This window comes from Buteo buteo, chromosome 13 (genome assembly GCF_964188355.1).
Source record: "Buteo buteo chromosome 13, bButBut1.hap1.1, whole genome shotgun sequence".
NCBI classification, from domain to species: domain Eukaryota; kingdom Metazoa; phylum Chordata; class Aves; order Accipitriformes; family Accipitridae; genus Buteo; species Buteo buteo.
The window spans coordinates 5,271,745-5,392,943 of record NC_134183.1 but is presented as its reverse complement, the minus strand read 5'-3'; the positions used below and the strand labels follow the sequence as shown (position 1 = coordinate 5,392,943).

Below are 121,199 nucleotides of genomic sequence, written 5' to 3'. Positions count from 1 at the left end.
AGCAACTTTAAGTAAATACAAATGTTCTTATGATGCAGTAAATTAACATTTGTTAGCAGAGTCAGCAGCTTGGATAGCTTTGTAGAACAGAAGGAAAAGTGTTTTGCATTTGTTGTTAGAGGGGAGTCTCAGGGAAAAACAGTGCCAAAGAACTACTATACTGGCCTACTGATTTTATTGGGGGAACCTAATGCTGCTGGGAGGGCTAAAGATAATGTGTTGATGAGAGTACTCTGAAGCAGTGTGCTTGCTTTGGTCTAAAAAGAACTGCAATGTTGAATAGTGTTTCTCCTTTTCTGAATGGGTGTCTTTAGGATTTTTTCCATCAGGTAATCAATTTTCATAGTGAAAAAGCATTGTAGACTAAGCTGTTCCAAATCAGAGTATCCTAACTCTGCCACAGGCATACTCTATACAGGTTGGCAACTCACTTCAAACCTGTGTGTTCCCTCCTGTTGTCAGACATATCTGACAACAGACATATCTGTTGACAACATAAAATTGTTATGGTACGATGTGGACAATTAATTATGCATTTATTCAGTGCTGAGAAACTCAGAGTTAGCTCATTTGGAGAGTGTCGGCATCTCAGGGATACAGAACGGTATAAGTGTCTCAGCTGAAGCTGATGTTTTCATCCTCTTCTTTTGGCAAGTAATGTACAGACGCTGAATCTGGTTTGTGTGTGAAGAATGAAAAAAAAATCTTAAAATTTCAGATGAGTTTGGCAAATTATTTTTGCCTTTAAAAAGTTAATTAACTTAATTAACTTTACCTTTTGTGTTTTTTTTAAAGTATGATATCTTGATTGTTTCCATGTGAAGCTAGCTTTTTATTGCCAAAATTAAAGTTGAAATATTTGGCAAACAAGAAGTGAAAATGCTCCAAAACATAAGATTTTTCTCAACACAAAGCATTTTTTCTGTTTTCTTCTGAGAAACATGAAAAAGAAAAATATGGTTTTGATTTCCTTTACTTGGTGAGAAAGCTGAAAAATCAATTATTGAGCAAGTTACGTATCAAGCAAGTGCAGAGACTTTGTGGATGTAGGAGGAAGAGAAAATATGCTATTCAATACATCTCTCCTCCGCCTAACTGGAGTTATGTTCAGCTTGCAGTTATCCAGACCTGTGGGGAAAATAAGCAGTAGATAAAGCAAAACCATGGATAATGCCAAGCTGTGTAAGAGACTAGAATAATGTAATCTTTAGGAAAAGAAATCAGTGAGTTTGTGCAGGAAGCAGCAACAGCTTTAAAGTGTGGTACAAGAGAACACAGGATTTTGGCTCATGAGTATTTGTTTCTTTGGCTATTGGTTTTCACAGCTTGTGATCACAGCCTTATGATTCCCTGGTCTTGAGCAAGTTAAGTTTGACTTCATTTACTGCAGCCAGACATTGGTGAAACTTGTGAATTTTAGCCTCCAGTGTGAAGAGTGGATTGTACATTAAATTCCTCTGTTCTCTTTGGCATTGTTTGAAAATAAAGAATTGAGGAGTGTTTTGGGACACATCTTCAAAGGAGCTTTGACAATGTCAGTTTTGCTCTTCCTACTGAGCAATTACAAGGCATGGAAGTTTCCATTGAGGAAAACTGCACCTTGCCTTGTCACCTGGGAATTGTGTGCCCTTTGCCAAAAGCAAGCTCTTCTGTGCTGGAAAGTGCTGTGGTATTTGCTCCCGATCAGACAGTCCAATATATCTTGTTTAGAGAATGAGATTGGTTTGAACAGACTGCTGTTGACAACTATCATTTGGGAAAGTCTAAATTCGGAGGTGAATACATCCATAACTGCCAGTGCTACTTTGGGGGTGACAGATTACTATCTTTATCAATAATTACCACCTCACAACTGTCCTAGTAGTCACCTTGCCAGATGACTCTACTGGTAATCTAGAGGATTTCTGGATAACTGTCAGCCAAATTGGAGGTTTTAGCTCTAACCAAGCTTGTGATGTCTGTCCAATGGATGAAAAGGTATTTTGCTATGTACAGTGAATTTGGCATAGGTCAGGTTACTGTCCTGGTGTGAATGCTGGCAGATGCAGATCTTTGTTTCTTGATTTAGGTAGTCACCCAGGTAACCTCAGGAAAAGGTAAAATATTCACAAACTACTTTCATTTTGCCAGAAGTACAAGGCATAGATTACTTTTTCTCTGTATATAGGCCCATGTGATTTCTCTTACTGTATTTTTCTTGTAAAGCAGGTATGACTATTGTGAACTACATTTCTTTTCCCAGCAATAGTTTTCTTTCCCCCATGGCATTCTAAATACATTTTCAGAAACTTGACAATCCTGGTGTGCGGAAGCATTCTCTTGGTACTTCTGACTTGTGCTCAGTGCGAATGAACCCTGCTGCTCCCTGAGAGGGTGGAGCAGCTGGTAGAGGTTGGTAATCTTCTGTATCAGCTGTTCCTTTGGGGTGGGCACTGAATATTGTGTGCATTGGCACATGCTGGGGCAAACTGCTGCTCTCGTCTGCTGCATGGGACCACAGAATGGTATGAAGAGGACGAGGGCAACATGCAGCAGGGATATTTAATGCGTGAGAATCAATGCTGCCTCAAAGGACACATCATGAATGGACTGTAATCACCACTGTCTTTCCACAGCATCACAGCTCTGGGTGCTGGTTTTTGCTGGAGACTATCTGAAGTAATGCATGATGTTCTGGCCTCACTATGTTATTCTCCCAGTTTATTCCTTTCTTCTTCAGGGACAGCTTCAGTTTTGGACTTATCATTGCTTGTGCTTTTTGGTGGGTGGCTCCTGTTTAAATGGTGGTGGTCAGTTAGCTCTAGCTATGTTATAGCAAATTAACGCCTATTTGGAAGGGAATGGAGCTTTGGAGGAGTTGGTCTAAGTGGTTACAAACACAAATGACTTACACAACATTTCAGGTGAAAAGCTTGCTTGATTGAATTGGTGGAATAATGTCTCTATAAATTACCTTTGGGTTTATTGCATTTGGCTGCTGCAGCAGCTTTTTAGCAATACGTTCTGTTCAATGGCACTTCTCCTAATTCAGTGCTTGCCATTGCTTGCATTTTGTAGATGTTGCACTATTCTGTAGCACTGACTCCCTGGATTTACAGTACAGGGTGAACAGAGTAGGAGTGTAGACTCTCCTCTCATAGCAAGAAATTGCTAGTGTCTCTATTTTGGGGAAGAAGTGTGAAGAGACACATTTCAAATACCCTTTTTACAGGAGGAAGGGTTGCCATGGATAACAGCTGTGAAACATTGGGTCTGATTTTTTCCCCCTTCTCTTTTACTTTGTTCTATGACGAGATATGAAAATCAGGTTCATCTTCCAGACTTCTGTATGGCACAGGATGGCTGAAGGGACACTTGTATTCACTGTTGTTAGCTTCACCAGAGATGGTTCTGAGCCCACAAAGACACTAAGCAAAGCATCCTCTGGAGCACCCGCTGCAGAGGCAAAGATGCAGAACTGGGTTTTTATTTGGGGGATTTTCTATGAAGAAGTGATACTCTAGAAGGGTGTTCTCAGAGTCCTTTGAAGGTGCCTGTGTGATCTGACATCACTGAGCTGGTATACTGGTACCTTTCTTTTGCTTTTCACACTGTATAACTACTTTAAACCTCACAGTGTTTTAGGAGCTTGTGTCATTTACTGAATAGCAGGTGTGCCAGTCACAGAAGGTATTTATCTAATTAACCAAATACCATTTCAACTTTAATTTCTCTTTTTTTCTGTATTTTCTCTCCCACTCTTGCTACTGATAGAAACTTACCCATTTTACCATCAGTTAGTCAGTCATTATGCCTGCTTAATTTTGGTGAACCTGCTGTCAATAATGCTGATTGTGTGGCATCATCAACACCAACCTGTGGTTTCTCTAAATGAATTAGGCAGAAGGATCCCAAAGGGAAGGATGTTCTCTTCAAATGGATAGATTGCAAACAGATGGACAGCAGTGAATGAATACAAAGGAAATACAGGTGAAACACATGAGGCTGTGAAATAGGATATCGGTGTTTACACTGTTTGAGTATGTATGTGTGTGTATCTTAATACCTACATGCAAGAACAGATTTCTAGGAGTAAACTGTCAGCCTGGAATGGAAATTGATTTTAAGACCCAAAGTGTGTGCTGAGTGCACACTGTAATTAGATTGTGATGGCAATTTCAGCACAGGACTGAACTTTGACTAACCTTTCAGAAACTCATTCTTCCTTTAGGAGCTCATGGGGCTCTTTATGATATCAGCGATGAACTCAGGGAATGTCATAGCTATCAGATGGGAGGAAAGGAGAAGCTATCAAAAGATTAAATTTTGATGGGATTTTAAATGTAAACCCCGAAACTGTATTTAATGCTTCTCTAATTCTGCTGAAAGTCAGTGACTCCAAAAAGCTCCAGTCATTTTTGAAAATGGGATTTTATTTCCCAAGTATAGCAGAGGTTTATCAAAATTTTACATTGGCCCTAGGAAAAGACTTAGGAGGTGCTAGACCCAATAACACATTGTTCTCAACAGAGCAATTTTGCCCACTGTCAGAACTGGATGTTGTGCTTTCTGTTATTAATGAGGGAGTTATTGTTCCCTTTAGGTGAGGTTTCCATGATATTTGCTGTTTGGCACTTCAGAGACTCTTATTAAAGAACTGATGCGATCCCCATGATGATTTTGTGAAGTCTTTGTTAAATGGGTCACTACATGCCAGGTAACGTAAGCAGTATCTGCACCACTTCTTGGGACCAGCAAGGAAGGCAGGCTTAGTACAGTACTGAGCTGCGTGTCAGCCACTGCTTGAAAGAAACACCACATACAATTTTAAAATATTCACCTTTATTCAACTAACATTACCAAAATAAAAAAGACTTTTTTTTTTTTTTTGTGTGCTGGATTAATAGATTTAGGTCACAGGCTGTAAATGAGTGTGACTCAGCTGTGCGAATAAATCAGTTCACTTGATTCTGGGATGAATTTACACTTTCAAAGCTTTTAATAGGTAATGAATATTCAGGGTCTGCCACATGGTAGGAGATCTAAAACTAAGGCTTAGATTCCTACAGCCTTGGCTCTTACTTAGCAAGTGTTGTTACAAAAGAGCATCTTGGAGTGGTAGATAGCAGTGCTGCTCTCATCCCTCTTTTTTTTCATCTTTGCTGTTGCTGACAGGAATGCAACAGTGCAATACACTAACTGGTGGCTCTAGGAGACAGGTTTTATCGTGCTGTATTAATGCTCAGTGTTTTGTCCTCTTAGCACTATTTGTAGACATCAAATGGAGTTGCACAGGTGTCAGAGAAGGGAATTTGAAATGTCTCAGTGGCTTGCAGAAGAATCTGGGAGCAATTACTCACCCCAGCCCTGTAGGCAGAGAGACAGCACCAGACTCTGTTTTTCTTTTAGGGTAAAATCCTCAGCAATCCTGAAACGCAGTTGTCTTAAATGTCTTGTTCAGCATACCCAAAATTTCAAATGACTCTTGAGAAACCCCATAAACTCAGGATTTTGTCTCCTCTTGGGTATAGTCTTCCTGTATATGAGTTGGGTTATGGGTTCTTCAGGGTGAGAGGAACTTTGTTCTGCATTTGTACAGCCTGGGGTGGACTGTACTCTAGAACCTCTTGGCACAAACACAGGGCAAATAATGAATGATAAGCCCACATTGTTTCTGGGAAACTGTCTCCTGCAGACTTTTTTTGCTTTCTTGCAAAAGAGATGATCTTTGATTCTGATCAATTGCAAGGTGGTTCCCCAATCCTGAAATCTGTGCAGTAACAAGAAGTATTTAGTGGAACACTTATCAACTAAGCTGATGCCAAAGAAGACAGCTCCCCTGGGTTTTTATGATCAGATACAAGCTTTGAGGTGGTAAAAACCTGTATCAGTGAGAGTCATGACATTGATTTGCGCAGGAGAGCCCATGGTCATGCAGGAAGCAGTCAAGAAATGCATCAGAATCTCCTGGGCTCTGTTGAGTGACTCCTCCTATAATAATTCCTAATTTGTTACTTTTTGAAATACTATTCACAAGAGTAGTGGGGAGGGGAAGTAAAGATGCTGGTGCAAAGTTACCGATGTTAAGAATGGCCTACAACATGTCTGTGAAATGTTTTAAGTTTGATATTTTTGCATGCAATAGAGATTTCTTGCTAAAGCTCTCTGTGGAATTAGTTTGAAAATCTCAGTTCAAGTTAGCTGGATAAGAAAAAATTATTTGGTGGCGCTGTGAAAATCTTTAATCAAAAAGGGTCTATACGGCACCTCAGCAGAGTTCACCTTGGTACAGCTTTTCACTGCCTTGCATGTGCCAAGACTGAATCACAGTTGATGATAAAGTCGAAGAGGTGACAAGGCTGATCTCCAATATGTCTGGTTTAGGTGTAACATGCATTAGCCTCCCATGGCAACTTCGTATATGGCTGGCCCCAGCAGTGCTGCTGATGGTCAACAGTTACTAAAGCAGGGAAAAATGAGAAACATTTGTTATGAAAGCTGAGCTGATGACCCATGTGCAACCAGGAGCTTCTGATGTTTCACTGATACTACAGTGCTGCAGTACCAGAGTTTTGTGATGCTGACAAGCTTGATAAGAAGCTCTGTTACTCGTGCTGAAAATCTGTCAATACAAAGAAAAAGAAAAAAAAAAAAAGTGTTAGGTTTCTAAAAGGCAGGAGAAGATCTCTTTAACAACAGCATTGTTGCAAGGAAGTCCAGTACAGCCTGCACAACTGTTCCTCCTCTGCATAAGTATGGTCAGGCACTGATAGATAGCCTGATATATGTGGCAGAATTTATACCCTTGATAAAGGCAGTGAATGAGAGGAAAAAACATAGGTTTCAATTGTGCCAAGCAGTTAGGTATGTGCTCAGGTCCCAGTGAGGTTACTAGGTCTAGATGTATGAAGATAAAAGCATTGATGGTTTCTGTTGAACAGGAATGGAGTTGAATAAAAGGTTCGAGTTGAATAAAAAGTTCAAGTTGAATGCATATAGCAGTGACTTGTCAAACTTAAGCCTTATTTTTTCCCCTCAAGAAGTCCCATATGATTGGGGGCATCCATTTTAACAGGATTCTCTGGAAATTAATCTGAAAGCACAAGGGATGTAAAAACTGACAGCTTTCTAAAGTTTTAACCATGCTATAGAATTCCACAGCAAAAGTACATTTCATTATTAAATTCTACAAGCGGAGTAGAAATCTATCATTTCCATTCACTGCTACAGGATTTTTCCAGAAGGGAGGTTAATTTATTGTTTGATTCTGATTTATTATCTATAGGAAGAGCTAAGCAGTGGAAGAAGCTGCTGAGAGTAGTTGTAAAATTTTTAAGGTATTTGAGGCTAGGCTAGACACCTGTCAGGAATGATGAGATATTATTAAATCCGTGTTCCCAAGCTATAGCATAATATTCCTGCTTAGCCAAGGGCTGCCTCTTCGAGAGACAACTCTAAGGGAGCAAGGCTAGGAAACAAAAAATGGAGACCGAGAAACTTGTGTTGACAGAGGATTTGAACCTGCAATTTTGAACTGCGTAAGCACATGCTTGGCTGTGTGCATGAGTAGCCCTGACTTGAACAGGACTATTTGTGGCCTGTTTCACAAAACTGTCCTGTTGGGCAGTTGCAAATAAGTAGGAACACCCTGCGAGCATGCTTCTTTCTTTGAGGCACACACTCTGCGGTTGTGCTGAATTGGGGCTAAACTGCTTAGCATTCCTGCAAGGTGAGATTCTGAACAGCAGAGCAGGGCTGGGAAGGAAATTAGCTCGCTGATCAAGATGTTCCAAAGTATATCTTAAAGGCAGGTCTGAGTCAACACTTTGAGATAATGCTGTCAGATTAAATGATAACACAAAATATTCTGACAACCTACTTGGTCTGGAAACAAACACTGTCTGTTCCTTGGCAGGGATTTCTGATTAAACTGGGGGCTCTAGTTGCCAACAGCCCAATGCTAGCCATTGTGACTCAAGCAGTTGACTCCTCTTGTTTGGCATAAAGCATTCAAATATTTAAACTGAAAGATAGGAATCATCTTTTTATTTCAAAAAATAAATGGCTCTATAGCTTTATTAAGGATCTCTGAGATCCACCTGAATCACAGACAGCGGTGAGGAAGCTTACATACACATGCCACAAAATAAAATATGTAAGAGAAGATTTTTGATACAGGTACCCTCCATCTACAGTTTGCAATTATATCTGACCTTTTAAAATAACCCAGGTGCAGAAAAGGTGCTTGAATACATCACACCTAAGATGAGTTTCATAGATACTTCCCGGTTTCCTGAGAGCTCTGCTCTTTGCAATAAAGAGCAATCAGGTTAATCAAAATAAATGAGAAAAAGGAAAATATATGCAGGAAATTCACTGCTGGCTCACCCAAGTATACAGATTGTGTGCACTACTTTTGTAGTAAAGTCTTGAAGACTTTAAGGGCAGAGACCTAAGACACTGAGCAATCTTAGTGGTGTGTCTGCGACTGTTCACACACTTAGTGTAAAGCAAATGCTGAACATGTTGCTGATTTTTTCCTTCATGTTTTGTCTCCTGTCTTCTACTTCTGTGTTGGTCTCTTCTTTTTCTTTTGCTACCTATAGCTCTACTTTGAGGGCCTTGGCAGGATTTATGTTCTGTCTTTTTCTTTCAGGGACAGCAGTCTTTCTAGTGACTGTGTCATACACCTTTCTGCTCTTAAACCTTTCCTAGCTAGTGTAGGTTCAGAACTCTTAGTGAAGTTCCCATATTCTGTGGGATTTCAGAGGGAGCTCGGACCCTGGAGTTCAAAAGTATGAACAGCTTTGTTTATTGAGACCTAAAAAAACCACCTCCACCAGCTAGACAGCATCCTCGAATTGGAACCTTATCTGCATGTTGGATAATCTGTGCATGGGGAACAAAAGGACATATGCAATTCTATCAAGCTGAATTACAGTAGGAGGATTAACAATAAAATAAATAGGTTCCTATTCACTACATGAAGGTCTGTCAACATATTTTGACAGTTTGTTGCAGTGATGCATTAGTCAGCACAACAGCATGTTATGTAAAAATGTCATATCTGTATCTGGCAGGAAATTGGCCAAATTACCTGTAACTCTCATGACTCTTGCTGTCTTTAAATAGCTTATTCCTATATGCATTTTCCCCCATCCCACCTTCTTCCTATATCAAAGATGGGGTGTTGTTGGAAGCTAGAGCCTGAGATATGGCATCTCATTTTCTCCTGTTATAAAAAGACTGAACGTACATTGCTGGAGTGGACATAAAGTTGCTTTTCCATTTCACTATCTGGTCTGAGTGTTTGTGAACAGAGCTTGACCAATTGCCTGAAAACCAGCCTATAATGTTAGAAAAAGATTGTGTGGTCATCCACCACAGTCTTCCCTGTTGCTCTTTATAAGAATGTTGCTCTTTATGAGAATGTTACTTGTGCCAAAGAGAACAAACCCAACCATTATGTGGAGTCAGACCATATGCTACACTGCAGTTCAGGGTTAGGTTCATGTTTGCTTTCCAGGAAAAGATTGAGCATGTATGAATGTGGCTGAGTATGACACAATCTAGTCCATCAGCACATGTAAGTCAGGTAGTGAAGTTTAGATGTACCTTAGTGTTGGTGTGTTCTGCATGGGCTTCTCTCTGAATGCTTGAAAAGTCTGCTAGTCTCTTGAGGTGGCCACTAAGAAATTGCCTCAAACAAACAGAAGTAACAATGAAATTGCAAAACCTTGCATTGTTTTGCACCTTTGTGGAGCTTCATTGACTTTAGGAGGGCCCAGAACAGAGCCTAACTTACTTGCTATAAATACCTTGTAGAGGACAGGAAGAAGATCAGCCATGTATTTAGAAGAGCATCCTTTACTAAGGGCCATGGTGGTTAGAACAGAGCTAAAAATAGGTGCAAAGAAAATTAGTAAGTCTCATAATCCTTGGGATAGAGTGGAAGAGAATAAGGTACCTTTCCTTGTGTCTGTTCAGTATGTTTAAAATTGACTTGGATTTTAAAATTATGGGACAGACTCAGCAAACAATCAGTCCTGACACTTTCAAATCAGCTAAAGGGCACTCAGCAGAAATGCTAATGGATGAGTTGTAGGGAATGCAGAAGGGAGAAGGATAGAAATACTGTCTCAAATGGTTTCAGCAGATTTCTCTGCAGTACTAAATGCAAAAGACTAATGAGCAGTGGCTGAACACACATGCGACCACTGCATTTATTGTAGATGTCTTCCTGCGGTGTTCACTTTTTCTTACCAATGACAACTGTGATTTGTAACCTCTACTGACTGCTTAAGCACAGATCTTCTTGCTCCTGCTTTAATTTCTTGCCCAGGAAGAACAGAAACCTACTCCTAGCTCAAGTCTGCATCTTTACAGGAAGAGTAGATGTGTCTATGGCAGTAAAGGAAGATACTGCCAAACTACATCTGATTGTATGTAAGATTCACAATTTTGCCTGAACTGGGCTCAGCCAAACATAGACCAAAATGCCTGCGAGCTCTGAATTAAAACTTTTAAATGCAAACTGAGCACTTGTTTAAATCTTTTCAGTGTCTTTGTCCTTGTGGTAAGATTTCACTGATCTTTTCAAACAAAAGCAAAGATGTTTCATCTTAGACTATCTTTGGTCTTTACTGCTGAATATCCCAGAAGCTTCATATTCTGTTTTTTATTGGCATAAAAGAGATAACAACAGGGAGAATCTGTGTGTCCTCTGACACTCTTGAAAACACTGGAACATGAACAAAAGAAAACAGAGGCTTTAGTGACCTCATGGAAAACCACCTGGTAAAATTTAGAATTTATCTTTGCATGTTATTAAATGAGCAAATTCTGTTTAGGATTTTTATTCCCTTAGATTGAAGGACACTTCAAGTGTCTAACTGTTCTCCATTACTCTAGCATTGGTGTAACTGAGCTTTAATGAAATTCTGATTGATGCCACTCTGAGATTGGAATAGGGCCTATAATGGCTCTATTAGAGTAAAAGGAGCTGTACCAGTTTATGCTTAAAACTCAGGAGCCCTATTCTGAAAGCAGTTATATAACATTTATATAGAAGAAACAAGGAAATGATTAATAAATGCTGTTTTAAAGAGACCTGTAAATATTTATCTTGCTTCTTAGAGATGCAGGTATGAACAGCCGTTGTGGAAAAACTGCCCAAGCTCTCTTCCTGACCAGGAATGTGCAGGAGACAATCAAAGGGCTGGATGCCAACCCAGCTGAGAGCTGCTGTGCTGTGCATAAGTCCTTAAGCAGCCGGCTCCAGCCCCACAGCCCTGCACAGGAGAAAGCAGTGTGTGTCAGCCATCCTTTGGAAACCTTTAGTAATCAGTATCATTTTGTTCACATCCTGGTCTACCTCCTCCCTGACTGTGGGTCCAGAGCTTCACTTCATTCACACTCTTGCTTTTCTGGCTATGCATGAAAGTAGCAGAGCCAAAGGAGAGCAGCTCCAGGGAACACCTTCCCAGGTATGCCCGGAGTGCTTCCTCCCATTCTTTGTGAACTCCACACACACCCTACTAAACATGGAGTTGGGACTCCAGTGCCAGGGGTGGAAGGATGATGAACTGCCATACTAACATCACTTCTGGAAGAGTTTTTCTGTGCACATTGCAGCTCATTGGCTGTCCACAGACTTCTAGACTTAAAAATTAGAATATGCTTCTCTGTGCTGCAACGGAGAGTGGGAGCACTGGTATGATCAGCCTTTCTGGTGGATGAGCGGGAGCAGTAACATCTGGTTAGGGGACAGTGACAGACAGGTACGGTCTGTCGTTGCTTGCCCAGCGTTCAGACTGCATCAGCAGTCCAGTGCTTTACAAATATACAGCACTTTTAAAGCTCTATGTGTCATTTTGTTTCTGCTTCTGAAAGTAAATAGTTTACATTAGTTTGTGATTTTAGTGTCACTGATCCCTGTTTGTGCTCAACTTCAGTGGTCCGTGCTTAAGGTCTTTTCCCTCATTCCAAATCTTTATTGGTGAGTTATTTGCACAGGATTTGCTGCTGCCTTTTTTCTGCTGTCAGAATTTGAACTTGCAGGCTGTATGCTCTCTGCTAGGTGGTGATTTCTTTGGCATTTTTCCTTTCTTCTCTTGGCAGGTCCTGAGTTTGTTCCATTCTCTTTATGAAGTGAAAAATGCTAAGCAGAAATTGCAGTGACTTTTATTTAATCAGTGCTTTATCTTGACATTGTCTAGTGTGTAAATTTTGTCCTTTTGAAGACCAGAAGTAGTTGATGTATGGTAGCATTGTCACTGGGCTGCACTGGCTATAGATACCTATCTGCTCAGCAATTGGTATGTAACACAAGCTTATTTCTGAGGTGGGGAAGTAAAACCAGTATTACAATTTACTGAGAGTATCTGATAAATTGTTCTGTTCAATTGTAATGCTAAGTGTGGTGTTTTATTGCTGCCACGTGACCCTCTGAATATTCCATTCTCCTCGGGTTCTTAGACTTCACCCTTCATTACTTCCTCTGAACAGGCCATGGGCTTGCAATATCCTGTGCCTCGGCTTCCCTGTCTTATTTCCAAAAACTGTAAAGGGCAAAATCCACATCAGTGCCCATATACAGGGCACATAGCTTGCACTGGACAGTCCAGATGCTGCGTGTGGATGTTGGTCTAGTGTTTTGGATAAGTATGGGGCATTAATCTGCCATGCAGTGTGATACTCTGGAGAGCCACTGTTGAGTACTCCATGAGATCAAAGCCCACAGGGACTTTTCAGGAGCCTGCAAAATGACAGCAGAGATCCAATCAGCTGCAAGAGCAGAGGTGGTGTTTGCTATAACATATAAGCCAAATTATGTTTATTGTATGCCATGGTGAGATGAAATTAAACCAAATTGTGTAATGCCAGCATTTCTGACTGCATGAATTGAAGCTTCTGTGTGTGCTTGAACATGTTTTCTTTTGAATGGAGTACTGCAGAGAGACCTGCGAATTAAGTGGACCATCCATATACTGTATATTAGGAGAAGCACAGTGCAGTTTACCCTGCACAGTCTACTTGTGTCCTTGTTGAATTATGTGTAAATGCCATCCACAGAGCAGGACACTTAGAGCTGCAGCACTAACCGTAATTTAAGGCTATAGGATAACAACTGATTTTCCATACAAATCAATGACAGTAATATTGAAGGACTGAGACTAAGATAAAAACAATTAGAGCCATTCCCAGGTTTGAACTGAGAGCACATCTTTGTCATACGTTTGTTGGGAGAAAGAGCCTCTAAACTATTTCCCTCATGTAGTGCCCTTGCTAGAGAAGAACAAGTTAATTGTACATCTGCCGCAGCAGGAGCCTTTCTGGGTTGTCTTTCAGATGAGATGACAACTGATAATTATATGAGAGCTATAGGCTCTCTATCCTCTATTACTCCAGCATAGCTCTGAATGCTTTCACTGGGGGAAGAATAACACAAGGAGCCTGAGAAAACCTTTGATTATAGGGAAGGAAGTAAAATTTGTTGTTGTTGCTTGCTCTTATCCTAACTAGCCAACTGTTAAATCTTGCATCTGATATAATTGCACACAGTGTTGGGAGTGTTGCTGTTGTGTTTCAGGTCTCACTCTAGTGGGTGGCTGGAGGACATCTGCACATCTAGCCAGACTTCTGTCTGTGTCTTTTTGCTCCATCTGGACACACTCAGTTTGCAAGGGCAGGATTTAGGATGCAATACATCTGTGCCAGCTTTAGTGGTATCTCGTGCCTAATCTCCTGCTCTCACCATATCTGCCCATCTTTCAGCAGTAACTTGAAGTCAATGTCAGTGATAAAATACAAGGTAGTTGAAAGTGTTAGATGAAATCTTGGTGTTACGTCTGCTTGCAAAGTGTTCCCGTGTCGTGTATAAACTTAGCTCTGTGACTTAGTATAAAATGTGCTGTGTGTGCTGGGACCATTAATCTACATAGACCAATTACATTGCTTCCATCACTTTTCCTAGTACTTTACTCAAAGCCTTTTTCACTTATGCAGCACCAATTGTGCAAGAATTGGAATATGCTGTAGTTAAATAAGAATGGGAGTGGGAAGGAGGGAATAACAATATTTCTCCCAGCATGCCCTAAACTTATGACAGGACCCTGTGACTTACATTTGAGCCCTGGGATAACAGTCCAGCAGAGGAGGAAAGCTTGCACACAAGAATATGGTTTTGCATTGGCTTCCTCAGTGTGGTTTGTTCTGGGGAAGCAGAGGGCAACATGTGAGTGTGATTTTTTTATTTTTTTTTTTTAAATCCAATTTTACAGCTCATGTAAGAGACTTCTAGCTAAACAGGCTGGGGACTAGATTCTTGTTACTGAATTAGCAGCTATGTATATTTGACTTGGCATCAGGGTGATGTCCTACATCAGTTCACGGACAGGTAGATTTTGTCTTGTGTCAGAGCTCTCTTTTGGCTGATTCATGACAATTTCTGCCCTGTCCTCAGACTGGAAAAAATCCCTTTTTGCATGTCTTATATATGCATTTAGGCCATGTTAAGTTTCTATAAGTGGTCTGCCACTGAGACATTAGGGAGTGCAGGGTTGCTAACAGAGCAGGCAGGACTGGAACCAAGCGTTCCTTGGACGTTGTGAGCTGCTGCCTAATCTGTCAACCAGGCCAAAGAAACATTTTCTTCCTCATCCCTCTCTCCCTTTCCCTGCACTGGTTATTTTTAGAATCTCTCCAACTCATCATGTCGGTTGTGAGAGCTGTGTTGCAGTAGATGAGAGTACAGGCCAAATAGGCTCAAACCAGCCAGGCTTGGTGTTTCTAATGGGTTTTATGTAACAGTGTATAAGGCATTTGCTTCTTTTCATACATCCATGATATATGCCAGCTACCCACTGTAGTATTGTTCCAATGCCTGAAGTGGAACAATGTTTTATTTTTCAGTAATGAGACTCTTTCACACAGGATCTATTTTAAGAATAGATTGAGGGACCAAGTAGCATTTGCTTGACCTCTTAGAAGTTCTTGGGAGTGCTGTAATTGCCACAAGTACTTACATACAAACCTATGTATGCACACAGATTAGAATTCATTGCTGTAGTGTCTAAGCATCTCAGTTGATATGTACTTATTTTCTCTGTCCTGGGGGTTTGGGGAGTGGACATGCAATGAAACTAATGACCTGTCCATGATGAAAACACTGAATCTGTGGCAGATTGGTAATTTAACATAGGTCTGCTGAAAGCTGAGCTACACTTTCAAGAATTGAGACTTATTTTGTATGGAAGGAGGTGCTGGGATAAGTGTGTATGTGTGCACCATCCAGACCATTTCAGCACAGAATTAGCCTTACTAATTACTTGCCCTCCTTCCTTAATTGAGTATTTACTTAACATTTGACCTCCTTTAATGTACTCAAACAGTCTGAGTTGGCTTTCCCTAAGAGTTCAGTCTGCATCTCTTTATTCAAGCAGAATTCCCTTTATACCAGTTATGCTCACTCTGGAGCAGGGCCAGCAGCTCCTACCCAGGCTAAACCACGGCCTTTTAGTCAAGGAGCAGATTTTTTCCATCCTTGCCAGGTTGAGAGTTTTGCTTCAGTGAGGACAACACCGTTGTCTGTTTCTGTAAATGACAGAGGTTTATTGTTAAGTTCAGCGGGGACTAGAGAAAAACACATCAGGAATTGTATAGAAAACTCTTGTTCTCCGGACATATTTTTCCAGTGTCACAGATTCAAGAAGCTTGGAGCACCCTGCTGTATGAATACTTGCTTGATGCAGACAGAGGCAATGTGAGTGCAGATGAGATCTGACCGCACTTTGTGTTGCTGTCTTTTAGGAAGAGAAATCCCTCTCCCCTTCCCACTTTTATTTCCCATCCTTTTGCTCTTAAAGCTTCAAAAGTCTCACCTTCCCTCCAGGGGCAGCTTCCTGGCATTATGGACTTGAGTGATTCTTTTTGTCTCTTATGAAAGAAGTTGTTGGTGTTGCTGTGCTTTTGAATGGTGAAGAAGGAAGACCCTGGGGCAGTAAATGCCTCAGCTATGTTTGCAGACTTCCACAGATGAGCAGTCAGTGTATGCAGCTTAAACTACCATGAAAGGACAACAGGAAGAGAGAGTGATTTTTTGAGAATAACATCATATTATATTCTTCTCTGAGCAGATAATTTATTCAAGGAGTGACAGATTGTCTAGTCTGTCTGAGGCACTAGCCTGCGACTCGGATCTAGCTGTGGTTGCCAAAGATTCCCTTTCCTGTCAATATGTAGTGTATCCAAGCATAAAATGAACCATCAGACCACATCTTAGAGGTGCTGTGTTCGGTTTGAATGGCCAGGATGAGAAACCTTGCTAGTGCCTGCACCTGATTCACAGATGCTCTTAAGGCTTTGGTCTGCAAGGCTTTAATTCAGCATGCTGTATTAGCGCTAAATTTATATCTATATTGTATGTCCAGTAAGATATTAATAGCCCGCATAGCAAGTGTCTTTTGGAGCAAGTGTAGGCTTCCCTGTTTGGATCAGGTGAGTAACTGATCCTGGAATACAGGCACAGGAAAATGCTTGAAAACCAGATGAGGAAGGCTAGAGCTTACTCTGAAAAGTCAAGTATACAAGAACATAATTTACTTAGAGAGCTAGTGCAGGAAGGAAATGTCCTAGAAATGGAGTATTCCATGTCATAGGGAAAGGTTTTTTCCAATGCCAAGAGAAACAACAGAAAATCATGAAGAGAGAAGCAGTTTTTCAGGAGTCTGACACTGAAAAAGTGAGTCTGCAGTTTGCAGCTTCTTCCTGATACATGACAAAACTTCTGGCAGAGTTCCATAAAGCTGCTGATCTCTGTCAAATCCCTTGGTAAGTCTCACTTCTCCTGCTGAGTGCTGCTGCTTGTGAGAAGCTTGACCAAGGGTGAAAAGGGCTTGCTATTAATTGGCTTATCCTCGCTGCTGATTCTGCACACTGACCAGAAGGTATTCGGGTCAATGGAAAGGTTCCTATTCACTTCTTTGAGCTTTGGCCCTGCGCCACAGCTGGCCTGTGCAGGGTTACACTTGTGTTACTGTGCATCTGTCCTGGCTGTTTGCTACTCACTGTGTCTCAGGACTCATGATTGTCCCTGGAATATGGCCTGTCTGCTATAGTGCCCCCCAGCAGGGCAGTCAAGGCTTGGTGGGGATCTCTTAACCCATAGGAGGTTTGGTCATCTTCCTCTTGTGCTGACACTGAAGACACTGGTGAGGTGGGCAGCACTTGCTTAGTTCCCAATCCATGGCATCCTCCCCAGCGAGCAGACCTACAATGAGCCTTTGGTTTTGTGCAGCTTTAGGCTGAGGTTTGTTGGTGGAAGGCTTTCAGACTAAAACTCTGCAGCTTCCCTTGAGCTCAGCACTTGCCATGCATCTTCCCAAGTCCTTTGTTCACCCACATTCCATAAAATTGATAGTAACAAGGGCACAAACATTACCTTCTAATATTTCTTCCCTTTGTATGAATGTTACCTTCTGTTTCTTTGGCATGAAGATTGAGCTCTGGAGCTGATGCTACCATTCAGTGGTGCACCATTCAATGTGCACTATGCTCTAAGAGTCTTCTTTTGTTTAATTATTATTATTTGCTCATTTTTATCCCAGGCAAAGCATGTGCTAGGGCAGCAGCCTTTAAAGGGCCTTGCCATCATTATCTCTAAGTGTGGCAGTAATTCAGTTATTGCAGCTTTCCATAATTCTCACCATTGCAGCAGTGTAAATAAACAGGGAGCAGCGAGACACATGATGGGAGCCAGAAGCAATTTAGCCACAAGAGTTTATCATCAAGATACAAAACACCCTGGAGCAGGGAAATTGTCTCCTTTGCCAGCTCATGGCTCTCTGACTGCTGGCCAGATAGATGGTGCCCTTGTTTTTTCACTGACAAAAAATTCCTTTTTGCAGAGCCTTGGTGCTTCCCCTGGATGGGGATGCAAACTACATGAAAGAGCTCTGCTGATGCTGTTCCAAAGAGACATGGAGCCTCCCTGTATGCAGGGAGGGTTCAGCAGGAGACCAAAGATACTGCACAGAGAGTTATGTTGGGCAGGCTCTGGTTTGGTGGCTGTGTTTTGAGAGGCATTTGCAAGGCTTTCCTGATGGTCCCTTTTAAGAGGGATTCCTGTTACGGTGAAGAGCAAAACCATTTTGTAAACTCTGGGCAAGAAGTAACGTGTCCCATTCTGTGGCTCCTCATCCCATCTAAGTCTGCAAAGTAATGGAGGTGAACTCCTATTTCCTGAGATGTGTGGAAAGATACCCTTTGTATGCAGGTTTGGAACAACAGTCTGTACCGGTATTTCTGGACTCTAGGAATGTAGACAGTCCAAAACCAAGAGTACACTGGGCAAAAACACAGAGCTGCTAAGACCAGCGTGTATGAAGGAAGGTTCAAAACAGGTGCCTATTTGTGACTCTCAACTCTTCATGTTTGTACTGGTCCTGCCTAATGAGGCTTTGACAAACCTGGCTGTAAAGAGATTCATTCTGGACCAATGAAGGTGGAATATGTCCTGTAGTATGTAGGGAGTATGACTGCTGGACCATATCTGAATAATGGTGGCCACTGGAAAGTGATATCCATCCAGAGAAGGTTAAAGTCCTGGTATGAGACAAGTTTGATTTAAGTCCTACATCATAATGATGCCTTCCAGCATCTCTCAAATAAGAGGTTAAGTATTGTTTGCCAAGGTTTAGGAATTTATTTCAAAAGCACTTTTCAGAGTTAAATACCTCCTGTGGTTTTGGTGATTTATGGATTTTATGGTCATTAAGTTCTTCTAGCACCACTTTCATTGTATAATATAGTACAAGTGGTTCCTGTATCAAGTCCGTTGCTTCTGGCTTTGTTCAAGGTCAAGTTCAGTATGGTCCTAAGGGAGCTGTTTCCCCCTCCTATCTGCTTCCCTTCCCTTGTTAACCCTGTCTGGTATGATGTGAGCTTTTAATGATGTGATGGCTCTATGGCTGCCTCACTAGCTCTATACCCTCCTCACTGCTTCCCTACCTGGGCATCACTTGGTCATTTAGTAAAAATGCATCAATCTTTATTTGTGAGAAATCTGAATTCATGCCTAGAAAGAACAGCAAGGCTGAGCTGTCATCACGTGCAACATGTCATTGTGACTCAACTTAGATATATGTACTTGAATGGCAATTACCCTGTTCTAGATCACCGTCATCCAAACTGCTCCCAGGACACCATGAAGCATCTCCAGGACCACTTCCACATTTCCCACATTTGGCAGGCTGTGCAGCTCCAGCCCGCCGCAGTTATGCAGAGAACTGCAGAGGACTGTCCAGCTGGTGGGAGACACGGTGCCATTTGTTCAGGACATTGTGTTTGTCTCTGGTCCCTCCAAGAGTCAGCGCTGGCAGGATGCCCATCTCTGTGATATCTGTACACCTTGCCCACAAGGTTATTATTCCTGCTCTTACAAAAAGTGCATGGATCCTGTCCAAACCAGTACGATTAAGAGATATGGCAGCTGCTGGCTATTCAGCAGGTCAGTCTGCAGGGTGAGGTACTGCGGTGGGGGTAGGAGTGCCTCCCTGCTGTTACTGAAGGCACCAGCACTGTGTTTTGGCACCAGCTTATTTTTCCTTTGGCGTTTCCCCTTGTATATTGACCAAGCTGCAGCCCTGAAGTTCACCACCTCCTGGAGTCAGAGTCTTCATAGAGAGATTTCAAGAAAATATGTACAAAAAGGCATCTAGTCCCTGAACACGTTAGTCAGAATCAGTCCATCAGCCCTCTCTGTGGGGATCCCTCATACACCAGGCCACAATCAGCAGTGTCAGATAGACACTGCCATTGCTACACAGACGTAAAAGTGTCTGGCTGTTTAACTCAAAACGGTTACAAACCATGAAACTATCTACTCCATGGTGAGGAAACCGACTACCCACTGCCCAGTGAGGATTACCTTTATTGAACTGGTCCAGCGAAAGGTGTTCTCAGAAGGCTCCTGTTGTTCTTTTCAGGCTTTCAGCATTCAACCTCATGTTTCATACATCTACCTTTGCTACAGGGCTTCACTGAGCCTTATCACTGAAGGGTAAATTACATCCTTGTTACTGTAACAAGTATCTTCTGAGCACTTGCAGATAACACACATCAGAAACTATGCCCATAGAAATGCACAAGGACTAACCTGTGGTTTCTTGTGGCTGGTACATGTCTAACTATTAGCGGTGGGCTGGCTTCTCGCATCCAACACTGCAGTGAAATGCAGTTGGGTGAGGGCCTTGCAGTATAAATCTATTGTGATTTCTGCATTCTCTCACCTCTTGTTTGTAACTCCTACAAGACATCTTTATGTTGGAGGAAAATAGATACAAGCACAGTTTTGGCAGGTTGAGAGAAGGCAGCGGCAGCAGCAGCAGAAGCTCTGAGTATTTGAGAGAAGTTGCACTGTGGAAGGTCTGGCAAATGCACAATAATCAGTTTTTACCTATTTAGGGATTTCACAGGGGATCAATAAATTGTCAAGAGTATTTAAACTAGTAACTGTGAAGTGAAGAAGAGCCTGTGAACTGAAAGGCCAAGAAGGGGGTGTAAGTGCTTATTCTGATTTTTGAAGGGACTCAGCTAGTTTAGAAATAATGTTTTACTGTATGTTATACCTGGAATTGGGGTGAGGTATAGTGAAAAGGGTAAACTAGTCCACTCTCCTCTTATATAGATGCTCCAAAGCAGAACTACACGTAGTCTGATTGGCAGTGGTAAGGGATGTTCTACACCAGAGATAATAATTTGAGCTCCAGTGACCAATTCTTACCTTATTTCTGGGCGTCCATCTCAGGAGAAGCTCTCCTGATTCACTGTAAACAGCGCCTATCTGTTTTTACAATGAAAGGTTGGGTTTGCTTTCCAAGCAATTCCTTTTCACTGTCTGGGACTCTGTGGTGATGTGTTGTCATAATACCTACAGGGAATGTGTATTAGCTGGAAAAATCAAAATTACTATATTTTTTGCTCAGGCTGTTTGATTTGATTTGAATGTGGGGAAAAATTAATTCACATACTGATACACAAAGCATCAAGAGATATAAAAAATAAATCAACATACACCACTGAGACATATACACATTGTCAGAAAACATAAGCTACATCCCTACTAAAAGCTGGTTGAAAAAGACAGCAGTAGAAGTGAGCAAGACCAAAACAGTAACTTCTTAAAAGGCTTTAGGAGGAAACAAATTCACACAAAAGGAACAGCCCTGTGAACTTCTGTGCTGCACATACAGGCATGAATGGTCACAGTTCCATATACAGGTGGACAGAAATGCCTTTCTAATGACTGTTATCTTGATTGACAGCTGGACTGGGAACAGTGACCTGCTTACCTGAGCCTGTGAGATGCAATTTTTCAGCTGATGGAAGTCATCACAGAACCACTCTTACCTTTGCTGGTGTAGACCAAAGGCTAGTGCAAGCACAGGGCTAGTGAGTACCAGCTGAATCTCCAGCTTGTGAAGTGCTGTATTGTACCTGTTTGTTATTGGTTCTGTTGTGGCGCTTGGTCCCTTGTGTACAAGAGGAAAGTTAGATGGAGTGGTGTCTCTGTTCAGCTAAAAAGCAAGGTGCTGTAGCCAGCTGGTGTCCTCTGTGGGGTGATCCCAAGGGACAGCACACCTGGTGCACACTGACCAAGGTGCACAGCACATCAACAGGGGCACACATGCACACAAATACCCTGATTCCATACACAGTGATGCTGCAGTCCAGCTCATATTTCTGCTCAGGAGGGTAGGGTCTTTCCATTAGCCAAATCTCTGTTTCAAAATCTGCTGTTCCTACTTAGTACCTGGGCCCAGCGCTCTTTACAGTCCATCTGTTTCTTGATAAGAAGAGAAGGTAAGATCACATGCCAGCAGAGAAAATTACCTTTGCATCAGATACTATCTTTTCAGTAGTGTGTACAGTGAGCTGAAAATACTGGGTCTAGTCCCTCACTGAGATTCTTCCAGTATCAATACTGATTGATAACAGTTGAATTGGGCACACTTCTAAAACAGTAAAGTACAATTCCATTGTAGCTGTGCAGCTTTATTTCCTTTCTTTTTTTATTAGGCTTTGGATCTTTCTTCCATTCACCCTTCTAACAATAAAGAAGTACTAATATCGACCAGACTGTAATGGCTAATAAGGATGCAGAGTATAGGAAGTACTGTAACATGAAGCACCCTCGTACACCTTCTAAGGCTGGAAAGAGCATGCATTTTCTATGCACACAAGCTTTGTATTTCATCTATCCCTTTCTACACAAAAATGCTGGCTAATTATCATTCCTTCTAATGTCTTTCCCAGTGTAGATCAAAGAGCAATGTAGATTTCTACGTGTGATTTTATACAGTGAAAATTTCCTCCTTTGCAGTTTGAATGATGCATTTCTATGTGGGGGACTTGCTCATGACATGGGAACAGGAGGTATGAGGGGGCTTCTGGGCTATTGCATTGATTGCCTGGAGCTGGCAGTTGCAACAAGGCACAGGGGAATTAGAAAAGATTAATGCTGCTGGCTGTATGAGTGCTATAGTCAGGAATCTGTCTGCTTGTGCAAGCTGATGCAGCAAGGACTCCCTCCTTCCGTTGGCCCCAGGTAGCTTTGCTCTTGCTGGGGTTCGTTGCTATCCTCTCCCAGCATTAGCAGCCCTGACTTGTGCTCTGCCACTGCTGTCACAGCCTGCTTATCTGTGCTTCCCTTGTCTTGACGTCAGAGGAGTCAGCTGCTGTTCAAACCTGTCAACCTCATTTCAGACGGTAATTATCCTACCATAGTGAGTGGGACTTACTGCACATTTCCTTCTCTGTTTCTTTGGGGAAGGATGTTCTCTCCCAGCCACACTTTTCTGAAAAGTTAAGCATCTGTCTCTTCAACTAAGTGGAAGATTGTTCCTTTAATCATACCTTTCTGCCTGATGTTTGTCATCTTAACTAATGTGTGTCTGCCTGTGCTGGATTCATCCAATACTCATTCCTCCCAGGATTTGTGTCAAAGCATTAATTTGCCGTGAAATTTCTTTCATTCAATTTAATTTCAGGACTGCTGCTCAGGCGTTTGCATTTGAGATCAGATCTCAAGACCTACATTTCATCCTTTGTATTTGTGAGCATGCCAAAAGGCAACCACATTCTCTTTCAACAGCCCCGTTCAAAACTGATTTCAGGAGACCAGGCTGAGAGAGCTGAGGATGCCCAAATCATGCTGCCCTGGGCAGGTCTCTGGCTGGCTCTCAGACCACAATCTAGATTGGTTTTGCTAGTAGATGTGTGTGAAACACAGCACTGTGTTCTGGTTGCATATTGTTCAGTTAGTTTTATGCATTAAGGAGAGAAAGTAACGACGAGAGCGCACAGTCAAGAGAAGTGACTGTCTAAGTGTAATACTTGCTTTGTATCTTTGAGGCTAGAAATCCAACCTGTAAGGATGTTGCTGACAAAACTGGATGATACCATATCTCAGGAGTCTTCCATTGCACTTGGCCGAGTTTTTGACCTGTCAATCAGAGATGAACAAATGAAGTGCCATGATATGGCTGGCAGAAAAGTATCTTGTTCTGATTTTGCGTAAGCCGTGCAGTCTGGAGTCGATGCCTGGATTTCAGCACAAGCCTGGAGCACACTTGTAGCAGTGGCACTAGCTTTAGGCTCTGGTTTGGTGAATTTTCTGCAGCTTCTGTTTGGCTTTGGGCACTGTGTTTTCACTGGTATGGGGGATGTCTGAGCTGCGTGCTGTGACCTACCTCCCAGTCACGGTTCAGACTTGCTCTGTTCTCCCCACCCTCTCCAGTTTCTTCCTGCTGGTCTTTGGTATTTCGTTTGTTCTTTGCATATGATAACACCTCAATTAAAATGTGACGGCAGATGTGTCAGCAGGGAAGGCGTTGAGAAAGTGTTGGCTGATGAGCTGGCACTGTGTGCCCCACCTCTCTCCCCAGTTTTACTTCAAAAATGATAATTATTGCTGGAGTAGATCCCATTTGGCTGATGTCTCACAACTGGAAGCCATGAAAACCATTATTCTGTGTAAGTTCCCTTTATGTGCTGACAAGAACGATCACACGAACCACAAGCTGCAGAGAGGAAGAATATTTTCTCTGAAAATCAATCCATGCTGCATCACTTGTAGATAAGCCTGATGTTACCCAAACATTTTCATCCTCGTTTAAAGGCAAAGCAGGCTGCACCCACATAACCAATTGCCTAATACATCTCTTGAGATCTGACTATTTTATGCTATATTTGACTTATGCTAATGAATGAGACGATAATGGGCTGTGCTTCATTTCAGCTTGTCACGGCTTTTGTTAACAGCCTTTGTTTTCCAGGAAGCCTTGGTTTCAGTTCTGGTAGAAGTGGAGGAGAAAGCGTTAATGCAGCCCTGTTTATTTTAGCAAGTGAGTGAATCAGTGGTTTTAGGAAAACAGTTCAACGCATTAACCCTTTGTTTCCAGAGCAAAACAAAAAAATCACTGTAGAGTGAACAGATGGCCCTGGCATATTTTTAGCCTTGCTCTCTGTTCCCATGGTATTCCAGACTGTGTGGGATTCCCCATAGACTGCTTAAGATTGGTGGGCCCAGCCAAATGTCTTGTTTTGCAACACAGCATCAGAGGGAAGGAGGGAAACGGAATCCTGTTCAAATCAGCTCTGTTTAAATAACTTTAAATGAGAGGTTCTCGCATATGGGATCATGGATGGTGGGGGAGTCTGTAGAGAGATGTTGGTCTTATGATTCTTGTGCTTGCTCATTGTCAGCTGCTACATTACATTAGGAGGGACAAAATAAATAAGAAATACTGTTCTAGTGGTATTGTCTGTGTGAGCAATTGATGCATCCAAAGGTGTAGAAGGCAGAGGAAAAAAACTCACCAGGATTTTGGTGGTCTCTGGCTTGCAAATAGATAGGGGAAAGTAATTTCTGTAGCTATGAACAGTCTCTTTGGGATGTGTACTCTGAGGAAGTTCTGAAAACTTAATTCCAGGCAATGATACTTTCTCAGGTGTGGTCAGATTCAGAGCTATTCAGAGCTATTCATATGCACTCTGTTTCAAAGTTTATTGGTGATTCTCTGTGGTCATAATATGTTTCATTCTGTAAGTAGAGAGGTTAGCCAGGGAGGTACATGGTGTAAGAGAAGGAATTCCTGAGGTGTAATAACTTCTGGGTCTCAGCTGTGATTAGAAATCCTAACTGTAAGGATGTTAACTACAAAATCTGGGTAAGTAATATTGCAGGAATTATATTTGTTGTTATCCCAAATTAGGTTTGTGTCATCATGTGTGTTAAAAGACTGCAAGTGATTTCTCAATAGAGAACAGAAATCATAGCATCAATTTTCCTGGCACTGCCTGGATTTCTGTTACACACACACATTCATTGAGGTTCATGGGGTATTATGTTCTCTTAATAGCTTATTTGCATATTAGTATGTTTTAAACAAATCCATCCCTAATGTGTTCTCTCTGTGCAGTACCGTATGGCTCAATCTTTTACTGTCAGAAGATAATAAAATGCTACCTGACAGAATAAGGAAACAAGATGATGATAAGGGTCTGCCCAGTGGGGGAAGTTTCATTGCAACACCATAGAGTTTAGTAATACCTGTGTATTGTGCCAGGCCAAATCATTAGCATGTTTAGTGTTCCATGTAGAGTTGAGCAGATGTATTAAGAGGTGGCAGACACCAGTCCATAGTGTTGAGAAATCAGAAGGCAGACTATAGTGGGCAAGTGAGACAGGGTAGAAAAACTCAACAACCTACAGCATGGACCAGCTTGGTGCAGACTTCATTGCTGTCTGCAGGATCATCACCTTTATAGTGCCTTTTTAATGTGGTTTAAGTATTGCCATAGCCATTTTAAAGAACGGGAAGCCAAAGCAGATGAAGTCATTTGCTGGTAACAGCATGCTACTGGTAAACTTGCAGCTCTGGCCCCCATGCCACAGTCCCATGGTCACTGGATACCATCTCTTCCCCCAGGAGCATGGATGTCCCAGTCTAGGCAGTTAACCCATCCTGCGCTGGAGGCCATGATATGAATCCTATAGCTCCTGCCCTCATCACTCCCATGAGCTGAGAAGACACAGTTAACTGCCCTCCTCTCCTGTTTGTCACTTCTGTAAAGTGCTCCAAAGCTTCTCTATCAGGAGCAGGCAGGTGCAGCTCAGCAGATGCGGAGCACTTTCTGTCCTTACATTTCTGAAGGACAGTGTGCTGCAGGTCTGCAGTGCTCCGCCTTTCCTGTTTCAGTAGTTCAACTGCATTTGCCATCTGTTGCCCACCTGAGTTGAGGTAATGCTTATGCAGGGCATTAATAAGACATGAACACTAGAAGCTCCCCTTTTCCTTTGAACGCACTCAACCACCTGCAATGCCTCTGAAACCACCTTTTTCTTTCTGTGGCTTTATAATTCACTGATACATTTCACACACTCAGCAAAACGCCACATCATGGATGTTTTCTCCATCTGGGTAACTGGTGAATATTTTTCGCCCATTGGACCAAGGCCCCATGGACCCTGTTCATATCTGGAAGAAGATGCAATTCCATGTGTTCATGCTAAACCCAGGAAAGCCAGTGAGTGGACTCCCTTGAATTTGATCAGATTTTTTGCATTGGAGCCATTAGTAGGTTATGGATTTAACAGATTTAGGAATTTGCTCAAAGTTGAGGTGAAGACTATTCAACAAATTTGCTTAGGTCATTTAGGATACAGTCCCAAAATTTGCCTTCTAGCTGGTAAATCGGGTGTCCCCAAGATTTGTCCCCCTGAAACAATCATTTCTGTTTACAGAAAACCTACAGATAAGCCAACTTTCAGGCTTGAAGCCTGCTGATAAAGTACCAAGGGGCAATGACTGATGCTTGAAATCAAAATTCAAAGCAAATTCAAAGCCATTTTTTCCAGCAATGATGTATATTCCTGCATGTTTTGGGATCAGACAGCAGCTGATGGAAATTCATGATGCTGTTTGCAGTGGTATGAATTATTTACGATACATAGTCTGCCAGAACTGAATGGCGAGGGCAGGCTGTTGGACTCGTGATTCCTAAATGCTGGTATTCCACGCCTTACACGTGTGACTAGGAACCCTTTGCGTGCTTTAGGGTCAGGTTCAGGGAGAGCATCAGGTCATTTAATGTGGTGTCCTGAAATGGTGACAGCACAGCTTTTAACTCACTTATTCTAGGCTAGGTAAATCCTCCAGGCATATATTGTTGTCTTCTCAAAAAGCCTCAGATGAGGGAGTCGAGTTCCTCTTGATAGTTCCAGACCAGTCCCATTTTATAGTTCTCATGGGTAAACAACCATGCTGGTAAAAAATTGTGCCTTGTTTTTAATTTTAGTTTGTTCAGATTTAATTTGCAGATAATGGTTCTTTATGTCTTTCCTCTGCTAGACTAGAGAGTCCTTTAGAACCTGCAATTTCCTGCTTGCAGAAGTCTTTATACCTAGTAACAAATCACCACTTGGTCTCCCTTTTGCCAAATTAAACAGAGAAAACTCTTTAAGTTTGGTTGTATAAGGCGTTTCCACAGCACTTGAATGTTACGTCAGTTCTCTGCAACCTGTTTGGGTTTTCAGCATCTCTTATGAAAGTGGGTACCGCAACTGTGTTAGTACTGGTTTCTCCAATGCAGTGTAAAATAATTTCCCTCATTTGCTCTGCTTCCCAGAATTCCCAAAATATCACAGAGAAGCCTCATTCCTCTCCCCTGCATCTATAAATCCCAGCTCATGAAAAGGCAGTCCTCATTCCAGTAGATGTGTTACTCCTTTTCCTTCTCTCTTGTATTCTTTTCTGTTTTGTGATCTTGCCTGGCGGTGCTTAAAACATACTCTGTCTGTATGGGCTTAACTTATGAAGCTATCCAGAGGAGTGTGAGACTGTCTGCATTGTTGTTATTTATCAGCCTGTCATCTGTAAATTTCATCATCATGGTTTTATATTTACTTCCAGCCTGTGGATGCAAACACCAAATAGCTTCAGAGAAGGACCAATCCTACCAGTTCCTAACAGAGACACTTAGAGACACTGGTATCCTGCACTAATGGGTCTCTTGAGCACCCATTAGCCTGTGCGTCTCTGATACGGCAGGTTGGTTTTAGTAGTAGCCCTTTAGAGGGAACTAATTAATAGCTAGATTCATCATTTAGGAAGTTTATATAAGCAAGGAAACAGCAAAGCCTATACCTAGTGTTGTCTGTAAGGAGGCAAGGTGAAAAATTGCTGGTGTCAGATGGCTGTGGTCAGCTGCAGAGTGAAGTAGTGGAGGACCAGGACCTGCAGAGCAAAGGGAAAGCAGGCTGGGGGAAAGGAGGGTGGCAATTTTTGAGTGGCGAGGAATTACTGAGCCACAGCAGCAAGAGTCCCTCTTGCTTTGTTACTCAAGGCCCTAGTGGGACTAGGGACGAAACAAACAGCCCTGTGCAACTTACTGAAATGGGTCACTTACTGAAGAGGATCCTGACTGAAGAGCTCTAACAACCTGGACCGCATGGATGCTAAAAAGGCCTGAACCCAGGGGCTGGTTAAAGAGCCGGAGGTGGGTCTCAGCACACGTGGTGGCCGCATTGCCTGGCACTGCTCAGCTGGCACAAGTCCTGTCTCTACATTTCATACTGTGAAGGTGTAAACTTGGGCCGCTTCCCCAGATGTGGAAAAGGCCAGTCTGTTAAAATCAGAGTGAGTGCAGTTCTGCTGCAAACTGTATAAATCATGTAGGAACCTCTCTAATTCCACCCTGCAGCATTTACATATTTAATCTCCTTTTGCTGTTTTTTGAGGTTCCTCACAAATGCTCCTGCTTCAGGAGATCCTGCCCAAATGTCACTGCCGCAGCACAGCCTGACCTTTCCTTCAAGTGCTTGTCTCGCCATTCTCACAGCTCCCAGGTGTTCCCTGCTTGCACTTCAGGGTGAGACGTGCTCACAGACTCCTGCAGTATGAAGGCAAACTGCTGAGACAAATTGTTTATTTCAAACGGCATCTTCTGGCTGTGACTTGGATCCTGCTGTAAGATTTCAGTGGATGGAGCCAGTGTGGGGTCCCTCAGAACTCAATTACATCTAAATCTGACAAATTTTCTTTGTGTTAACAAAACCTCTTCTGTGCTGGTCAGTTTTGGAAGAAAATTGTGAGGTCGGTAGAGGTCTGAGTTTCTTCTTGTCTGGAAATGGAAGCAGGATTCAGTTCCAGTTAGAAAATCTTTGCTGGCAAAAAAAACCTAGCTGTTTTGGCAGCATCAGTACGAGAGCTGGCCAGGAGTCCTGAGAGGGTTCCTTGGCTGGGATGTGCACCTTTATTGTACTCACTTGCAAGAAAAGATCAGTTTCAATAAATCTCTTCTGAGGTTTGTCAATGACCTGTCCTCTTCTCTCCTCTTCCTCCACTTCCTCTCCTACAAAAATGCTTTCCCTTCCTCTCTTAACAGTCATTCAGATGCCTAGTCACGTAGAGCATGCGGTCATACTCCAAGGTACTGCGAGTCCTGGGACAGCAGGCATGCTCAGTGATTCTGGGAAGGGAATTAGCTTGAGTGAAGGCTAACAAACGTTCCCCTTGCCTCTAGTTAGAGCAGCAGATTGCAGTGACTTCACCTCCCTGCACACCTTGGTATGTGCCTGTGGCTGACTCCTTCTTCTTTTTCAAGTGGTGTCTGAGTTAGTCACAGGTTCCTGTTTTGCATCCTTGGCAAGATGGCAGGTGCTTCCATTTAGATGCGAATTTTGTCCCAGGCAGTATGGCTACAGAGGACTCTTTACAAGGCACTCTGGATTTCATTTCTGCAGTGAAGGCTGGGTCTGTCTCCACATCTGTCATGTGGTTGTAGGAGATAGGAGGGGACCTTTCACACCTTCACTGGAGCAGAGCTGGGGAATGGAAAGTTCTCTTCTGCAGTAAATTCAAGCTGCCCCTAACATAGTTAGGGGTCCGTCTAGCTAACACAGCAAGAAACTTTGGGCTGAATAAACTGAGAAAATGCATTTCCTAGTTGCTGAGTTGGGTGACTTTGCCAAAACTCAAATCTTTTCCTCGTACACAAATGGCACTCTGCCTGCTTCACTCCTCTTGTAAGAGTTAAAATAAAATGACTAGATGGAGTTCAAAGAAAAATGCCCTTCTTCCCTTGTAATTTTTAGGACACTTTGAAATCAGTATAAACACCAGGTCTTCTGAAAACTTTAGACTTCAGGGTTGTGTGGCAGGACACCTTCTGAAATCCCTGTTGAAGGAAATGAGCAGAGGACAGCACAACTGACTCCGTATGTGGGCACAAAAACAGCCCAGTGCATACTGGATTTAAAACCCTTGCAGGTAAATTTTTGAGCAGCCCCTGGGCTGACTGGGTTTCAGCCTTGGCTTCGCTGGTACCAGGATTTCACCTCTGCTCTCCTCTTGTGTCTGGACTCAGCCATGTTCCTGATTCTGGCATCCAGTAGGTGGTTCTGCAGCAGCCTAGGTCTCCAAGTGTTAAGCGTTTGAACTCAGTTACTGCTCTCTCTTCTTTCCTGGGCAGGGTTTAGTATGGCAGATTTCCTACTGAGGCACTGTTTGCTGTGTTCAGTCTCTGTATAGAGCTGCGTGGTAAATAATTTATTCATAGCCTTAGAGCTGAGAATCCAGCCCTTCCCGGTTCCTGACCTAAGCCAGCCTGCTTACCTACAAAGTGTGAGCCACAAAGCCTCAGCCATTCACATTTTGTGTTGCATCCAGAACTTATATTTTGAACCAGAGGCTCTCTGATGGAAGAATATTCTGCCTCACTTTACTGTCCACTGCTTTGTACTGCTAATTTCTGCTCATTAATATGCATCTCTGCCTTAGTTTTGATTTCAAAATTGTTTCTTCACGCTGAACCTTGTCCCTTTATTTTCATTGTAGAGACTCTTTAGATTAGTGTTCCTAGCCTACTCTTATGTGTCAGAAAGCAGCAGGGGGCAAACACCTCTGCAGCGCAGTCAGCTGGGAAACCCAACAGAGAGGAGGCAAATGCTTTGGCTGAAGTGACCTGTTATTACAATGGAGAAATATGTTTGCATTGAAAGGATAATCAGCCATTCATCCAAGCAAGTTAAACAATAGGGACAGAGGATTTGGTTTTCTCCAATTGTTTCCCAAAGCAAAAATGATTTATGTCTTCTCTCTGAGACTATTGGATGTCTGCTGAAGGGTTCATTAGAGAGACCCCTGCAGCTGCCGAAAAAACCGCCTAGATTATTGAGCCTGCAGCTAATTTTTCTCTCCTTGTCCTCTTCCTACAATGAAGAACTAGTTTGCAATCCAGACCTTGTTTGTGCTGCCCCACATGGTGGGGGACTGCTCTGTGCATCAATGCAGAGAAGAGTGTCTCTCCACAGCCCAAAACACTGTCTCTAGCTTAACATGATGGTTTATGATGTTAAGCTCTGGAGCACACGGTATGTTCCCTATGCTGCCTTTAGGTATCACAACCATCACATGGTCATTTCAGCACTGCATATTGGCAGCAGTTGGTTTTGCAGTCCTGTGTCCCTTGCAATGGGATCAGCAGAGGAGGCAGAGCCCAGCACTGCCTAGAGATGCAGGGGGCTCGGGAGTCTGTGCCCAGGACTGGTGCAGCCTGCATACTCCACGTGTGCAAAAATGGGCTGCATTGCCCATTCCTTTAACGGGTCTGAATGGCAGTTAGGCTGACAAACCCTTAATGTTTCCTGAGGCGATAAGTAAGTGTTACAACTTCTGATTAATTGCTGGGAGCCTGCCCTTTCTGAGAAGGAAGAAGATAGGACATTATTTCTCTACAAAGTGAAGCAGGAGGATGGTTGAGACAGTATAGACAGCAGAGAAGATTTAGGGGTAGCTGTGATGGTATAGTTTAATTGGCCACAGCTTGAAATTGAGCTTAATTTTAAGTAATGCCTTCAGTCTGGAATTAACTAGGAAGAGCTTCTTGCCTTATCCCAGAAAACTACTGGTAAAAATGCATGATCAAGTGCAGTACAGGCTCGAAACTCTGTGCAAATATGCAGGGTTTTATATACAATACACGTGTGTATATTGATGCACAAACTCTATGCAAGTATCCACCTAAATATAGTCCCAGTTGATCAAAATCCTTGTAGCCCCTGGCCTGTGCTGGGAGCTGCATTGATTAGCACTGGCTGAAGATGTGAACACTAGTGGCATAAATTCCATCAGGCTGTTCTGTAAATTCTTCATCATGTCCTGCACTGATGTCAGTTACTTGCATTATAAAATCCAACTGAAAACCTGCAAAATTAGATTCAGGGGAAACTGGAGACTGAAGTACTTTGCTTAGGTGATAATTTCATTTACTGTTAAGACATTGCTCAGACCTAAATGTGAACGTATTCTCCATTCCTCCATAATACACGCACCCAGGCATATAACATCTTATTTAATTTGATTAAAAAAATGTAATTGTATATGGCTGAGCAACTCATTGGATCAACTTTGCAAAATAAACTTAATGTGCCAGATTCACTGGGAACACCCAGTGACACTACTGTGTTATAACACAATATTAAATAGTGTAGAGGCTTCCCAGCTGGCTGCAGGAATCTGTACATTAAAACCTAAACCACAATGTGTTGCCTCTTAGCAAGAGACCTACAGGAAATGGGATTCTCTAAAGCAACGCTGCAACCATCTGAAATAGTATTTACTTACATTACAATGATGGGAGCTTGCCATTTGTCAGAGAATTACAGGCTGATCTTGTAACCTAGAAGACTGGTGTCTGATTAGATTTTGTTGCTGTATCCATGAGGGGACAGATGCTCAGCTACTGGCCACAGCAAGGTCTTCATCAAAGCCTCTGGAGCCAGGCTGAGTTACACCAGCTGACCCATCTGCCACATATTTAAGCTACTACAGTGGTCAGGAAGATTTTCGGCTGTAAAATCTTGCTGCTCCCAGCCTCAATGGCCTGTTTAGTTATACTGCTTTGAATGCACCCAAAAATAGTTTGAAGAAAGGAATTCCTGCCACCACTTCATCTTTCTATAACATCTATGTTTGTGAAAGTGAGCAGGCATAACACTGACCCAGCTTTCCATATCAAGCGTGTATCTACTTAATTGGTTTCAGTAAGGATTTCCAGCTAGTCTTGCATGCATTAAACGCACACTACAGTTTCTGGTGAAGTGGCTATGTTTTGGAAACAGAAACGTGTCTTCTGCTGCTATAAATTAGTGGGGCTACAGTAATTGCGTGTGATACCAGATGTAGGAATTTGATCATGAGTCACACAATAGCTGACAGCTGGGCTCCACTGCCCGACTGGCAGGATTTGAGTTGTTGAAGCCTTCTGCAATAAGAAAGTTTTAAGAAGATTTCTAACTTGTCATGGGCTCCGAACTCATCATGCAGCTCCTTATTTGGCCTGCCTACATGAGCTGATTTTTTTTTTTTCTAAGAAAAGGAGAGGGGAAAGGATTCAGTCTAAGGATCAAATTGTTCCTTTCTCATTCAACGTAGAATTTTGCATGCAAGTAAAAATTTTGTCATTTTCTCATCCAGATTTGCTTGTTCTAAAGAGGTCTTTGGCTGATCATGGCATTTATTGGCACAGAGGGAATTTATAAGCACTGAGAAAATCTGAAGGAAGAAGTGTCATGCACACACATTAGTGCATTATCTGCAGGGCTTTAAGAAACTGCTGGGGTTTTCCTAGTGTGTTAAAAAAAATAAAAAAACACACCAAAAAAAAACCCCAGAAAATTGAGAAACTGGGTCATCTGGATTCATTTGCTGCATATCTTTCCAGCTGAGCTTTTGTTGCTGCTCAGACTGACATATCTGAGCTCACGTAGTAGTCACCAGGATTGTGCAGCATCCTACGTGCCTGACTGCTGTCTTTGCCTCCTACAGTCATCTTGTTTATACTCCAGGGTGTCTGGAGGGCCCAGATCAAGGTCAGAGTTGTGCTGCAGCTGACTGTGAGCTTGCTTACGAGCAGCAAGAGGCTGCCTCTGCCTCAGTGAGGGTATCTGCTAGGTACAGGCAAAGGCACAAGGACATGAGGGGACTTACACAGTGTCATGCAGCATGTTTATCACAGAGAAGAGAACAGCCAGCTGGGGTGTCCCAGCACTGTGCCCACCTCCCCGAACTGTTCTGCTTTTCTCCTTATTCTTCTTCAGCTACTTGTCTCTCTATTCCTTTATTCTAGACAGCACAACACACAACACCCTCTCCAGTCTAGACTGCTTTTCTCCCTCTTCCCCAAAACCCTCCTGAAAAATCTGCCAGACCTTCTTTGGGGCACATGCCAATTTGGTGGCTGTGTTTAAATTCAGTGTAATCTCATTTTATGGTGAGTAGTGATCAGAAAGGCTAAATTGTGAAGCTGAGATTATAAACAATAAGTACATTGCTTGTTTGCATAGTGTACTGAACAGAACCGTTCTCTGTCTTATCACATGAATCTTTTTGTGCTGTTAATATACTTCTATTTTCCTATACAAAGCTTGTATTCTCTGCTGTGGAAAGGAAGTTTTGTTTGATCCCAAGTGGCCAATGAGTTTTCTCTCCTATAGTCTGGATTCTTCAGGGAATGAGGCTACTATGGGTTGTGCACGTCTTTGTCTGTCCTTTCTCCTTCCCCAATAACTTTTGCTAAGAGGAATGAAGATCACTAAGGTTTTAAGTTCCTATGAGCTGCATACACAGCAAGGGCTCCTAGGGAAGGAGATTCTGTTAGCATCCTGCTCTAAGATGAGATGCTAGGTCACAGATTCACATAGGAGAGTATAAATGTGTCCCAACTGCAGAAATTTTGATGAGAGCGAGCGCCTTACTCAGCACTAGGTAATCCAAATATAAGACATGATTTCTTCTTGCAGAACAATTTGTTGGGCGCTTCAAGTGAACATTAATGGTATTCTTCCATTTGGGGTCTTCTGTAGAAGATATAGACCAACTGAGCAGCAGATGATGCAGCAAGCTCAACATGTATTTGATGATCTTTTCTTTCAGGTGGAAAAACTGGCAAAGTACTTGGACCCAAATGATTTGGGAAGAATCAATTTTAAGGACTTCTGTCATGGAGTTTTTGCTATCAAAGGTACGTGCATATTTCTTAAAAATCATCCACTTCAGTTCCACTAATACTTCTCTGGTTGCAGAAAATGTAATGGTCAAAGACATCCTCTCTTTTGACTGTGGTTATTGATAGTGACAGTAGGGCAGCTGTGGGAACAGAGCCAGTATATTTTTCCTTTTTGTGCATCTCATGTATCGATGGTGAGCAATGCTAGAGTTCCTGCATCCACAGGTACTTGTGTATTGGTTTACTGTTAGTTTTTCAGAACAAATGTGATGTAGTTTAAAGACAAATATAGCAGAAGAAAGAATAGCTTTGTGGTTAGCAGGCAATGGCAAAGTCTGATACTTCCAGGTTCTTACCTGGTTCTGCTCTTGATCTCTAACCTAAGGAAGTTAGAGAGCCCTTGGGCTTTAGTTTCTCTACCAGGAAATTTAAGACTATTATACTCTTCTCGAGGTATCTGCAAGGTATAGTTAATTCATGTTTTCAAAGTACTTGGGGACATGTATCGGAGTGAAAAGGCTAATGACAGGTTGGCCATGTAAGCCCTGAAGATAGACACCAGATGGGTCAAACCATCTCCTTTGCAAGGAAACAGAGTCCTTGACAGAAAACATAGACATTATTATGCTTTATAGCTTAGCCCAAGGGCAACAAAGCAAATAGTGAAGAGGGACTTTAGCAGTTTTGCTGCTGATTAGTATTCTAGCTTCCCATAGCAAAATAATCCAGCCTGTCCTTTTCCAGACATGTAGTATGTCCTTAGCAAAGTGCCACAGTGCTGTCATAGCCCAGAGGCTTCACTTCAGGGACAGGGTGAATGTCACAATGATCGTAGTGTGATTCCAGGAGAAGCCTCTGGAGAGTCTGCTACAATGAGATTATTACGAAGCTATAATGATGCAAGAACATAACACCACAGCAATTTTAATTACAGTTTATGGCAGCTGAGGACAGTGTATAATTATGTAAAATTACAGCAAGAAGCTGCTCTCAGTCCATATTCATAGAGACACCTTCCAAGGTGACACTGATGTGTTTGAAGAGAATGCAATAGAAGGGCCAGAAGGAAAGTTAATACAATAGTGTATAGACACTAAAGTCTATCCTAGAGGTTTTCCTTGTGCAGGAAATGCTGTAGCAAACTGTGTTCTGGGTTAAATGAGACACAAGGTCTGTAAATCATCTGGTAGTCCTCTGTAACTCACAGTCTAAAGATGTGCACAAATGCACAAAATATGATCAGAAAGGGATAGATGTGACCCAGAAGAACATCTGTTCTGTAATAACTACGCCCTTGTCCACAGTGGGCAGTAACCACAGTGAAGGAGTGGGCAGCTATGTTTCCTTTACTGTGAGGGACAGCGTGTGCGTTTTGACAGTTACCGGAGGGTGATGATGCCTTGGGAGTTTTCATCCTTGTTCACCTTATGGGAACTGATTCATGTATTCATATCCTAAGATCTGGTCCTGCAAAGATGTGACTGAATCAAACTTTTGGGAATACCTTGTACTCCAAGTTTATGAATAGCTTAAAGCCCTTATGTGGAGCCTATTATAGGTAGAGTCCAAATCATATGTTTGATGGATATTAGTATGTATATGTGAACAGATACAGAGAAATCATCCAATTCTGTAGCATCACCTAGAGCTCTCTTAACACATCATTAGCATTGTCAACACTTACACTGCATCAGTGCCAAGTGTGTATAATTGCAGGAGCAGTTGTATCTATTTCTGATAAGACATTGTCATGCATGCTTTCACAGCATCTCTTTAGAAAAGCTGGTTCTGTTGCTTACCTCACAGCATGGAAATTTTATTGGTCTTTAGCTACCAGCCATATTTTTCTTAAAAATTAAATTGGTCATATTAAGGTTCAGAAAGGGTATGTCTACCTTTCAGAAAGGGAAGCCTCCATCATGTTGTTACCTCTCACTTATCAGTGCAGCCACATCCCAGAGGTAGCAGCAGGCTTGTTATCGAACAAAAGCAATTTGTCTTGGCCGCAACGGATTACACATATGATTCTTTGACATCTCAGCCTATTGCAGTTGCTTGGGGCAATCAGATTAATAGAGCAAAATGAGATCCTACTATAAATACAGTGTTTTTTTTCAGTAATGGAGTATGAAGCTGTGTTACTTGTAGCACTGGAAGCCAAATGTTTAAATTCAAGCTTTACTATCCTAATGCCTTGCCGTATTTTTTATTTATGAGACTTCAAATTAATTTGTCTCATAGATGCTTGCCTTTATAGTATGCTGAAGAAATTTTTTGCTGCACAGAGGTGATAATAGTGACAAGGCTTTTTTTGGTAGTTCAGTGCCTTGAATTTGTTTAAAGCATGAGGTTTGAAGCATCTAGAACACCAGATTCAAATCTCAGTGGTAAAGAATTGACCTCTGATGATGTTGATTTGAGCATTTCAGATCCAGGTATGGATCTTAGTGAAAAACTAAATGTTGGAACCTGAAAAAAATCCCAAACATCAGAGTGTTCCATGTCTGCTCTGTAACTGGTTAGTAGCAGCTCTCGCTGTAAGGAGAAACTCCAAACCCTGGATCTGACATCTGCAGCTTGGCCTCTCTCCTCCATAAACCAGAGCATTGTTCACGCTTGTATGGTACAAATGAAAAGTGTTGTGTTCCTTTACAAGTGATCATCAAGGCTTGTCTCCTCCTTAGTGCTTCTGAGCTCGATAAACCTCGTGACATACAAGTCATGTACCTCCACAGCAGTTGCTGGGACTATCAGGTGGAAAAGACAATTAATCTTCTTCAGCTGCTGAGTAGCTGGAGCTGGGGGGAAGGATATGCTAAGGAGTCTCACTAGCAGCAGGGACCTTTGGAAGTGATGGAGAGGACTTTTTCAAGTGGAGGTGTCTATGCTAGAGGGGTGAAGTGTGTTGGAGGAACTCATTCCCACTGTGTCTCTGGGATAGAATACTGAACAGGCAGGGCACTTTCTGTTTATGGAAAGCTTTGCTTCTTTTTCTGGTCCTTTGTGCATTAAAGTACATTGCCTCAGCATCTGTGCGGAGCCCTTGCTGTCTAGGCTGCTTTCCCCATGCAATTAGGCTCTGCCAGAGACAGGGACAGGCTTGCCATCAAATTTAAAGCTTTGCAGCAATTTCATTGGAATGCCAAAATATGAAGGTTTTCCTCCTGCTGAAGCTGCCCTTTCTATCTGCTCACTGCATGGCTTTATTTCTAATAACTGCATCTGTCTGGAGAGCAATTGCCGTGAAATAACACCAGTACCCTCTTACCTAGCAGCTGTGTCAAAGCCAGTATAGCCTGAGAAGTGGCACTGCTTGGAGACTTTGAGAGCAGCCAGAACGTCACTCAGAGGCTGATTTCCCATTGATTTCAGCAGGGTCAGTGTGGGATCCATTACTGTTTGCTCAGTGGAGTCAATGACTGGTTTTGCTGTAATGAATTTATTGTACTGATACAGTAAATATTTTCTGCTGCTTGTAATACTTAAAGGCTTGAGTGGAACTGTTATTTCCAACATGTGGTAGGTTCCACAGTCAGACGTGTTTGCCGGACCAGGCTCTTGAAATGTTTAGCAGGCTCTAATTAAGTCTGACCTGTTCCTTCTATTTTAAGATTTCTGTTGTCTTTCCAATAGTCTCTCTGCTTTGATACGCCGCTTAAAGAAACCCAAAGCCTGACAAATAAAGGGTGAGCTCCCCCTACTGACCTTGGTGTTGCAGCTCACAGAGGTGAGCGGGTACAGCACGAATACAAATTAATACAGAATTAAAAGATAAGGGCAAATGTATTCTGACTTTATAGCTTATTTTAACCATGAAAACAACACTGACCACTGTGTACTAATTGGAGGGTAATGGCTTTTGTAATGGGAGAGACTGAGCCACATTAGCACAGGGCATTTCTGCAATAACGAGTCTTTGTGCTTTAGCAGAATCACTTTTTTTCAGATGAAATCGTACAGCCTGTTTTTCTCCTGGAGCAAGAGATTCTTTTCCTCACCTTGTAGAAGTTTTAAGGACGTTTAAATTATGCTCAGTTTACAATATTTGAAAATTGAGAGTTGTAGGAGCTCCTTCATATTCATTAATGGCGTGGAAGAAGCACAGTTGTGAATTTATATGCTTCCCCACCTGCAGCAATAGCAACCTTTGAATCTTCAAAATAGTAACACAGACCATTATGTGCCTTAAAAAATTCATCTCTGTGCTTCCCTGGTTCCTTAGGCATCTAATTACTGCAGTTGTCTGGAAAGCTTCTAAAAGCGGTCTTTATGTGAGCAGATAAAAGTTTAAAAGTATATATGTTTCTCCATGAGTTCCTAGCAATTTTGATGAAAATTCCAAGAATACAGATTTGCCCAAAGCTTTAAAGAAACGTTCAAAAAGGGAAGTTGGTTGTTCTGGCAGCTCAGACTGTGACAGGTTATCCGGACTGTAAAGAATATGAAAATAATATACTATGAAATTTGATGTTTGGTTGGTTTTTGGTTTTTTTTTCAAAACAAAGTTTTCCAAAGCAGAATATTTCTGGCCTTCTGTTTCACTGGAGAGGTTTTTTTTAATTTGCTTTTATTGTTTCATTCAGATGCTCCAAACAAGCATATTTCTCACAAAACCAGTGCTGAGTTTTGACCATCTCTTTTAACTAACTTCAAAATTTAATTTGCAGTCCAATAGCTGAGAATAGTATGGTACCAGCTTTGTCCTGAAGATCCAGTATGGAATAAGAGGTGGATATGTTGCAGTCTTGTAAAATGAATGTATCTTTATTTGCCAGACACCAGTATTGTAATATATACCAATACCTAAGACCAGGGTAGCTGCACTAACACAGGAATTTCAGTAAAGCACTGCAGAAAGCCTCAAAGTCTTGAGGAACCCATTTAGGCTCATAGCTATAGATCTGAAACTTCACAGTATGCCATAACTGGAGATGATTTGATGAATCTATCCATTCTTTTAAGAATAACTTATTGACAGGATTGGTACTTGGGATGGCTCCAAGGAGAAGGACTGTCGCATAAATGTGAAGAGCTGAGCTCTCCTCTTGTAAATTACGCTATAGCTGTTTAATGAACTGAAGTTGGTTACTCTTAAAAGTACTTCAGAGTTTTCTAAGACTCAACTAAATTTTACTAAATACAGTCTGGAACCATAAATGAAGCTAATAACAACATTAAAGATCCAAGGGTAGATAAAGTAAAAAGCTATTGCTCTTAGGAAAAATGCCAGGAACCAACTACATTCAATTAGGTAACCAGATTTTATTTCCTATAGTATTAAAATCGCTTAATTGCCTGTGAAAATTGCCTGATGCAGTATGGGTTAAATCGCCTTCTTGGAGCATTTGCAGGAAATCGCTTTGCTACAGTTGTGTTTATTTGTGGCCTGAATGTCTGTTTGCAAATTGACTCTTTGTTAGGGTGTGAAAATCAAGAGTTTTTAAATGAAACTGAAGGTAAATTTGTAAAATTATTTTATAAGAGAAGTCTTGTCTAGCATCCTGAGTAAACTGAAAAAGTTAAAGGCTCATGTCTTCCCCTTCAGTGACTTGTAAAACACTTTCATCATCTTTGCTTAGGACTAAAGATGATCCTGTCCTGCCTCTGGACAGTCAGCACTGTGTTTTGAGAGTTTACGAGTCTCAGGCGGGTATTTTCAAGAAAGGAAAAATCTTAGCTGGCTATTTCCACAAAAAGAAAGGATAAATGACCTAGTGGTTTTGGTGCTACTTAGCATTCTTATTCTGCAGCAGACTTCTTCTGACCAGGGACAGGTCACTTCCCATTTTACTTCACTTTGCCCTGCAAAGAGCAAATAATACCAAGCTCATATGCTACTCCCTAACCCAGTTCTGGCCAAATGAACTGTGTTTGCTTATGCATTTTTAATATTAGGATAAATAGTTAACTCACATAATTTTGACAGACCAGACTGGAGAGTGACTTAGCGCTTTGCTAAACAAGAACTCATACATGTCTATGTGTCAAACAGTCTTCTGAGTGGCACAGAGAAGCTGCCTCTGTGCTGGCTCATCAGGTGTCTTTAGCCAGTGAAGAAAATTCAGCAGCTTCTGACCACTGTCACTTTGTGATCTGATAGTTAAGTTCTTTCTCCAGATAGAAGATTGTTCCTGATCTGTGTCACCCTGCATGGCGATTTATATAATGCAGAGCCCTTTAGCAGAGTGTTCCTCCATAAAGGCACATCCTTTTACAGGGCTGCAGCAGTAAATACACAAGGACTTGAAACTATCCCTGGGTTAGCTCTTTGCCTCTATCTACTCCCTCACTATGATTGCAGTGCAGCTAAGTCTCCTTGCCAAGTGCTGCCCAAAAATGTAGATGAGGAAATTTTCCCAACCATAGCAAAGGAGAGAGAACATCGAGCACATTAATATCTTATGATACAAGTAGACATCCAAATGAAATATCTCTAATCAGCCATGTAAGTGGCTTTCAGTTTTACTATTTCCTGGAAAATGAAGTTATAGCAATAATGGGACATCTTAAGTGCAGGAGGTCCTTGAAGTAGCCAGGAAGTATTCCTTCACTTATTTGCAGTGGGTTATTTATGGACAGATTCTAGCCTTGGGTGCATACTGCTGCACAGCTTGAAATATCCATTATGGCAGTTCTGTAAGCCTAGGCAAGCATGTTTTTCTCAAGAGTGGTACTGGTAGCAGAGAGCACCATGTGTGGAGACTAGACTGCTCCCTGTACAAATTGTTGTCCAGTACCTTAATATTTCCATATTGAGATTTGCCAGAGTAAACCTTGATTTTTTGTATTTTCTATCTGGACTGTGACACACTAATTTAGCTCACTGGCATTTCCCAGGCTGCAAGCCAAAATATATTCTGGTAATAAGAAGACATATGCACATCATTTGGGACACTTCAGTGTCCCCTCTTTGTATTATGCTCCTTGTATAAACCTCTTGGAGTACTTGGAAAATTCAAATTATCATTTAGATAAGGGGAGTGAAAGGTGAGATACTGTTGTAGAAAAACACCAAGTAAGAAAGCTGATGCATTTCCCTACAGTGTGCCAAAACCCACCTTCCTGGTGATAAGGGGTGGCCCAAAGAGAAGATCAGCACCACAGTCCTCCACAGTTAAGAGATTCTGATTTGCGTCTTCAGAGGGAAAAAGAACAACAGAGAATTTATTCTTTAAACACAGCTCTTAACAGGAATAAAACCAGTGGCACAATCCTAAGATTCTTGAAGCCAGTGGCCATCTTTCCTGATCTGATGGATGTTGGAACAGGTTCAGATGTCTGCAAGGTAGCAATGACGTGTTTCAGTAATCTCAGAGGAAAATGGCCTCTCAGCATTTCCTTTTCTTCTTCCATTTTTTATGGAGTATAACAACATGCAAATCTTCCCTGCAGGATGAAGCGATCCAAGCTGTCATGCCAGCTTGCATGCTAAGCAAACCTCTCCCACAGGGGACACTGGTTGCTGCACACTCAAACATCTTCCCACCAAAAACTTACCTTTGCAGAAGGAGATAGTCTCAGATAGGCCTACATCCTGAGTGTGTCAGGGCAAATGGAAACTTGGCCTGTGACTTCAGTAAGAGCAAGATTTGGCTTCGTTTGCCATTTTAAGCTATGCAGCTAGGTAAACAAATTGGATTAAATGCCTGGTGGTGTTCTGGAAATGGGCCAAATGCTTGATCAGCTTCTGTGGTTCTGGATCTGGACATAAAAGCTTGTGCCAGGTGGCTCTCATGAAGAAATGGTGAGGTCTGCCCCAAGTAGGTTAGGTACAAAGGAGGCAATGCTTTTCCCCCCAGTGTTTTTACTGAATAAATTATAGGCTTGACTTTAAATGGCCAAGGGCTCTCATGAAGGGGTCCCCCTTAATGGACAAGGAAAATGAAAGAATGTGATCAGGAATAATCTTAGGTAGGAACTGAACAGCAAAGAGGGGACACAGAAGACCTTGCAGCTGAACTCTAGGTTTGAGACCCTGGAGAACTGGGACCTGTTTGTCTAACAGACCAGCCTGGCTGGCATTTTGAAAGGCGGCAAGGCAGAAAGGTTTCTGATTCTCCTTGTTCTGGGCAGTTAAATCCTTCTTTGAAGACCCACAGCCTTTATGACTTTTCCCCACCAAAGAAAAAAGTTGGGGGAGGTGATAACTTCTCACCTAACAGGCTTAAATGAAGATTGACTGCTTAGAGATCTTTAGCTAGAAGCAGTGTTGTTAGTACAACTGAATTAAGAAAATAAGGCTTGAAATTATGGCTGAAGATATTGTTGTTGGGAATTTTTAGAACTGTGTAAACACATCTCCTTCATTACACTAATTTACATCCATTACTGTGCAGCACTTGGCATTTATTTTCTTTTTTGTTGGAGATAACTCACTTTAATGAGTAGGTGCTCCATATCATGCAGAGACCTTTTAGCAAAGTAAGGAGTTCATACGTGTAAAGACTCTCACAGTGGGTGCTGGCACAGGGCAGTTTGATGAGTAATAATCTTTGGTTATTAATGTCGAAAGGTACAAACAGTAAATTGAATTCTCCTCTGTAAGAGGACTAGAGAATAACCTCAGTCAAGCACAGGCTGATACACTTAATGATAAAACCAAGAGAAAGAAAAGGATCATGGCTGGGTGGGAAATGTGAGAGTCAAAGGGAGGGCAAGTTATGTAGAAAGATGCCCTCTCTAGGTAAACAAGTTTAACACCTTGCTTCTATCGGCCAGTAAATTATTTTTTTGGATTGTTATTCGCAGGTGAGCTCCCCTTTGGGAAGTGACCCTAACACACCATTCTCACCCACTAACTTCTCCAGCAAAGTGAAAAATACACGGAAGTATGCAATTAATAGCTTATTCTCTGTTCTGTGCCGCTTGAGAATCTCACTTTGCTGCAGAAGCTGGAAAAGGGGAAAAAGTCCTGTTGCCTGTTGTCCATGTGACACTCCTGATATCTTAATGGTTGCTTTCACCATGTGCTGCCTCTGACATATGCCTGTGTGTGGAAGACAGGGATAACATACTGATCTCCCATATTAGGCTTCCTCCATCTGGTCACCTTTTCTGTTCTTTTAAGTACTCCTTTCCTTTTGAAGGGACTCACCTCCATAGCCACAAGGTATCTTCACCCCTATGGATGTTATTTCTTTATTTTAAAAACAAGAGAAAAGATCAGCTAAAAGTATAAACCTGTGCAGTTCACACTTCCTTACATTACTCTGTTTCCTCTGACTCACATGCCTCGTGAGTGGGTATCAGTGTGTAAAGTCACAGCCAAACGTATTGCGTTAGCAATGGGATGGAAAAGAGGAATACTGCAGGATAATTGCAGCTTCCAAGTAGGATAGTGTGCAACACATGCTGACCAGGTTTCACACAGTTTAGGCCCAAGGCTGTAAGCTGGTTATTCTAAAATAACCTGGCCTGGTATTACTGCCTTCTGCAGTTCTGCAGCTCAACATGCCAAGTGCGGTCATTGGTAATTAATGGGGAATGAGGCATTTGGTGATTTCAGTGTTTCTATGTTTGTCTCAGGTTTTCAGATGAGAGAAGGACTGAGGGAAACACAGACATTGATTTTTCCAGCTGTTAATGTGGTTGTTAACAAAAGCAAACTCTGGTTGCAGTGCATAGATACTTGCTTGCCAAACACTGTACACTCTGTGACAGAGCTCTTTTTGAAGGGGAATTTGTGACATTAAGTATTGCCCCTTTGTCACTTAGACCAGAGAAAATCAGAAGCAGCTCCACTGACACTGATGTGAAATAGACACTGGCTCAAGCCAAGCCTGCAAATCCAGTGTTTGACTTCAGAGTTTGGGGTTGGTCAGGTGCAGGTTTCTATCCCACAGGATAGTTTACCAAGCCAAGCAATGTTCAGCTTTAGTTTCATTGCAATGTAGTGTATCCATGCTAAGAGTCAGCATTAGTGTAATTGCACTTATTTAAGTGCCACATGCTGAATATATGCTATGCAGAGCTCTGAGGGCAGAGCTTTGTTATACTATGTAAACATTTTCCAGAGCTAGCTTTCAATGTTTTGTGCATACATATTAGGTACAAACCTGTATTTCTTCCTCCGTTGTCCATGCAATCTCTGGGAAGATAAACTCTCAGCCTGACCATTTGCTCTTGTTTCTCTTTGTCAGGCTGTGAAGAGTTACTAAAGGATGTCCTGTCTCCTGAAAACTCTGGGCCTCGACATTACAAGCCACAGTATGTTGATTACTATTACCAGGTAAGAGAAGCACTAATTCTGTTAGCGGGCTCAGGAAGCCTCTGGAGTGATGTGTAGTTGAGTCATTGTAAATGCTGTTGTTTTATTCAGCCTGTTGACTCTTCCTTTCTAGGTTCATGACTGTTAGCAAGTCTTCCATACTGGTTTAAGCTGCATTTAACATAGGCTAGCTGTCAGCTGGTATGAGAGTGTTTAGGATTTGGATAGTGCTGCTCATACAAGCCTCATTATTCACTTGGCTGTGAAGGGAGACATCGCATACAAGCTCACTGGCACGACACAAGTAGGAAACACTGATTTGTATCTAATTAAATCAGTCAAACTTTGTAGGTGAACAAGTCCTCAGAGACCTTCTGCAGATAATAAACAGGGACTCAACAGCTGTTGGGAAGCAGAAACAATACACCTTTGGCAACCTTGATAGTATTTTGGCTGTTGGGTATTTTCAAACCATTAAAGGTCTTCATCTGTATACTTAATTTGATAGTGTCTGCGCAGTCTAACAAGCAGGACAATATTAAGTTTTCCTTTAAGCACCTATTTCTCCCCTTCATTTTACTTTGGTTTTAATCACCTCCACCCATGTAAATTCTTAAGATTAAAGGTACAGTTAGCATTGTACATTAGGTAAGGATTGCATGTCAAGGGTGTTATGAGACTGCAAGTGATCCTGAAATCAGTGGGGAAAGCATTTTACCTTCCCAGATGATTAAGTGTGAGAACAATACTCATGTATTGAGGAAAGACGTGATAAGCATGCTAGTGTTATGACACTTTGTGGTGTTATACAAAACAGCTTCTACTATTCATTCAGAAAGTATAAAAACATTTCCTTCACCTCAGTGCAGAAGATGTCTGTCACAAGATGGAAGGAGCCCTCCATGACTGCAAACAAGAGGGCAGAATTTGGTCATAAACTTTCTTAATAAGGAAGAGTTGTCTGGGCTTATTGGCTCTTTTTGCTTGATGAAAATGACAGGCTGGTTTTAGTACCTGGGCTGTAGCAGGCTGACACCACCATCACTCTGCTTGTTTCTATAACCCTATTTTTTTGTAACTGATGACATAGATACCCCCCATGCTGTTGCTTGGTTACCATAATAGGTATCATAAACCAAACTCCCTGTTTTGCAGTAGATGATAGAGGCTATAAAATGGAAAGCAGGCTCTCTGCAAACACTAGATGTTCCGCTATTGCTATGCAGACATTGCAGGCTGGTTCTGACACTCTTTGAAGGCAGGCGGCATGGTCGTTGGGTCTTTATTCCTCAGGGATTTCACATCTGCTGTCACCCAAGGATGTGCTGTGGAGAGTGCTTGAAGAACTGTGAGATGGCTGCAAACTGTGCCACTCATGCCACCTATCCTGCAGGAGAGCCTGAAGGTGGGAGTTGCAGTTGCTAATCCTGATAGCTGCTGAGATAGCGGCCGATGAGTTTCCCATTTGAGTTCTAGATTTGTGCCTCTGGGAGAGGAAGGGGGCAGAGGATGACCCTTCCTGTTCAGAAAGAGTTGATCTGGCAGTGCTGTGGTGGAAGCCTTGCTGATCACTCCTGGGTAGGACTTCTGATGTCCACTCGCCACCCTGTAATGATCCCTGGAGTCAGCAGCACCGTTGCAGCAGAGTCCAGGAGCTGTGTTTGCCCACTTTAATTGGGCCACTGCAGTATTTGTGCAGCCTCTGAGCAGAAGCAGGTTCTTCCCCACCTGCCCACAGGGCAGATGGGCTATCGTGGTGGGGAGAGGACAGGAAACAGTGCGTGTTGTTGTACACCCCATGCTTATGCCACAGCTCCTCTGCACAGCTGCCCTCCAGAGGGGATCGTTTCATCTCCAGGTCTTTCAGGTGCAGTTTAGAAACTGTTCGCTAGATGTCAGTTAAAGACTGGGAAAAGGCTCTGCACTTGCTTTAAGGATCCTCTGCTATGGCAGAAAGTTGTTTTCAATCTGATGAAACAGAGGAGAACTGAGGTCCAGGTGGGTTTGAGGTTATCACTATTCATGAGATTTGTTCCTCATTCCCAAGGAAGCACATACTGAAAACATACGAGCTCTCCCAGACCTTACTGAGTGTGAATTCCTGCCGATGTCGTCAAGTTTATGGGCAGCTCCCAATGGCACAAATGGTAGTTGCCTGTCTAATCTGATTTTCATCCCAGTATATGCTTTGCATGTCTGTCCAATTCTCAGGTGCAGTCAAATTCTCAGGCAGCAGAAGGATACATCTGCTGTGATGGCACAAATAGATATTTTAAAAGGGAATGCATCTTTTTTATTCCACCCAGGGGGTTGTACTTACACAAAAGTAGGTACTGAGCTGGTTCATTGTTATGCTGCCTCTGTATTCACAATGTGATTTGAGAGGAAGAGGAGATTTATCCTTGTCATGTTATTTCCCCTGTCCCCTGCTTTCACTTTTGCTTCCCCTCCCAAGTGCCCACTACCTGTATTGTAGCTTTCTGAAGCCCAAAGGCAGAAACCTGAAGAGGTGAAGGTAATGCCAAGAAGCGGGATGAAGTGGCAGGAGCCATAGTAAGGTGCTGAACTGATCCAGCTGTTTATGTATGTTGAGTCAAATGGGGAAGAAGAAACTACCGAGCTTCCAGCCTTTAATTGCAACCAACTGGATGCAATTAATTTAAATTTATACATAAAATCCCCTGATATCAGGAGCTTGGGGCATTTTCTAAATGGTCTGCTTTTACTTTTTTTTTTCCCTTCTGTGTAAACAAGAACAAAAGCTGATAAGCTTTTAACATCTGAAAACTGTCCAAAAAGGAGAAAAATATGCTATTGTATATGCAATTTAAAATGCAAAAACCATTCCATGGAAGGTTTCTAATGGTCTATAATGAGAGGCTGTATCAGTGGTATTTCAGGTGAATGGAGAACTCTTTCGTTGAGCTCAAGTCTGTTAAGGTGTGATACGCAGAAAGCAAAGAGCACCACTTGGTTACTACAGGACTCTCAGATCAGTGGGAAGTATCCCACTGACTTCCATCAGCATTGATTCAAGCTGCAAAGAGTATGTTTTCTCTTTGGCCCACAGAAAGTTCATCTGAAGAAACTTAGGAGGATGGGATTGCAAATAGGAGTTAGCAGTTGTAGAACCCCTCAGCTCCAGGACCTACAAATAAATCTGCTCCCTCTGTCTATGAATTCAGAGTCTATTGATTTAGTTAAGGTCTGTGTTGTGCTTCTTTTGAACCACTGCTTCAGTCAAGTGCTGTTTATTAGTAAAATTTCTGTCTCCTACAGCCTTTAGAGCGATAATAGAAATGCTCTGAATTTGCCAGAAGCCAATTTATCGATCCTGAATTCCTTTCACAGTGTTTGCTGCTATGGCCTCATCTCTTGTTTTGGCTCCAGTTTGAAGGGAGACAAAAGTTTCCCTAGTCCAGTGTGCAGGATTTGCTTTGTGGCAAGCGTCTGGTAGCACTTCAGAGCCCTTGGATAGCCTTTTGGAGATGGTAACTGACAGAAAGTCCACAGCTGAAGTATGTGTGTGAAAACCCAGACCCAGATTCAGCCAGCTCAAACAAAGCAAAGTGCTTGTGTCTAGTATTTCCAAATGGCTGGCTCTGGGCCTTCCTGGGCACCTAGCCAGCTGGGAGCACTAGCCACAGGACTCGGAGGGAATTAGGCTGGCTGCATCTGCAGCTCCCTGGCCAAGATTTGCATTGCAGGCCCTGAGAAGGAGTGACCTGGGTCTAGGTGCTCTTCTGTCTGAGCATCTAAGTTTAGGGAGCATCTAAGTTTAGGGAAAAGGGAATCGGCAACAAGAGCTAGATTTTTCAGCTCTTCACCTGGTGTATTTTGGCTGTTCAGATTTGATGGGAGCCTGAATCTAGATTACCTGAATAGATGACAGAAAAGAAGGTTGAATGACATCTTAGAGCCTCTCACCACCAGGTAGCAGGGTACCTATTTGAGTAGCTGCTTGTGAAGGGACAGACTATGTATTTTTAGATGTGAGTAATTGCCTTTTCATTCGAAATCAATGCCCAAACGTCATACATGCAAACCCAGTGGAAGAACGTGTTGTAAGATACAATAATAGCAGGGTCCTTGTTTTAAACAGGGCTGTTTGTTTCTTATTAATTATTGCTGCATTGAGTTGCTGCTTTCCACTTTTTTGCTGCTCTCACGTGCAAATAAGAGAGTGAATCTGCCTCTTAACAAGGTACAGGATTGCTGCATGTCAAAGAATGAGCTGCCTTTTCAGTTCTGTGTGTGTTCGCCTGCCTGCCAAGTGATTAATTACACTGTATGAACAGCAGAAAAATTGTTGAAACATGACAAATAAATTGTGTTTGCCTCTGGGATGGAGCTGGGACTACTAACTGATCTGCTGCTTTGAAAAAATTTTCAGTAGCAATTAAGAGTCCCCCACTGGCTTCTGAAAAAAGTTTTTTCCCCACTAGCTGCTTGAGGATGTCTGCTAACACCTGTGTCAGAACAGAGGGGGCCTTTCTGCACTGGAATAAGACTGTGATCCAAATGGGTTTTTCATTAGGCTGTGGAAGAATGTAGCAGTCTGAGACTCAGATGCAGCTGGACTGAGGAAAGGTGAAGGGCCATGTGTATAGGTCTTCTTTGTCAGCCTGGAATTGCAGTTGTTATCTCCAATTGTGCTGTCTTTTGCTATTTATTGAAAAGCAAAGCCCAGGAAAGCCTGAATATTTTATTGAACTCAAACTTGCAGTTCTCTTCTTTTTGTTGTTCCCATCTTAAAGAAAGCTCTCCTTTTTTTTCCATTGAGGACATTCCTTTCACCAGGCATGCCAGCAGTTGCAGCAATGCTAGTTTGCTAGTGAACAAATACCTCTGGGTCACTTCAGTAGAGAGGAGCAAGCAAAGACATCAAATCTTACCTGAGCCCAAGAAACATCTGCCCTATCACTTCTTTTTTCCCAGAAGCTGTTCTGCCCAGTTTGGGGTGGTGTTCACCATGAAGGCAATGACAGTCAAGGAATAGTACTAACCTCACACCACAAGTTAATGCAGATCTTTACTACAGATAACACCACACATCCTTCAGAGCTTGACTGTTGATGTATTTTTATCTTTGGTGCAGACTTGGCAGCACTGAGCTCCTAACAAAATGTCTTCCCACATAGTTTGCTCTGGGTCTCTGCACTCTTGCTGTACCGAGCTCACTCTTCCTTCTGGAAGCTGAAGCAAAGTTTGAATGAAGGATGTCAGATCTAGTGGGGAAACTTTGGAGACTCTGTAACCAGAATTTTTTATATTTTTCGTCTCATATGCACTGTGTTTTGAAGCAACGACTCAACCTTGACCATTGAGCCGCTAGTGTTCTTGAGCAAATGATTGACCTCATTTGTCAGAAGGGTTTTCATGATACTATTTTTCCTAATATTAAACCCAGGTGTTGCCTAACTGTTAACGTGAAATACAACTTTTCTCCTGCCTTCTGTGGTAGCATTAACACAGTCACTCCTATCTTAGTAGAGGCAAAGCAGCTAAGAACTTATTAAGTTGGAAATACCTTTTCAACCGCTAGCAAAGAGAAAAAAACAGCCTGTGTGGTAAGAAGAAGCAATACTAAACAGAGCAAATTGAAGCTTTTTTTTTTCTGTTTCTTATCAGCCTCCAGTTTTCTCTACCACCCACACTCTCTCAGTCATTCCTGGCTCCCATTGTGTTTTCAGCCCTGCAGATGCTTGGTGTCTGCTTTGCATGTGAAGACTTCCCTCCCTGTGCTTGAGACTCTTGGGGTGTTTATGCTATGCAGCGATCAGCACAGTGCATGTTTGCAAATTGCTTCCCTTACCAAGCTGCTGGTGGGCTCTTCTGTCCTGCTGTCACTGTGGGACCTGCTCTGTGATTATCAGCAGCTCATCCTAACATCTTTCCTCAAGAAGCTGGGAGAGAGGCTGCATCTTCACTCCTGCAATAGTCAAAACCTGGGACATGCATGTCCCCCAGTACTTCAACTGGGGAATGTTCTGGCTTGAGCCTCTCTCTTGGGTATGCCAAGGAAAGCAGAAGGTTCCTGGGCTTCCCTGGTCTAATCTAGAAGTCTGTTTTGTATTTGGTGCTCCTAAATCTGCCAGATTCTCCTTCCCCTTAGCTTCTGCTTCATCCCCTGGGAAATGAGTACACTGAACATCTCCAGGGATGGCATTTTTGGAGGTCCAGCCTAAGGACTGATCCCAGCCCCTGCTGAAATCAGTAAAAAAACTTCTTAGAGCCTGGCAGGAATTAGGTCAACACCTTGGGTTGTTCCTGAGGTGGTTGTTGCCTGAATCCCTCACTGGAGGGCGCGGGGAGGGGAGGGAAGAAAAGCTTGATAAAGCACAGCCATGTAGTTACAGAGAGAAAAAAGTCCATGTTCCTAGGTAGGACTAGGCAGGATTGTACAAAGGCAACACACTGTCTGCACATATGAGAAGTTTATTGTAACCTCTAAGGGCAACACTCTCAGCAATTCATTTTTTTCTATTTTTTTCCAAGCTTCAGAAAGCAACATTAACTACAACTGCTGAGAAACCCCCAGTGAACAATTACCAAGAGCAATGAAGAGCACAGCATGCCCCCATTTGGGACTAATTTACATGGAAATTGCCTGCTTTCACCTGGCAATATTCTGAATTATATTTTTTATGTTTGTGCATACATGCAAAAATAAGTGTCCTTGGTACAAAACACCTGCATAAAAATAATCTACCTCTCTGTCTGCCCAAGCTGATTACAAAATGCTGCCCTGAAGGACTGCTGTACAGAGAATGAGCAGTTTTGCACTCAAGGCAAGGTAGGCATCTTCCAACAAAATAAATGCTGACTCCTCCGAAAACAGCCATAAAAGAGATTGAGGATTATTTTCTTTTACAGAACCAGGTGGAATTTTTGATTTGGTGGAACATCACACACTGACATTTTTAAAGGCAAAATTACTTTTTCCCTGACTTGTTTTTGCACAGTTGTTGTATAGAACACACATAAAATAATACAAAAAAAGTGAAACACTCTGGCCCAGGCAAAAAATATTTCTTCCCTTTCTCAAAATGTGTTTTAGATTTTCTTTTGAGAAAAATCCGAGGTTTTGACCCTCTCATCCTGAGCTGGGCCAAGAAAATACTTTGAAATCTAAGAGGTCCCAGGCTGGGAGAAATGTTTTCCCATTCAGTTCTTGCCACAACACTCCAAATGCAATCCCACTGTCTGAGGCCAGCAGGAGACTGCCCAGGGCTGGAGGGATGACCTGATAGAGATGTTGCTTGAGTTTCCATAGCCCTCAGAATGGAGTATCTCAGTGCAGTAGTGTTTATTCACATAGTACCATCTTTCTGGGGTTAGGAAGCTGGGCTGCATTTGTGTATGTCTGGTTTTGCACAAATTCTGCCAGTTAGCTGGTTTAAATTTTAAGCACCTGCTCTTGCAGGTGAACTACTGGCCTCCTGTAATAGAAGGTTACATCCATGAGGGACCAAACATTATTCATGTCCCACAGGGATTTGTCAGAGTCAAAATTTGCAATTTGTTAGGGCTATGTTTGGCTGGGTGGTTTGAAACAGGTGGAAGTGTGACTGCCTGGTTCAGCCATCCTTGCTGAGTGATTCAGCGACAGAGATGAAGTTCCAACTGTAGTGTCCTTCCAGGCATCTATAGGAAAGTCACCTTGTGCATTTATTGTTATTTATGACTCTTTTTTGAGTATTTATTTCTGTTCTGTGGCCCAAGTAGGGTTTTGTATAGCATTCAAAAGCTTTACCATTTGAAATTCTGCCTCCTATCTCTTTGACAGAACCTCTGTTTAGTAGACATTTTCTGTCTCATCCCTATTTTTAATTTCTGAGATATTATCTTCAAGCTTTTAATATGCTGATTTTCTGACTGAGCACAGTTTTGGGGGTGGTTTTTCTGGAATTGTCAGTTGCCATGGCAAAATAGTCCTCCTGTCCTTGTCTCTCCATGGATAAACCAATTTAGGCTGTGGCTCAGTCTTTGGGTAGTAGCTGTGAAATGACTGAAAGCTAAAAGTTGGTCTCTGTCTATCAAGGAAGTCGCATCCCTATTGATTTAATTCTTCAGGTAAGTATGGCTTTGTGGTTTAGTCCTTTTTGCCTTTGGTTTGTTGTACTAAAAATCTGTCCGCTTTAATTTGTGGTATGTCTTGAATACAGCATTCTTAACAACATAAGCAAAAGAAATATTATGACAGCACTCACTGTGTACTGTATTCCCATGAAAGAAATACAACTGCTTGGTCAGAGGGTGGTGAATGAGTCTTGACTCTGATATATGGCCTTTGGGGAATATCAAAATATCTGTAATAAAAGTAGCTACCTAAGAGGCAGTGCACGTAGTGTTCGGTGGGTTTCTTGACACTTGTGTGACAAAATGAGGATATCTTTCCCCTCCAGTTCATAAACTTGAAACTGGCTCTTTTTTTATTTCCTATTCTGCTTCATTTATTTTCTCCTTGCTGTTTGGGGAAATTTGTGCTGCATTTATGGAAGATTTTGGGACATTGAGTGTTGTTGTTGGAATATTTTCAGTGGGAAGGCTGTGAAATTAAAATATAGGAATTTTTTTTGAGTAAAAAACATTGGTTTAAGTAGGTTTATCTTTTTTTTTCATCAGAAGAAAGTTCTATGTAGACCTGTAAAAGCTGGTTGATAAAGCCAAGATTCCAAGTTAGTATGAAACTGTAGAGAGAAACAAAGAGATGTTCTAGCTAAACAAAACCAGCAAAATCCCTCATTGCACAAGCAAACAGAAAGGATTTGGCTGCTTCTTTTCTGCCTTCTAGCCTCTCTGACCAAACTGAGAGCAGTGTAATTTTTGGAGGCAGCTTCTCTCATTTTTCAAAACAAAAGAGCAGCACATACTGCCAGGAATTTTCCCACTTACAAAGAAAAATTCCTCCATAGGTGAAATCTCACAGGAATCATTTCTGTCATACAGCTGCCGCTATATGGCCCACAATATTTTAGGGTTCAAATACATGATTTCAGTAACCTCAAGAATTGCCACCAAAGTGACCCATACAGTTCATGAAATTGCCCAATACTTTTCCTAGTTATGAAAGCTCTAGGACCCCTTTCCCACTCCCTTCTTCTCACATTTCATACCTAGCCCTCGCAATGTCCAAAATCCCCATAAAACCACGTGGACTTTGGCCTACCCATTCGAGTGTTTCCTCCCAGTAGGTTTTCCCGGCAGCGCTGAGACCTGCCTCCCGCTGTGGGAGGCTGCTGCAGCAGGGTGCCGCACAGAGGGGACTGTGCCACTGTCCTCTATCAAAGGCAGCGGAACTGTTTAAAATTAAACCATCTTACTCAGCTGGGCTCATAGAGCTAAAAATTAGATCTTGATTATCTTACCTATTTTTAGAAGCTGGAGAAGAATCAAAATGTGATTTTTTTTAAAATTTTTTTAATTTTTTTTAATTTTACATGCTGCAGTGGAGAATGTATTTGTCTGGGTGGACCCAGGCTTTTCCAGTACTGTCACACATCTGGGCTGCAATAAACAATTTGTAACTGAACATGAAGAAAAAGTAGGCCAGCCTACAAGAGAGTATCTAGGAATTACTCCTGAGGGATTTGTGCTACACCGCTTCCAGCAGCTGAAATAACAGCATGAAATTGCAATTAAAAATTAAGAAGAGTTACGGGCTATTTGACCTTCTTTCAGTCAGGGGCACAGAGGCCCTGTCTAGAACAAGGATGCAGAGAAAAGCAGCTTCTGTTGAGTGACTGCATGCCAAGAAGAGGCTGCTGAAGTTCATCCTAAACTCGGTGGAACAGAGAGATCATTTCTTTCCATTCAACACGGTCCTTGCAGAGCCTGGACTGGTTTTAGAGCTGTGTGTACATTGGTGGGGCAGTGCCACGAGGTACGGGAACTGCTGCCTGCCGGGCAGTGTTTAGAAGTAGAGTGAAACAGTCCTTGCTCCAAGAGCTATGGTCTAATCAGATGAGAAATAGGAAATAAACTGTCAATTGTTACATTTTCTAAGTTTACAGAAATTCAGGCAAGATTAATTAGGCCCCTGAGAGGCCTTGTTAATTAGGAGTTTTGCTATTTGGCTTACCTTTTTACACAGACTGTTACTGTAATTACCCGGTTGACTCTAATATCAGTTGGGGAATAGGCCATGAGATAGAGTAGCCTGTTTGGGTGGATGTGTACACTGGATCCCAGGCTTGTTTTGGTACTTGGCATTATGATAGGCTCCTAGGAAGGTTAAGTTGGAATAATAATGTAGCCATGGCAATGTTGATACAGAGTTGAGGTAATGCTGATGAACATTTTGGGCTGGCAGTGTGAACCTGGCAGCCTAGTCTCAAACCACCAAGACTAGGAAGTGTTTGGAAAGAGAATGCATAAAGTAGACACAATAAGGTAAAAAAGGCATATCAGAAAGGGTGATTCCTTGGAGCTTTTGCCAGCCTGTGTAAATAGGACTGTGATAACAAACAATTTGGCTTTGCAAGAGACTTTGATTTGTTCTTAGCCGTGGAGCACGAGAGCCTGCAAGGAGACATCCCTAGAGTGAATCTTGTTCATTTGTTGCCATTCTACATAAGTCTCTGGTCACTCGGCACATTGTTTGGGGCAAAGGCTTTCTCAGTATGTGTATAGCACCACGTAGGGCCAAAGCAGGATAATGACTGGAGGAGAGAAAGTTTGCAGGCTCTGCACCCTTTGATAGATATATTCCAAATACATAAATAAGGTATAAATATATTGTAGAGCTTCGGCCAGCCATTTTTATAGAATACTTAGGTAAACTTTCTTGCCCATTGTAGAGATTTATTCATAACACTGTATACAAAGCCTGACCCCATTTTAAATGGGGAGAATTTCTCAACTTACACCTACTGACTATGCTACCACCTTCTTACAGCAGCAGAGAGGACATGTTTGGCTTGTTTCGGTCACTGACAGAGCAATAGACAGAACCTCAAGTATTTTTATATATTCTCCACAAGAAGTTTCCTATATCAGTAACTGTTCTGCATTTATTACTGGCATGTGTATGTTGAAAAAATTATTGCTGTTTGTTGCTCCAATGAGTTTTTCATTACTGTGTCCTTGAAGGCTAATGTCATTGAGGAAGATCTATTGGGATAAGTGGGGCCTGTATCTTTCATCAGGAGATGGACCATATGGTTGCAATGCCCTAAGGCATGCTCATGGAAAAGGCTAGTGCATGGAAGATGGGAACCTGTCCAGAACAGGGAGGCGTGTTGAGGAACCACTAAGAACTGTTGGGCAAATTCTTAGATGATAAAAATCAGCCTGAAAGCATGAAAGAAATGAGCCTATGTTCCTGCTAAGTTGGTTTTTTCCCCACCTTATAAGCTTTTAAGACTGTTACAGTAGGAACTTTTTCCATATATATGCTTCCTTTCTACTCTTACAGCTTCACCTTCACCAGGGTCCTCTTTTGTCTTTTAGAGTTTCAGAATGTGAAATGGCTTGTCATATTTAGATCTCTAAAAGGTGTCTGCCATAAAACTCTACGTTTTAGAATACTGTATTTCTTGGGATCTTTGCTCTACTGGCTTCTTTTTATGCTCCTTGGAATATTTCTTAGACCAGTTATTATTGCAGTGTGTTCAACCGAATTTTCTCTCAGTGCATTGTACAAGAGAGGTCATATCTGACACTGAACGAAGAACTGATGCCCTACTTTCCCTTCATCCATTCACAGTGCAGAACTGCCTCTGAGCAGAGTGTGTGTGCAAAACTGAGCTCTGTGCACTGAGGAGTTGGGTATACAAAGACAACTTACCTAAAATGTGTATGTAGAAGGAGTGTAGTGAAGAATGAAGGAAAAAGGGAGGGGGAGATGAATTCTCAAAAAGCAGAGGAAAGTAAATCTAAGACCACAAAAAGGAAGTTAAAGTTTGGGAGATTAAAGCAAAACCAATTGGGAAAAGTCTGAACTGTAATTAGAATAGTTTCTCTTGTTTACCTGCTAGTTATGGAGAATAGATGTTCTGCAAATGTTTAACTTTATCTAGTACCTTCAGTTATCCTAAAGGATCCCATTCGCCATACAACCTCTAGACCAAATCTCACAATCCTAATTCAATTAGAAGTCTTTACCGTGGTTAAATTTCCATCAGTAAACTTGGAGGAGGAATTTCAGAATTTGCTCTGGGTCTCTGCAATCTTGCTGTACTGAGCTCACTCGGTGGCTCACTCAGCCTGTGGCTAAAGTGAAAAACAAGCCTTCTTTCTTTGTTTCTTTTTTTTTTTTTCCTGTGATCTATGCATGATAACAAAATAGAAACCAATATGATCATGGGTAATTTGCATCCTTTTTGTGATCAGTTTACCAGCAACAACCCAGAAGTGTTAAAATATGAGGATGCCGAGTCCATTTTTTCTAGGCCTTGTCCAAGTGACATCAGTCCTGCCCATAAAATAATGCAACTCTTTTCTGAGAGTGGAGGAAGAGGCCTTTCCTGTCTCTGTGTCTGTGCACTTGTACAGAGATTTTCAAAGCACTGGATCCATGCATTTTCTGCCTGCATGCTATGGCTTTGCTTTTGCTTGTTTATCTCCGGGAGCACAGAGTGTGTCTCTTGAAGAAGAGACACTGAGAATCTCATTGGTGTTCTCCCTCCCTTTCCAGCAGGACATTTGCTACATGTGTATGTACTGCAAAAACCTGGGGGCTCTAGACTGGTAACTAATGTACCCTACCTCAGCATGGGATTTGGAGTTTAAGAGTTTGTGAAAATCTTAGCTTAAACCAACAGTCTTTGCTCTGTTAAATTCTTGCCTTTTTTAAATGAGCTTGCACAGATGTTTCCAAGGAAAGATTCAGAAGTTGCTATTAACCTGTGAAAAAGTGAGGAGGGAGACCTAAATAATGAATGAAGTCAGTATTTCACTGTGTCTCTGAGATCTGATTTTTATGGAAATCAGTAATGCACAGTATTTTGTGAGACTAATAGATAAATATTGCCTTTCACAAATATTTGTTTACCTTGGAACTCTTTAGCACAAGGATCAACAACCATCCCTTTATGAATCACTCTTTGCAGGGTTATCTAGCTGCAGGAGCTGCCACAGGTTTCTCATCTGGGAAGCTGTCAGTTCAGTGAAAGAATAAATCACCAGCTTTCTATTTCCGCTGTATTTTGAACTGCACTTAAAATCTGTTTGTCTCATTGCCAAGCCAATGGCGAGATATTACAGGGGAATTATAAAAGGGAGTTTTGTGCAGTAAATTCAGGGGTTTTACCTGTTGCCTAGTGCAATTCCTTGCCTATAAAGAAACTCTGAGTAAGACTTCTCAGATTACTGCATCACGACAAAACTTAGCTATCAGGAGACATCCTGTGTCATGTCGTGGTACTCGAATCAAAGGAGAAAGAGCTTGTACTCAGATACTGCAGAAGATGCCCTGCCAAGAGTGACTGGTATCCTGCTGATCTACAAAGAAAAGTTTTAGCAGTGAAATGTACTGAATAACACTGACCCATGTGCTTCATGAAGCAAAATCCTAGGGCCAGGGAAAGTCCTGGAGCACGTTCTCTCCAGTTATTGAAGATCACTACTTTTTGCCTATGAACAAAATTGTCAGATGTTTCCTGACTTAGAGCCAGGGCATTACATGCTGTGCTGCTGAGTGACATGCTTTTCCTCTAGCTTGTATGTAGTCTCATTAGATCAAAAACCTTTACAGGAGGAGACAGTCTCTCTTGATTGCATTTATATAGTGCCTTTCATGTGGGGCTCTTCCCTTTGCCTCTCCCCTGGGAGGAGAGGACCACTTCACTTTAGAAGGAAGAGATGGGAAAGGGAAGAAACCAGCACTATTAGGAGTATATTAATATTTACGTACCAAATGTTCATATTTAGTTTGACTTAGGTACATGCATTCTGTATAAACTTGCCTTTTCGAGCAATGTCTTCTTTCTTATGAGGGCACTGGTACTCAAGACAGGAAGGACTCTCCTGAATCAGCTCCCAGGAGCTCTAACTGTGTTAGGACATCCTCCCTTATCTGCTCTTGGCTCATCTCTGTTAGCATGGCTCCCTGGGACTGGCTTGTGCAGGTCCTCTTGGGGAGGCACAACATCTTTTCCCCAGCTCCCACTTTAGAGTAGGCTGGGGCTGCCTTCGCACTCCTGCTGCTTCCGCAAGAGCCAGTGGGTAACAAGAACCACATGGACCACACGCGGTTCTGTTTCCTGAGGTAATTCGCCATCTGTAACTGCTTCTTAGATGACATGGGGTGCCAAAGCTTCCCCCCTGCTGACAACTCACTGCCTTACAGGACCTCTTTTCTCATGGCATCTAAACATTTCCATATTGAACATGATTAATTAGAAGGGAGAGGTGAGTGTCAAGGGCAGAGATCAGTGTTTAAGAGTAGTTCAGTATTTTAATTTGACCAGATTATGGAAATAGAATGTGAAAGATAACTGGAGGTAGTTTCCTCCCTGCTGAAATGGTAGAGAAAGCCACATCACATTTAGCACAGGCAGGAGCCCTTCCCTGAGCTGTTATTTACAGGCCATGGGGCACTGCAGGCCCCTGGCTGAGCTCACCCTGCAGTCACGGGGTGTCTTGGTTTTGCATGGATGTTTCCAGCCTGTGCCGCTAGTCTTGGTGCAGCTGCTGGGAATCTTCTTCATTGGCTTCGTTTCCTTCTAATATTGTATGTTCAGAAGTATCTGTGCAGCACCAGGGCCATTGACAATACTGCTGATTACTTCACATCACTATTTAATTAGGATGAAAGACAGGGGATGAGCAATTGGAGATTTTACACTTGGGAAAGAAATTGATTTATGGAACAATCAGTCTGTTGGCTCTGGCAGGATTTTCTTTAAAAAGCAAGAAAAGTATTCTTGTCACTTTTGGGTTGATCTAAATCAAGGAGCTTGTGCAAAATTATTCTTCTCAGCCTGTGATGCAGAGACCTAACAATGGGGCAGAAATTGATCCTCTGTTAAATTCTGTGCAGTACCTCAGGGAGTGAGGTAGGGAGCACAGCCCCACTATGAGCCTGGAGTTCGCAATGTCTTAGTGGGACTCCATTGAAAGGCCTTGCCTGGGCTGTACCTTTTCAGTCACAGAGGACTGCTTTTGCTATAGCAAGGAGTTTCTGTTCTTTTGCCAGTGTAGAACTGCCTGGGAATTAAAACTGATCTTATTTTAAAGGCAACTATGGGATGTATGTATGTGCTGCTCCCCTGTTCCTTGTATAAATGTGAAGCTCGCCCAAAAGAAGTAGAAAATCAATGTGATGATGCCTCAGAAAGGTCTTGATAGTGCTAATATTGTCACAACTTTGCCCACACTCGTGAGCTTTATTGGACAGCTGTATGTTTCTCCTAAAGCTGGGAGTTTTCCCTGCGGCATTCTGAAAAAAACATTATGTGAATTGAAGAAGGTATCTTGCCTCCTACAACAGATCTGCACCTGCTGTTCCCTGCTCCATGTCTAGGGCCCAGCATCATCCAGTCTAGCATCATCACACCCGGCTTTTACCAGGCTGCCAACAGCCCATATGCAAGGGCTGGCCTCTGCTGTCTGAGATGAAATGTCTTTCAGATCTTCCTCACAGTTAAGCTGAACCAGAGGTTATGTTTTTCCTGGTATGTCTGCATTTGTTGAGGAAACTTCACTATGGTTATATTTATACTTTTATCCATGAAGGGACTGTAACAGAAACAAAAGGCTGTTTTCTGTGACTGTCTGAGGCTGCTGCATCACTTGTTGCTCCTGAATTCCTGTGGGAAACTACAGGTTTGGCTCAGCTATAGCTAAGTTGCCTTCTCTTCCAATTTCTGTAGCTAGAAAGGGACATATTCCTGTGACCAGGATGGAGAGATCAATACAAATACTTGGCTAATGAACATTTGTCAGATAAGAAAAATTAATTCTAACTTCCCTGTTAATGAAAGGTGTACTTGGAGGGATTCTAATGCTGAACACAGGACCAGGCGAGAAAACAGCTGAATTCATTCTCCTATTGCTACAAACCTCCTGTGATTTTTGAGCAGGGCAGCTGAACCATACCCTCCATCATACTGTGTTGTCCTCCCTATCAGTAAAATAAAGATAAAACTATTAGTTCCGGCTATTTGGATGGCAATCTGGCTGCCAGAGAGCATTCTTCTAACTGTACGTGCTGGCTGTGCTGAGCAGAATAGCCCCCTCCTCTTATCTGTTGACCAGCTCCAGGGAACAGCAGCCACATCCCTCAGCAAACAACTCCAAAAGGGCTTGACAGTTAAATAATTGCCTCTGCTGCCTGGCTTTTAAGAAATGAAGTGAAACTTAAATGGGAGTTCTGCAAAGTTTGATAGCCCTTCCACTCCGCTGGCATAATTCACGGTGGGCGTTCAAGCTTCCAGCCTAATGGGGATTTGTGAGAAGGCATCAACTCAGAAAAAGTGTCAACAGCACCACAGGTCAGACAAGGACATATTATTATGCACCTTTGAAAACACAGCCAGACTTCACATCTCAGCCCAGCATGCAGCAATCATTAGTCACCCTGCATAATCCTCTTGACCTATTTTTTTTTTTCTTTTCACAGTGGTCACATTTGAAAATACTGTCTAGAGCCGGTTGGGCTCAAACAAAGTTGTTAATTGGAAGCTGTCTAGCTAAGGGGTAACACAGAGGCAAAGTTCAACGCTGTGTGCTCAGCACCCGGGCTGCAATGCTGAGCATTCCCAGGGAGGTGATGGCCAGGAGGCCTTGTGTCACCGGTATGCATAGGGACTTGATTCCTGTTGCTTCCAAAGGGGCTGGTCACGTGGGCACTTTGGTTTATCTGGAATTAAGGATTTGACAGGATCTGGCCCAGCAGAAGGCTTTGAATGTGAGAATCGCTAATGGCATTTAGATACAGGAGGAAAAAAACACTAGTTGGAACAATGGACTAGCCAGTGAAAGACTGCTGGCACATCTCTGTCCCAGAGAGCTGGGTGAGCATGGTCTTTGTCATAAGCGGATTTTTAAAGGGGTTACCACCTTGGTTCCTTCACCCTAAGGCTGGTGCAAAAGATGTGTAAAGCAGCATAGTTCACAGGCTCAGCGTACTGGCACTGAGGCTGTCACTCACCATCATTTTACAGTAGGCTGCTCTCAGTTATCCTGGAGGGACAAGTGTAGGGTGGCCCTACACAGGTGTCGAGATGTGGAAACGATCTGCAAACTTGGTACAGAGGCTTGTTACTTCTGAGAGATTTATTCTGCATACGATGTATCTGTTAAATTCCTGGAGGCAACAGCCACAGATACGTAGATGAAGGAATTAGCATAAAAACTATCTACAATACTTATTCCATTATTATACTATCAAAGTGCTTCATAGGTTCTAATGAATTCATGTCACAGCTCCTCTGGGAGCTAGAAAATTGTTATTCATCCCAAGTTTGAAGAAGATAAATTGAGCTGTTCAGTGGTAAAGCCCGGGCTGGTGGCAGAGTCAGATTGGTTTCCAGAAGACCCAGGTGACTACATAGCACTGAGGTCATGGAAGATGCCCATAACCGAGTGGGAACCTGTACCTATGTCTTAGCTGGTGCCCTGTCTGCTGGCCCAGCTTTTCTATCTAAGCATATATAACATTCAGCAGTACTTTTGTGCATATAGGTGGAATTGGATACTAAATTTCATGGGCTAATAATTTTCCAGAATGCTTTTCCTTGTTCCTCTGTCTGCAGAGCCCACCCAAATGAAAGGCAGAGTGCAATGCAGGGCTCCCTTGCCTCAACCGAGGAAAAGATCAAAGCTCTGATTGTGATGGTGCTGAAGGCATATGCCATTCTTGCTTACCTATGCTAGTTTGTGAAGCTACTAGCCTAGCAAGATTAGTAGGTATCAAATCTACTTTATGAAAACAGTCAAGGGTGGCATTACAAATTTGCTGCACCCGTATACAAACAGGCATGTTCTAACTAATTAGGTCAGGCTGTATTCTGCTAGTGCTGGAAATTTTGCCTCTCCCTATCATATGAGCCTTCCTGCCTTTTCCTGATGTCTCAGGATCCAGAGGTGTATGTGCTGTTACCCTCCAATCCCTGCAGGCATCTATAAAAATTTGCAAAGCTTGATTTGGACCTGAGGGTCATGAAGTGTGGTACCTACACTGCCGTATACAGGTGGCCAGAAATTGCTTCTCTCCCACTGCAAGGTTGCATGCTTGTTGTCAGGAGCGGTGCATTCAGTGTATTTGAGGGATGGTGCAGGTAGGATCTTACTTGGTTCTTGCTCTTTGTGAAGCTGTTTCCTTGTCTATTTTTGACCTGCCGTGACAGGACTGGGCTGTGACAGTCTGCCCTGCATATTTCTAGTTTCACTAAATCCCTGGGTACTGAATACTACTGTCTGTGCTCTTTTGCTGTTCATTTCTGTAGGGATTTAGGGCAGAGGTTCGTTATGCTGCCATCATGATCTTGTAAGGAGCAAAGAAGAAATGCAGTGTATTCCCTAGATGCCAGGATAATTGTATCTTGACAGCATACTAATTAATCATCTCGTAATCAGGTAATTATTTCCCATGTAGCTGTCTAATTACCATTTAGTAGTCCAGACTTCAGCCTGCAAGTAACTAATATTTTCAAGCGAGGGGTTCAAGGGGAGGAACACAGTGGGCCATGACTTCTGGTGTAACTCCTCTGTCTTCCTTGATTTACTCCTGGGATTAATTTGGTCTGCCAGTTCTTTTAGTCTACTGAACCACACAGCAGCCCTAATTATTGCCATATTGGCAACATGAAAAGAGTACGACCATTGCTCAGCGTAATGGACTTAGCTACTAGACTACAGCTGTTAAAGTGCTCAGAAGTACATCCATATGTTGGCTCCCTATGAGCTCTTAGTAACCTAGCAGATTATAAGCTAACGAGCTTGAGACATACTTTTGGGATCAATATACAAGATGCTCTTATAAGGTGAGGTTATATATTAGAGCATGCTGAATGTCTCCACGGTAGACAAGAGATTTACTTGTAAGCCAGGGAAGACTGCAAAGATAAAAATTACAGTCTACAGTCAAAGCTTACTTAATGTTGATACCTTGAGAGTGTTTTCACCTCTACCTCCAGCTGATTCACTTCTGGTTTAGTTAGGTTTCCCAATGTTTGTGATGTGTCTTGAGTGTATGTGTGTGCATGCATGCGTGAGTCCCACTTCTATTGATCAAAAAATTTAGACTCATTCAAAAATTTTAACCACATTTGGAAGAGAGGCAGGAACCTCAGCAATATTAAACTCTCATGTTTCATAAAAATAGGCTTTTGTATGGGTATGGTTAAAGCAAGACAGGCCTTCATTCATGTGACTTTACCAGTGTAAAAATTATTTAATACATCAGCACTTTCCCACTTGCAGAGCTGCCTTTTGGGCTGGTAACATTATTTAGTTGCATGTGTTTTGGGTTGTTGTTAGCTATGTCCCACAATATCTGTGTCAAAGTTATAAAACTAATCCTTAAGACATCAGAGTCCAGCTCAAACAGCATACGTACACCTACCATGATGTTGGCCATGGACACACTGATGACTTAATATCTCCCATTTTTTTAAAGCTATGTGACCCTAACAAAGAGGTAACTTCATGTCTTGGTGTCAGATTTACCCCAGACGAATTGCAGCAATTTTCTCATGCTTTTTAGTGCTCGGTTGTACCCAGCTGCCTCTGTATGTATTTGCTGCATGATTACACCTTCAGTTTTGCATCTCTATTCATGTGTCCAGATCATCAGACCTTTGCCCAACCCAGCCTCAGGATGGCCTTGCAAACACTCTGAGGAACTGGAGTGTGTTTGATTTTCCTTGGCTTGCTTTCTTTCCATTATCTATCTTCCTGGTGATAAAGACTGCTGCTGTTGACCTCAGAAGTGCTCTGGCAGGCTTTGCTGTGTGGAGGACACAAAAGGAGGAATGATGTGCAAGCTCTGCTTTCAATAGCTGGCCTATGGATCTTCTCCCCAGAGAAGCCAAGAGGAGGGAAATGGAGACCACATAAATAGCAGGGACTCTCCAAGAACATGTGCTGAAATAAAGGCAGCTAAAAATAGTCTCTAAGGCTAAATGTGAATCATCTGGAGAGTAACTAGCAAAAGTTTCTGCAAGAAAATCCTGAAAGGAGGAAGCCATGTTTTCAGAAGCAATCATGCAAACTGGAAGCAAATAAAGTCTTCCTATGAAAAACATGTGCTGTTGGGAAGACTTCATAGCCTTCCCGAAGTCTGCCTTCTCCAGTTATGCTGGGGCTCAATCTCATTCTTAGTGGTGCAGTTTTCAGTTAAGTGTCTCTCAGGATGGGATTTTTTCCAGATTTTGATCAAGTTTCAAGAACTGGAGCTCCAGTGAGTAGAATCAGGCTTTGTGAGAACAGCCAGTCCATGTAATTTATCTCTTCCTCTGTGGTCAAGCAGTAGCCAGGTCCCAGAAATATCGCAAGGTGGTAAAACTTTTTAGAAAATGGTGTTTTTTCTTTGCACCCCTTCTCCCAGCGCAAATGTTTATCCCCTCCTGTCTTCCATCTGCCATTCATTCTTCCCTCTTTGCCAGCTATAATCTGCTGCTTTGGGTTACCAGAGCTATTTCTAATGCAACATGTTTAATCCGAAATTGAAAAGTCTTTGTGAGCTGAGGCCTCGGTGTCATGTGGTGAATATCTTAGATGCAGAAAGGGATCAAGGTGGCTTCTTAGTTACCAGTAGTTAACACAATCTATTGTGGGTTTTTTAATTGCCATTTATACATGTCTTTGTATCTCCTACTAGGAAGAAGTATGATCTGGAAATAAGATAGCTTATAAATAGCCGTAGTTTTGCTGTAGCACCAGGAGAAGCTTCAGCTATAGCACAGCTATAGTGCATTCCGACAGGCATTGAGGAGGCAGATTGAAGCCTTTCTGCTGTACAATGCTGGGCTACAAAAGCAGCATTTACGGCGAGCAGCCCTTGCTAGGCGGGAGTAGCTGATCGCAGATGCATCCCATGGTGTGCGGGGCAGAGTTGGCTTTCCAGAGCAGCACACATCATGCACAGCCACCCCAAGAAGTAACGGGAGGAGATGCAGTCCCATGGCCGCACTGCTGTGCCAGGAGCAGGTACTGACCCGTCGCGCAGCTGTGGGACGAAGCCTAGGCCTTCAGATACTGCTGCCTCCAGTCCCTCACCTCTGCGGTCTGGCTTGGTGTGATATTTTCTCTGGGTATCTTTCAACTTTTCTTTCTTGTGATGGCATTTCTAGCTGAGACACTGGATAGAGTGCCAAGTCCAATGGTAAAGCTGTTTTCTGTCAAAGATGTAATGTCCATAAAATACTGATTTTGACAACATTTTGGCTCAGGAGAAAGGAAATTATGTCTAAATTTCAGAGCATCTCATTTCAACATCTTTCAGAGTGGAGAGTTTCAATTTCATTTTGACCAGATATTTAACAAAGCTGTTTAATCGCATAAATATTTTTAAGAAACATCTTAAGAAACTGATTGACCCCAGTCTTTTAAAAATTTCTATTACTGACAACTTTCACATTTTCCTTTAATTCTTTTTGAGAGTATCAGAATTTCTCTTTCAGAATTCTTATTTTCAGCCTGAGGCTGGTGAAAAACAGGGCAGCTATCCAGTAAAGCAATCTAGGAATATAACAGGAACTATATTTCATCAGAAATTGTTCCTTTCCATTCAGAGGAAGAATGGCTAATGCGTGGTGCTTTTCTACTTGCTGTTAACAATGCATTTAGTTTTTCCTGACGTGTTTGGAAGAATGCGACAAGAGCCCCAAGACATCTTCTAACAAAGAAACGTATCACTTGGCGTTTTTACAGCACACTGAGGCTTTTCTGGGTTACACATGTCAAAACTAAGTAGTGGGTGTAACTTCCATTACCCACCAGAGGAAACAGAAGGAAACAGTCTGATAAAATTGTATTGTTTTATTAGGCAAATTTTCCCATGTAAGGCTAAAAGATTGCTGCCTGCTGAATTCATTCCAGACTTCAGGCCTGCTTTTTAAAGAGCTTAAAGTGTGAACAGATAAGGAGTTAACTTACCTTCTCAGATTTAGACCTTCTGAAAGATTCATGGAAATTGTGAGTGGGAGAGATACGTTTTTAATCGTGCTCAGCTTATTTAATTGTAATCTTTGCCAGTCTTTGCTGTGGAGTGTGGAGCCCTTCCCTCTTGGTTCGCACTGCACACCCCAAGCACATCCTAACTCTGTGGAAGAACTGGCTTCATTCCCTGCCCTGTAGCCCCTGGCTCTTGGGAGAAGGATCCTGAAGCTGCAGCAAGCTCCATCACTGCTCCTGGTCTGGTCTGTGGGCACATTCCAATACTGGCCTTGCGGTGGAGCTGAGCAGACCCATCCTCCGGCTTAGCCCGAAACTGCACTCCTGCAGTGGGGTTTTCAAATAAGGAGTGAAATTTCTTTATGTTAGGATATCTCCAGGTAAGCTCCAAATGGAGAGCCACTGAAGTAAGAAGCTATACAGACTTATTACATTCCTAAATTTTATGGAGCGGGTGCTTTATCAGGCCCAACCATGCAGTGATTTGACCTAGAAGCTGAGCTTGACTGCTTGAGAGTGATGTGCCTTCCGCATCTGTGTGTAAACAACATGAACTATCTCAGGTGTCTTGCTCCCTGGGGTGTCCATAACTAGTGTTATTAACAGATGATCATCTTTTTTGCAGAACTATTCACGCTTAATCTCTTTTGGGCTGAGTGATGAATCTGATTGAAGACTGCACACCCCGGGGCTCAATGCAAATGCAGTGCCAGCAGCAGGCAGAAGAGCAGTTTATTCTTTTCCTTCCAAAATATGTCTCTAGGAGTACAAAGAAGTGTGAAAACTCATATGCAAAACCAGAGTTACCTTCCCTCAGTACTTGCTTGACCTTATTGCCCCCTTTTGCTTCCCACCCTCCTTTACAACACACTCATTTGAAACCAGGAGCTGAGGCCCTACTGGGAAGGTATATTTAACTGGTTTACTTTAGCCACACTACACATGGTCTTGTATGAAGAGTTCAGTTTAAGTTACTTACGCACACACATAATGGTAACTGTAGGAGGAAAGAAGAGGATTATAGTATATCCTCCCTGAAAACTCTAATCTTCTAAATGTTTGACCCTTCCCACTTTGAGCAACCCTCATCAGCAAAATTAAGGGTTCATAAGTTTCCATTGTTGCAGAAATCTGAATGTTAGAAGTTCATCTAGTTTATGATTAACTAATAAGAAAGGTCAGGAAATGTTTTTTCTATACCATTAAAGATTGAAAGATATTGAAAAATGCTGCCTATCCTAACTCAAGATGTCGTTTTCAGAAGTGTTTGTGATTCAAAGGAAAAAAAAACCAAAAAATCAAAAAATCAAAATAATCTGTCAGATCAGTCATACTGATAATTTTTAAATGCTTTGGTCTGACTTCCAGAATGTAAGCAATTTTATTGTAATCAACTTACCTGTAGAAACAAAGATTAATGTTGAATGAGGAAGTTGGAGGGCATTCAGGATCGGCTGTAACATAGGAGCAATGGAAAATGGGATTCTTAAACGCCTATTCTTCTCTTCTGGTTTTGCACAGGCTTCCATAAGCTCTGTGAACCTTTTCCATCTTAACACCACTAAGATATGGAGTAGCCATTAACACAATTAACACTTTATGAAAGGGGCAACAAATTCCAAAGGGTAGGAGCCCAAAATGACACCTATTGTACTGGTTTGAGAGGTAGCAGAGAGGTGGTATTCTTTCAGATAGGCAGTTTGGTTTCTGCTGCACTTCAGACTTCTGTTTCCTTTCCTTTGGCTATTTCTTGCTCTCTGCAGCTTCATACATCTTGTATTTTGGGCTGTGAGATCTTTGGGATAGACCTTGTGAATTTGTACCGGCCTCTGGCATCATGAGACCTGACTGTCTAGGATCTGTTGTCATAACACAAAAGTTTAGTCACATGTGTTATTGCAGCAGCTGATTTTACAAATCCCCTGTGTTTTCAGATGGCAGGAATCTTGCAACTGCAGGTCATAAAATTTTGGCATAGCAGATTCTTATAGTTGTTCAGAAAGAGCTGCTTCTACTGCAGAGCAGCATCAAAGCTGAAAGCAGACTTCTATCCTGCCATCGTTTCTGTGATCTCCTCTGAGCAGCTCAAAGCAGGGGTGTGAGATAGAAGTTATTTGTTTCAAAAGTAAGACTAATGTAGAGAGCTTGTTACAATTCCAGGTAGAAAATGTTTTGTTAATAAGCAACGTTTCAAACCTGTGAAAGCACTGCGTGGAAGTTTAGCTTTACCTGAATCAAAGAAAATGATGCTGTTTGCAGCTCTGTGTGATGCCCGTGGCCGTGCTGGAAGTTGAAAGGAGCATTTGATTAGGAATGCCTTAGCCAGGGCTAGATCTGGAGGCTTTGGAGTCTGCCCCGGGTGTCTTGGCAACGATACACAGTTGAGAGCCCTCATCAGCACAGACACAAAGTGTGTCCCAGGTCTGGCTTCACATCCCACTTGTGCAAAGGCAAGAGAGAAAACTTGGCTGCTACCAAGACGGGCTTAGAGACCCTGCAATTCCCTATAGAGACTTCCACAGCCATTCTGAGTAAGTATAACTTTAAATTAAGGAACGATAAATTTTCTTCCCCCAGAAGTCATCTTTTGTTAAGTGTGCTGTAGATCAGGGATGTAAATCAGGCTAAAAGCTACAGTTAAAATATACAGAAGTCTGCTTTCAATTAGTGTGAAACTGCTCTAACTAGCCATTAGGAGATTGAAGGAGATGAGTCTTAGAAAACCTTACAGATTGGGAAAGCAGAGCCTGACCCTTCCCCCTTTGTCAGCTTTTTCTTTTCAGGAGAGAGCTAGTTGCATTGTGTGTGCAGTGCTACCTACAGCAAAGCTGTCTGCGTGGAGAGGGGAGCTGGGACAGCCTCCCCGGAGTCCTGTATGCCTTTTGTGGGCTCTGCAGAGCTCTTCCTGCAACAGGGTAGCCTGGTGGTGCGGTGGGCAGCGGGCTGTTTCCACTCCTTACACACCAAAGACAGATGTGTGATAAAGCAGAGTCATTTTGAAGATAAGAGCTTCAGCTAGGCTGGACTGTATTTTCTAAGATGTCTGTGTTCTTACACAGAACTAGAATGTGCAGTGAGCTCTTGTTCCCTCTGAGCTTTTCCGCTTTCTGAGCTGTTTGCGTTTGCTTTTAATGGAGTAAAAGGTGATTGTGGAAATACAAGCCCTGCAGAGGTATCCCAAGCCAGAGGAGAGGGCATGGTTGTGGTTGTGTGACTGCTTTAGGATAGGGGTGTCTGAATTAATCTCTACCCTCTGTCACAGCCTTTCAGTTTGACCTCAGGGAAAGAGCTAATCTCCCTGTGCACGATAGCTGCCGCTGTTCAAGCGGGCCCACACACAGCCTTCTCTACCTGGCATGTGTCGTGCCTGCGTGGGTTGGACGTGGGGTGGGTGGGCATGACTGGCTGGTTCGGTGCTCATGGCAACCTCTTCCCATGCCTTTGATGCAAACAGCAATCACTGCAGGTATGTCTGCACTCCTGGTTTAAACGCTTCAGGGCAGAGATATGCACAGACAGTGGCTCATCTTCTGAAGAAGCATATTCATATGAAGTGTGGGTTAGCATAGAGCCAAGGGACTCAGGGATACAGCGGAGGACTGGGCTGGCCGTGCTCCCTCCAGGGGCTGGCTGTGGTCCTCTAAGGAAGGGCCAGGGCAGTGCGTGGCTCCCTCATCCGCAGTTCTTTCGCAGCTCAGCTGCCTAGAACTATATCCTCAGGAAGGCAGCTTGCAGCAATGCGGAGAGCCCGTGCGGCTTCTGTGCGGGGGCGATGACTCATGCAGCTGCCCGTGAGATGAGTGTATCTGCTTGTCATTCAGCGAGGGGCAGGGACCGCTCTGTGCCACCCATCCTGAAACGGCAGCAGTTCTCAGCAGCTCCTTCTGTGGGGATGAAGGAGATTAGTCACACAGTACAGCCAGCGAAGAAATCAGATCTGCTCCTTTGGGAATAGTGAACGCTGCAGTGGGAGGAAGAGAAGTCAGGACTCGATTTATCGATGCTCTTTTATCGGGCAATCGTACAAATGCTTTTTGTGGGGAGGACTGTGAGTTTAAAGAAACTTAGTTCAAAGGCTTCACACATCTGATGGTTGGGCCAGATCCTCGTAGCTTTCGTTCCTTGTTTGAACGAATGTGTAGTTCAAGTAAGGGCTGTCATGCTTGAATGGTGGCCAGATGAGACTGCTGCACCTCATCAGCTCTTCTGCTGTCCAGAACTGCTCACAGCAGGGTGTTTGCGGGAAGCCAGCTGTGGCTCAGTCTCTAACCTCTCTGGCTGAAAAGTGACAAGGATTTGGCTGGTGCGGCTCTTCTCTACTTCCAGTATCATTTGGGAGATATCAGACCAGAATCTTGCCGTTTAAATCAGCAGAGCTCACTAAAGTCAGCACTGGGATGGTACATCCTGGTTAAGAGTCCGGCCTGTCATTGTTTAAGAAAGAATATAACAGCCGCGGCAAGTAAGAGGTGTGTCCCTTTGCTCCCTTGTGCAGAGTGTGGTTCAGGTGGCATATGGGGAACTCCTTGTGTGTAGTGTGTTATTGATTAGATGGTTTGGGCTTTCCAGGGCCTCCTGCCTTGGAGAGACACTGTGTCTGTGCACTCCATGGCAGTATCCATGCGGATATTCCTGATTACTCCCTTGCAGCCTTTTGTGATGACCTCAAGAGTATAGTGTTGCTTGGTTTTGAGTTGCTGGGCCTGTTCCCACAGAGAACTGCTATGTGTCACCCAAGTAACCTGTGCCTGTGAACCATGCTCTTCCTGGCTCAGAGGTGCCAGTTGCCTCTGAACTGTGCTTCTGCCATGACTGATGGGGAATCATTCTGGGAAAGATGCAGAATAGATCACATCCTTATCATGTCTTGGCCCAATTCACTGTAATGCTTGTTTCCTACAAGGCTGCTTAGGGATTCCTAACCCATTTTTTCCCCTTAGAGAAAAATGTGATATTTTAGTAACAGAAACCAGCATGGATATTACTTGTTCATTCCAGATCCCCACAAAATGTGCTGTTTCCTGTCCGTTTTCCTCATTCATCTCAGTGTGTAAAACATGCTCCACGAGGAGACTGTCCGTGAGCACGGAGCAAGTCCCCTTTCATCCGTCATCCCTCATGGAGCATGCTTGTGTGTGTTAAATAAAGCGTCAGCCTTGGTCAGCTCTAGCTCGGACTGGTCTGCTGAGTATTTAGGCCTCTCTGTCTCTCCCGCCTTTATCTTCCCCCTCCTTTCTTTCTGTTCCTTCCTCTATTCTCCAGTAACAGTGCCACCTAATTAGGTCATGGATTGTTTCAAACTCAGAACCTTTCAGGAGGTTTTCCAGTAGCTGCGGGTTTTGTTACTCAAAGCCACTTGTTCTGCTTGCCCAGCTTTCCTGCTTTGTGCCTTTCTTAACTGCTCCTAACACTGAAATATCTCTTATTCATGTGGCTGCGGCAGTAAAAGACATGTTAGCTCCATAACAAGCTGCTACTGACTCCTCAGGGAGCTCCCAAAGAAACATTTTACTCTGAGATAAATCTGCTTTTCTGCATTCCCTACTGTTTTATTAATAGGGATATTTTCATGCGGAGAAGATTCTCACATGAAGCCTTCTGCAGCTTCAGCTGCTCCTCCCTGGAGCCCATGCACTGCCTCTTGCTTGCACAAGCCATTGGGAACCTCATCTGGGTAACACCACACGCATTGCTGCTTTCAGGGCGAGACCAGCCAAGTGAGGGGTCAGTAGCATTTGTTGAGACCTGGGAATATGGCCTTCAGATCATATGGAACAGACCTAATCCAAGGCCTGGCTGGCCCCAAATTTTACTGTATCCAGACTCAAAGATCTCATTTAGCTACCATGAGGTGTTACTTTTCCCTACAAACAAGTTCAGTTAAGCCATAAGGAGTAATTCCAAAGGAGGTGCTGGTCAGTATAGGCAAGAATGGCAGAATTGGTTTTTTTTGTATCTGTAGCCAAAATCTAGGAACTGCCAGATACATCCAATTCAATCTGCAGCCAGAAGTGTGTGACAGGATGGGCTGGGACTAGATGCAGACCTTGCAGTGGGTATTCGTAGGAGATCCTTACCTGCTTCCCCCCAAACGAAATATGAATTGTCTCCTGATCTCTTATCCTAGCTTTGAAACATGCAGTTTAATACATGGTCCCAAATTATGGTTATGAATTATGGTACCTCTGAATATTCTTAATAGCTGTATAAATATCTGGACCTTTTAAAAAAATCAGATGAAAGAAGGGCTGATAATTCAGAATGATTAAAAGGATTTCAACTTTTCTTCAGAGTTAATTGAGAACAAAGACTGTTGCCCCCACTCACTGCACAAATTTCAATTAGGCTGATGGCAGAGCTGGTCACAGTGGCTGAATCTGGCCTGTAACAAATTGTTAAGGGAAATCTTTCCTGTTTCAATCATTGAACCTTATTAAATCAATTTCATACAACGTTTTAGTCATTGCCTTTCATTCATGCCCAACTAAAGCTGCTTTTTCATAGCAATCAGTGGCAACAGAGTTTGCATGCTAGAAAAAACAAGACTGGCTTTGCGTTGTCATGTGCTGCATGAGAGACTGTCCAGAAATTTTCATCTGGGGGTCTGCTGTATAGAAGAAGGGCAGGAGGTGCTTCCAGCTTCTTCAGCGAGCAAGGTACCAGTGCATCCAGATGAGATGGTGGTATCTAAGTTCTTAGCCTTAATAAATATTTCACCTGGGATGTTTTGTAACACTTTTCAAGATGAAGATCACATACGGCTATGGAGGGACCACCTTGGCGGGCTTTTTTCCTGTGACATTTTTCTACATTGCTTGCTGAATGGGGCTTAGCAAAAGAATGACAAGATGCTGGAAGATGAGAAATGAATGAGGGAGACAAGAAAGCTACATGTAAAGGAGATGAGTATCGGGGGGCATTTTTTTTCAGTGCAGTTAGGATGTCGCAGATCTGAGCACCACTCCTGTCTCAAGAAACCTTGCAAGGTAGGTTATTCAGTAAACTTCTTGGACTAGTAGATAACAACTCTTTTGTGGTGCATTTTTGCTCAAATTTCTATCTGAGGTTTGTTGTTCCACCTCTGATTTTTTATAGATTCACTTCTCATTCCTTAGTCATCTCAAGCTCTTAAACTCAGTGGGAATTTGGAGGAAGTCAAGAGTTTTGAGCTCAGCCTCTCCTGCAGTCTGGGGTTGAAACGGGTCAGCCTGCAGAAGTTCATTGAGATTTCCTTTTCAAGCAGGACTTTCTGTGAGGTTTACATGGAAATAACAACGATCCTGTTTTGTTTTGTTTTTTTTTCTTTTATTGCTTCATCTCCCTGCTGCCAGCAGCACATCAGAAATCAGGGATCCAGGCTGACCTCCTGGAGGAAAAGGCATGCTGCCAGGGAAGCAGATCTCAGGTCTTTATAGAAAGAAGTGTCACATTACCAGCTGATTAAACAGGTCTGACAGAGCCTAAAGCATAATGCACTGAGCCTGAGGTTGTAATCCAGTAACTGTCTCAAGGTGAGCCTGCATACGATGGGGGGAGTTCCCAGGTGATGGCAGTGTCTGCAGCCTCAAAGGAGAGTCCCCTGGGTCTTGTGCATTCCTCTGGGTTTCAGGTGGAGAAACTCAGTTGTTGTTGTTCCACTTAAATTGCACTTTCCACAAGGGGCTGAGGGGACAATGGACCACACAGGTCAGAGCATGCTCAGGTTCTTAAAAAGGGTGACGGCTATGACTGGGGTACCTTTAGCTCCAGCTACACAGGCATCCTAACAAGCCCAGCAAACTGCAGCTAGGTAGGGAATTGGTGTTCATATCTCAACACGGGGCTGTGGAGCCAGGTGCCAAGAGGGGCCCTGTGCTGCAGCACTCGTGGAGGCTGTGTCTCTTCTCACGTGTAGCCTCTGTCTCCTGGATGCCTGTGCCAATAGTTGCGTGGTGCTGCTATGTGGGCATGGTCTCCTGGAGGGGCTGTGCCACATCTATGTGAATGCCTTGAATATCTTAGGGCTTTAGAGTGGCATTAAATGTCTGTGTTCAGTTAGCTGAAGCCAATCTTCAGTCATGCTGGACATCAGATAGGAATGACTGATGATGCTGATCCATCTTTGGGCTGTCAGTACTGCCTCTGCCTGCCTGGGGCTGAGCCACCAGGAAGGAAACAGAGAGCAGACACCCCACATCAGAGATAATTGACAGTGGGGGTCCTATATGGACACTGCAATTATTTCCTTCCTTTTCCTTTTGTCTAATTGTAAGATATGTGGTTGCCATAGGGGAGACCACCTACTGTTATACTGTGATTTGAGGAAGCCTTTGAACTTGTTTCTCTTGAGCTTTGGTCACCCAAATGTAAAATAGAAACAATTAAAACATGTGAGAAGTGAAAAGGTGTGGAAGACAGACATGTAAGGTTGGTCTGAGCATCCTCAGAGCCAGCTCTGCAAAGAGTGTGGAAGAGAGGGAGGGCAGGTTTATCTCTGGAGTGAAGGGCACTTTTCCCCTGAGACTTGCATGAGGTCTTACACCAGACTTGCAGTTTCCATGTTGTTTCCAGGCAGAGCAGTTGTGTCTGCAGGACAGGTATGAATGCAAACTCTTCTGGCAGAGCTGCTACTCGGCCATGTATCTGAAGCATTTACTCCATATCTGTTGCTATTTACAAGTGCATGAAAATGGCAAAACGCAGAAAGAGCATTTATTCTCTGTGAGCCTGAAGATAAAAATTATTCCTGGTAAGGAGGGGCTAGCAGCATTCAGAGAGTTGTAGGAGCAAAGCCTACAACTTGGATGCGACACACTTTCTGTTCCCCTTTAAGCTTGGTGGAAGGGAGAGTACCAGAAGTTTCCAACCCCATCTTCCATCCTTGGGGAGACATTTGGCCTGCCTGAGGGAGCTGTTGGTTGCATGGTCAGCACTGTCCCCATGCAGGGTAGCAACAGCACCTAACAGGGAAGCCAGATCAAACCAATGGAGATGTTCATGAAGCATAGTTGGGACTCAAAATGAGCAAAGATAACAGAATGAGGGGTTTGAGGGCTAATGGAAAATGTGTCTTTAATGAAAGGAAGGTTTGCTATTGATGTCAGCAGCTTTTAGACCAGGCTTTGGTAGAAGTGCTGGTGCTCACTGGGTCATTGTGGGTTGCCTGTGTCTGGTGGCCAGCTTGCTTTAGCATATTTGGATGTCAAAAATTCATTGCTTTTCCCAGAAGCAGCAGATGAAAAATTGGTTTCAGTTGAGGAGCTCTGTGATATACTTTATTCAGGCCTTGGGGAGACTTCCAGTTTTGATGTTAACTATGATTTAATGATAAAATGCTAATATCACTTGGAAGGAAAGACAATTGGTCCAGTCAGCCACCCTCACAAATAACTGCTGCACTGTGTGCTCAGGAGCCAGAGCGCTGCTGTCGCTCCAGATCGCTGCCCACGGCTTAGTCATTTGTCTGAGCACCAGTGAACAAAAACACAGATGTAGAAGGAAATGCATCCTCTCTGCCACAGCAGAAAATTAATCATGTGAAATACACTTTCCCCATAGCTGCCCATTGCTCGGGGAGGAGGGAAGGAGTGAAGCCAAATTTGTGAGGAAAATATTTCCCAGATGAGGACAATTTTAGTCCTGTGCAGCATACATCCTCACAAGGTACTTCATCAGAGCACTAGGGATGGAATTGCAAGAATGGAGAAATGAACATCCAAGTCCTATGATTTTCTTGTCTGAGCTTGGCGAAGTCACTCAAAAGTAGTTTTAGGGTTGGAGACCACCTAAGCTGTATTCCTGCTGTTTAGCAAAGCCTTTAAGTGTTTCTTGGAGCTTTTATCACACTAATATGGAACAGAAGCAATTAAAGGGTGAGAAGTAGGTGTCTGAACACCTTTGAAAGCCACAGCCTCTCTACGTCAGATTTCTTTGCAGTGAAATAGCAGTAGCCACTCTTTCTTTTCATGCAAGTATTATGAAATTACACTGATAGTATCCAAGCTGTGTTGCCCTGGAACACCCTCCCTTGTTCTGGATTTGCTCTGCAGCTCCAGACAGCACCTCCAAAGGGCCAGTTACTGAGCAAAGCTTGGGGCAATTTGGGGACATCAGTGCAGCTGTTTGTTCACAAAACAGCATCACTGCAGGTGAGCGGCACAGAGCCATCTGTGCAGGCTCCTTGTGCAATAAGCCCAGGTTTTCCCATATCCTTTCTGGTGCTCTCCATCTAAAAATGAGGTCCTATTGGAATAAATTTGTGATACCTAGAAACTATTGCAGCAATCCCAGAAGAAACCACAAACAACAGACGTGAAATCCAGACTGCTTGCAGTTAAACACAAACAATAGGTCCATTTTACATCAGCTGGCATTTGTCAAACTGTTATCATAGTTTATGTTTACCACAGTGTTCTTTTGGGAACCGTTAAGATTGCATGTGTAACCTAGGGAAATGGCCAAAAGAATCAGATTCAAAATATTTGCATTGCTTACAGCCAAGGTTCACAGCACAGCAAGGTCATTTCACTGTGTTGGGCTTTTGGAGGTGTTGGTGTAGCTGTGCTATAGCTATTGAGCTGGGAAGTAAAGACATGGCAGAGGCAAAAGGTGACTGTGACCCCGTGCACATCCTGATCCGTGCTGCTGAGGGTGGACTACATACGGCCACATCTTCCCTCCTCACTGCTGCCTAGTTTTTACTCTCTGAAAAAATAATGAAGAAACACTTGACATTAATGAAGTAATTTGCATTTGTGATGTTTATAGTACAGAGCCAGGTCTTCCTACTTAACTATATCATGAGTTAATCCATTCATTTCAATAGCAAAGCTTGATTCTGAGTTGATTTACACTAGAGTAATTCAGGTTAACTAAGCTGCAATCATTGAACAATCCCAATTATAAGAATATTCTTGGGTGCTGGGAGAGAAATAGGGCAAGGTGGGTGGACAGACACACCTTGCAGGTAGTCAGACCAGCACGAATGCTTACAGACCTTGCTCTGAAACAGCAACATGAGGCTGGAAAGAGCTTGTGATTGTGTGTCTGCATATTTAGACAAACACTAGCCTAACAGCTAGAGTATTGTAGTTTTATGTCAAAGAGGGAAGTTTGACAAAAAGTACTGATGAAGACCAGGCTAATATCCCAGTACAGACTGAAAATACATTGCATTTGTCATTGTGAACATTTGCACTTATTAATAGCCAGTATTAAAAAAGCCCTCTGAGTCCATCTGTTACAGTTTCTGATTCAGGCACTGAATGTTCAGGGTATCTCATAGGTTTTTGAATATTTCTGCCTTGGGAAAGATTTTTTAGCTAATTTTAAAATTATGACAGAATTTTTCTGAAATTTGTTTAAAACACTTCACTTGTTCAGGTCAATAAATCAGGACCAAATTCTCACTGTTATGCCACTGTCTTGAACAGTGGCTGAGGAGTACTGAGATCAGAACTGGACACAAGTGATAAATCCAGCCTTATATCGGCATGGTTATGAATATAGCCACCCTCTATCAGTAAATCAGAGATTTGCATAAAACACAGAGAGATCATGTACCAGGTGAATGTTTAATAATACTTAGGTTTTGGATAGCCACTTATGATGGGGGATAGCAAGTGGATACAAGTTGTATGTGCTGGGAAATCTGTAAGGAAAAAGGCCCTTAGATTTTTCAACCTGATCACAGGACATCACTGTTGTGGGACATAAATCTAAATGACAGTGTGTGCATCTGGTTGTTAAACAATTATCTCCATACGAGTGATAGTTCACTATGGAATTGAAGGGGCTGTACGCTGCAGCCCTGGTAGCGTGACACAGAGCCAAAGGGAATCTCTTCATGTGACGCATCCAGTCTCTTGCAGTGAAGAGACAGGACACAGACTGCCACTCCGGCTTTGAGGAGCCTGTTGCTGTATTACAGCTCCCATTGCTTGTGTTGTTCCAGGCAGCAAATGCATTTGAGGGTGAGCATCTCTTATCAGTAGTTCCCATGCTAGTGACTGGTTTGTCCTGTTGATTGACAGCTGTGATAATGAGGTCATTGTGAGGAGGCAATCAGTGCACAGAAATGTTTTTATGTCTTGTGGTCTGGGATCTTGGGCTTTTTGTGTCCCAAGAGGCTCTAGTTGGCTGGGCCAGAGCAAAGGGCAGAACATGAAATGACTGACTGTACAAGAAAAAACCCTGTTGCTTTCTCGTCTCTGTATTAGGTGGTTAGTTTGCCATAGCCCTTGTAGAGCTGTTTGCTGTAGTATCAAGACAGAATTTTCTAAGCCTTTTTATGTACCTTTGGAGTGAAAATACCAGGGGAGCAAGACAAGTCCATCTATGAACTGGTTGTTCATAGATGCTCCATTTCTAAATAAATCACCTTTGCTGCTCACTCTCTCGGTGTTCACTGAACTCTGTTGATTTAGCTCCTGGTTTTCATGCAGCTAGCTTATTGCAGTACGGTGCTGTGCTCCCAGGGAGCCTCGAATTTGCATCTCGGCTTATACCAGAACAAAATACTGAGAAAGGGATCTGATGACTGAGCAAAGGTGGCATGGAGTAAGAGGGCATAATTCTGGTTGCAAGGTTTGGCAAAAAAGTTTTCTGCGTGTATCTTTTCTCCTTTATTCTCTGTTTTTATCTTGCTGGAGGTGTAGAAGGTTGTTTTCCAAAGCACCGCTTTCACCATGCAAAAATCTTGCTTGCTTTCTCTCTTTCCGCTGATCCTCTCCTTATTATGCATCTCTGAGTTGCAAAAAAACCCAAACCAACAGTGGCTAGCAGCTCCTGCCTCTTAGTGACAAGATTAAAATCCACCAAAATGAAATGTCATGGACAGTATTGAGTTGTCATTCTCTGATACAGAAAATTGACTTGTTGTATATTCCTGCTGCAGTGCAGAGCTGATGGAAGTACCTGGCTTGCTAGATTTCAATATGAATGCAATCCAGTGGTGAATAGGAACCACACAGCACAGAGATAAAGGAATGTGCTAGGGATGGTCCAGGTTGGAAATCCGATCGTTTTGATGTCTATACTGACTCGTTAAGGCTAGAATGCAATTCATGTTTCAGCTGTTAAGATTGTCCATGTGTGACTTCTAAATTAAAATTTGTGTTTCTTACTGAGATTGGACTTCCCTCTGTAATACCAACCATGCTTCTGAAATGCTTTGTAGGCACCACTTATAGAAGTAGCGGGGTTTTTCCATCCATATGTTTATATTTTGCTGGTTGCTATTTTTTAGCCATATCCAAGAATGAAAATTCCATTTCTGGATAGAACTGATGGTTGAGCCCATTCCTGACTTTCTATATGACCCAAGATCCTAAATCTAAAAGTAATCCTGAACCAGGCATATACAAATCTGCAGCAGCTGCAACTTAGACTGAGATGATTTTATTAACATTAGTTACTGAAACATGCTTAACCTGACAAACTAGCTCCTCTGCTCACAAATGTTGCAGTGTCTCTCAGTTAGAAGGAACTGAAAACATCTGGTTCCTCATTTGGTGAAGAGCCAGGAGTCTGCCAAAAAGTGAAAAATAAGGAATGCAGCAGCTGAGTGCCACAGCGTCACCAGAGTGCAGAGTCATAGGAAATGGACCAGTTCATGTCTCTTCTGTATCCATGGTGACCTCGGGACTGCAAGGGGCTGGGATGCTGGGGTCTGTCACACTGTGCTGTCACCATGCAGCCACAGGTGACAGGAGAAGATGGGAGCTCAGCTGGCATGGCACTGCAGTGTTCAGCACTGGCACTGCAAGAGGTTACAGGTCACTGTAAGACAGCAGCGTCCCTGAGCCCCTGATGCAGGCAGATCTGCGCCAGCTTAATCTTGTGAAAATGGTCAAACACAGCAGACAGTTCAGCTCCTGCACTTTATAACCTTCTCATCCCTCTGTCAAACAACTCCCTACTTAGCCTTGATGGAGAAACCATAGCTGTCAGTGCCAAGGGACTGAGTCCAGGCCACCTTATTCCTGATGGGTGTGTTTTCCCTGATGACAGTCAGTTCGTGGCATTGGTGGCATTAGGCTAGATGACCAGCTGTGTTTAAGGAGCCCCACTTACTGGATATGTGCCACATGGAGATGGCACTGGATTGGTAAGACAGAGAAGATTAATGGCCTCAGCTGCAATTTTCCAAACAAATAAAACTTTGATGTGCAATGTAATTTAAATGATCTAGATCAAATACAGTCTGGGGGCCTGAGACGTATTAGGAGTCTCAACAAAAAAGCATTTGCAGTGGCACAGTTTGGTGTCTTTCAGGGATAACAAATGAAAAAGGCTTTCATTTTAGCTTCCATTTCCTTCCTCTCCCCAGGTTTCGTTGTCTTTCCTAACTGAACGCCTACCTCACTCATCTGCTAAAAACCAGGGCTGGAGACAGGAGCTTGTATTAGGCAGACCCGTGTGCAGAGCCGGGAGGGTACTTCTGTGGCCTTCTGTGAAAGAGACCATGAAGTGTAGCAGAAAATAATGTCTATGTTGCATTAAAAAAATGAGTATTTTTATCAGAGAAGTTTTCTTTTGAGACAGAAGTGTCCATTTTAGGTCAGAAGAGGGAGGATCAAACATCCTACAAGCTCTGATCTATCATCATATGCATGGTCATGTTATCAGTCTAAACACTGTCCTGGATTTGCAAATCTCCATAAGCACAGATGTGCTTTGGGCACAGTGGGCTCATTGTCCCAAGAAAAATCGAAGGGAGATCTTGAGTGATGTCTTGTATATAGATGTTGCTGCTAAAAGCAAATTCTCCCAGCAAGTAAGTGCAGATTGTTTCTGTTATTGATTGCCACGGTCTCTGCTTCATTGAGACCACATGGCCCACTTTGTTTTTGTAGCTGCCTTTTATTAAAACTGACAAAGAGGTATCAGCGTTTGAAAAGATGAGTCTTGAGAGTCCCCTGGGCAGCATTTTCATGCTGTAAAGTGATACTGGCACATTTGATCCACAGATGCTTTTAACACACTAATAAAACAAAAGCCTTCCTTCCCAGGGTGGTCTTCTACACTACAAAGCTTTCTGGTTTTGTCCATGCTTAATGTCCCAGACCCCAAGAAGTAGAGAGAACCTGCAATTCCTTCTACTTTAAACTGTGCTCTCAGGATTTGGTCCTGTGTTGTAAACTGCAGAGAAAAATTCCTGTGTGTATAGTTTTTCAAGGTATATTTTGCTGCTTCATTGAAGGCTCAGAATGTGTTTTGTATTCACATGGGTTATCTGTATTGGTTTTCAGTATTCCTGAGACTGGCAGTCGGAAAGCTTTCATCCTTATTTCTGGTGACCAGCATTTACAGTTCCTACTTCTCTCCTGTTCTTGTAATACCTGACTTCATAAGGAGCCAGTCAGAGCCCTACTGTAACACACAAAACAGAAGATTTTTGTTTTGGCATTATATTTGAAGATATGTAAAAAAATTTAGATCTGAGAGATTTCACATTAGGACCTATCATGAGTGGAAATGTTTGACCTCAATCTGTCTGTGCAATAGCTCCTGATCTGTAAAATGGGAATACCATCTTCTCTCATTTTGAAGAGGCTTTATGAAGATAAATTAATCTTTGCAAAGCACTCAGATGTCAGAGTGATGAACACCACAGAAAAGCTTGGGGGGAAATAAATAGTTCTGTCTACAGAGCAGGCTGTTAGTAGTAGCCATAAATAAGACATGAAGCTACACTTTGATCAAGGAGACTAAAGCAGATATTGAATAGTGGCTGATAAACTGAGCACCATCCAGCCTGTGTCCTGAACAAATCCAAACCAGTGGGAAATGGCATGTGATTGTGTGATTAAAGAGATATTAATGCAAACAAGCAGTAGGACCAAAGTGAAGTTGCACCCATGAGCTCAGTACATTACTTTAGGATGCTCTGTTCTGCAACCCTGCTGTTAGCTGTGTGCCATGTGAGAAATATTAGCCACCAGTGAGCATGAATTATTCTTGTCCTGGCCAGCTGATTCTTTTTCTTTCCTTTTCCTCTGCTAACTAATTATGTTATACAGAGTAGGAGCTAAAAGCTTAAAACCATGTCATGAAAACAAGCTCAGAGCTGAAACTACCAAAAGGTGTGTTCTTCAGCCAGCAGCCTGTCTTTTACAGACCAGCCAAAGCAGAATCCAGCAGAGCTACACATCAGTCAGAGGGGATGTCAGAACCCCCTGCTCCATCCACATCTCCAGGCTCACCTAACTCCTGGCCAGTTGCTTGCTCAGATAAGCCAGCCAATAAAACCTACTGTTACTGCAGCCTCAGAGGAGCAGAGTTAATTTGCCACAGCAGATACAGCTGAGTAACTGCATTTGCGTCTTTTTTGTGCAACATGGAGCTGCTTGGCTCCACCTTGGTTTAAGCTCTGAGGTGGTTGAGGGATGCTCACACTTTCCTTGCCATGTTCTGTGCTTTTATCTGTGAAGTGAATGTGTCCATGCCCTCAGTCTGCACAGTCCATTTCTAAAGGACAGGCCACATATTTTTCACTTGACTTTGCTTATGTAACTTGTTGTTTTATTTTAATTTTTTATTATTGGGCATTTTGATGGAGGCTAAATAGAATAGATTTTGTGCCTGGTGTATTTTTGTAATGCTTTTGACAAAGGTGCTTCAATCGTGGATTCACAGCTACTGTTATGAGACACCTTCAGAGCTTGATATGAAAAACCTAATGATACAGTTGCAGTGATGAGAAAAAACTAAACTGCTTTTCAGAGGGAGGTGCATATTCTGTTCCATTATCTGGCCTTTGGATTCACAGTTCTTGACTTAGTGTCCCTCAGGCTTTTGGAGAAGAACACAGAAAATCTCTCCAAATGCAGCCTCATTAAGCAACAAAAATGTAACTACTGATGGCAAAGAGGTTGCAAGTAGCTCTAGAGAGAGCAACGGGTAAGTCCCCTGAAATGTCTTTATGCTATAATTGCGTGCCATAGAGTTAGGTCCAACTTCATTATAGGCCCAAGGAATTGATGCTAATGGGCCCTCAGCCAGCCCCATCCTGCCTTCAGTGCTCTCGGCTGCGCAGAAGACCTTCTGTTTCGAGCCCTTCGTTTGACCTGTGCTGTTTGATCTGCCAGGCTGCCTGCCGTATTCCCGAGGATAGTATACAAGCAAGCGCTCTGCTCTTATTAATGTTAAAGGGGATCACAGGGAGAGCAGACCCCCATGGTCTACTCCATGATGTAGAGTCTAAAGACCTGCTTCCTTACTTGCTAAAATAAGCCTCTCTGGAGACACTTGAGGTCTTGGTTTTTGGGAGTGGGAGCAGGGGTTGAGCTGAGCCTGCTCCACCCAGAGCAATGTTCCCGTGCAGCTGTAGTTTGGAACTGACCTCCTCACCCTGTCCAGGGATGCAGGGATGGGGAGGGCAGGGAGGAAACTGCAGAAAGCTCTGAAAAGGCTCTATCTGCTGTAAATGTAGCCTGCTTCTTCCCCTTCTACAGTCTTCAGCTCAGCAGCTCCACACTTCTCCTGTGTTCATCCTACCTTAGCCTCCTCGTGCCTTCCCCTTCAAACAAGTCATGGGAACAAATTGTAGTCAGGAAAGAGTTAATTCTGCACTCCCTCTGTCCCCTTTTCCCTACCTCAAAGTCTCTCTTTGCCTGTTCTGATTGTAAGATCTTTGGGGCAGGGACTATATGCTCCCTGTGTTTCTGCAGAAACTAGCTTAATTAGGGATCACTCTTGGTTTGTTCTGTCATAATAAAAGGGATTCATAATAATACTACAGTAATTCACACCAGTCTCATTGCATTTGCTTCAAAGGAGGCACTCCAAAATAAGATGAGAGTAGACAAGATGAAGATCAGACCAGCTGTAATTACTAGTCTGCGATATCTCATTTTGAAGCAGAGTAGTTACGTGCAGTAGTAACTTGGCTGGCTATTATTCTAGGGGAAAAACCCACACAAAAGGTATTTTTACATAAGTATCTGTGCAAAATAGCCACCAATATTCATCAGAGAGAGCATGATTAAAGGCTCTTGAAGTATGATTGGAGTTGCCAGTTTTCATGAGATAATTAAGATGCGGGTTTGGTATATACATTCTGGTGATCTCATTATCTTCATTATTAATTAGTCTCTGTTCTTCACATTTCAGCTCCAGTTTCTTGTCATTAGGGTGACTAGCCTGTGAGCGATGCATTAGTGAGATTCAGAGGAAGGATTCTGCCTCTGGAACAGCAGAGGAGGTGCCAGCCTTTGTTCAGAATTGCTCCAGAAGAAATTGCAGTGCTTTGTGTAAGATCAGCAGGTTGCCCTGCCATAAACCCTTTCAACAATGTACCCTGCATGGCGATTCCTGGCCAGGAGCCCCTGGTTTCAGCAAGCACTCTGGCTGCTACTGGAAGTCAGCAGTGATTGTGATTTAGGCACTCAGCTATGTATTTATCAATCTTCCTCTAAGCACCCAGATATGAATATTTTGCCCAAATTTCCTCTGGCATGCTTCTGCAAGCACCTTTTTCAGGATGCTTAGCATTATTAATCTGTGGGATCTCGCAGTACCAAGCATCCTTTTGCCATTGTAGCCATCTCTTTTCTTTCCTGTGGTAACAGGGTTAAAAGTCTACTCTCCATTAACAGAAAGGTAGTTGTCACTATCCTAACCTCAAACCCTGGACAGGACTCAAGACTGCACACACTTTGCAAATACCACTATGTACAAGTAGGTGTATGGCAGATGGAATTTAGGAAAAACCAAGATGAATTAAGATGGAAACTAAGCGTGAGGGAATGCCCTGCCATTTCCAGGGGCCAGCTATTATGGTACTGGAGGAGCACGTCTGCCGTCGTACAGCTTTCCTTTGAAAAGCAGAAAGTCTGCTATTGATTAAGTCAGAAAATACCATGCTCATGAGAGCCTCAGTGTGCAGAATCTATTCATGCAAACTAAGTATGAAGCCTGGAGCATATTTCAATGTCTGTGGTCATCTGAGCTGTTACTAACCTGCACAGATTCCTCAGCTGCCTGAAATCATGACAAGAGAATAGACCTCCAATCTCAGATGGGAAAAACATATCATGCAACTTCTCCTTCTGTGGCGCTGAGTCATTTGAGTTGCAGCTGCCAGTCTTACCAAGCAGAAGGTGCTATCCTGGGCATTTCATGCAGACGCGCAGCCCTTCCTCCTCACCCTCGCTGCTCTTAGGCATGAAGCAGTTAAAGGTCTGTGTCACTCCCGATGTAGTTCTCATTCGTCCAAGAGAAGGCAGCGATGGCCACCTGCCCTCCCTCAGCCATGACAGCGTGCTCTGCTTTTCCTTTGCAGGAAACAAATCACAAGTCATATTAAACAGAAAACTATCGCTTTATGATGAAATATGTAAAAAATAAGTTTTTGTCTCAATGGAGATCAAAACTAGCCTATAACAATCTCCACTTAATCAGGCTTAGCTTTAATGGAGTGAGAAATGGACCTGTATTATAGCTATGGTTATTACTTAATAAAGTTTTTATACAGTCATTCCTTAATAAGACATGATTGTCTAAAACCTGTACCTTTTTTAGGACCTTTACTGAGGAACGCTTCTATCAATGAGACATTTATGCCTTCTCAATTATTACTGTGTAATAAATGGCAAAGCCCTGGGTAGCATACTAATACATTCAGCAGGTGTACCAAACAGTTGTGCTTATGTTCTTAACATCTCTATTATAAAATTAGTTTTAACTGTTGCTGCTTTATCTATTAAACATTTATTTTACATTTTGCTCATCACAAGCTATTGAAAGTATAGCCATGTTGACTAATCATTCTGTGAGTATCAGGAACTGTTTCACAGTGTGCCGTAATACTGCCTGATCAGTATAACAATACAAACACTTCTTACTTGCATCTTTCAGGAAACCATTAAAAAATGTACTGCGCAAGTAATTATTTTACTTATGATTGTTATTTATTCTGCAATGAACCTGTGACATACAACTGTCTCTTTCAAAATGAATACTGAAAGGAAAAGCAGATTTTAGAAGTGTCCTATTTAATAAGCAGCGAAGTTACTGTCCCCAGATCTGTCTAGTAAAAATTGCTTTCCTGTTAATTTATATTAATGAATAGAAGGATCTCTGGGAGGTGGTTTTGATCCCTGTTACACCGTTCATTATCAGCTTCTGCTCAGCTTCCGGGGACAGCTGCCGAACACAAAGGCTCTGGAGTCCTGCTGCCACTGCAGGGAGCCCAGGGTCTGCTGGGTCCCACGCGTGTGGGGGGACCTGCCCCGAGACCTGCCCTGCTGAGTCCGAGGGACCTCCTTGGACACATGAGGATGGCAGTGTGTGTTGGCTGAAGGTGCACTTCGCTTTCATCTGTTGCTGTTACACTTTATTACACTAAACCTAAGGTATCCCCCACCCTTCCAATGCTCCTCTGCTCAGCAGAGAGGGAATTCTTTTTATTTTCTTTTGATGAACTGAGTAAAGTGTCAAGTTCAGTGAACTGCTTTAAGCTTTGCATGTAAGAACTGAGGCTAACAAATTTCTTTTTCTTTTCTCTTCTTTTGGTTTTTGAACAACAGTATTTTACACTTAGAAGTCATTGGCTGCAATGAAAATGAGGGAAGGCTCAAGCAATACCTGGGACGTGTGACCTTAAGCTGGTAGATGGGTTTGAGTGAAGCGTGAGCTGGTGGGCTTGTCACTGCCTGCTTTGGTCTGTTTTCTTATAATTTCCTTATCCTCTGCTCCAAGTAACTCTTGGGCCTCTCTCCTCTCTGGAAAATGCCCTGTCTTTGGACACAGTAAGGTCCAAACGATTTGGGGATAGAAGTATAAAGTACTTAAGCGATCTTTCAGTCATTTAGATTTACAGCATCTCTGTAACTCTGTATACAAGCACTGTTGCTGAAGTATGCCACAAACAGCTTTGTGTAACTCTTTTGAAATACCCAAAGTTAACTTTAAAAATGGGTTTTGGAATATGGCCAGATCCAATGGCAGGGTAATGACTGAGGATTCTTTCTTTCTCTAGGTCTCTTTCAGTGGCATTATGGTTGGGAGGGAGGTGCTTGTCTGTTGACTGAATCCTGCAGGATGGTGTTTCCTTCCGTGTGTAATACTCCAGTGAAAACTGTGACAGTGGGTAAGGGCAGGGTTTGACTTCTGGACAGGAATTTTGCAGATAATGTTTGTTTGCATACTACCCTCTGCCTTTGAGTCTTCTACTGCAAAGCCACAAAAACAGATTTTATTTCTTTAATTTTTTCTTTATTAGCACAGACAGCACAGTAAACACAATTCTTATGAGGCATTGCAAGAAAGGAAGTTACACAACTTCTAAGAAGTGAAGCGAATTTAAAATAATGAAGTCAGTGTGAGTGTTCTCAGCCTTTTTGGTTTGCTTTTCTTTATCTTGTAACTAAAGGATTAAAATCAAGGACAAAACAGACATCGCTTCCTAACAGCATCTGTTATGTTTTGTAGCACGCCGAGGGTGTTTTAGACAGGCACCACCATCACGGGGAGGCTGTACGTGCGTTTTATGGTCACCCAGTTGTAGGAACGAGGGCACACCAGGCAGGCAAGGTCGTCCCCAGTGAACCCTGGTGTCCCCAGAGACTGTTCCCCTCTGGGGACCTGACATCCCCGCCGCCCTCAGGGGCCCTGTCCGCCTGGGCAGCCCCTTCACTTTACGAGGCATCAGAAACCCCAAATCGGTCTGTCTAAATTCCTCCGTTGGCATGTTGGACGTGTTCTTTGCAAACTCAGCACCCGCAGGAAGGGGCTGGTGGCCCCCGACACGGGGGGTTAGAGGCTGGTGGGTGCACCTGCGTGGGGTGGAGGTGATGGTTTACCTGCCCTCACCCCAGATCCCCTCAGATCTTTACCTCCTTCCCCCCGCCCCGCTTCCGAACTGGGTTTGAGCACAGATATACAGATGGATATATTTCGAATTATTCGGGTTTTAAGCCGCGTTTACTTTCTCAGGAACCCCCAGCAGCTTCCTCTTTTACCACGGATAATTACCTCTTTTGTCGAGGATAATTTTGGGCAAAACTGAAGAATTACGACTAAAACCACCAGCGCGGTCGGGGAAACGTCCCTCACGAAGAACGGTTTCTCACAGGAGGAACCGGCCGCCAACAACAAACCCCCACCCCCGCGCGGGACGGGGACGTTTTGTGTCCGCCCAGCGAGGGGAACTCCGGACCCCCCCCCGCCCCGCCGCCTCTTTCCAAACCCGCGCTGTGACGTCACGGAACCCCGCTACCGAACGCCTACACCGGACCCCCCGCGTCGCCTAGCAACCGCGGGGCGGACCAACTGTTGCCCGCCGAACGGGGGACGCGTTACCGTCACCGCCCTCCTCCCGCCCACTCTGCGGGGCGGGGACGGGGCGTGGGGACGGTATCGTCCTCCCGGCGCCGGGCCAGGTACGGGCGAGACGGGGAGCAGAAGGCGGGAGGCGGCCGGTATCGTTCGTGCGGGGTGAGGAGGAAGTTTGTGGCCGTGTTGGGGGGTTTCCACGCCGCGGCTTCCCCCCCCCCCCCCCCGGGTAGGGGGGCTGTGGCGTGAGGGAAGGAGGGATCCGTGGGTCCGCTCCGCCGTCTCCTCACCGCTCCGTGCGGTGCCCGGAGGGTTACGCACCCACGGGGGTTTGCCGCTGGACGTGGGTTAGGGAATTCCACCGGACTCGCGGGGGTCGGGGCGGGGGGGAAAGAGTATCTCCTGTGACCTTTCTGCTGCGGTATCGGCGTTTTTGTGATTGCACGGAGCGGTTTGAAATCCAGGAAATGCAGGTAGCGCGAAACCCTGCTGGGCTGTTTTTTTTTTTCCTTTCTTGTTTGCCTAGGGAGGGTTTTTTCGCTCCACAGACATGTACGCTGCTGAAAGGTTGGACTCACCGTGGAAGTGTGGAAAGGGAGCACGTCCTGGGGAGCTCTGGCAATACTCTTGTGTGGGGAAAACGCAAAACCGTCTGTGGCTGTGCCGGCAGCCGTGCATGGTGAAATGGGGGTGTTGGGGAAGAAGGGGGTGTCTTCCTGAGCAGAGCCTCATGCAGCACTCAGGTCTGTCACCTGAAGATGCCCGAGTATCTGGGCTTTAAATCTTTAAAAGAGGAAGAGGAGAAAAGAGTACTTTTTAAAGGTGAATGCAAGCAAGGGGCTTGTTCTGTAATTATACTCTGTGGCACTGGTGATGTGTTTGGATTGCCATTACTTATTGTTGAATGTTTTTAATACCCAACTGTGGTTCTGAATGCATTTGCTGGCTCCGGGATGCTGGTGACATAGCCAGGAAAAAATGATTTGCAGTTAGTATGTGGCTGTCATGACAGTCTGTTCTGTAACTAGAGATCTCCTGTGTAGCTCTCGTGTGGGACCTGTGTTGCTGTAATGCAGTCGGTGAAGTGGTCCTGCCTCTGGTGAGCTGCATACAGTTGGGCCTGTGTTCTGTGTGCCTGGCAGCATAAGAAAGCAGTTCACAGCAGCGATCTTCCTCTGAAGCCTTCAGCGGTGGGAGCATAGGAGATGTTAACAGTTCTTGGTCTGGAGTTGTTTGTCATGTCTCTGAAATGGAGACAGGCAATTGTGCTTTTCTGTTACGCCAAAGTGACCTATGGCAGAGATCCCCGGGCAGGCAAACGCCATCCCCTCTCTGTGCTGTGCTAGTGCTGATTTTGGGGTGACAGTTTAGTGTTGCTGCTTTGATAGTAGCAATAATCTTCATTTGTTCCGGCAGATTTATAAGGTTAGTGGCTTTGGGGGCACAGATAACAATTTACCCTTGTGTTATTTGGCTGATTTAACTACTTATGTTAAGGAGGAGGGACAGGTGAGAGAACACTTCTGAAATAGGTTCAGAATAGGCTCCCTAAACATGGACTTCATGGTACCTGTATTCAAGCCCTTATACCAGTATAATTTGTGATTCTGTTGATCCCTTTTGATATGCTATCATAGCTGCTCCCATTCAAAATAGTCTTACTCCAGTCAGATGACATGCTGGATGTGGGGTTGCTCCCCAGTGATGGGACTGGGTTGCCCTTCCCTAATAATTTCTTGGTTCTCAGTAGAAGCGAAGTGTGAACTTGTTGGCGATGCAAGTGATTTTTCTGCCTGTGGCCCTTCTGATTTTTGGGGAGGGGAGGAATAACATGGTGTCACCACCAGATATGTGCAGTAGTGTGCAATATTATTCACACAGCTGGGTACAGGACATAGTGGAATTTCTACCGACTGTTTGGCAGCATCTACCCAAACTGAGATGAGCTTGAGCTGTTCCGATGCTAGATGTGGTAGCCTTCAAGCAGTTTTAAAATCTCTTTTAATGGGCTTCTTTTAACTCTGTTATTTGAAGAATTACTACAGACAGCAGCAAGTCTCCCAGAAGCCACCTGATGTGCAGATGTTTCTAAGCTGTGGTTGCCTTGTCAGGGCTCTTACCGCTGTGGTGGTTTGGGGATCTTAGCCATGTGCAAAGGCTGCAAAACAAAACACTTTCCATGCCAAAATAGCAAGGGGAATGGAATAGCTTCGCTTTAGTTATTGATTAACCAGTTCCTGTAACATGTGTTACGCATACCTGGATCTTAAGTCTTTCAGTCTTTTGAATACAGTGTCCTAGTGAAATATTTTATAAATAGTTATAAAACTAATCATAGGTTGCTGCTGAATTAACCATTATCCAGACATTAATAATCTCAAATGCTCCCCATGTTTGGGTAGCTGACCCCTTAAATTCTGAATTGCAGCATAATAATGTAATTCCTTTTGTTCTTTCTATAGTCATTTAGGTTGAACGCTGCACCAAACGTAAGACAGGCTCTGTAAGTGCTTCCTGACAACATAAAACAGTGCTTTGGGCACTGTGTTGCTGCTAATACTGCTGGTTAGTAGTAGCAGTCTCTGGATGTGGCTCTGCTTTGAATCTTGTTTTCAGTGTGCAAGCTAATGTTGTTATGAATGATTTCTACTTGGTCCTTATCTGTTTTGTCTGTGCAGGTTCAAGGGTAGAAACAGCTTCTGCCTACGCATAGCTGTAAACTCTAAAATAAGCCATGTTTTGTATTTTACCATACAAGTGAAAAAACACAGTTTGTTGGCTGTGCCAGGGTTTATGATCACTGGGTTTTTAATTTGTGTTTGTCATGTGTCGAGCTCTATGATGTGCTTGGCAGCTTTTATAAAAGTAAGGGTGTTTACTTCATTGTGAGAAAATACAAAAGCAGGTATGTGAGACCCTTTCTTTAAAAATAAATAAAATGCCTTTTATAAATAGGTGAGGAGACTGAAAATTTTTAAAAATTAGTGCTTGCAAACTTTGCTGGATAAACGCTGCAATTCCAGTTATTCCTGCAGCAGAGACGCCTTAACCTGTGGTTTGCCCAGCCACCAGCTGAAGAGCAGCCAAGGTCCTGGAGGTCCTTCCTCCTCCTAGTGAAGAGTTCTTCCGAGCTACTTCAGTATTTCTTAAACATCAAGTAAATTAGTTTTTAGGCTTGTCTGCATTCAGACTGGCCAACGAACTCTGGGAAGTGTTTCCATATAAATTAGAGCAAAGCCACATCCTTAATGTTTTCCCTCTGCTTGCCAATGTAAACTGCTCATCATCAAGCATGGCTGGATTTCTTACTGTGCTGGGGAAACTCAAGATGTTTCTCTACCTCTTGGGGTCCAAAATTGCTCCCATTCCCCAATCATTCCTCCCCTCTGGAGAATGCAGTGTAATCTAACCCAGGTGGGTGGGAAGACAGAAATACGATTTGTGAGGCAAAAATCTTATTTTCTTTGTTCTTCTTTAAATGTCTCTATTTCATTGTGCTTGCTGGAGGCCAAACTTGCAGTAGTGTAGAAAAGAAATGCAAATATTGTAGTTTCCAAATTCTTTGGGGGAAGGGAGTTTGACCAGGGCTCCTTTAAATAATTAGCTGAGGACATAGGCAGAACTGTTCCTGCCTGGGACAGCTTCTTCCTGTTGTTCATGCTGTTTGTGCCTAATGGTACTCCTGGAGGTACCACGAGTACCCTCCTCCTCACCCAGCCATTGTCTGGAGCAGCGCTAAGTCTGCTCAGGTTGCTCTTCACACATGTGCCTGCGGCACCCGCGGGCAAGTATGATGCAAGTTTTTTGCTATTTACTGAGTACCCTACTGGGTGACCTTGAGGCTTATCAAGGAAAACAAGTTAGCGCGTGAGCTCAGCTGTCTCCTGAGCAGCAAACACCAGTTGCAAAGAGCATCTTGTAACTTACAGACTTGGTTAATTAAGGAACTGAACTGAGAAGCGAGTGCTGGACTATGCTTTAGGCTTAAAATAAAGACATTTCTTTGCAAGCAGCCTCCAGCTCTCTTTGACATGGCATAGATGTTCACTTGTAGTATTGCTTCAAAATAACATAATCTGACCTTACCTCTGACCCTTGGTCTTAAGGCTGGTCTATACTGGGGTATTTTTGGGGTGCCTTTAACTGTGAACTGCAGCTCTGCATTTCCTGTGTGTGAGGAGCGTTATGACATCTGGCCCGCGGTTGGCCGTATGGTGCCCAGGGCACAGCGGTCTTCATAATTTTGTCACCAACTGTCCTTGCCAACATAATGGTAAATGCTACTGCCCATGATGTACTAGAGCTACCTTCACTGGCCCCATTGCCCAAAGGGGTAGGTTTAACAGGGGCAGGCCTGAGCATCAGTCCCAAGAAACGATCCCTGGTAAGAGTTTAACATTTTCTGTCCTCCCTCCCTGTTACTGCTGTTCTGACTTTAAAAATAGAAAGCGATTGTCTCAACTCAAGGCAAAGGCTTCTCAAGAGGGTTAATTACGTCACATTTATTATCTGCTGTGTAGATCTTTTTAGGCAAATGTAATGAATAATTTTTTTTTAGTTGTATACCAGCTCTTTTAAGCCAAGGGCTGCAGCACCCCTGTGCATGCTGCAAAGGCAACGCCGAGTTGACCACAGCTCATTTCAACATACAGCTGCCTGACCTGGGTGCCCTGCCCTGGAGGAGGGGGTGGCAGGTGGGTACCTGCTGTGGGCTGTCCCAGCAGTTTGCTGTACGGGAAGGGCCGTGGTACCAGTCTGCAGACAGCTGGCAGCTTGCTCAGTCAAAAGCATTTCACACTAGAAATGTTACCGGAGACTTTTTCAATTAATTAAGGTCTCGTTCCTGCTCTTACTGGAGTGGACACCTTAGGAGTTCCTGAGTGACGTTTGGGACAACCTCATGGTATACCAGCATGGTGCCACTTGGCACCTCTTTTTCTAGATATGGGAAAGAGAATGGCAACTATCTTCCAGCTCAGAGCTAGAAGTGCCCTGATAAATGTTGGAACAAGGTGCCAAACAATCTGGTGGGTTTTATTCTGAACTCTGTGGTTGATGTGCTGGCCCTGTCCATGCTGAAGGTGAAGGGAATGTACTCTTGTTCCTAACACTGCAGACTAGGATGTTCTTTTCTTCTGCAAAGGGATGCTCCTTGCCTTGAGCCTCCAGTGATGGCTGATGAGCATATGATAGTCCAGTAGTGGGAAGATAATCCAGTAGTGGGAAGCAGCCCAGGGAGTGATGGGACGCAACTTCAAAGTAATGGGAAAGAGCCTTTTTTTTTTTTTTTTTCTCTCTTTAGAGGATCAAATTAGCAGTCTGCTAAAGGCTTTTAATGTTAAAACTTTCAGAGCATAAGCAATGACCTGTGAAAAAGAGTGCTTGGATCTAGACCCTGTGCATGATGAGGCCTGGCATGTCTATTATGGCCAATTAAAGTGACAGGTAGCAGAGTGTAAACACTCCTGACTCCTGCCGTTCCCTGGCTGACTCCAGGCTGCATACTGCCTTTCTCCTCTGCCTTGGAAAAGGCACGTCAGTTTGAACTTCCTATCCAGAGCACAAAGCAGTCTTTCACAACCTCTGTGCCCTCCACTCGGGTGGTTCAGCGTGAACAGCCCAGAAGCTGAAGCTTGGTCTTTCAGTCAAAACCTGTTGTCCTCAAATTGCATGATTGTATGAGATACAGATGTTATCTTGGGAAGGAAACAGAGGCTGGCAGTGCACTGCAGCACAGGCGTAGCTTGCCCTCTGTCTGAGGACTCTTCGCCAGCTTTCCAGGATGCTGTCCAGCACTTGATCCTAGATTTGGATTTTAGGAATAAACTTGCCCCTAGAAGTCCCTTCCAATACCCACAGCAGCAGTGTGTGAAGCTTTGCCTTAAACTAAGCTTCAAATATTAGATTTGAGTAACTAAGCAGTCGGAGGAAGCTATTGCATTGAACAAACTAACTTGTGGCCCTAAAATAGCTTCTTATTTGAACAGCTTAGTAGAATAACCATGCTCTGCACGCTGATCTTGAACTCTGAGGGATTTTAAACTCCCAGCTACGTGGGGAGGCTTGGTGTTCCTCCGTGCTGCAGCAGGAGATGGAAGCAGTTTCTATGACTTCCTTCCTCCCTGATCAACCTACCTGCAAGCCGCATCGCTGCGCGTGGCAGCCTCTGCTCTGCCTGGTGCTCAGCCGCAGCTGCATGGGTGAGAGCCAGCGGTCACTTGCTCAGCTTCCTCCTGGATACAGATGCAGAAGTGTGGTCTCACTTAGTGCTTCTGCCTTTTCCTGTTACGTAGTTTCTCCTGTTCCCAGTCAGATCAAAGGGTAGATCAGTGTCTTCCCGCCTCTGCTTGACAACTGAAGAGAAAAGGAAATATGTTGGGGGAGAAGCTGTGCTTTAAAAACTGTTCATAGCCCGTTTGGTGTAAATATACAAACGTTTGTAGAGGAGTGGCATGTTTCTAAAACACATTGGTGAGAAATGCTTCACACCCTTCTTTATTACCCAGTAATTAAGAGAATACTTGCCTTCCAATGCAGTGGCTGCTTAAATAAAGATGAGAGCATCTGGATTTTCTTCATGGTGGATGTGCAACAGTAAGTAACATTTCATTTGAGATGGCCAAGCCTGGCACACCTCCACGTGGCACCTCTTCCCTTCCAGTTGTGGTGAGGTGACTTTTCCTGCACTTTTGCTGGGAAGAAACGGGATGGGGAGCGGTGCAGGGACTCAGACTTGAATCTGTCCCACAGATAGCAGGTTCAGCTTGTTGGATGGGTGCAGGTCAGGGGCATGATCCCAGTGAGGGAAGTGCCATGGCTGACGTGCATGTGGCATTTCTTGTTTCTGCTCATGTGTGATGGTTCCAGCTCTTGCTAATCAAATTGCCCAGTGGTGGGTGACTTGGATCCTCTTTTCTTCCCTGTCTCCTCTGAAATACTGGGAGGCTGTTTAAACGTCAGGGGTGCTGGTGATTTGGCTGTGATGGGAGTGGATTTTAACTAGGCTTGCTCTTCATCATGAATGTACTGATGTAGGCATGTCATGTAGCCTGTCTGTCAGCCAAGTTACTAGCTTTCAGCTGCTTTATGTGCATATTTTAGCAATTGCTTCCAACCTGGGAAAGCCCAGCCAGGTCACTGCAGGGCAAGACAGAGCTGTATTCCCATACCCACCTACTGCTGACGCCACTTTCCTGCCCCACAAGGATCAGAAGGAATCCATGGGAATTGCTGTCTTCTGGCTTCTGCTTCTGTTTGGGGTGGCTGTGCAAAGGCAGGCTGTGCTTACTCATCTGGCTTCAATGCAGCCACACAATTGCCTCTTTCGAGGAAGAGAATTCATTAGTTTCTGTGAAGTGGCCTTGGATCTTTGGGCAGCAGGTGCTTCTATAGAGCAAACTGTTGCTGAATATTCAACAGTTGCTATACAAGTGTCTGGCCGACTGCCTGTGAAGCACTTGGAGTTATCTTGAGCATCCGATTAGATAAAGTGCAAAGTACTTACAGCTTTAAAGCTACCCGCAGCTATGTTGTGTTGGTGGTATTTTAATTTCTTTTTTTTTGTGTGTGTGTGAATCTTCTAAGATCATAAGCAGCAAGTTCATCTCTTTTGACTCAGCCAACAAAGAAGAGAACTGCCTAGCAGAATGAGAAACACAGTGATTCGTATTCAGGTCGTCAGAACCTCATTCTCTTACTAGTTTCAGCTAATGGCATGTACACTGGAAACAAATGACTCAGGATAGAAGTGTCTCCTAATCTTTAACATACTGTTTAAACTCAAGTCAGCTCTTTTAAGGCTACCTGAATAACACTTGTTCTTGCCAGCCTCTAATTTGGTACATGAAGTACTGTAGATACCTAAACTATGAAGGAATAATTTGAGAGGTTAAGCTGTGCAATCAGCCTTTCCTTTTTTTTTTTTTTTTTTTTTTTTAGGAGTTTAATTTCCTTAGGTGTGGTTTGCAAGCAGCTTGTGCTAGATGGCATCATTGAAGGTATACTCCTGTGAGAAACTGTGATCACCGAACAATTACAGCTTTGAATACCTTATAGCATTAGTCAGTAAGGTGTGGATGCCTGTATATTGTTTACTAGCAACGTGCCCCAATTCTGACTTCTCCTAGTAGATTTCTTAACCTCTATTAGTTGTTTTAAAGGTGCTTTGTCTGTTTTCTTATACTGATTATTTAGGCCACAGAAGGAAAACTTTTTGTTAAATGTGTAATTGTGACAGTAGCACTGAAGGCTGGTTTCATCGAGGGAGCTGAAGAGATGCCTCAGTGGTGTTATCCAAGTCCCATGCTTTACAGGATTTCTGTGCTGTACATCAGAGGTATTCTTATGCCTGGAAACACTGTGTTATTAGGGGTGTAGCGATTGCCCACCTCTAAGCTCTTAAAGGTTAATAGCTAAGCATGTAGTTCCTACCCACAGAAAACAGCCATGCAGGCTTCAGCACAGTGTCTGTCACTGGTCCTAGTTTCTGGTTTCTGTACATCTTGCTGAAACAGTGATCTTTAGCACTGATTGTAGGTGGACCTTGAGCACTTAAAAGCATGAATAAGCAGCTGATGCAGCTGCTGGAGCTGAGCCTTGCTGGTAGGATTGTGTGTTGTGCTGTTCGCTTTGAAAGGGCTGGGGTCTTCAGTGTGTGGTTTGGCTGCCAGGTACTCAGAAGAGCGGCTGAGACGTGCCTCCTAAACGTCCACTTTGTTTGCGCAGGTCTGTGGGGTAGGTGCCAGATTTGTGGAGAAGAGGGGTGCTGGCAGCCTGGAACGTGGTGTGCTGTGTGGCATCTGCTTTCCCCGCTGTGAGGAAGCAGTGGAGGGCAGCTGAGGGGTAGCTCCTCAAAGGAGCCTGGCTGGCCCGTGTTCTTCATTCCCCATCAGTCCCTGAGCTCCCGACAGCTAAAGGATGGGATCAGCAGAAGGGAGGACCAGCTTCCAGGAGGGGTTCCAAGTCTTGCAGTGAAGCATTTCAGAAGCCGTAAAGCAGGTGTTCAGGCTTCTGATGGGTCATTGCCTCCAAAAGTTCATTTCTTTTCTTCTTTGTTTTTTCATGGGGCTTAGAAGTGAAAGTTTAGGAGCAGAGCAATTACACTTCAAGAAGGAATACATGGTAGTGACCAGCATGGGTATAGTGCAGGCTGTGCTGTCGCTATAGATCAGTACTCTAATACAAGTAAATATGTGAAGGTTAGGTTGCCAGAAAGTGACAGGAAAGAAAAGTGAGCCCTTAGCCTTTATAGATGACACTGCACATTTAATTGCTAATGGACTTTTTTTAAAGAGCATCTAGATTGCTATTATTAGAAAAAGCAAATGTGTGGTGTTGCCTACAGGGAACAAAAAGGGAGTCTTTCGTGATCTTCTTGACCTTTACTTTCTTGTGTTAATTTGTTTAATACCAGTGAGATTTTCCTGCTGTAAAAACTTGCTTAAGCAGAGACTTCTCCAAGACCTCTGAAAAAGATGTGCTAATTGGGAGGTAGAGCTGTGCAAGAGCTGTTTCTTCCTTTCCTCCCTTGGTTTGTGAACTCCTATTTCAGGGATTCACTGTGTGGTCTGTGCCTCTGTCTTTCCCTCCTGGATCAGACTTTTACCAGCTGGTGCAATTCCGTAACAGCAGTCAGGGCTTTATTGCATTAAACTTTTTAAAAGAAATGGGAGTTCTGTGCCTGTGGGGCTTAGCATGCAGGAGGAAACTTTGGGGAAATGTTAGATAAACAAAGACTCCTGGATACTTCTGAAACATCTTAATAGCTCTTAACAATCTTTACTTTTTCAACCCCTACTAAAAAGGTCTTACTGCTTGTGCTGTCTGTTTGTAGATCCCAAGGTACTTTGCAAAGAGCAACAGTGTCATTATCCCTGCTTGCTTGTGAGGATACAAGGTGTGGGTCAGAAGATGTGCTGAAGAACCTGGGGCTATAGCAGGGCCAGAGCAGACTCCCCAGCTGGTGTCTGACCTGCCAAACCACCAGCTCCCTGTGGATGAGGGGTCGTGGCCATGCTGAAGGTGCTGTGGCTCAGAGCTATAAATATGATTGCATAAGGCACGTGGCTTCAATAAATACTACATGACATAGACCAAGAATAAATCGTTTTGGACATCTCTTGGAGCAGTACCTAGGGAAAGTTTCAGGCTTAATAAGGCTGACACGGAAAAGTGGGAGAAGGCATATACACATGTGCTTTATTATTGTATAGTGCTGAAGTGTCTTACTGATATTACTTGTGTATCTGGAAGACCTGTTGAAAGTTCAGCTAGAAAAGCATCCAGATATCTGCTCTGAGTATGTACCTAGAGATTCAAACACTGCAGGTAAAGCTGTCCTTTTGACTGCTTGAGTGTTCATTAGTTAGCTAAATTTGAGCAGGTGGGGTTGTTTTGAATTTCTCAAACCCCCATATGCTAGGAGTTTTCACAGTCATATAAATGGGTATTTCATGAAAAAAATGGAAGGCAAGACCTGCATTTCTAGTAACAGTTTTTGTGAATCTTAAAAAGCTGCAGCTTCTGGCTGACTCTTCTCATGTTGAGGTGAAAAAGGCACTGAGGAAAAATTGGTGTCATCAGCATAGAACACCACTAGTTCTGCACAAGGGAATTTAAGCCTCTGTGGCCTTAGCACAGGAGTGTCCAGAGGCTACGGGAGTTGAATTGAAGACGTGCTGCTGCAAGCAGTGCCACTGTAACAGTGTCCCAGTGAATGTGCTTGCTAGAAGGGCAGCTGGTGCTTGTGAGGGTGCCAGGCTGCCAATGCCTTGGGATTCCTCAGGAAGGAGCTGGGCGGGATGACAGTTGGGTCTAAATATGAGGTGTATCCGTGAATGAAATGCTTCATTACTTGTGCCAGTAAACTAAGCCATAAATGCATGATTGTCTTAACTTGCTAGCAATAGTTCAATGGTAAAGCTACCTGTGGAGCTTGCAGGTGAGCTTTGGAGTGGAGCAATGAGTCAGAGCATTTGCAGGACCTGCTCTGGAGTGATGAGTTATTTGTGTCATGTTAGATAGGAATTGTCAAAGCAGTATTGTGTTGCTACGTATCAAAGGACAGAGTAAAATCTTAAGCTTTATTTTTTTCAATTAAGAATTTTTATTTGTCCCTCAGGGACAAGCAAATAGAAAACAGCTTGTCTTGGCTATTGTGAGTGTTCATAGGGCAAGAAGGGGAGGGAGGGGATGAACAGCAAGAGCAAAGTGTTGCAGTAATGAGAATGACGTCTTATTTTAGTTGATACTTAATCAAGGCATGTGGTTCCAGGAAACAGGAACAGATGGCTCTGGTGTTTTTTTTTTCCCGCTCTCTTGTATCTTTGATTGTCACCAAGACTTACCATAAATGTTTTAACACATGCCAACTCTTTTTTTCACCTTATATGTTTTTGCCCATCCTCAAAGACAGAGTGACCTGTTAGACTTATCTGACTTGTTTTTGTTTTATCAGTAATATTAATCACAGGACTAACTCTCAGTGACTTCATGTATTATCTTCTTTCAAAGGATGCCTCTCTTTATTATAAAAACTTTGAGGATATTTATTACTTCAGGTATATTTTAATAGTAAATTAGGGCAAAACTGGCTGCATTTTATACCTGGGTGTTGTGTCCCTCTCTCCTATAGAAGTGCCAGAGACAGTATTTGAGCCCTTCTGGAAGGTGCAAGCTACTTCAGGGGCTTGCAGGAACTGGCTTTGTAAAGCGGGTCAGCCTTTTTGTTTTATGGCTTTTATTCAGTAGCACTCCTGCTTACCAGGGCATCCAGAGAGTGGGTTATTGCTTCTCCTGCGTCCTCTTAACTGCCCTGGAGCGTGACCTGAATTGACTCCCAATTCTTCTTTTGCCAGGGTGGTGAAATCCAGGACTGTGCCTACTTGGACAGCGAAAGCGCCTACAGTGAGTCGGAGCTCTTTCCTGATGACGACGCGATGACTCTAGCACAGCAAGAGGTTCACCATGAGTCTGACATGGACAGTGCTATTGAGAGTGCCCAGAGCTCGGAGGCCTCCGACGTGTGTCGGAGCGAGGAGAAGGACGGTGTGCTTGGTGGCCTGTTTCTGCCTGGTGACAAGTAAGCGGTGATTTTGCCCCGTGGCAGCCCTGTTTTGAGGCATGTGCAAAAGGACCAGGGAGGAAGGAGCCTTTATGTGACTAATCCCTACTGGGGGAGGCTGAGGGTGCCTGGAGGATTTAGAAACTTAATATCCATTTACAACCTAAAGGAGATGGATGTCCAGGTCCTCTAAGTGGCTTAAACAGTCTCAGCCCTGGCTCCTTCTGGCATGTTCTGTGAGCACTCATGGGACTTGCATGTTGTGTGTTGAAGTGAAAGTGTTGGGTCTCTCCAGAATGGGTCACTTCACTAGCATCCCCCAAAACTTAAGATCTTCTGTGTTCCCATAACCTTTAAATTAAATTTAAAGGAATTAAAATAAATACTTCCTGCAAAGCAGTGCAATATGGGGAATGCTGCTTTAGTCTTTTGTACATTTAGTTATCTGAAGATGTGGGCTCTGCTGATTTGCTTTGCAGCTCCATGTACCAAGTTAATTCTGTGTGTTTCTAATTTTTCATAACCTTTAGTGTGCAACAGTAAATTGTGCTTAACACAGGGTGTCCTGGCATGTGCGTGTGTAACCATCATTTGCTGTTAACACAAGAGCGTCTCTGTAATCCTAACTTGACTCTTCCCAGGTGTGTACCTGGGGGTGTTGGTAAAAGCTGACTTGGGGGGAAAAGGACCCAATTTGATTTAATCCTGCTTTGGACTGAGTTAATGCGGTACCACAGGACAGAGCTCAGCTGGGCATGCTTTGTAAGTCTCTGCCCTGTCTTCTGTACTTTTGGCTTGTTGTCTTGATTTGTGCCTCTTGAGCTTCCTTCATTGCTAAGGCAGTCCTCTTTCTCTCTCCTGGGCCTCCTTGGATGCTCTCTGTGCAGCCTCATTCCTACCCTCCTCCTGAATTTCTCAGCTAGCTGAGATCTGGCTTTCTCCCATTTGCCCAAGCAATCCCAGAGACTTTGTCAAGATAATTCCAGTTTTCATCAGCTCTTTATCAAACTTGTTGCCTTTCCTTGCCATTCCCAGTTCTTCAAAGCACCTATCCTTGCAGTGACTGACTTTTACCCATACTGTGTTTGAAATGAGTATCTTTCCTCCCAGCTGTGCCATTCAGGGTCTTGTGAAGGGGGTAGGGGAGGCACTGTGTATCCTGTACCCTCCTTCTAGGCAGGGCAAGAACTACTAAGAGCTACTGTGCTGCTACTAATAGATCTTGGTTTATCCTCTGAGGCCGCCTCAGCTTTGGTAAATCTGTGGGAAGACACTTCGGAAGCTTCATGCTCTTGTGTTAAAACACATGATAGAGATTTTTAGCTTGGCCAAACCATGATACCTGCTTGTTGAAGAAGCAGGTGGGTTGTGTATCAGGTGTGTCAGCCCTCTGTGAAGTCCTGCTCTGAAGAAGAGGAAATAGCTTTAAAAAAAAAAAAAAAAAACCAAACAAATTTGAAAGCTTCTTTCAGGAAGTGTTAGAATGGGGAAAACCAGCTGGTTTTAGCAACTCCCTTGAAAATGACTGTGCAATTCCTCGACAGTTTCCAGCCCGCAGCTGGTTATGAGTTCAGGATCTACCCTGAGCATAGACTGTTTCAACCTAAGCAGTTTAAAGTTTGTCAAAGCTTACAAATAACTACAAATTAAAAGTTCTAAGCAACATTACCAGGTGGGTCCAGCAGTGGTGACTGTCTGCATAGCTGCTATAAAAGAAACTTAGCCAGGCAATGCATGAGGGAGAACGGGCTACTGAACTCCAGTCTGTTGGCAAGTGGTGATGTTCCAGGACTACGATGCTGGAAAGTGGATTTTATGGACAAGTATATGTTACCATCCCAACTGAGGACTGGTCAATTATGTCCATCCCTGGTGGAAGTGTTATGAGGAGCTTCTTCCTAAACTGCCTTGGTGTAACAACATTGAGATGCAAACAGCAGTTGCAGTTAACACAGATCAGAGTCACCCAAAAACTTATCAATACATAGTATGTCTGTGGCACAGCAGCTCTTTATGAATAGCTGTTAGTGTGATGTGTTGAGCTTCTCACTAATCCAACTCCCAGCCAAGGAGCCTTGTTAGATACGTTTGATCTATTTCTAGTATGAGTATTCCTATCTTCATGATCTTCATCCTTTAATAGTGTGCCAGGCTTGACTTGCCCTAATTTCTGTTAATGTGAATTAGATAAATGAATTGCAGGTTATAAATGGATCTCATCAAAACAGGAGAAACAAAAGAGCATACATCTGAAACGTTGGCAGGCTTCCTCTTCTACTAATTGCTTTTGGAGGGAAGGGATATGCAAATAATGCTTGCACCATCCGCCAAGGAAACACTGTTGCATCTCTTGTTTATAGCTCACAAGTGTAGTATTACAGGAAGATAAATCTCCCTGTCTCCAAAGTGCAGGGCATGGTTAAGAGGCTCCAGGTAGACTCGAAAGAAACTTAGGAGGTAATATTGTTGAGCTGCTAGAGAACAACATCAACTGGGGGCTACTGTCCCATGGCTGAACTAGTGGAGTTGAAGATATAAACACTGTGCACTGAAGCAAAGGGAGTAAAAAAATTTAACCCAATGTGCACCAAGTGTCAGCAGATTGAATCAGTACCTTGTCTGTGTTGCAGAGGTGCGCTGGATTCTGCTTTGTAGTAGGAATAGTAATGTGTCCAGCAACTGCAGGGCTTCACAAGTGGAGTGTGTGTTTCAGGCCTTAGATGTACATTTTCTGTAAAAAGAAGTTTGTTCATAAGAACTTGTACGTGAATTTACTGGCTTGTCTGTTTCAATGCCTTACTGAGGCGGGAGCTGAGCAAATCCGTGTAAAGTATCTGCCTCTGCAAGACAGCATACTGCATGACTGCAGGGTAATCTGGACTCTGGGCAGGAGAATCACTGTGCACCCTCTGCAGCAAACTTGCTCTGTTGTATTAGATGTGATGTGCTCAAAACTGCTCTGCCAGCTGTTTTCCTATGGTGCCTGGCTCTGTTGATCTATTTACCTATATGCCCTCTTTCTCTGAGATCACAGGGTCCTGCCATTCCCTACCTGTTTGACATTATCTTAGGTACTTCTCTGGTAGTAAAGCAGCCTTTTCTTGTGGGCCATATCTCCCCTGAAAGACACATTTTGTCACGATGGAAGGAAGGGCAGGAACTCAGCCTCCGTTAGGTCACATCAAGAGCTTTAGTGACTCTCTGGCATGCAGTGAGCTGAAGTTTGTTTCCGACCACACAAAGGAGAGTGGCTGAAACTTGTGGGGTGTGGGAGAGAGTTTACGGGGTTTAATGGGAAACTCTGACTGTGGAATAGAGCGACAGCCTCTGTCTTTCTTGTACATGTTCCTCTCACTATCCCATGCATTTCGGAGTTGTCTGCACAGCTCCTGCATTCAGAGCAGAAGTTCCATAAGCAGCGGTCTTCACCTCCACATGGAAATGATGGCTGAGGATTGTCGAGGTGTGCTCTTTAAAGTGAAGTGGTTTGTGCTGATCCAAGCCTGTCTCACAGGTAGCTTATTCATAGATTCTCATGCTCTTGTCTTTCAAGGCAGTGTGTCAAATGCACATCAGATGTATTTAGCACTAAGTAAGTGGGTTACAATTTCAAATGAGGGAACAAGCTGTAAAGGTGGAAGATTCCGTGTGAGGTGAGATGCTATCAAAGTCGGCCTTCGAGACGTTTTGACCTCTTGTTTCAGGTCAAGTCCTCACAACCCTTCTGCAGCATCTGACCTCTCAACTTATTCCACCGCCTCTCTGATCAGTAATGAAGAACAGTTTGAAGACTATGGGGAAGGAGATGATGTGGATTTTACTCCCAGTAGCCCCTGCCCTGATGATGAGACCAGAACCAACGCCTACTCTGACCTTGGCTCATCTGTATCTTCCAGGTTGCTCCTTATTCACTAACAAACAATTTTTCAATTTTGTTCTTCTCTGAGTATGGGTGGCCATACCAGAGTTTACACTGGTTACATAGACTCGCCTTAAAAGCAAAATGTTATCCGTTCATTTTCTGCCTTCCAATTGACAGGCGACATTTAATAATAACAGCTATAGCAAACATGTTGTTTCTGATAACCTCTGTTGGGTTCTGTTGAAATAACTGGGCTGTTTTGCTTGTAGAGGTTTCTTTCTATTGCAGACAGTAGATTTCACAGGGGCTAGTATTGGAAGCTATCTGCTGCAAGCTGGAAACCAGCTTAGCGCTATGCACCAGCCTTTGTACAGTGAAGACGGGAAAGAGAGCTGTTTCTCTTCAGTGTTCTGATACTACAAATCCTTAGCACTAACCTGTAAGGTGAAGTGCTGTATAAGGACAGGGGTTTGTTTGAAACAAGCATCCATATTGACTTTGAATGTCTTGGAGAACATAAGCAAGTAGCTGCTGTCTGTTAGGAGCTGGAATTGCCACTACAGTCCACTGGTTTCCTGCATGTGACCTCAGTCTCTGTAGCTCTTACGTCCTGTGACCAAGTCAGTTGCTGATTTTAAAATCCTTCCCCAAGTAAGGGAATGGGTGAGCAGGGTTGGGGAAGAGCCGAGCATGAAGATGCTCTAGGATATGTCTGCTTGGATCAATAGCGCATGAAGGTCTTGTGCTTCATTGCTAATAGAGGACAGGCTCACTGCATACCTCTGTTCCGCATGCAATCCCCATGTGCTACCGTCTGTTTCAAGCACTTCTGCAATCCAACCTTGCCACCTCTGTCATGCATGCAGAGCCAGCATCCCTCTCCACTGCCCCTTCATGATGATGGCTTGTGTCCTTCATCCCCTGTTTCCTCAGGTTTATGCAGCCCTTTCCATTCTCATTCCTGGGGCTCTGCGCACTTCATGCCATGATTGCTCTCTTTTATTTGAGTTTATTTTTCCTTTATCATGCCAAGAGCTACTGTTACCTTGTTACCTCCTCCTTAGACCTATGTCCACTTCTTCCTTCCTCCTCATTCTACGGTTCCTTCCGTCCTACCATCTGAGGGGGTTTGCGTGACTTCTTCTTACCAGACCACTCTGTTTTTCATCTTCCTGTCTTTCTCTTGGAGAAAAGACTCTTCAGGTTGCATGCCAGGCTCTAGTGGGAAGATGGGCAAAATGAGAGGGGGACATTGCTGAGATGGAACATACTAATGTAGCTGCTTTTGCTACATGCATCGCATGGGCTCTGTATACCTTTTGCTATTCTTCCAGTCACCCAAACTGATTCTTTCCACTGACACCCAGAACACGTCCTCTGTAAAGCCTCAACTGAGACAGGCAGACTTGCCCTAAGACTAGCATTCTCCATCATCAGCTCAAAGTTAGATGAGCTGTGGATAGAGGTGGTTCCCCAAGTCCCTTGTCTGTGATTCTGACACACAGACACGCAGTCAAGAAGAAAACCTGTTGTGAGTTGGTTACTATAGCCAGTAACATCTCTCCTTTCCTGCAAACAGTGCTGGCCAAACACCCCGAAAAATGAGGCATGTTTATAACAGCGAGTTACTGGATGTTTACTGCTCACAGTGCTGCAAAAAGATAAATCTACTCAACGATTTGGAAGCCAGGCTGAAAAACTTGAAAGCAAACAGGTAAGCAGCCTATTGCACTGCTTTTAGCAATGCCCCCTTGAAATGGGAGTAGCTAGTAGCAGGAGGAGAGGAAGACAGACCCCTCTCCTTCACTGTATCCCATTCTGTCTTACACATGTCGTGTTCTTACCAAACGGTAAGGAATTCAGACCTTGACATCTAGCCTGAACCAAAATGCTGTTCTTCATTAGCTAGTAAGTATTTTTCTGACTTAAGGTGCAGACAGCACTAATAACCAGTGAGCAATTTTGATGCAGAGTGAGAGTGATATTTCCAGGAATTTTTCCCAGGAAGTGAGGTCTGCTGTGCTGCTTAGTGCAAATCTACAGTTAGCTACTGTTTTCTCCAGGTGGGAAGGAGTGATCTGGCAGATACTTAGCTAATGCATATAACCTTACATACACCTCTCGTAAAGCTATTGGTCAGCAGAGGTACTTCATTCCTGTGGGATTTTTTTTGTCCTCAAGGGAACTTGGAAAAATGATTAATCCTATGGCAGAAGTTACTTTTGGGGTTCTTTGCAGTTCCAGCTTTTTCCTTACATTTCTATCTCTGCCACTCCATCCACTTCTAAACTGTGCTGAGCACTTGGAAAGAGTCCAGTGCTTCCAACAATCATCTAGGATTTTTGAAGGAAATTATTTGGTGGGCTTCTAGCTCCCCCTAGAAACTGAATGTAAATCCTGCCTGTCTGCATAATCCTTGGCACAGAGCGCACTGCACTGCTTCTTCTCTTGATGACACAGAAGCATAGTACTTGATATGAACAATGTTCCTGCCCTAGCAAGGAGCCTGCTAACACCCAGACCATGACTGGCTAGGGCTTTCGTAATTTTATGAGTGAGGCTGTATATACCTGGCTGAAAGAGAGCGAAGCTCTGACAATGAGCTATGTGTCACTGCACACAGAGAGGCGACATCCTCTTATCGAGAGATGCAGCTGGATATTTTGATTTGGTTCTAGTGCTGTTGTCTGGAGTCTGGTCCTTCATTTCAGTAGTACTGCTTTGTGGCTGCAAAAGGGAACTGTAAAAATGGAATGCACCTCAGTTCCTGTGCTGAACTGGGAAGCGTTATGGGGAAGGATAAACCACCTTTTATACAATCATCTAAAAACTGGAAATCCAGAATAAATGTTCATCACTAACTCAGTGTCCCTTTGTTGCATTTCTAATGTTAGTTTTGCTCTGATTTACACTGACAAATCTCTGCTAAATATAACTTGCAAATTGACTTATTAATGATCACAGTAATTTGTGGCTCCACTCATCTTCACATTGTCGGTAACTGCAGCTTTTGATTAAGTTGCCTAAGAATATTGTTCACGGAATCATTTTTTTAACTTCACTAAAAAAGTCAATACTATGTTTAATTGTGCAATTCAGCTGGAGTTTAACTTAAGATTGAATCCAACACTGGTCAAATAAGTGTTTAATTCCTGTATCATTCCTTCTGTATCCATGTAGCCCTAACAGGAAAATATCAAGCACAGCTTTTGGAAGGTAAGAGTCTTCAACTTTTTTATGAATACGTGTGGAATCAGCTGTAACAGTTCCCTAAGTGGGGGCCAGGGATCAGAGGAGGAATAAGTTTAGGAAAATAAAAATGTGCCAAGACAAGTATTCAAAGGAAGGGGCCTGTATTTGGATAGGGATGTTACAGAATATAGAAGCCATTGCTGCTCTTGGAGCAGGCCCCTGAACTGGAAAGAGCTGTGTTAAGAACATAAGATAGTTGCTTCCTTGTCTGCCAACTTTCTTCCTTTATACTGCTATTTCATCAGTCCAGCTATTGCTTCTTTTGCCCTCATAATGTGGGCCTTTTTGTTGTTGTTGTTGTTGCCAAAATGCAAAGGAAAGCAAGAGCATCCCTTTAAAAAGGACATACAGAATTGTGATCTTCCTTTGACTGAATGAACCAGCCCTGGGCTGGGGAGGGCTATAAGTTTCAAGAATATTTTAGATAATCTCCAGTGTTATGTATTCTGACACTATTCTGTAGTGGAAACTGCTTGAGATTTCTTTTTTTCTTTTTTTAAAAGAAGTTCTTACTGTATGAAATTTTCTAGATTAACTGTACAAACCAGTGCACAGTAGTGACCTTATTCTAAATTTCTAATAACGCAAATATTCAGTACGTAGTGTGAATAAGGCCAAGTAGTTTTTAAACTATGTTAATGCTGGTAGCAGATCCTATCAAAAGCAACAAAGAACACACGCCCTAGAACTAATGTCAATGATTGTGCTCAGTATGACTTCATTTAGCTACCAGTCTCTTGCAAGACTTGTGCTTAAACTGTTGTAATTGTCACTGAAATGATTGCACAGATTTTAGCATCGGATGTTCAAAGTACAAAGCCAGCCCTGTAAGACAGTACCCAGACTCTTTCTTCTCCATCCTCATCAAGCAAAATAACTATCCTTCTGATCTTTCAGACAACTCTTCCACAACAGTAACTTCAGCAGCAGTAATGGCAGCACAGAAGACCTGTTCAGAGACAGTATAGACTCCTGTGATAATGATATCACTGAAAAGGTGAGAAGCTGTGTGCACTGCAATTAATGTACCCAACAAAACCCTGCTGGAGACGTGCATCAATTAACAAAGCTCTCTTGCTCACAGTTACCAGTGATCTGAAGTAGCTCATTCAAAATGTCCTTGATACTCCATTAATATTATGACTTTGCTTCACAAAAATGCAAGAACTGTGCAAGTACAGATCTAGGCATTGTGTTGGTACTTCTTTACTGTATATTTGCATTGATCACCTTCATGGAAGATGCAGGGTCTGGGGAACTCAGAATTTCAGATCTTAATTTCGCTGCTGGCTTTGCTGGGAGGTATGCCCCCTTTAAAAAGGGTAGATTAGCTAAATGCCAGTTAGGAACAGTGAAGGGGTGTATGAAGGGGTGTATGTATCAAACTCTCAATTCTTTTCCACTTCTCCTTCCAGGTAACATACCTAGAAAAAAAGGTGACAGAACTGGAGAATGATAGCCTGACAAATGGTGACCTGAAGAGCAAACTGAAACAAGAGAACACACAGCTAGTTCACAGGTAATAAAGCATGGAGCCAGTTCTCTTTATCATGGCAGAGCAAAGCTAGAACAAAGTTGTAGGGAAGGAACATTTCTACCTGTAATATATGACCAAGTCTTCTGCCTTAATGCTGACAGATAAAATAAGATAAGGCTTCATCTGAGAAGTCCAAGTGGAATAGGGCTGCCTTGCTGAATTTTCAGCAAGCAAAGGCCTTCCAAGCAAGTTTCTTTGTACAGAGATGTTACTGACTCATACAGAGCAAGCTTTTTTGTTATAAGAGAGGTTACCACAGGTTTGTTTTCTTGCCCGTAGCAAGAGCAGAAGGTTGGGTCATAGTCCCAACTTCTTGAGACTAAGAATGAAAGAATAATAGATGAACTGATACTAGGAAGGAAAACTAGGGAAAATGTGAGCCCTCTGTGGAAGGCAATGGGAGACCTAGTTACCTGGGACATGGAGAAGGCTGAGGTATTCAATGACGTTTTTGCCTCAGTCTTCACGGGCAAGTGCTCTAGCCACACCACCCAAGATGCAGAAGGCAAAGGCAGGGACTGGGAGAATTAAGAACTGCCCACTATAAGAGAAGATCAAGTTTGAGACCATCTAAGGAGCCTGAAGGTGCACAAGTCCATAGGACCTGATGAGATGCATCTGCAGGTCTTGAGGGAACTGGCAGATGAAGTGGCTAAGCCACTATCCATCTTATTTGAGAAGTTGTGGCAGTCCGGGGAAGTTCCCACTGACTGGAAAAGGGGAAACATAACCCCCATTTTTAAAAAGGGAACTACAAGCTAGTCAGTCTCACCTCTGGGCCCAGCAAGATCATGGAGTGGATCCTCCTGGAAACTCTGCTAGGGCACATGGAAAATAAGGAGGTGATTGGTGACAGCCAACATGGCTTCACTAAGGGCAAATTGTGCCTGACAAATTTGGTGGCCTTCTATGATGGAGTTACAGCGTTGGTGGATAAGGAAAGAGCAACAGATATCATCTACCTGAACTTGTGCAAAGTGTTTGACACTGTCCTGCACAACATCTCTCTAAGTTGGAGAGACACGGATTTGACGGATGGACCACTCAGTTGATAAGGATTTAGCTGGATGGTCACACTCAAAGAGTTGCAGTTAACAGCTCGAAGTCCAAATCCAGACCAGTGATGAGTGGCATTCCTCAGGGGTTGGTATTGGGACCAGCACTGTTTAACATCTTTGTCGGTGACATGGGCAGTGGGATTGAGTGCACCCTCAGCAAGTTTACCGACAACACCAAGCTGTGTGTTGCGGTTGAGACGCTGGAGGGAAGAGACACCATCCAGAGAGACCTTGATAGGCTTGAGAGGTGGGCCTGTGCGAACCTCCTGAAGTTCAACAAGGCCAAGTGCAAGGTCCTGCACATGGGTCAGGGCAATCCCAAGCACAAACACAGGCTGGGTGATGAGTGGATTAGAGCAGCCCTGAGGAGAAGGACTTGGGGGTGTTGGTTGATGAGAAGCTCAACATGACCCAGCAATGTGTGTTTGCAGCCCAGAAAGCCAACCGTATCCTGGGCTGCATCAAAAGAAGCATGACCAGCAGATTGAGGGAGGGGATTCTGCCCCTCTACTCTGCTCTCATGAGACCCCACCTGGAGTACTGCATTCAGCTCTGAGGCCCCCAACATGAGGAAGACACGGACCTGTTGGAGCGAGTCCAGAGGAGGGCCACAAAGATGATCAGGGGACTGGAGCACCTCCCCTGTGAGGAAAGGCTGAGAGAGTTGGGGTTGTTTAGCCTGGAGAAGAGAAGTCTCTGGGGAGACCTTATAGTGGCCTTCCAGTACTTAAAGGGGGATTACAGGAAAGATGGAGAGGGACTCTTTAACAGGGATTGTAGTGATAGGATGTGGGATAATGGTTTTAAACCAAAAGAGGGTAGATTTATATTAGATAATAGGAAAAAATTCTTTTCCGTGAGGGTGGTGAGACACTGGAACATGTTGCCGGGACGGTTGCAGATGCCCCATCCCTGGAAGTGTTCATGGCCAGGTTGGATGGGGCTTTGAGCAACCTGGTCTAGTGTCTCTGCCCATGGCAGGGGGTTGGGTCTAGATGATCTTTAAGGTCCCTGCCAACCAAAACCATTCTATGATTCTACTTCATTCTATGCTTATTGGGAAGATTAAATACCAAGAGAGATATTGGGAGAGTTTAAATGCCAAGAGAGATGGTGAAGTAGAATGGAATAAAGGAATGGGAAGGAAAGAGAGAAGCAATGGAGTTGCACAATTCTTTTGGTTTTTTTTAAAGTACTTGTGAAGCTGTTACTGAAATGAGATCTGGTTTCCTTAGAGTTCATGAGCTAGAAGAACTGTTGAAAGACCAAGAAACATCAGCAGAACAGACCCTGGAAGAAGAAATAAAGAGACATAGAGAAGCATATAGCAAGTATGAAAAAGAGAAAGGCACCGAAATTGAACTGCTAAACACAAGGTAATAAACATCTTGGCGTCACCCAGAACAGAGTACAAGTTCTTCTTTTCTTCAATTTTACTTTGCATATAAACGTAGGCTGTTCACAACCAGACAGTGCACAGATGGTCACATGTTAGTAGTTCTATAGAGTAGCTGTGCAGTTGCATGTCTAATGCCCAAAAGCTTGGAGGATGCTTTACATTAATGCTTTAATCCACATAGCCCATGTAGACAGCTTAGCTGGGTATTTGGCATGGATTCAAGGAAGGAATTGCGACCAGCTGTAGCAAATGCTTGTGTCTGCATTTGTTTCTTCCTGCTTAATTCTTTTTAGATACCTGTTGTTAGGACCTTAAGAATCTGAGGGTCAATGTGGTGGTTTTGGCCCTAAAACCAAAAAAATCAAAAAGCATCCAATAACTCATGATAAAAAAATACTAAGGTTAGGAATATTTTCTTGTTTGGTCTTTCTATCAAGTGCAAGTAAAGTGGCTTTTTAGAGCATGCTATTTTGCATGTCTGCATTCTTGAAGAGGCATTTGCTGTAAGTTTTTTGTTATTGATACAGGGTTCAGCAACTGGAAGAAGAAAATGGTGAGCTGAAAAGCGCTGTCACACGACTGAAATCACAAACGGAGAGATTAGATGAGGTAACAAAACTGAGTGCTTGAGCAATTTAACAGCAGCTTGATGTCTGTAAGAGCAAACTCATACAGTGATTGGCCCAGCTTCTTTAATTTGCCTTTCCTAAACAAGACTATTAATGGAATTGGATCATTGGTCACCTTTAGTGGCAGGAATGCACTGAGACACATGCCAGCTTATGAGCAGCTGTGTCTATAGATTTGTGTTGTAAAACTGAAGGTGACCCGTGCACTTGCAAGCTAGCTATGAAGTTCCCCATTTATTCTAGGAAAGGCAACGCATGTCAGATAGGTTGGAAGACACTAGTCTGCGACTGAAGGATGAGATGGATTTGTACAAGAGAATGATGGACAAGCTGCGGCAGAACAGACTGGAATTTAACAAGGAGAGGGAAGCCACACAGGAGGTAGGTGTGAAGAGGGATGTAAGACCAGGCAATCACATCTGCATGGAAGCCCATCTGAAAAAGAATGGACAGACAGGATGAACACTGCAAATACAACATCCAGTGAATGTATTACTGGATTGTGTTTCTATCAGAGGGGTACCCACAGGGTGATGAATGCTGCAGGAATACCTAATAAATGGCAACCCCTGACCCAAAGGGTTTACAACTCTTTGAGAACCTGCAGCCTTGAATGTGTTCCCTAGCGTTTTCTTTACTATATTTGCAAGGGGAATTATGCCTCTCAGACTGAAGCTTGGACATCAGAGCCACTTCCAGCTCTGAAGCGGTTTAAGTGACCTGTGCTTCCATAGAAGAGCAAGTGGCTGTATTGTAGGACTATCCAGCCTCAATCAGGCTCACAGAGTGCTTCTGTCAGAATGCAGAGGTGCAGCACAGAGATGGCTGCTGCCGGGGCGGGGGGGAGCGCTGGATGTGCAGGGACAGGAGAGACATGGCCTGCTTGCATGCCCACAGCTCATTGAAGACTTGAGGAAGGAACTGGAGCACTTGCAGCTGTACAAGCTGGAATGTGAGCGTCCTGGACGTGGGAGAAGTTCTTCATCCAGTGTGAGTGAATTCAACGCCAAAACCAGAGAGGTGGAAATGGAGCATGAAATAAAACGGCTGAAGCAGGTGAGCAGGGAAGGGCCTCTTGATCCATGTGAAATGTATAGGACTGCTTTGAAAAATGCCTATAGCTGCAACACCTAGCACACTGCCTTTTGGTTTTGTTCCCCCCTTCTCACACAAGCACAAGACCTGCATTGCACCTGTCTAGGACTTCTTTGCACAGGCAATATAAATTGTGCACATAGGAAACACCTGTGATGCAGGCAGGGAGGATTTGTCACTGGTGGTAAGAGAGTTGCTGGTAGCTTGCAGCCTTACTGCATATCATCCAAGCTACCTTTGATTTTAAAAATGTATTTATTTTTTAATGAAACCTTGTAGGAAGAACTTAAAAGCAATGTCTTTTCACCCTTAAATAGGAGAATCAAAAACTTCGTGACCAAAATGATGATCTTAATGGACAGATCCTAAGTCTTAGTCTTTATGAAGCTAAAAATCTCTTCGCAACGCAAACAAAAGCCCAGTCACTGGCTGCTGAAATTGATTCTGCATCAAGAGATGAGGTAATATGCTTTTTTAATCAAGTACTACATCCAAAAATATGCATTTTTCAATGTAATAAACTGTCAAGGTTGAACTATCTGAAGCTGACAAATGAACAACAGAAAAATCTGCTTTGCTAGGAGTTCAGGAGTGTTAGAAGATTGCCTTAAATCTAACAGTGGTTTTGGGTGCTCCTTTTAATATAACTCTTCCATTTGTGTCTCAAAAAATTGGAATTATTAGAATCTGGGTGAACAGTTTTACAATGGATTTATTTTAACATCTTCTACCTTACAGGGATATTATAACATCAATTTCATATAGAAATTATCATAGCTAGTTACTTAAAATTTTACTTTCTGTTCTAGATTGAGTTCTAAGTTACTTCAGCAACAAGCTCTCACTTAGACCTAAATTTGAGCTATATATTCGCTGTAGCAGAGCTGAATTCTTGGAGAAAGTAGGTAGTGTGCAAGTAATAATCTGGTAATGCTTTGGAAGGTATTATAGCAGACCCATTTGTATGTGGGCTGAGTCAAGCTGGTATAGCTCCCTTTAAGGTCCAGGACAGATCGTGAGATCAGGCCAATGGATACATAAGAGCTCCCAGAGAAAAAGACAGATGAGTGATGAAGGAGACTAAAAGGAATTGTTTGCCTTTTATGCTTTATTTCTTCTGGACAGAACTTCCCCTTTCTTCTTCAAGAGGAATCCCGAGACAGACCTTTTTACCCAATCTGTACTTGAATGATGACCCTGTTAGCCTTAGTTCCTGGGCAGTCCTTTGAAGTGAAGTGCATACCTGAGTTTTCTGCTGAACCAGAGCACTGTGAAGAAAGGCTGTTTAATTGTTGAACTCTAATTAGGTAAAAGCAAAATGGGCTTTGCTATTGTCAAGAAAAATCTTTATTTCTCCTTCTGAATCTCCTGACTGTGTCATGCAAGGAATACCCAGCACTCCCCCTCTAAAGGAGGGAAGTGCCTTACAACTGTGGCCCAGGCTTAGTAAACCTCACAGACCTGCATAAACTTTTCCCATTGGGCAATTTTTCCTGTCTAATCAAAATGGAGGTAAGAAACTGCAGATTCAGGGTGGGACTTCTACGACAGCTAATGAAAATGGACACCAAGATCACAATATCTTTAGGAGGATCTAGGGCTCTGACACTCCTGGGCAGCTTTGTCGGTTTGGCATTAAACATGTGGAGTATAAAAAACAAGCAGTCTTCAACTTTGGAGAGTTTGAGGGGCCTTTCACAGCTCAAAGGTCTAGTGAAACCCATGTATTTAATATAGAACATAGAATATTCAGTGGGTTGTTCTTCAGGAGTATGTAGCTGTGTTGTTTGGGTGGTTTTGGGGGGGAGGGGGGAGAGATTATGCACGATACAGAGGCAGCCCATATTGTTCCCACTGCAAAACACTGAAACCCTTGTTCTGTTCAGCAGCCTTTCATGCAAAGTGCTTTAGATTTCAGTAGGTATGAAAGAAATTGAGTATCGTGAAACTTTTGCAGTGAGATGAGGAAGCTCATCCATGGTGTGGACGCAGGATGGATTGGTGGTTTAAATGGGGAATTTGTTTGAAATGACCTGCCAAAAGATCCCTGGTGATGACTGTTCACCACCTTCCTTAATAATAAAGATCTTTAACCTACAGATTGTTTCTAATACAGGTACACAGAGGAGCTAGAGGTAGAATACCTATCACAAAAGGGAATTGGTGATCCTGAGCAGGCGCTAGTCTCTCACATGTCTGAATTTCATTATGTAAACTAGTGACAATATTTCAAGAGTAACTTTGAAATGTTGTGTTGCAGCTCATGGAAGCCCTTAAAGAACAGGAGGAGATAAATTACAGATTGCGACAGTATATGGACAAGATAATTTTGGCAATCCTAGACCACAACCCATCTATCTTGGAAATAAAGAATTGAAGAGAATATGAGAAGGAAGAGCAGCAACTGCCTGATATTTCTGCACATGCCACTGGATCTAAACAACACTCTGATACTGTAAATTAATCTATAAATATATATATACACTACGTGTGAGTGTGGGTGCGCGGGTGTGTTTATATGATGTTTGGTACACTGTTATTTGTCATTGAATTGGCTTGGTTAGACTTTTTCCATGCACTTTCAATACCTGTGATAAGATGGATACTGTATATTAATGTAATAACAATATAACTGGATCATGCTGTTTTAGATACTGGACAAAATGACTCTACCTCTAGTTGTAAAGGTAAAAAAGACAATGGAAACATATGGATGTGGCCCTAACTTTAGGAGCAAGAATTGTTCTTTCGTTCTTCCAGGAATTTGGGTACCGCAAACCAATTAACATACCCAGGTTCAGTTCCTGACTGGTGCTGACTGTGTAATTTCCTATTTGATTTAGTTTTAGTACTTAAACTACACGTAGGATAAAAAAAAAAAAACAAACAAACTTTGAGGAAAAGGAAAGACACAAAGTAAAAGGGAAGAAGAGGAAGATATTGCAGAATTGTTGCTATTTGTGAAAAATCACCATCCACTTGTTTGCCACTGTCAGCACAAAGTGCTTTTTATGTAAGATCACTTTGGAGCCTGCTTTGGGATGCTCTGAGCCAGCCTGCTTTTTAGCGTGTGCACGCGTGTGTATTTTTTATGTCAGGGTCCCTGTAGCATTGAGGCTAAGAAGCTTTTCAAATCTGTTCCCCTATTTTCAGGGGTTTACCATGGGCCATTAAGATGAATTCTGGGATCTTGCCCCTTCCCCTCACCCTTAATTTTAAAGATTTCACTGAATGAACACGTTCCAGTTCTTACAAAAAAAAAAAAAAAAAGAAAAAAAGAAAAATTGCATCAAATAGCTCACTTCAGGGGGAGGAGGAGCAGCAGCCCTTGAAATTACATGTTGAGTTGCTTTCCCACCCCAGATACTCTGCATTCCTTTGAGAACGATATTTTGTGGGCAAGCTGTGGAGAGAACCTGTTGCGTCCTAACACAGTGGTGGAGAGAAGTCTGATGTGGAGTGACTTTTACCTATAGGGCAGTAAAAAGAAAAAGAGCTTGGTCTTGCAGAAGTTACCAATCCAGACTGAGTACTCACATGCATATCTAAAGCTCTGAATAGGGAACACATCCTGATTTAGATGAGCAGTTGTGCAGGTGCTTAACTTTAAATGTGTACTGTGACTGCTCATAGAAGTCAGTGGGACAGAACATAAGCTTTAAAGTTGAGTGTATGCTTAAATGCTGCCTTAAATAGGGATGGACTTCAATGTGTGCCTGTGTTCTCCTGAGCTGGATTTGTGTACTGTAGGGCTAGGACCTTTTTAATTAATAATGTAGCTTGTATAAGGAGCTTATGGAATTGTTTGGATAGTTGAGTGCTTCAAAAAAAATTTTATTCCATCCACTTTTTTAAAAGTAAAAATTTCACACTTTTGATTCACAGCAACTGGTACAGAAAAATAGGCCCAAGTATCTGGCTTTCCCCAATGCATAGAGATGTTTCCTCTATTGAATACACTCCCCAGAAGAATGTTACAGTAGCAATGACTGTGCTTTTCTGTGTATTTCTTGCTGTTGGCAGTGTCTTGCCCCTAGTATTCTCTTGATGTATCTTGGTGTGTATATGTGATACATTTTTCCTGAATCTGAATACATAAAACATGTATTCAGTTATGGATGTAAATACATATATATTTTTCTGCAATGTCTGTGCTCTTGCCTTCAGTGATGTGTTACTGGAGTGATGGGAAGGGGGGGAAGTACTGAAATCAGGTTTTCTTGAAGGCAAGAAAATAAAAACAATTTGTTTCTATGTATCTGCGTTAGGCAGGTGTAAAGTAACTGGAAGGCGAAAGAATCAGAGGAATAACTATGGGACACAACACCCCAGTGCACAAAGATACCTGTAGGACTTCAGTGCTCTGGGAGAAATGGTACAGTCTTGTTCAATCAGTGATGTCTCAGGGCTGGTTTCCTGAGGCTCTAGGGCAACCCGGAGGAAGGGATTTAAAGACTACTCCTCTGCCTCCTGGGGATGGTGTGAAATGTCCTGTGCTAAACTGCAGCAGCTTCTGTTTGTGGAGAAGCAGGTGGAACACCATGGACACCCCACACATGCGCCTTTCCCGCCTGCTGCTGCTTCTGGATGTGCCACCTGTAAGGTAGGAGAGGAACAGTTAAGCCAGCTTGGTGCTACCTACAGCTCCCTGCCTACAGGACTCTTTACCTGCACTTTAGTGATGGCATTTCCCTCTGTGTGGTGCTGTCTGTGGGTTGTGCCAAGGCCTTTGCTCTTTTTATAGGCGACAGAGAACTGTTTCAAATTGTCAGGTGGCTGTTGCTAGCCTGCTGTGACAAGCAGGGCTGGGTGAGCCAGCAGCACTGCTACTGGAACTGACTGTGTTTGGTAAGTTACACTTCTGTCCTGCTCTCATGCAGTGGATTTAAAGACACAGGTCAGACTGGTGAATGCATGTTTTCCCCTAAATATTTTTAAGTAAACTGGACTTAGCTTCAAAATTTTAATACTCTAAACCCCATTCCCATTAGGGTAGAACATCAGCAAATGTTGAGGACTATTTCACTGAAAATTATGCTGAGCACTTGGGGAGCAGAGAGCCTGGCTTACTTCACTGAGACCACAGAGCCCATGGACATGAACAGAAGATGACATGACTGTAGCGATAGCCAAGTTTTTGTGCAGGTAATTATATGTAAGAGGTGAATAGTCACTAATAGTGACAAATAGTCACTACATCTAGCTGAAATCCCGAAAGCGGTATTCTAGCCAAGGGTACCCAGCAGTGGATTTTCTAAAGACTTGCAAGAATTCTTGTTTAGCTCTGTACCCAACTGCTTTAGCATTTAGAAGCTCTTCCTTGCTCCAGTGTCTGCATTTGAAGAGTTGTCTTACCACCATGTTGGTGGTGTTTGTAGCTTTGTTTTATTGCAAAAAGGAGTTATACTTCTGCTCCTGTGGGGCCCTCAGTGTGGTACTGCTTTCTGTTATTGTTCAAATTCATATCCAGATACTTGCTATGTTTGACAAATAATGTTAGTTGGAGGCGAGAGAGTCATTTCACTGGCAGATACATTTTCCTCTAGGGTATTGACCTCTAAAAATACTAATTAGCAATTGCATTCTTAGACTGAGTAACTACGGTAACTACAGGTATTAGACCAACTTGCCTTGCAGTCCAAGCCTTGGAGAACCCATCTATTCCAGAAAAGAAGTCATCATGTTTTATGACATGCGGGTAACTTGGTAATAAGGGATCACTTGATGGGTCACTGGGGCAGGGAGAAGTGTAATCTGATATTGGTGTTGCAGAGAATGCATATTGTGACCAAGTGTCAGGCAGACACATTGGCAGAACAGACAGGAGATGCGGGAGATAGGGAGGCACTGGTTTCAGTGTCTATTCTCTGATAAATTTCTTACATTATTGTGGGCTTCCTTTGCTCACAGGCCAGCTGGGGAAGTACAGTCTGCCTCTGTGTCAGTGTTACTGTTGGTGGAACAATGGCTTCACTTCCCTGGGTAAATAACTTCAAACACAGAAATGTGGTATCATGTCATTCTAGCAATACTCAAATGCAGTAAATATTCTTGTGTCAAAACTGTGCTTCTTATTTAACCCTCGGGGATGCATACACAGTCCAAGGTACTGTATCTTGATCTGCTGCTTAGTTCATTCTACTGCAGATTCTGAAAAGCTAAATGATATTCTGGTCAAACCAGTTGCAAACCACTGCAGCTGTTTTCGTACAGTGTAAAAAAACCTACTTGCTTCTGGCTAGAAGCTGTCCTTTGTCAGGCTAATCCCACACATAAGCTACTGCAGAAAAAACACCTCTTTCAAGACTTGCACTTAAGAGTACCTGAAATGTAGTCTCCCAAGATTTTTCTGATGCTGGCTGCTTCTCTCCAGACATCAGTCTTCGGCTGCTGCCTAGTTCTGGTTCCAGAGTGTGATGCTGATTCAGAACTACCTTGACATCAAAAGAGTATTTTTCAGCTTTTTGAATAACTTGTGTTAAAGACTCAAGCTGTTTGAGAATTTATGTTTTGAAGTGCAACAGTGACAAAACTGTAACCATCCCATCTATTTTTAAGGAGGTTTTAATATGCAAATTTGTAGCAAGTCTCAAAAAAAATCCAATACACTTTTGCTGCCAACTTTCCTTTTATGGTCTTGGGAGAAATTCAGATGTTTCTCAGCCAGCTCTGTAGGGAGTTGAACACAGCGTTTTTAATTCTCAAAGATGCGTGTATCAACAAATATT

The 121,199-nt window shown here is 43.1% G+C and overlaps 1 protein-coding gene across 4 annotated transcripts; it reads left to right on the top strand.

The window, feature by feature from the left end:
• The first annotated feature begins 34,990 nt into the window (after nucleotides 1–34,990).
• RAB11FIP4 (RAB11 family interacting protein 4) lies at nucleotides 34,991–119,028 on the top strand. Of its 4 annotated transcripts, XM_075044372.1 has the most exons (14): nucleotides 34,991–35,064; nucleotides 45,189–45,277; nucleotides 101,434–101,657; nucleotides 105,344–105,535; nucleotides 107,081–107,215; nucleotides 108,682–108,717; nucleotides 109,651–109,750; nucleotides 110,169–110,272; nucleotides 112,584–112,724; nucleotides 113,275–113,356; nucleotides 113,620–113,757; nucleotides 114,274–114,432; nucleotides 114,789–114,932; nucleotides 116,732–119,028. In XM_075044372.1, the coding sequence occupies exons 3-14, from the start codon at nucleotides 101,515–101,517 to the stop codon at nucleotides 116,846–116,848; spliced, it is 1,491 nt and encodes a 496-aa protein (XP_074900473.1). In that variant the 5' UTR covers nucleotides 34,991–35,064; nucleotides 45,189–45,277; nucleotides 101,434–101,514; the 3' UTR covers nucleotides 116,849–119,028. The 4 variants fall into 4 exon arrangements, with proteins under 4 accessions (XP_074900473.1, XP_074900474.1, XP_074900472.1 ...); XM_075044373.1 differs by lacking the exons at nucleotides 34,991–35,064; nucleotides 45,189–45,277 and adding an exon at nucleotides 89,647–89,685; XM_075044371.1 differs by lacking the exons at nucleotides 34,991–35,064; nucleotides 45,189–45,277 and adding an exon at nucleotides 89,685–89,740.
• Nucleotides 119,029–121,199: the final 2,171 nt, after the last annotated feature.

Coding starts and splice junctions, on each gene's coding strand:
- RAB11FIP4 (XM_075044372.1), top strand. CDS start 101,515: ATGACTCTAGCACAGCAAGAGGTTCACCATGAGTCTGACATGGACAGT. Junction 101,658..105,343: donor CTGTTTCTGCCTGGTGACAA/GTAAGCGGTGAT, acceptor CTCTTGTTTCAG/GTCAAGTCCTCACAACCCTT. Junction 113,758..114,273: donor AGAGGGAAGCCACACAGGAG/GTAGGTGTGAAG, acceptor GCATGCCCACAG/CTCATTGAAGACTTGAGGAA.